The sequence below is a fragment of the Lobosporangium transversale genome, assembly GCF_002105155.1.
Source record: "Lobosporangium transversale strain NRRL 3116 chromosome Unknown BCR41scaffold_37, whole genome shotgun sequence".
NCBI lineage: Eukaryota > Fungi > Mortierellomycota > Mortierellomycetes > Mortierellales > Mortierellaceae > Lobosporangium > Lobosporangium transversale.
In genome coordinates this window covers 1-134,432 of record NW_019029015.1, presented here as the reverse complement: position 1 = coordinate 134,432, position 134,432 = coordinate 1, and the positions used below count along the sequence as shown (strand labels likewise).

Sequence of the window (134,432 nt, the reverse complement as noted above, 5' to 3'; positions counted from 1 at the left end):
TTTTTACTACCTTTTGATCGGTAAGTTGAGATGAGAAGCATCTTTTTTTTTTTTTTTTTTTTTTTCCTAACCCAAAATTTAAATTCTTCATCAATCTCTAGGGCCTCTCCATCTATTTGTCTCGTGCCTATGCTGGTTTATGGTAGTCTCGATTCCCATGGGAAAATTGACTTATGTGCTCGCATCTCACCTTCACAGAGACCCGCTTCGACTTCACTTTAAGCGTGGTAGCTCACTCGCCTTCTCATCTCAGCGTTCCGAGATCCTTCTCTGCACTTATGACGCCATCGGACTGCAGTACTACAAGTACACATATGATGGCACCAATATCATCTTTATTAACTTGATGCCTATCGTGTTCTTCACAATCCTGGATGAATATGTCCTCACACACGTCCTTGGGCATGATAATGTCCTCACTTCGCCAGCCGTGATTTTCTCGTTGGGTTTATCCTCTGTGATCCCATTGTCGTACTTCATTGGCATGGCTGTCTCATCCATCTCGGCACAGTCGTCTCTGGGAATGGGCGCTGTGATCAATGCAACTTTTGGCTCCATTATCGAAATCATTCTCTACTCAGTCGCATTGACACAAGGCAAGGGCTTGATCACTGAGGGTGCCTTGATCGGAAGCTTCCTTGCAGGTCTTTTACTCATGCCTGGTGTCAGTATGATGAGCGGCGCAGTAAAGAAAAAAGAGCAAAAATTTAATGCCAAGAGCGCAGGTACAAATTCATCTTTCATCCCAATGTTGACAACTATAACATGGCTTTCATTCGATGACTTTTGCTAATGAAATATATCAACGTTTTTGAAACAGGTGTCACCGCTACGATGTTGATTATGTCACTCATTGGAGTCTTGACTCCAACACTTTTCTACAACATCTATGGACGTGTAAGTCAATTGGAAATATTCCCTATTACATCAGATCTTGCTGTTTATTTTGTTGATATTGGCGACTGATTCACTTCCTTCTTCTCATCTTTTTTAAAAAAAAAGTTTGACCTGCGTTGTGTACCATGCCCAGAGACAGAGCTGTTGACCAATGGTGCGACCTGTCAACGTTGCTATCACTACCAGCCCAACCCAACCAATGACGCATTTTTCCAAAAGAATGTCAAACCGCTGATGTACTTTTGCTGTATTGTCCTTCCTTCTGCATACCTAATTGGTATCTGGTTCTCACTTCGAACACATGTTAAACAGATCTGGCATGAGCCTCAACCACGCTCTGTGAGAGACTCTTCCATCTACAAAAAACTTTTACCTATGCATATCCTGCAACAACTCCTTCACTATGGCGCGGGCGCACCACACCCTGCCAATAATACTGATAGACCCCGCTCTGCTGCAGCTGCTGCAGACGATGCTGCAGAGTTGGGTCGATTCACATCAGTAGATTCTGCACACTCGACAGCCAATTATCACTCCACATCACTTCATGGTGGTTTAGGCGAAAGACGGCCACCTCATTCAACTTCCGAAACACATCTCAATGGAGAAGATGCACCTATCCATCCTGCAGCACAGGGACTACTCTCTTCGCTGAACGTAGACCATGATGGTCTCAAGAGTGATCATGGGGACGACGATGAGGACGATGAAGGTGCCCATGGTGGTCATGACTCTCCCAACTGGTCCAAGGCCAAGAGCGCCACAGTTCTCCTTGGATGCACAGTTCTTTATTCAATCATTGCTGGTAATTTTTAGATCTTTCGATTCGAGCTTTCTTTTTTTTTTTTTTTTTTTTTTTTTTAGCTAACATGAATGTGCTCTTTCTTCTAATATAGAAATCCTTGTGGATAGTGTGGATGCTGTATCGTCCATTGACGAGAAGCTATTGGGATTGACGCTGTTCGCGCTCGTACCAAACGTCACTGAGTTCATGAACGCCATCTCATTCGCCATGTATGGCAATATTGCACTTTCGATGGAGATTGGATCGGCTTATGCGCTTCAAGTGTGTCTGATTCAAATCCCAGCCATGGTGGCAGTGTCTGCATGGTTGAGTCACGGGAAGAGTCTCGCTTGGAATTATGTGTTCAACTTGATTTTTGAACGTTGGGATGTGTTCTCGATGTTGTTCTCTGTGTTCTTGTTGACATACACATATATTGAAGGAAAGAGTAACTATTTCAAGGGCAGTATTTTGATCTTGAGTTACTGTGTACTCATGGCTGGCTTTTTCTATGCACCTCCATCTCCAGGCATGGGTGAGGTGGACTTTAGAAATATTTAGAGCCGTTGTAAATAATGGATGAATCCTTCAAGTATATACAATAAAGAAAGTCTATTATTATTAGAGTGTACAGATTTTAGTATTTCAGGACTAGTTTGACATACTAGTACATGTACTTCGGTGTGGCTGATTTTTTTGTCATTCTTTAGATGCATGTCACGGGAAAGATGTCTGGCAAACGATATACAAATCCCCTTCCACAATTGCAAAGTGTCCAAACCCTTCATCCCTCTTCTTCACAAAACCTGTCGTATACAGTCGTCCCTCAGTAATTCGCGAATTACTGAGGAACTGGTCTGTTTTTATTCACTTCAATTCAATTTCAATTATATTGGTGGGCTCCTTTATTCTTTTTTTTTTCTTTTTTTTGAAATTTCCCAAAAAAATAAAAAAATAAAAAAAAAAGACTTTTCTCACACTCACCTATTATCATGGCGACCGCTATTCCCAATATACCCATAGCTCAACATATGGCCGCTTCTTCGTCCCCTATTGGGCTTTCGAGTCAATTGTCTCCTCTGCCTCTGCAGTCAAGCCAGCTATCTCCTATAGACTCAAGTCTATCCAATTTGCAATCAAGTCAACCAAGGAGAAGAGGAAGACCTTCAAAGAATGTAACAACTGCCTTCAGCCCAAGTGTTCTTCATTCTATGAGTTTGTCAGCTTCCTCCCCTCAGTCCCAGCAGAGTGTGGCACAAGTACCCAGTAGTCAATGGGACTGGGTCCGTATTGAGCGATTAAGTCAAGCTACTCCAGTTCGACCATCAAAGTCTGCGTGTGAAAAAGAAAATTCAGCTCCAAATTCAGCTGAGGCAGGAAAACTAAACCAGAAATCTGCCAAGCCTATAAGAAATAAGCGTGGACAAGTCGCGAAAGGCAGCTCCAAAGGCAACACATATAACTCCATCACACTTTATGACAAAATAAAATTTATCAATGAAGTGATAAAAGCCAAGGATATTGACCCCAAAACCCCAGTTCTTCTATTGCTCGACGACTTGGCATCAACATTTTCACTGCCAGTGGGATTTGGAATAAAAGAGATTCTTTATTGAGTATGAAAGATGGAAAGTCTGAGGAAGCTGCTAAGGCTATTACTCGAACTAGCTCAAGGACCATGGAGGCCGTTGAAGAAGCGCTGCTAAAGTGGTTTGAAGAACAAAGGAGACTCAAGATCATTGTAACAGAGGCTCGACTAAGAGGAACAGGAGCTATACTGTGGAGCATCATGAAGGACTATTATAAGGAGACTGAGATACCCGAATCGTTTGCCTTTTCGAAAGGATGGCTTCATAGATTCAAGGCACGATCAGGAATTTCATCAAAGATTGGACATGGAGAAAGTGAAGGTGTCGATATGGAATCTTGTAAGGCTCGGATGGAGGAGATAAAGAAGTCGCTCTCTACATTCCACCCAGAGGACATCTATAACTGCGACGAGACTGGCCTTTATCTTAGAGCATTGTCAGCAAGAACCCTAGCAGCAGGCGCTGTACAGGGAACAAAAATTATTCGTGCAGCTCGTGTGTCAATCCTTATTTGCAGCAACTCCACAGGAACTGACTTACATGACCAAACCTTTGTTTGATGGATGGCTTCAGGACTTGGATGAGGATATGCAAAGGCAGGGACGCAAAATTGCACTACTCATAGACAGTGCACCAGGACATTGTGGAGGAGAGGAAGCTGGCCTTAGTAATATTACATTAGTACGACTTCCTCCAGGCACAACATCTATCACTCAACCTATGGATGCAGGTGTTACTCGTTCATTCAAGGTTCACTACAGCCAAGAGATGCTTGAGACAGTAGCTCGAGTTCGCGAGAATCTCCAATCATCAACAGCTACAGCTAACTATGCCTCTCTCTGGGAATGCTTGGTGAGGGCATGGAATACTGTTACCCCTGCTTGTATTCGCCATTGCTTTGCCCATGTTCCAACGCTGCCTGACAATGTGAATAAGCAACTTAGGGCTCTCGGGGTGGATACCGTTGACAATAGATTAAAGGAACTTCAAGATGATTTGATCAAAAAATACGAAAAATTGACAGATGTCATCAATAACCAAAAAGACTTCACAATCCTCAATTATCTCACAATGTGCCATGCCGAAGGTCCTACACAATCTATTACTAATTGTGCAATGATGACGATCGCCAATCCCAAATTCAGTACTATATTTCGTCAATACCAGGATAGCGATTTTATTGACGAGGAGGAGGTTGAAGATGCCGAAGATCTTGATGCAGACTTTAGTCCAGCACTAAGGCAAGAATATTCGCCTTCAATGGTTTGCACTGTCCTGCGTAACCGTACAATCCAGAAGGTTCCCCATGATGGGTACTCCTCGCCAGATACTAGCTCATGCAAAAAAAAGGATCCTACAGTTGTCCTCGGTCTATCGCGCGACTTTTTTGAGCTTACCAAAGATATCCTAACAAGGCCACAGGGTAAAGAAGAGAGAGAAGAACTCGATAAATTGTATGACCACATTGAGGCTTGCATGGATAGACGTGCAATACGAAATGAAGAGACCGAACACAGAAGAAACCCAAGTTTATTGAGCAGACTGAGGGCCTGTCTTGATGGAGATTCAAGCAGTAAAGAATAATCATATTTTATAATAAATATATTTATTTATTTATTTTTTTTTTGTGTGTTTTGTATGCAGAATAGTGAAAAATATATACATAGGGTGGCTGTTTAAAAAAAAATGAAAAAAAGAAAAAAAAAAAGAATAAAGGAGCCCACCAATATAATGGAAATTGAATTGAAGTGAATAAAAACAGACCAGTTCCCTCAGTAATTCGCGAATTACTGAGGGACGACTGTAGAGCATCTGGTCTCTATGGATCCTGAGAACGTGGATATGCGTATATGGAGCACTCAGGTACTTTGGGGGTGTTGCAGAGATGAATCCCGTATATGCGCTCATTTTTTTTGTTGAGAGCACCTGGAAGTGATACTAGACATCATAAACAAAGATGCAAGTGATACTAACACAAGACTTACCCGCACAAATCCCATGGAAAGTGATACTAAGATCTTCTTTCTATGATATATACTAAAATATGGCTTGCACAAATCCCATGCAAAATGAAGTTGAATATTTTATTGTCCTCTTTGAAAAAACAGGTCTGAGATGACACTACATATTGATGCTAGCCAGGATGTCTTGCTTGCAATGCATGGAAGGCATGCCATTTCTAGATGCCTCGACCGGGACTTCTGCTTAATCACTTCTTTTCTTCCTTCCACTTTTGCTACATAGGATTTGTACGGGCGCGTCTTTAGTATCAATATATCTTTATTTGTGAATGCTTAGAATCAGCGCATGCGTGATTGTTTTTGTTATTTTGGTACGCGGTACTATGCCATTCTATGCATCTGATACGATCTTATTATTATTGCTGTTATTATTTTTCCTTGTTTCCAAATAAATACAATCTACTGGTTGTGGGACTTTTTTTTTTTTTTTAACCTTGAAGTGTAATGCTTCCGCTGATAAAGAGGAATGACTCGAGGTCTTCGGTAAGGAAGTTGATAATGACATTACCTTCAGCCTATCAGCAATGCAAGATAAAGCAGAAGTGCAGATGTGTTTAGCATTTGTATTTTCTTTTCTTTAAAAAGAACGCGTTTCAATTCCCTAGTTTTGTCAATTCAAGCAAAGCCCGTTTCTTTTCTGAATTCACCTCCTTTTACTTTAGTTTCTTTTAAATCTGCTCTAAGCACATCCACCGTTTAGGGGGTTTATTGTTTTTTTTTTTTTTTTTTTTTTTATCTTCATTCCTATTTTCGTCATTTTCTTTTACCAGATCACATCATCTTTTATATCAAAAATCCTGCATAAAAAGAAAAGAATAAAAAAAAAATTAAAAAAGTTCTTTACCTGGCCAGATGAAGGTTCAACATCAAACTTATCAATCATTACGCAACTCGAGATAGTTCCATTAGTAACTTCAGCTTTAGAGCATCCTGTAATGGAAGGAGCAGACACCAAAGTTGAGCAAAGAGGTGTTTTGACTTCTTTAACGACCTCGGCTTCAAAAATCAATACAGAAAAAAAAAGTTAGTTTTTTTTTTTCTTTTTTTTTTTTTTTTTTTTTTTGACTCCATTAGATAAAGGCTTACTTGAATTGAAGAAGAAAATATGCAAATCCGAATTCTGTGGGAAAGGCTTCAACAATTGTCCACTCAAGTTGAGGCAGTATTTGGAACCCAAGCTCACAGCCTTTTCGCCTTGTGATGGAGTAGAATCAGCCGGAATAAAGAAAGAGGTTTCCTTCAAAAAAAACAGCAAAAATTAATATGTGGAATTAGCTCAGTATCTTTTTATTTTATTTTATTTTGTTTTATTATTATTATTATTATTATTATTATTATTATTATTATTATTATTATTATTATTATTATTATTATTATTATTATTATTATTATTATTATTATTATTATTATTATTATTATTATTATTATTATTATTATTATTATTATTATTATTATTATTATTATTATTATTATTATTATTATTATTATTATTATTATTATTATTATTATTATTTTACTTACTGGATTCACTGTTAAAAGAGCCGGCTCTTTGAGTTCGACAGCTTGGATAACCAGGGTAAAGGAGAGGACAGCTATAGTAACAGTGGTAACGGTGGAGAGTCCGAGTCTCATGATGGATAGTCGTGTATAATGTAGAGATTAATCAAGAAAAGAGAGAAGTAGTGAAAGTGGAGAGGAGGGATTGTTAGAGAAAGAAGGAATATACGTCTTGCGGTTTTTTAAGAGCGGTTGATTTTATACCAGCCTTGAATGCACGTCGCGCAATATCTCTGTGCATAGGTTTCTTCGTACTCGACGTTTGTCCAGGTCAATACCATCAATACATGCCAAGCGACATTCATCATTAATATCTAGCATAATTTGGTATTTTTTATACTTGAGTCTCCATTACTTACTAACCATCCTAGTAAGGTTGTCTATTCTTTTTACACTTAACTATTCCAAAAGTAATAAGTCTTTCTGGGCAATTAATTGAGCCAAGGGTCCAGTCCCATATTAAGTACAACTAATGCCAAACTCTCTTGAAGCTGTTACAGGATAATTCATTTAAGCACCACAAGAAGGGCCATTAAATGCTTGCGATGGTCATTTGTTTTGAGTTACCGGGTTATTAAACGCTTTTCGAACAGGTTTTTTTTTTTTTTTCCCTAGCGGGTTATCAAAGTTATCGAACCAGATGTTCAGCGACATATTTCTTTTATGCGATAAAGATGCTATGATTAATAAATAGTGTAATCCACTCCGCGAAAAGAGAAAGTGCCTTGCAGATATGGACAGGGATGCTGAAGACTAGGACAGCACAGCGGTCTAGAAGACAGCAAAGTTGGAAGTCGCAATAGGGAAATGTTTGAGTAATATCAGCATGTGTGCCTGACTTGATAAAAACTTTACTGGTATGAGAAATGGTTTACGATGGAAGGATAGAGAGGGATTGGAACACGTTTTTGAATGAATGTGAATTTCTTACCTCTCTCCTTCTCTGCTTGGCTATCCTAACAACAACAAAGCATAGGGCTGTACATGTACACAGATCTAACTAGACAGCCGAAAGGACCAGTCTGTGGCGTGCTACTTGTTAGTTAGCCCCATTTGACATTCTAACATCCAACGGGACAATGTTCTTTAATTTTAGATTGGTAAGGAAAAGAGAGGAGCCCATTGGATATGAACCAATAGCCCAACCAATTAGACCCTATTTCCCGTGCAATTTTATTTACACTTCCTGATTAATGTCTAACCTTTTCTTTTTGCCCTTGGACCTTCTCATCTTTTTTTTTTTTTTTTTCTTTCTTTCTTTCCTTCATCTTGCTTGTCCTCCTTTTAATTACCCTTTCTCATTCACAAGGACAAAACAGAATCGATCTTCACACAGGATTCGCCATCTTTTTTTTTTTTTTTTTTTTTTTTTTTGTATTCTCTAAGCAAGTTCTCACATTTTCTCCCGAGTAACTTATCTATAAACGATGGCAGTATCCAACAGGAGTATCATCTTTCCTGTAGCTCTCTTGCTCTCAGCCCTGTTGTTGTTGGGCACCTATCACCGAAATAATCTCCAGAATGGCGTCGTCCAAACTGGTCAAAACGTACAAGCTGGTCAAAACGATCAAAATGAGAGACGTGCAGGCAAACCTCGTTACATCTTCGTTGATTTGGGCGCCAACCGTGCGGATTCGCTCGATGTCTTTTTGAAGAGACCAAATACAAAGTTCAACTATAACTTCCCTCGTCCAGAATGGGCTAACTATGAAGATGCTGGTACGAGTCTTTTATTTTTAGTGGTTTTGATCATGGGGGTGCTTTATTGGCATGTCAACTATGTGTGTGTCCTTATTTTGTTCATTGAGTAACCAAGCTTAACACTTTATTTATTATTATCATTATTATTTTTTTTTTATTGATTTTAGAAATCTATCTGTTTGAGGCCAATCCCGTTTTCAACGAGCCTCTTGTAAAGGCGAAGCAACATTATGATGACCTTGGTATCAAGGTCAATATCTTTCCTTCGACTGTTGTTGATGTTAGGGATGGCATCCGTACTTTCTACCTCGATACTGTCAACGCTGCTCACGATTACTGGGGTTCATCTATCTACGCTTCCCATCCTGATGCTGTTCGCTCACAGAGCAAAGGTACAGATTTGACTGGGATCAATATTTCTGGCTGGTTGCTCCGTAACACTCTTCCACGTGACTTTGTGGTCGTCAAGATGGATATTGAAGGTGCTGAATATGAAGTGATCCCACATATGGCTGACATGGGCGTGTGGACTGTTGTTGATCACTTGCTGGTCGAGTGGCATGGTCCCAATGTTGGAGGCGGTACTACTGAGGAGATTCAGCTCAGAGGTGCTAGAGCTGACGCTGCAAAGAATAAGTTGATCGCCGAGGGTATCAATATGCCTCATTACGATTCTGCTGCATAAAAAAACCTAGACCAGGAAGCAAACTCATGTAGTCTCCTCAGCATACAATGTTATCCTGTATATTAAAATAATCAAAAAAATAAAATAAAATAAAAAAATAAAAAAAAACCTCCCCATGGACTCCAATCTTGCCTCTCCTCTCTCTCTCTTTTTTTATAAACGGCTTCTAGTAGACTTAATGGAGCATTATTGTTATAAAAGCTTTATGAGGTCCATTGGCGTTAAAATGAATCCTGTTCTAGTACTTGTTGACAGGTGCGTGTGGATAGGAGTAGTTTAACATTCCATGATCCAAATACGTTCTCAAAGTATTCACCGAAGGCGTCAATATAAAACTAGTTTACCAGAGAGAGCACATGGTACTGTTTGATATGAGCTCTTATCTCGTTGAGTATCTACGGAATACGGAATAGTTTCACTTATTGTCTGAATAATTGATCCGTGACAACAGATGCCTTGACCGTCGGTGACTTGAAGAAAATTGGAAATATTGAACTGAAAAACCTTTTCCGCTACATCGTACGTTCAGCCCGAGTAGTATCGCTGTATCAACTTGACATCGCCTGAAAATTTCAACACACTCAATCTTGTTTCAGTAATAGGACAGGTTTCATTGTTCCTTCCTTCAACTTCTTCTTTTGCGGGATAAGTATCTTGCGCGCTTGGCTTTTAGCACCGCCTTCGTTTTTCTTGAGTCTCACACTGACCTGTGATACCCTTCTTTGCATGCCGTGAACATTTTTCAGAAGCTCTTAAGCTTGAGACCCCAAGGTTTTGATAGTGTTACTATGTAAAATAAGCTGCTGCATGTCTGGAACACTACTGTCCATCTTGCATGTCGGATCTGTCGTCTCTATTTCGCTTTCGCTCGGTGGAACTGCTCTGACTAGGAAACCTCTCCAATTGGTATCATTGGGAACCATTTCTTTTGACACTGTACCGATCGGCAAACACCATAGTATCAACTAAACCGAGTGAACGAGTCGCTTGCTTTGGTGGTACACTTCCAATATAATAGCGATATTAAAGAGAGTAAATAAGATTTACATCCCTATTAGCAAAACGCAGCTCGTGAATCAGAGAACGCTTGAAAAATCGTTTTAGACAAGATCATGTTTGATATCGACATGATAGTTCTATCTGTAGTACTTCCCGTACTTCGAAATGACCTTCACTAGCTGCATAAAGAACTTCAAAGATACAAGACGAAGTCCATGTAAAGATGAAGCCGACTTGTTGCATCTAGCCAGTCATTTCTGTGATGTTGTTAACGGAGATTTATAAACAAACCTTTTATTCTTATTACCTATTATGATTCCATGCATATTTCACCTAAGAAGACGAATCTTCATAAAGTGGAAGAAAGGATCTATACATACATACTCAACTATCATTTTCGTGTTCACTTCCATTAACCAAACATATGGAACTTATATACAACTCAAGAATCAACTCTATCCTTTCCCTTGTAGCATCTGCAACTATAAACAGAACGATCCATCACATTCAAACGACCTCCAATAATCCTTTTCCATTCTCTCCCCGTCGCGATGACAACAGGATCCTCATACCCAGAGACGAAGGAACAACAGAGCTTGGAGGGTACCACGGACCCGGTCGGCTCCTTACTAGAAGTCTGAATAGCTTACCACTACTAACGATCTATAATGAACATGTTTAGTACAGATGAGCATGTGAATTTCAAGGGAGAAACTTTAAACTACCATTTTGCCTTGCGGTGGGGACTGGTATTACGTATCGAGGCTTGGGAGTACAACTCAGGAAGGAATCATTTGCGTGTGGGCGGCGTAAGGTTTCAGACGATCCATGTAGCGATCCCTTGGTTTCCAGAGGTGTCTATGATAAGGTGGGTACTATTAGATAGCGGTGGGACGATGGTGCAGGGCCCTTCATATAACCGTGGAAACCTAGCGCTCTGGGAGGTAGCGGTTGGTTGCTCGATCCGCACTAATACGAGGTCATTTCATTATAGATCCAAGTCGTAACGAATTGATTATAACGATTGCTTTGGGGCCTTTCATTTTTATTCATAAGGACAGAGTAGTCGGTGGAACGGGGGTTGTCCTCCAAGGTTGATGGACCGGAGTTGCCGTCCGAAGGGGTGTTAAAATTGTCGTTGTTGTTTTCATCGTTGATATTCATCCTTTTTGAGATGGATGTGTTCCGTTGTGTGACGGTCATGGCGGGACTTCAATAAAAAGCTCCCACCTGGCGACGAACATAAAAACAACTTTTGATCTCTCTTTGACAGCCAGTCCGGAAATATCTGAACTAATCGATCAACTGAAACGCTGTTAAGGACCAAGGAGTTTTCTTCTTGACTTCGATGAGCCCCTGTTTCATAAACGCGCCTTTGGTCTCTTCGTCTTGGAGCCTACGGCTCCTAATGATCGACGGGACTTTGTGATGGATCATTTAAAAGTATACCATTGAACTAATGAATGTGCTTTTTGTATTCTGAGCTCGCACATGAGCACTGAGGGATACCTACCTCGCAGCGGAAAGTACGAGGCATCGACTGGTTTGAAAGTATGGATCAATATGGCTGAAGCCAATAGCTGTCCACTATATATTTTCATGCTTTCCTTCATGAGTAAATAAGAAAACATCTACGTTGAGTAGATTAGAAGTTATTTCTGGAATTGTACTCGCCCAACATTGTTGTTCCCAGAGTTGGGGTCAAATGACAAAAATCATTTTGGTGAGGATAGGGATAGGAGTTACCATTGCTTGAAATAAAATACACTGACGCGCGTCTGTGGCACCAAACAAAAATGGAGGGGTTTTTTTTTTTTTTTTTTTTTTTTTTTTTGGACATGCCAGTCACTAAAATAATTTTTAACTTTTAGTCATGGCACAGGCTCGTCCTTGAATGGATCTTCCTTTTTCGATTTATTCTCAGTTTCAAAATGAAGTAAATGGACTGGGCATAAAAATTAAAAAAAAAAGAATGGAGAAATACAAGTGACACGGGATGGATATTTATACACCAGATATGCACAGGCGGATATTCAGACATCAATCCATCTATTACTGTTATCGCTATCAGCTTTACCTACATCCGTGACAACCATCATCACATTATTTTTCTTGTCCAGCTATAGTGATGGGGCTTCATTGCAGAAAATATACTTCAACAACTCCATCGTGGAATTTAACCGAAATCAATTATACTTTGGCCCAGCAACTGTTCAGACATACATGGAAGTGAAGACATGATTAAGAAAACAAACAAACAAACAAACAAAAAAGTTACAAAACTCAAGCGACGGCAACATGGCGTTAACATACTTTGAAGGATGACCAGTTGCAGACTGAATCTTGGAAGAGGAAATCTCCAACAAATCAAACCATTTACTATCAAAAAAGGGTTGTATTCACAAAGGAAACGAAGCCAATATTTAAACCTGAAGCTGCAGCAGGAGCAATTATGGAACAATCACTTTTTTCTTCAGCTACAATCAAAGATTATCATAACGGCAAAAACAACAGCAGCAAAAAAGTGACAGAATCAATTAAGAGCGATGGGAACAACTCATTCACACCACTGTCAAACTATTGTTACAAATCCATGCTGACGAATTTGTCTTATTTTTTCTTTTTTTCATTCATCACTATTAAATCAGGATCGAGATTTGTGCCTTCTCTGGAGCCAAGATCTACCCTGGTAAGGGTAAGATCTATGTCCGTGTCGACAGCAGGGTATGTAACCTTCAACTTTCTCTTTCAGGACACTATTAGAAACTTCGCTCCTCAAGAAAGAGAGGGAAAAATAATTGAACAAACGACTGTCTTTATCAATCACAAAGAGATAATATAAAAAAAAAAAGCACCAGATTTCTCAAAACTCAATGGACAAAACTGAAAGAATACTGTATCGCCTCAAAAAGCAAGGAAAGGAGGAAGCAAGGAAGCAAAAAAAAAAAAAAAAAAAAAAAAAGCGATAAAGAAGTCAGTCCTTTTTTATTTATTTTTTTGGCCATTTGTAACTCAGGATTGCGTTAGGATCATTGTCTGTGCATCATTCATCATCCAGCTTTAGAAAGGATTTGCTCGAAACTGAACGACATTATGGATATTATTTAAAAAAGTTGGCATATACTGTGAAGCACAACGACTGACGACGACAAAAAGGGAGAAAATGTTTGGAGTAACAGAAAATCGATTGACTGATGTCCTTTTTTTTGTCTATTTATTTTAATAGTCATTCCGGTTTGTTAACGGAAAGGCAGAGTCCCTTTTCTTGCAGCGCAAGAACCCTCGCAAGATTTCCTGGACTGTCCTCTTCCGCCGCATGCACAAGAAGGGTATTTCTGAGGAGGTTGCCAAGAAGCGCACCCGCCGCACTGTCAAGCACCAGCGTGCTGTTGTCGGTGCCTCCTGGGAGGCTATTCGTGCTAAGCGCAACCAGAAGCCTGAGGTCCGTGCTGCCGCCCGTGCCGCCTCTGTCCGTGAGGGCAAGGAGAAGAAGAAGGCTGAGGATGCCAAGAAGAAGGCTGAGAAAGCCAAGGTGAGTACCAGATGTGAAGGCGGCATAGTGTTTTTTCAAGTAAAAAAAAAAAAAAAAAAAAAAAACTAACTCAATTTTGTTAAACACTCTTTATACAATAGAACGCCTCCAGCGCTGCTCGTGGCCAGCCTAAGCTCTCCAAGCAAGGCGCCAAGGGTGCCAAGGTCGCTATTGCAAACACTTCCCGTTAAGCATCTTCTTGAGAATTTCAATAAATCTCCTATTAACATTTCAGTTGATCTGTAAACGTGATTTAATATCTCTGCGAACCCTTGAGTAATAATATCTGTCTTGAAATATCAACCTTGTCATCCCATTCTTGATGAGATTCTATCATCCTTGGCATGGCGGCGGCCTCAAAAGACGCCTACATTGGCCCACTTCTTTGACCTTTGTTGCTTTGAGAGAGAGCAGTTTCCTCCCACCATATTCGGACGTATCACGTGCGTGTTGCCACCAAACATAAAAAAATAAGTTATTGACTGATTGAGGAGCATTGATCGATCAAAACGCGTTAGTTCATGGAGCCACTAGCAGTGGAAACGTTAAATACTCTTATCCAGTCCATTGCTGATGAGAAGGAATGCAAGTTGATGATGTTGCTTTCTAACACAGGCAACAAGGTGTTTTTTTTTCTTGGATGATCCAAACTAATTGGTTATTTTGAAATAAAACAGTGACAAATGATCATTTGATTGCCTTGATGCATTTGTATGGTTCGCAAGGAGATCTCACCAATTCGTCAGTGATGGGTGCATTACGTCTGCTGGATATCCCAAATTCTGGTTCATTTCAATATCATTTATTTAATTGGTCGTTCTTGAACGTTGAGGAGCTATAGAATGCTGCTGCTGATTATACGCACATTTTTTTTTTTTTTTTTTTTTTTTTTTTTGATCTGTCGCTATTTTCTTTGTTGGTCCTCTATCATGGTGTCAAACATTAGTTGAGAAAGTTGTTGCAAGTGAATCTCGTAGAACATTCTATAAGGCAAGAGGCATTCTGTTTTTATTTATTTATTTAAATATATATTTAAAATATATGTGTAGTTGATATCTTTCATGTTTCTTCATGGATAAGCAGGTCAAGGATCTTGGATCGGGAGTAATAAGGACCTGCAGACCAACCCAACGTTATTGTACTTGTGATCAATTTATCCAGGGTAAGATGTGGTATTTGTACATAAAATAGCTCTATTTTATATTTTTTCCTGGTATTCACATGGTCATTCTTGGTGATGAAACAATTTATTATGATTTTAACCGGTGCCCTTTTTATGCTTATCGTGGTTAGTTGTTATGAGCGATGCCATCACGGTATATATAAATGATCTTGTGGTTAATTGGAATAACTGCATCATTGATAAGTACTGGAATGCTGTTTTGAATATGCTTTGGGGCTGATCAATCATTGTTCATGTATAGTTTTTTGTTTTTTTGTTTTTTGTTTTTTTTAGTGCCAGCATGTTCTCGCCACAAAATTATCTGAAGCCCTCGGATTGACACAAGAAACAAAAATTACTGATGTTGCATTTGCGGAGTACATGTGCTCGTAGAAAGGGAACGACAAAGATGAAGCCCCCTCTATCTTCCAAGTAAACGACTCTTATCCCAAACATTGGGTTCCCTTGGCCACACAAAAATAAATAAATCAAACAAATAGATTTTTTTTTTCTCGAGAGCATCATTCTTCTATTCTTTTTTCCTTAAACATGAATAGGCAGGGACAAACTTGAGGAGCACTGAGAAACTGAGAAAAGAGCAATTGGGCCCTCAACAATAGGATTTCCACGCAAGGCGAGGGTAAAGGGAGACAGTAAGAGAATGAGAGCTTTTTTTTTTTTTTTTTTACATGTGTACAGACTTAAAAATATTTAGGTTTTTTTATTTTAAATCGAGAAACATCCATCCATCTGGAATGTGGTTTTTACTTTGTCTATCGTAAACATTTTTGGATGCACCAAACCTCCAATTGTCCATGTAAGATGACATGAAATGCGACATGTTCCTACGGTTTATGTGTAAAATGCTTTTGTAAGAGAAATAAGAACAATATTGTGTAGATCTGGGATTGGCAAATGCTTGATGGAGGGAGGGCGAGACAGCGGAGACAAGAGAATCCTGTTCTTCTTTTCACTTTTGGAGAAGTAAAAAAAGAAGCGCCGCTGTTTGCTTTCGACTGTAGGATCGCCACTGAGATGGGCAGTGCATGAGACCGTGTCGATTCGCAACTGGTTGGGCAATCAGGGCATTTCTGTGGAACAAGGGAGGCTCAAGACTGTTTTGATGGTATTACATGAAATGCAGTAGCATGCAGAATGTCTATAACAGGGACAATTTTAGCATCGCAATTGTATCGCATGGGCATGGGCATGGCAGCAAACAAAGCAAAAACATATAAGGGCCTCTTTTCTTTTCTTTTCTTTTCCATGTTTTTTTCGCTTTTTGCCTTTTTACCCTTTTTCCTTCCCTTTTCCCTCGTTTTTCTTTCCTCTTTCTTCTTTTCCTCTTTTCCTCTTTTCCTTTTCTTCCTTCGGTGCTTTGCTCATAAAACGCCTCAGTTACTACTCCGCAGAATATTGTATTCTATTATATAAACATTTATATAATTGGAAGTGAGGGTGAATGAATGGTGTCGTATTGACTAGTTGGTAGTAAATCGGCCACACGCGTTCTATTTCACTCTTACTAAACTACACTGCATAGCCAAACAGTGTTCCTTTCTAAAAAAAAAAAAAAAAAAAAAAAAAGAGAAAGACGTTCCCATGAGGAATAGTCTGTAATGATTGTAATGATCATTCCTCTTTTGTACATTTGTGTTGTCAACGTCTTGATTGTCTAATCCTTTCTTTTCCTCCCCCTTTTTTTTGTTTTTCCGGCAAAAACGTCAATCGCCATCCTCCTGTCATTCATCATCGTAATCTAATTCAACCTTTGACTCGACTTTTTTTTTTTTTTTTGTCTCCTCAATTTACCCAATCTTACAAAAGGCTACACATTCATTTTTTTTTTTTTTTTTTTTACACCATTACCCCTTTGTTCCCTCATACCCCCTTGCCTCCCTTCACATCACACTTTTGTACCTTCACACTTTTACAGACCTTTTACCTTTACACACTTGTGCACACCTCTCATACATTCAGACACATCGTATTAAAAAACCTCTCTCATAATTATTGAGGATTGATAGGACCCTCTCGTTAGATACTGCTTATATGGCTGCACCAACCCCATCCAACGCAGTGGATTCAGTGCATGAAGCTAGGGGTGATCATGAGTCAACCTCAGTAGTATCAACACCACCTGTCTCAAATCAAACTAATATCACCACTGGGTCAGACGCGCCTTGCCATGATTCTATATCTTCCCCTGCCTCACCAAAGCGGCTTATCAACACCACTGTTACATTTACCATCAACCATCGTCGGAACCAAAGCCATGGCCATATGAGCTTTCCAACGCTGACCATGCCATCAACCCCAACCTTTACAGCTTTCAACAGCACTGCATACGATACCCCAAGGAATCCTCTGAGTGCCGCAGCTCGTAGCTCTTCTGTACCCACAACGCCTGGTCAGGTTCACATCCATCATTCTGTCCCGCCTAATAGTATTAGTAGCAACAGGAGCAGTGCTACTGGTCTCTCCGTTGCTGCTCCAGAGAAAGAGACCTACACATTATCGGATCGCACATCCATTCTTGTCCAGACCACGGGTCAGGTCCCTCCCTCTTTAATCGGATCAGCATCAGTTATATATAATGGACACATGTACCTCTTTGGTGGCCGGCCAATCGGCAAGGATCCCACCAATGATCTCTATGTCCTTAACCTGGACACGCTGGTATGGACCCTCATGGATCAGCAGCGACAGCAGTCCCTACATAGACAGCGGATGATTGATCGGTCAGATGATTCTGAAGGTGATGATCAGCAACAATCACCTCCATCCGAAGATCGAATGCAAACACCACACGTTCAACTATCGGAAGATCCATCGCCTGAGCTAAATACTATAGGTAATTCACTTCCTTATAGAATCGCTAGCCAAAAGTGGTGCAATACGGAAGATGCTCACTTTTTTTATTGCTGTTATTATTTATTTTTCTGTTATAGATTCGTCCTCATCTATACCTTCGCCACGATATTGCCATTCAGCCGTCCTAGTGGTGGCACCACCACTCCTCGACATTAATGGATCGCTCATAGGATGGGGTGGAGAGGATACAGCTCATATGATTATTTTTGGCGGTCGCTGTCTCAGTAAAAATAGTGACGAGACCAAAGATAACGCCATTAACGACTCGGAGACGTGCCTTAATGATACACATATCCTAGATCTCAACACACTGCAATGGATCCCATCGAGTCTCAGTTCAGGCTTCAATAGCCCTTCCTCTACAAATTTAGCCATCTCCACTGATACAGAGGAAAGTCAACGTCAAAAACAGAGTCGTGAGAATTCGAGGCGAGGATCAATGGATCAACTCAGTTTTGTCTCTGATGATGTATTCTCAGAATCGTTCATCCATCTTCGGTCACAGGTGAGCACCTTTCCGATTTTTTTTTTTTTGGTGTAGTTATTTCATAACCATGCATGATGACAGGTCAAAAGGAATGTCTGCTGTGACACAAGCGTGGGCTCCACTTGCAGCAAGACGTGACAGCAGTGCCTCAGCTCCGGGACTGGACAGATTTCAGTATTGCATTGTCATCTGTGCTTTTACGATTTTACGCTAACGCCCTTTTCCCTCTTTTCCCTCTTTCCCCTCTTTCCCCTCTTTCCCCCTCTTGTTTGATATTTTAGGAGGACCAATCTCCAACTAATCGATCTAGACAACATGACCCATATCGTCACTATACACCAGCAGCTCGCTTCGCACACGTCGCTTCGCTGACAGGCGATCGTATGGTTATTGTAGGTGGACGTGGATCCAATAACGAACAGTTACAGGATATTTGTGTTCTAGACCTCAAGACCCATATCTGGATGGCGGGCGGCGAATTTCAAGGACAACCCTCATATGGCCGTTCGGCTTTGGCCAGTGTCGAAGAGCGACCGATGACACGAAGAAGACGGCGTTATCTAGAGTGTCTTGCAGCCGAGAGCATGTCTCTGCAGTCCCGTCCATCATCGACTGTGTCATCATCAAGCTCTCTTACTCATCAGAGTCTCTCGGCATCTGGACCATCACCCTATGGACAACTATCCACCACTCCTGTCTCACCATCAGCTATGTTGAATCCATTGTTGAACCCACGGAAGAATTCATGGCACCGCGGAGAAGGTCATCCATTCGAGCTAAACACGATGTCACCGGACCAACGCCAACGGTTAAAAAGCGACGCCGACTTGTTATCTACAATAACACAGGACGACGGCGTTTGGAGGCGGGTCTCAAAGTCACCCAGCGCTTCCACGGAGCAAATGACAGGCTCATCTACCATGCTCAGTGTAGAAGACGCTCTATACAGAGTACCCTACAATTCTGATGCCTCTAAATCCAAGACTATGCTCACTACACTACAGACAACAACTTCCTCTAATAGCTCCTCCATCAGCTCTGGGTCTAGAGATTCACGGGCGCGATCTAATTCAATCGTTCACTCTATAGCCTCTTCATCCCATACTCTTTCCTCTAATAAGTATACGCGAGCAAATACTTCTCAAGGATCTATCACCCATGCGGTCCCGAAAAAGTTTTTTTCAAAGTCAAGTAGCAGCCTCTTTGACTTGGACAACTTGGCGACAACGATTGCACGGGACCAGAAAGTACCACCTTCACCTAGGGGCAAGGATAGCTTTACGAGTGTGTCACCAAGTCGGGAGAGGACACCAAACATTAGGAGAAGTAATAGCAATAGTGCTAGCTCAACATCAAGCCGTAGAAGTTCAGGCTTTATAGATGACAGCAAGTCTGGTCGAAGGGTTTGGAGGGATGTGGATGATGACAAGAGCGACAAGCGACGATCGCTAGACAGTGTTCTAGACTCTGTCAGCCTGTCGGGCAATTCGGCTGAAGACAGAAACTCGGACCTGACAACTGTATCCCGCTCAATAGCAGTTCCTTATTCGCAACCTCTCTACTACTATTCGAATTACACGACAACAGAAAACAAACCCAAACGAGAATTTTTCAAAGTGCAAACAGCGAAAGGGCCTTACCGGCCCTTTTCTAGCAAGGTAGTTTTTGATATTCGGCCTGAATGGACAGCTTTAGATTTAGGGTCAGGAATGTTGGGGGGACCTGACGGCCTTGTCCCCCCCAAGATGCTTTTCCCTGTGGCTCAGATTGTGGATCATTACTTTTTGCTTTCTGGTGCGTCGATTGAGGAGGATGGACATACGAAATCACAAGAGCAGGCATCTAGTAGCGCCCCCACAAGCAATGTTTCTGGTCGACATTTTACAGGGTCTTCAACCTCATTGCCCTCCTCCTCTCGACGACACACATTCTCAGTCTGGATGCATCATTTCCACAATCATCAATGGACTCAGTTAGAGCTGTCAAAGAATCTACGTACTGGGGAATGGAGTCATTCTGTTCTGGATCGTCAGAATAACTACCTATACATTTTCGGACGTAGGACATCGGACTCTAATGAGGAAGAGTCTTACATTAAAGCACCAAGAGTAGATGATACCGACCCTGAAACAGATTTTTCATCGTCTGCAACCGTTGCATCTTATTCACACTTGATTAAGGTTGATCTGGAAGGGTTGGAGATCTGTCCAGATGTGGATGAATCATCCATCGGGCCTAGTGGAGTGAAAATGGGGCTGGAGATGCTAAGGGACGGAGTTGGAGCTGATGTTGTCCTTGTAAGTTCTGCGGATGGAGGCCGTGTACGAGTCAACTCTGGGATTGTAGGTCAACGCTGGGGATATTTTCAAGCGTTGATGGAGGAAAGAGAAAGGATCTGGAAGATGGAAGTCAACGAAAGACTTGCGAAGAAAGCTTCAGAAGCAGCAGATCCTCCAGGTGATCAAGACAACTTGACCTCGAAACAGTGGTACCTTGACGACCGACCTGCAGAGATCCTCGTTCGTGAATCAACCCCTCTGTTGGTCGGATTCCTCCAATATCTTTATACAAACGAGCTGTCAACACCTCATCAACTGAAGCTCAAGACACTTCAAGGACTTTTGCTTATTGCTCATTTCTACGACCTTACACGACTGCAGCAACTTGTACGCCAGGCACTTTATCAACAACTCAACGCTAATAATGCGCCCGCTATTTGTGAAATTGCTGTGTTGACTCACGAATTTGGCCTCCAAACGCGGGCATTAAGGACAATATTACAGAGTGCGCGATTAGTACAATTGAGACGACAAGGCGAAGCAGCGGAGGCAAAGCGACGGCTTGACTTTGCAATGTCACGATTAGAGGAGATCGAAGAGGATCGTAAACGGAAAGCATCTATGCATGCGAGTCAACTTTTGCTACAACAGAGTCAAGCAATGCATCATCACGGTTCTAATAATCCGAGCTCCATGACAGGTGGTAGTTCCATCTCGATGCTGCGAGGTGGTTCAGCAGTGTCTTCGGCTGCTGGATCTGGGACATCGACGCCAGGATTGAGTACCATTGGTCGATTCTTCAGACATCGTGAAGAGTCAAGCGAATCAATAGGACCAGTGGTATAAGGGTCTCGATTTTGTTTTCTAATTTATTTTATTTTATTTTATTTTATTTATTTCTGCAGTTTTCTCTTCATCTATCCATCATTGTCATCATGCAACCATAGCTATCATTATAACTTTCATCCATATCCTTGTAACATTAATTAAACTAATCTTGGAAAAATAAAATAAAATAAAATAAAAAAAAAAAAAAAAAGACAAAATTGCAAAATTGATTAAATGCTGCGCCCTAGGTGTACTCCAAGAAGTGTTTCAAGTCAGAGCGTATAGCATTATAGCTTGTTGTGGATCCTGGCCATGAGGATTGGAATGCCACCGAGCTTATTTATCGGCTACTATTTAATTTTTTTTTTTTTATTTTTTTTATTACTATTATTAACAGTTACAAGTGCTTCCTGTAGATCTGACAGAGGAAGAATAGGTTTTCGATACCAGACAAACTAAAAAGTTGAACTGCGTCATCGGTGCATAATAACGTAAAAAAAAATAAGCCTTCAACTGCTTCCAGCTTACTGACTATAAAAATAATGCTGCTGATTATGGCCCCTTCCTGGTTTTTTCACCACAACTTCGATCCTATCCTTCACATCCTTTTTTTTTCCCTTGTCGAATGATATTGTATTTTTTTTTAGGCCAAAGGAAGGATAAGACGGATCAAAGAAGGCTTTGGGTCGCTTCTGTTAAACACCATTAAGATAAACAGTTGTGAAAAAAAAAAAAAAAAGGAAACTATTGTTAGTCGCTGTTCTAGTGAACAAAAATAAATATTTTCGCTTCAGTATTGGGGAGGGAGAGATCTGACATGGCAGAAGAATAAGTTTCTTCAGCCCTTAAAACTCGTTTTTTTTTTTTTTTTTGTGTATGTGTGTGGTGATGATACAAAAAGGTTTTTAGCAAGTCGCATAGTTTACCGTGTGAATCCTATATAGTCGCATGAATATAAAGCAATATAAAGGAAAAAAAAAAAAAAAAAAAAAAAAAAAAAAAGTAGTAGTGATAGATTAGCACAATGGTTCCTTCTTTATTTCAACTATTGTAGAGAAAGCCGAGCTGTTATGACAGTCGATTACAGCAAAAACATACCGAGGTAGATCACGAATGGAATAAAACCAAAGTGGACAACGGTCTTGACGACATCAGTGGCCTTGAGGATGATTTCCTTTGTCTCAGGGTTCATGGTGAAAGTGTTTTTAAGGAATATATTTACACAATTGAAAGATCAAAAAGCGAGGGTGAGTGGTATGAGTAAAGGAGTTAATGTAATGGTTGAATGCAGGGTTTCCCGAAAGAGATGTTGACATTTTCCAGTGGCTTTGATGATCAGACCCTAAAAAGAAAAAGAAAGTTGCACCTGTGACGAAGGAAAAACTCTTCATTCATAAAGGAAAAAAAAAAAAAAAAAAAAAAAAAAAAGTAATCCGCATCAACGAAGAAATGGCGTCCGTAGCACCAACAGTATATAGGACTTTGCAGACATGGATACTGCCGAACACATATTACTGCTCAATGCACGGGATCTCTACGAGGCTAAACATGATATCTATCCGGAACATCAGAACAAGGGCTGTTACTCGAAAAAGACCTGTCATCTCAACAGTCAATAATGATCATATTGAATCACAGAGTTCAGAACTAATAAAAGCCTTAAGGGAAACACGCACAAGGAATGTGTCCATGCCTGCTACTGTAATTTCCAAATCTCAGAGGAAAGTCCATGATACCCAAGCAACTACCAACAATTCCACGAATTCGCATTATCATCAAGAGGACACTATAAAAAAAACTTCAACAAAGAAAAGCAAGGAAGAGCCAGAAAAGTTCTCTAAAATCCTACAGGCTTTTCCGTTTGTTCCAAAAGCGACGACTAGTGAATTATCCAAAGCACACAAGTTCTTTCTTTTACCTGCAGTGTTTGTCAAAAGTGCTACCAATCTGTCTACGATACCCGAGAACACTTCAATACCCGAGGTACATACAATGGACACTAAAACAAAAGCTTGCAAGCCGTGTGTTGTATGAAAAAAAAAAAAAAAAAAAAAAAAAAAATTCACGCAGTTTCTTTGCTTTCATTCATTGATAATCAATAGGTTGCATTCATTGGGAGAAGTAACATTGGAAAGTCCAGTTTAATCAATGGTCTTGTGAACAGGAATGCACTAGTCAAAACCTCAAGTAAACCTGTAAGCAAACAAATGGCTGGACTTGCTTACAGATACATTTTTATGTAACTTATTGGAATCCGTTTTTTTTTTTTTTTTTTTTTTTTTTTTTTTTTTTTTTTCGTTTACGTGTCAGACAGCTCGTAACACTTGCAAATCCTCCAAATGTTAATAGGGCCATACACAGATGATGAACTTTTTCAAGATTGGAGACAGACTATCTTTGGTGGATATGCCAGGATATGGCTGGAAAAGTCGAGATGAATGGGGAGGCATGATTCTGGATTATCTTCAACATCGTAAAAAGTATGGAAATATGTCTTGCGGCGTGCCTCAACGCTTGATCTTTTTTTTTTTTTTTTTTTTTTTTTTATTTTTTTTTTATTTTATTTTTACTAACTACAGCGCCCCAATTCATGTATAATTTTTTAAAGTTTGAGAAGGATTTACATCCTAATTGATCCATCCCACGGAATCAAGGACAGCGACAGCCAGATTATGAAGTTGTTAGATGAATCAGGACTCTCATACCAGGTTGTGTTGACCAAGACTGATAAATTATCAAAGACAAAATATTCAATAGCTAAATCAGAGGTTGAGGCTCAATTGGTTAAGGATGCTATCTGCTGCTATCCTTTAGTCTTGGGCGTGAGTAGTAGGACAAAAGATGGACTTGATGAGCTGCGGGCAGCCATCATTAAAGCTGGACAACTGTCGCTTTGATTAAATAATAATAATAATAATAATAATAAAAACAATAGTAAAAAATAAAAAATAAAAAAAAAAGTAAAAGAGTATAATTGATGTAGATTGACACGTCCAATCCTCAATGATGATGGGAAGTCACCTATTATAATCGACGATCTAGACAGGAAGTGCTCCCTTCATCTAGAAAGAAAGTCTTTCCACGTTACATCTCAACCATACTACGTACATCATTCTGGAGCAGGTCCATTAGGTGACACTACTTTTAATTTTTTTTTTTTTTTTTTTTTTTTTCTATTCTACTACAAGATCGCAAATGCGTACGAAGGCCAGGTTCCGATGTAGCGGAAGTATGGCACGAAGCCGTGTGATCAATGGTGGCACTCATCAATAAACTGTAATATCGTCATCATCACATTTTTGCTTTCTTTCAAGTCACTTCCTTTGAGCCTGATTAATATATATATCTGCGATCGGCACAGTGGTGTAAAAAGTCCTTAATTAAAAAACTATTCCGCCCAACACCTCCTCCACTCCACGTCTGTGCGCCTCATGCAATTGTCCAGGGTATAAATGCAGCTTTTGTCCTTACAACAAAAGCTTCGCCTGAGTACCAGTGTTTTCAACCATCCTGTCCTTTCGCCAACGGTTTTTTTGAAATATTATTGCACACATTATCAGTGGCACTGTAAATGGAGAAGGCTACAGGCCTGGAATGCCCTGCAGGTGAGACGCACGACTTGATGGCAATGAAACACCCATGAGGAATAAAAAATAAGGTTCAGGAGATGTTCGCGTGCGTGTGTCCTCCTCCTCCTCCTCTCCTCCTCTCCTCCTCTCAGGCTCCTTCAAAGTCGAAGAGAGTGAAAAGTCTATCCGAGGATTTTTAATGGAATCATTCAGTTCATTAAACAGTTGGTTGTCCAGGTTTGTTAGTCAATTAGCAAAACTCCTTGCCAAAATACGAAGCTTGTCGAGGCCCTAGGCTTTGGGCAAGGCAAGGTGGTCTTTTTCCAGACTAGGCGGGGGAAGGGAGGGCCAAGCGCTTGCTATCTTATGAATAAAAACGGAAGTGCCCTTGAAGTGCACTCCCAAGCCTCGGTACGTAACAGACCAAAAGGCTCCGAAGTCGGCCTGATGAAGGAGAGGCTGGACTTTGTCACAATAGTTAGTCTGAACACTGCTAGACGAGACATCTTGAGCATTTGAAATGCGCAAGTAGTGTTTTATCGGTTACACTTCATGGAGAATCATATATCCGGCTATCGGCTGGATAGGAGGCATATTGTTATCGCGAAGGAAAGAGTCTTCAATTCTTGTCGAGGGGTAAGCACCTCTGTACATCGGGAGCGCAATGAAGTGAAGCAGAGAGGCTCTTACCATTGGGTTCCATTCATGAGGCCCAACTTCTCCGACTTGGTGAAGTATTGCATAGATATTGGTGTTTTTTACAATCTCATCCAAGCTATCGTCTGTATAAAAAAAAAAAAAAAAAAAAAAAAAAAAAAAAACGACTGAAAGAAACCGACTTCGCCTTCTTTATCATCCACTGACCGGAAAAGTCGATGGACGTATGTCTGGAGTCATGTGAGACTTCATTTGGACTTTATCCTGGAATGAAATGGAGCTTTCGCACACAAGTACGAACCTAATAAATCTTAATAGTTGGATCATTTCTATGCAGCATCATAGGGTTAAGGCCACATGACTGACGCCAACATATTCTACCGCAGCACATATAGTTGGTAGCAAATCAGGTTAGCTTCCTGTCTATCACGTCTGTTGTATATTTCAATATACAAGATAATAACGGCCCAGCTATAAGATTAAGAAAAATACTAAAAACACACTAGGAACATACTAGGGGAATTCCTAAAATTAATACGCTAAGAAAAGTATAATAATAATAACGCGTCACTAGAGACGCGACAAAACACCGACATGGTTCCTGAATAATCCCATGTCGCTTCTAGATAGATATGTAGTTACTTGGTACGAGTCTCTCTACCAGAAAATGAATAAATACCCCATGGATGTGGTGTGTGGACCCACATCTTATTCTCACTTATCTTAGCTTCTGATAACTACTGTCTAAATATTTTTCAACGTCAATCAACCATAAATCCAAAAGGCAAGGAAGAGGATAAATCATGGAACAGAGCGCCGTGAGGGTCTCTGTTATGGCTTTGCATTCATTATGACATGGATGCTTACCACCTTTTCTCTTAATGGCAAAAAGAAAAAAAAAAAAAAAAAAAAAAAAAAAAAAGAAAGTTTAATAAACTGAGTGTCCAACATTCATAAATAGTTTTTAAAATTGTTTGCATTATTAATATTACTATTATTAATTTCCCTTTTTTTTTATTTTTTATTTATTCGACCCAATTGTGGAAATATAAATACAATGAGTCTGTTAGTTTATATCAGTGGTGATAACTGCGACGGATCCATCATAGATGTAGTTTTCATAAAGTGGAGCTATTCACCCATTCTGTGTTTTGTGTTTTGTGTTTGGTCTCTGCAACAGCTCCATGCTAAACTGGGTTGGCTGGCTAGCTGGGCTAAGCTGGCTGTATTTGTTGCAGTGAGCTACGCTCATGTGGTAGAAGTGGTGCAACGCCCTCAGCTTCAGCCACAGACGCCAAGACATTAATTATAAAGTTTTTTTTTTTTTTTTTTTTTTTTTTTTTTTCTCAATACTTTCCACATGCGCGTAAGCTACGGCTTTGGACACACCATGATTTGACAGCGACTTCCATCAATGCTTGCTTGCAAGTTAGATCAGGGCCAATCAAACTTTACCTTCCTCAGCTTTACAAGTCGTCTAAAAATCTCTGATCAAGACCTTTTTTTTTTTTTTTTTTTTTTTTTTTTTCTTTTTTCTTTTTTCTTCCTTGACTAGAGATACACCTTGGTGATGCCAGATTGTTGAGCATTTCCTTGTCGTTTTAGATTGGGGCATCGTCGATATAAGATATATAGATGTATGTATACTATCTCTGCTCATTTCGAGGTCCAACTTGATTCTTTTTTTTTTTTTTTTTGGTCGAGAGGGGTTAATTTCTTACTTTATATTAACTAATGTGGGACTGTTGAGAGCATTGACATGGTTTTTGCTCATGGAGCTATGAGCGATAAACATGAACCCACTGTTGGGAAATATTTCTCCAAATTACATGTGAAGTAATAGATATACAGTCGAGCGCTATGGGGGATTGCAAAACAAAAAATTGTCAAGTTTTGTTATATTTCCAAGATTGTCATTGGCTTAGAGCACATTTCAATTTAAATATTTTTTACTTTCTATTCAATAACTTCAGCCTATCAACTCCTATTCTCACTGAAGATACGTACGCCATGATTTTTTTGGCGAAGGGGAGTCCTGCTTGATGCTCTGCCTAAAATGGAAACTGATAGTGACACTTCATTTGACTATTAGCTCTGGTAGGAAGACATTTTTTTTCCGTTTCGTGTTACGTCCTTGTAAAGAAGGCTTTTCAAAAACACTAATTTTGGGGATGCAGTAACGTGGCGGAGGGCCATGAAGCCTGGTGGAGGCACAATGAAAACTACAGTGCTGAAGGGGTAGTGGAGAACTGTTGGTTGAGTCGAAAACAAAAAACCATCTCCTCACACGCACCACTAGTCGGAAGTAGAAGTTAGCGGGACGTGGTGCGTGATCATGCGGGCATCATACCTTATTTCGAGTGGATCCTATTTCGAGTGCGCAGACAGTTTGCCTTATTGCAAAGTCATTGTGTGTGGAAAATGTTGACAATGAAAATTAAAATAGTGCAAACGGGCGTGGTTAAAATGAAGAGGAATGTGAGAGTGAAACGCTAATGGGCAAGCAAAGTACTATTTCCATTACGCATGTATTCTCGTCCGTTCTTCAACCATTCAGTTTTGCCACCATTTTTTTTTTTTTTTTTTTTTTTTCAGCGAGAAGGAGCCAAACCGTATTGGCTCGCAACAATGAGTCCACTCCATTTTTGTTCAAGAATAAAAAAGCCAGGCTCCTCTTTGTTTTCGTCAAACCATTTGTGAGTAGATTGAAAACCCATTTCGACCAAGTTTACTGGGAATTATCAGTTTTTACTACTTCCTGAGCCAGATGCTGCGATGAGCAGTCATTTCATATGGATTTTCACTAAAGCCAAGATTTTTATATCATTTTTATTTGAAGATAGATTCCTGAATCATAATGTTATACGTGCATCTTCCTTTCTTATTATGATCCTGGCACACTACAGAGCAACTCTCGTTTTACAGAAGAGCAGCCAATTCCCCCTAGGCATACACCTCATAACGCCATGTTGTGGGAGCACGGGAAAACATGATAGTCTTTCCAGTAAAGCTACTAACTGATGAAGGTGAATGGTAACAAAGGTAGTGATCTTGTTCGTCATGAGTGAGCTTTGCACTGTTATCTATACTTTGTCTCCTTGTGTGACAGTATATAGCCTTAAGCCTATAAAAAGGCTTGTTTTAATAATTATAATAAAATCATCTTTTGTCTCTTTTAATTATTACACCTTGCCCCAGTGTATAATCTTATACTCCTAATTTCATTTAGAAAGGTATTGGACACTCTTCATTTTATTTAGTATTTTAGAAAAAGGGAACGAACATGGCCATATACTATCCATGGAGACTGAGTTATGCTTAGATCATAAAAACCGCAACAGAACACAGTGTTATTTGGAACTTAGGTTATCTTTCTCTGGATTATCATCCTTTGGGTTCTCTTTCTCTGGGATACCTTGCTCTGGATTGCCGTTCTCTGGATTGTCGTTCTCTGGGTTGTCGTTCTCTGGATTATCGTTCTCTGGCTTACTGTCCCTATCATTTTCTGGTCTATGACGCTTGAAAAACGTCGAGATCGATTGGTTTGTGCCTGCGTCTATCTTCCTTTTTTGATAAGGGTTGTACAGCTTCTTGGATGATGATGGCGAGGACTCCAGAGATGGTGGTGGTTTCACCGATGATGGCGGCTTTTGTGATGATGGAAGCTGTGGCCTTGACAATAATAGTGCTGATAGTTGCTTTTGCATATGATCTACCCGAGTGTTAAGCTTCTCAAACTTGTCTTCGCAGGCGGCTGAATTGTTTGATACGCCTCTAACTATCTCTTCTATCTGAATCACTCTTTGCATTTCTCTTTCCTCGTAACGTTTTTCCTTTTCCTCTAAATATTTTTCCAAACGTTCGTAACGTTTTTCCTTTTCCTCTAAATATTTTTCCAAAAGTTTGTCTCTTTCCTCGTAACGTTTTTCCTTTTCCTCTAAATATTTTTCCAAACGTTTGTCTCTTTCCTCTGAACGTTTTTCCAAATGTATATCCCTTTCCTCTAAGAATTGCTGTAATCTTATTAATGTGGGCTCTTCTTTCGTCTTTCTGCCGTCTTCTGAGTGCTGTAGGCGCGGTAGCTGCTGTAGGTGAACTACCTTGTTATAGCTAACATCCGTCTCCCCCTGACTCTCGTTGTCTTCACTCTCTTCTGACTCTTGACTGTCACTTTCCTCTTCCGCTAGCTCTTTCCCTTTCGTTGGAATCCATTCTTTCTTTGTTGGATTGGCATGCTCTACGAGCCTACTGTATTGCTGTTGGATCAAGCTTGATTTATTGTTAAGGTACAAATTGTTGCCAAGGCGGTAATTGTTGTCATTTGTCTCTTCCCTATTTCTTTTTTTATTTGGTTTACTAGTCGGCGGAAGGCTGGAGTGCTCTTGGAACTGCCTCTGTGGCTCTTTCGACTCTTTGGGTAAGTAGATTTTTAGATGGGCATCTACTAAAGACACCGAAGTCTTGAGGACGACATCGACAAACGCATTAATAGCCGCACATTTTTTGACATGACTGCGCAAAGTATCTCCTGGTTTACACGTCCATTTCGGCCAACACTCACACACAAATAGCCCTTCATTGTTCCGAATATACTCGACCGAGACATCTCTAACAGAACATGTGTAGGACATTCTATGGTAACTTCTAATATGGAAGTGGATACCCTTGTCTTCTGAAGAGTCGGTTGGGTATCCATACGCACACCACTCAAGAGAGCACACTGCTGGTTGCCCTTTAGGCATTTAGCTGAGATTAAAATGGAAGAAGAATTGGCAAAGAGTGTTTTTTTTTTTTTTTTTTTTTTTTTTTTTTTTTTGCAGAGAGTGTATTTTTTTAGAAAGAGTGTATTTTTTAGAAAGAGTGTATTTTTTTTTAGAAAGAGTGTATTTTTTTTTAGAAAGAGAAGAGTGTATTTTTTCTTTTTGCAAAAAGTGTTTTTTTTTTTTTTTTTTTTTTTTTTGCAGAGCGTGATTGTAATAAAGTCAGACTAGAGGAAGGCTAGGTAACTAACCAGTTGGTGTGCAAGGGATCAAGAGAGGTACATGGGCAAGGATGGAGGAACAAGTATAGTAAAGATGAGGTGTTTATTGCTACTGATTTGATATGGTACTTGCAAGCGAAATCACTATAATAATTTTGTGCAACATAGTATTTCGCCCATATTTCTAGAGCATTCCTTGCAACAGGATATTAACTAGTATAAATAGGTCTACTTTTCTATCTAGTTCTGTAGCATAGTTCCCCCTGAATAAAGATACCTTTATTGCACCCTTAGATCCCCCTAGAACACTACCTTGACTTTTGCATTGGTAGCAAAGGAAACCACGACCACACCCAGAGAACTACAATTACCATTGAATTTCACCCCTCGCCATGGAACACTTGAATAACGCCCTTTCGTCCATCGATCTTCCTCTGAACATTCGCGAAGCCATAGCTACTGCTTTTAATCAGGCCCTCTCTACTGCTAAAGCCAACGAAGCCGCTGAGAATGACCTAGCCAGAACTCTCGCCACGGTCCTAAAGCCACAGAAGCCTACGCCTTACGAAGGAGCTATTAACGCTGTTGCAGCCTTAAACTTTGTCGACAGCCTGGAGGAGTATTACACTATTGTCACACTCACGCCATCCAAATGGGTTCGATACGCTGTCCTCAGTCTCAATGGCGAAGCCAAGGCATGGTGGAGAGATTCCGGGTTGAATCTCGATACACCTTGGGCTGACTTCCGTAAAGCATTCCTCCGTCAGTTCACCCCTCCAGATTCTGCGAATGCAGCTCGCCGAGCGTTGGATAAACTTCGTCAGGGAAGGATGAGTGTGGCAGAATATACGAGCAAGTTTAGAAGCCACCTACGTCTGGCTACAAATCTCGACAAAGACTCTGCTTTGCAAAAATACATGCTAGGCCTTGAGCCCGAAACAAGCAAGCAGGTAAGACTTAGACAGCCAGAGACGTTGGACGATGCCATTGAGCAGGCGACCATTGTCCACAGTATTCTACATCCCATCGATGCCACCCCTGTATCCGCTACCCCGAACGCCTTATCACCCCATCATGAGAATAATTCTGGCCCTACACCAATGGATCTCGATAACATGAGAATGTTGGTTGCCAACCTGTACACCTCTCTCCATCAGCAACGACCAAACAGAAACCACTCCAAGCCAAGCTCGCTACCCAAGCTCACAGCAGCTGAACGAGAACGTTGCGTTCGTGAGGGGCGTTGTTTCAGATGCCGGAACCGAGGTCATAGAGCCGAACAATGCCAACGCACCTCTGTCTTTAATATAGAAAACAATGACCATACGCTTTCTGAGTCGGGAAAAGAGGAGGGCGAGCAGTAAACCAGGCCTGCCTCGCCCCCTCTAGCCCCAGCCTTCAAGCCCTGGATAATAGAGGGCATGGTCAGTTACAGTTGATGACTACAAATAAAAATCCTTTGTGCACAAATATAACATCCATGCCCCTTTCTGATCACTCTATTGCTCCCACTGCATCTACTTCCTTACATCTACTCTCTAAGTATTCACCTCATCCTGATCCCCATTCCCCTACTCATTCCTCATTGCTAAAAAACAATCCCCTCTCCGACCCTATTTTCCCCTCCACTGATCCTTTCACTGTTTCCACTTCACTCACTTCCACTCATTCATCTACCCCTAGTTCATCCAATCGCCACTCCCATTGTCGTAACGAAATTCGCCTTCAATCCTTCAGCCTTACCTATGACAAACATAAAAACTCTCGCCGACTTCTTACTTTCATTGGAGCAGTGAATGGTCGACCTGCGCGCATTCTTGTAGATGGAGGGGCCGAAGGCAATGTCATAAGTTCCTCTTTCTGCGAGAACACACATGTTCCGCTAATTGAGGGTAGACCCATTCCTGTCATTCTTCCCAACGGTACCGAGACAATTGCTCAGCACACAGCCACGTTCACCCTCGCCCGCAACGCGTATCAGGATAAAATCAACGCCATTGTTTATCCTCTATCCAAATACGACCTAATTTTGGGTAAACCATGGCTGACGGATATCAACCCTCGCATCAATTGGCGAACAAATGATCTGCATTTTGAATACCAAGGTACCCCGGTCTTGTGGCCTTGCACTGGCATCGACAGGAAGCCTAGACAGCGATCTTCCGTCATATCTGCTCTTAACTTCCTTACCGTTGCCTCGGAACCTGATGCCTCTGTATTCCTCGCCCAAGTTCGAGTTCCAGTACCTGTCTCTAGCAGTAGTTCTGAACTACCGGACTCTATCAAGCAAATCGTTCAAGTCGAATTCCCTGATGTCTTTCCTACAACACTTCCCGATGGCCTTCCCCCTGACAGAGGTGATAGCATGCGTATAGAGACTGACCCTTATGCTGACCCACCTGTCCGACCTGTCATCAGATTGTCGATCGCTGAGCTTGATGAACTGAAGAAGCAGCTAACTGATCTTTTACAAAAAGGATTAATCTCACCGAGCACCTCACCATACGGTGCTCCAGTCCTCTTTGTGAAGAAAAAGGATGGCTCGCTTCGAATGTGTGTTGATTATCGGGGCCTGAACAAGATCACAAAGAAAAACAGGTACCCCTTACCACGGATCGATGAATTGATCGACAGATTCAGAACAGCTAAATGTTTTACCAAGCTGGATCTACTCTCGGGCTATCATCAAATGCGTGTCCATCCTGATGATAAACACAAGACCGCGTTCCGAACTCGCTATGGCCACTACGAGTTTAACGTCGTACCTTTCGGTCTTACAAATGCACCTGCAGCGTTCTCGACTATGATGCGTAACGTACTTGATCCACTTCTTGATAAATGTGTTGTTGTGTATCTCGATGATATTTTAATTTACTCCGATAACGAGAAAGATCACTTAGAGCACATCCGACAAGTACTCTCCCTCTTGCGTCAAGCTGGGCTTTATTGTAAATTATCCAAGTGTTCCTTCATGCAGGAAGAGACTGAGTTCCTAGGCCATGTCATCTCCAAGGATGGACTCAAGACGAATGGCGGACTTGTCAAGGCAATAAGGGAATGGCCAGTACCAACAACCCAACGACATGTGATGCAATTCCTTGGTTTGACTAATTTTTACCATCAGTACATTTCTCATTACGCTGATATTGCTCTTCCCCTCACACAATTGTTAGGCTCCAATAAGGAATTCCACTGGGGAAAATCTCAACAAGACGCCTTTGAGACTTTGAAAAGAGCAGTGAGCTCAGCACCAGTTCTTAGGATATTCGATCCTGCCCTCTCTACAGCAGTCGAAACAGACGCTTCAGGCTTTGCAATTGGTGCTGTCCTGTTCCAGACGGACCAAAATGGTGAATCACGACCAGTAGCTTTTACTTCACGTAAGCTCAACCCAGCGGAACGCAACTATCCTACACACGAACAAGAACTGCTGGCTGTGGTGCATGCTCTGAAGACATGGCGATACTACCTTGATGGTTCTCACTTTGTCGTTTATACCGACCATGCCACTCTACAACATTTTCCTAGCCAGCCGAACTTGACTCGCAGACAAGCAAGATGGATGGAGTTGCTTCAAGAGTATGATTTCGTATTCAAGTATAAACCTGGTAAAGATAACGTCGTCCCTGATGCTCTTTCACGAAGACCGGACCTCAAGGACTTGGAGGCTACACCTACTACTTTGAACTCCTTGGATATCAATCTAGACCCTGGCATTCGAAAACAACTAGCCAGTTGCTACCTACACGATCCAATTCTAGGTCCCCTCGTGCATCAGTATAAGGATGCCTCTACCTCGGATCGTTACTTCGTGGTGGATGGTCTACTCTGGATCAACGCTGGACAAGGCCCTCGCCTCTGCATACCCAAGGACGACGGACTCCGTTCACAACTCTTGCATGACGCTCACGACGCTCCTATATCAGGCCACTTGGGATTCGATAAAACGTACAGTAGCATGCGACGAACATATTTTTGGCCACGCATGGCGAGGGATATAAAAAAATACATTGCTTCCTGTGAGCAATGCCAGCGTAACAAGCCTTCACTAAAGCCTCCTGCAGGGCTTTTCCAACCTTTGGCAATTCCAAGCCAACGATGGGATACTGTAACAATGGACTTCATTGTCAAGCTTCCGAAGACAGCCAGAGGTTTTGACGCGATTACGGTCTTTGTGGACAAACTGTCCAAGCAAGTTCATTTCTGCGCTAGCCGAACTACCGACACTGCCTCTGATGTTGCACGACTCTTTTTCGACAATGTTTTTAGACTGCACGGCATGCCTCGGACAATTGTGTCAGACAGAGATTCACGTTTCACCGGCAAGTTCTGGACAACGTTGATGAAGCTCATGGGCACCAAACTTAACATGTCTACTGCCTTCCATCCACAATCAGACGGACAAACAGAGCGCGCCAACAGAACATTAGAAGAAATGCTCCGCTCTTACATATCGTACAAGCAAAACGACTGGGATCTTTTACTGCCTATGATGGAGTTCGCATACAACAACTCTGTCAATCCTACGACAGGCTTCTCCCCATTCTTTCTGAACTATGGTCACCATCCACTAGTCCCTGGATCTCTTTTAAAGCCACCTGATACCAATGTTCCGGCTGTCAGTGATTTTGTTCGAACCCAGTCGATGAATTTGGCGCTAGCTCAGGATGCCATCATCGAAGCGCAGAATAGGCAAAAGGCCCAAGCGGACAAAACTCGCAGGCCTGCTACGTTTGCTGTGGGTGACATGGTGCTCTTAAGCTCGGAAAACATCTCTGTCGCGGGACATAAAAATAGGCCGTCGCAGAAACTGGAACCTGAGTACATAGGCCCTTACAAGATCATTTCGAAGGTCAATGAAAATGCCTACAAGCTGGAACTACCGCCTGACATGCATCAGCATCCAGTCTTTAATGCCGATCTGCTTCGCCCCTATATTGAGTCACCTCGTGAATTCGGCGACCGCTTACCACCACGCCCTGCCCCCGAGCTTGTAGATGGAGAAGAGGAGTATGAAGTCGACAAAATCATTGACTTCAAAATGTTTGGCAAAACTCCTAAGTGGCTCGTTCTTTGGAAAGGCTATCCATTAGATGAAGCCACTTGGGAAACAAAATCTTCGCTCGCAAACGCTAAAGAGGCGCTTGCCGTCTTTGAGGCTTCAAGAAAAACAAGATAATAGGTTTCTTCATGACGGGAAGGATGCAAGCGAAATCACTATAATAATTTTGTGCAACATAGTATTTCGCCCATATTTCTAGAGCATTCCTTGCAACAGGAAATTAACTAGTATAAATAGGTCTACTTTTCTATCTAGTTCTGTAGCATAGTTCCCCCTGAATAAAGATACCTTTATTGCACCCTTAGATCCCCCTAGAACACTACCTTGACTTTTGCAGTACTACTAGACTATTTATATGTTTTGGTTGAGGTGACAGAGTCATCCTCGTTTGATGATTGATTACTAATCGGAGTCTTGGCATCTGATAGGGTACTCTCTTCGTGCTTGTCTTCTGGAATATCATTGGTCAAGTTTGGGTCATGCGGATGAGTCATCTGGTCTTGCTGCGGATTGCGCAGCATTTGTTTGTTTGCGTTGGACACTCGATTACATTTAGGTTCGGCATAGACTCTTGGCGTAATGATGTCATCTATTTCCCAATCTCCGTTATCGGTCCAGGTGAGTGACCATTGTTTACATGACTTGCACATTGGATAGATGGAATTTCTAGAAGATGAGAACTCAGAGATTAGCTATCTCTGACAGTGATAAATGCAGCCAGTTTTGTCTTCGCCAAGATAATAAATAGTTTTTTCTCAGGGGCCATGGGAGAATTCTTTATTGCAGCATTGGAGGCAGCCGAGAACTCCGGCAACATGGCCCATGACCGAAAGGAGGATCGTGCAGCTTGATCTTTTTCTCGGTTGCCATTTTGAAAGGAAGACTACACAGCGCATAATGAAGCTAGACGCACTTATAGTTTTGAGTAAAGAGTCGTCCATAATGTATGTAAAGGTTTTACACGCTCATCATAATGAAGAGGAAGGTTTCACATGGTCTCAACAATGAAAGGGGAGCTTTCACACACTCACAATGAAAGGAGAGTTTTCCCACACTCACCACAATGAAAGGGGAGCTTTCCCACACTCACCACAATGAAAGGGGAGCTTTCACACACTCACAATGAAAGGAGAGTTTTCACACACTCATCAAAATGAAAGGGGAGCTTTCACACACTCACAATGAAAGGAGAGTTTTCACACACTCACCACAATGAAAGGGGAGCTTTCCCACACTCACCACAATGAAAGGGGAGCTTTCACACACTCACAATGAAAGGAGAGTTTTCCCACACTCACCACAATGAAAGGGGAGCTTTCACACACTCACAATGAAAGGAGAGTTTTCCCACACTCACCACAATGAAAGGGGAGCTTTCCCACACTCACCACAATGAAAGGGGAGCTTTCCCACACTCACAATGAAAGGAGAGTTTTCACACACTCATCAAAATGAAAGGAAGCTTTATGTATTTCAGCATCTCATTGCATCTACAGTGGTCATCAAAAGTCATTCAATGATTTTGAATTTTTAACATTCTCATTCCTTTTCTTCATTCTCATCTAGCATGTGGCTAGTATATTTGGGGTAGTGCATTTGTTCCCCACACCTCATGATTACTTTCATGTCTCATTCCTAATTATGACTTCATTGTGAAATAAAACCAATTTCAATTTGACCTGCCTATTGAATGACTTCTGCTGAATTTCAATGTTGATTGCAAAAAAAACTTTTTCACTTCTCTTTTTTCTACCAAGATTACCTTCAGCTATATCTTCATACACCTCTACTTACAATTAACATTCCACATCGTTTAGTATTTATTATGAGGACGCTTTCTATGGAAAAGGTACAAAATGCTCAGGCCTTACTTCGACAAGGGAAGTCTACAAGCGAAGTGGCAAGGCAACTTGGTATCTCTATTTCATCGGCAATAAGGATCAGGAGGGACGTCAAGGACAATATTCCTAAACCCAGAATGGACAGACCCTCATTGGTTTCCCCTGCTACCAAGAGGGTAATTGCACGCGAGGTTGATACGGGGAAACTTAGATCCATTCTGGCAGTTCAAGAATACATCAGATCGAGCCATGGAGTGCATGTCAGTGTAGAGACTGCCCGACGCTATGTAAAATCAGAGGGTTTGAAAAACTATGTCCGCCCATTCAAGCCTAGGCTGACAAAAATGCAGATTGCGAAAAGGAAAAATTTTGCCCTCAACCACCTTGACTGGACTATTTATACTGATAATTGATAGGGTTGGGGCTTGGCGTCTTGGCACTTGGGCTTGGCGTCTTGGCGCCTGGGGTGCGCGTGATAGTTGAGCCCTCCTCAAAGGTTTGAGTTCAGTATTGTATAACACGTTTGCATCCTTCCCGTCAAGAAAAGAAAAGAAAAAAAAATTGGTGGAAATAAAGAAAGCGAAGAGGAGAGGAGAAATAAATAAAATAATAAATAAAAAAAATTGATGTGGTGATGTCTGATTGGTTAAAATTACTGGTCACGCGGTTCATGCGGATCATGTGGATGAATGAATGGCGATGGAGCTGGTGAGTTCGTGTTGCATTCTTTCCTCATTCCTCTTTGCTCATTTCAAAAAAAGAAAAAAGTCTCCATGATGTCTTCACGCAAGGCTTCTCATCCAATGCCGCGTAAAGGTCGTGCTCCTTCTGGTGGCGTGTTTTCTGAAGTTGTATGTTGTATTGACACAGCGGTCGGCGGTACCAAGCTCCCAGGGTTCTTCAGATGACCCTGACGCCACACAGCCTTATTCTGTGCCTCAGGAGGAAGAGCTAGATACGAGGTTGGAATCGTCTCCACGTTTTTCACCTATAATCTTGGGGCCGATGATACCGAAGGAGGAGTATCCAGAGGTGGGCGGTTCGCCAACTGTGAGGGAAGCCAGAGATCGTGTGGAGTCGAGTACTCCAGCGACGTCGGGAGTGGAGGGGGCTGGGGTCCGTTTGGCTTCTGTAAGTTCGACGAGCGACAATGCACACTGGGAAGCTGTTGATGGAGAGGATGGTCATGAGAAGCCGGAGAGGCGACGGAAGAGGAGTCGTCATGAGGGACCGAGGCTGTCGATGATAAGGGAGTGTTCTTCGTTGGTAGCGTTTGAGTTTCGTGCATTGCAGACCCAGGATGTGAGTGTAGAAGAGCGAGCACGGGAACGTCGTCGATTGATGGAGGAAATGGCGGTTGTTACCATGCTGGAGTGGGCAGAGAAGGGAGGTAAAAGGAAGAGAGGAAGAGAGGAAAGGAGATAGTAAATGAAGAAAGGGAAAAAAAAGAAGAAAATAAAGAACAAGAAAAAAAAGAAACAGAGAAAAATAATTTTGGTGTTACTGTGAGCGTATATGCTAAAAAATAAATCATAAATAAGGTTGAAGTGAGTGAGTCATCAATTTTAGAATAACAAAAATATATAGCGAAAATGATATGGAATGATACATATGACCTTGTGAAATACTTTGATTCACCCCTGATCCTCAATTAAACCATTAGCCCTCGCCTCATTCCCCTCATTCCCCTCATTCCTGGCGCTCAACACAGGTTCTAGGACTAGTGTACTAGTTATACTCTAGTATAGGTACACCATATCGCTATATTTATGCCACCAAGAAAGCCAAGGACAACACACCCACTGTTTGCTAATGTCGCTAGAGCAAAGGCCATGGATAAATCTGGATATTATGAATACCATAACTCGTCATCTCCAAGTGCCACTGCCACTACTGTCATGCTTGATGATGATAATCCCCAAGGTAGTGCCATAGACAGTGCTGAATCTTCAAGCATGATTGGCGGGACCAAGAGAATCAATTATTTTGGACTAGACGAAGAAAGTTCCGACGAGGAAGTGGACGAGGAACGGCGACAAAGCATCATCAATGGAAAGCGAAAAGCAGATGAACAACTAGAGCCTCTGCCGAACCCAAACCATCGGGCTTTTATTCAGCTCCCACAACCAACTCTACTTGAAGGGCAGGATAGGAATCTCGATATCTCAGTAAAGATCGGTTTAAGAGAGCAAGGAGCAGTTACAAGAGCTTCGGCCATTGATCCGGAATTCAAGTCGCCTCAAAACAACAAAAGTCTAGAATCTAAAACAAAGGTGGAGTTCCGTGAGGCGCAGGCTATGGTACGTGCCCAAGGAGTGCGGGTAGATACTCTTCGAGACAGTAGTAAGAAGAGTTATGAACGATATATTCGACATTGGAAGGTACGTTAAAGCAATCAAATTTTACTATAAATTATCAGGAATAAATCAAGCAGTCAAGCCGTGAATTAACACTCTTCTGTTAGTCTTGGTGTTTCCGTAAAGGATATGGAGATGACTACAGGGTTCGATATGCAAAATTCCACGTATATATGGAGGAAAACTTGGCAGATGAGCCTTCCTTTGCGGAAAATCCTGAGGATTGTATTTTACCTATCCGTTGCAAATCAGTGAAGAAAAAGCCATCACCGCCATGCTATGAAACTGGAGATCGAGCACAGGATGTCAACGAATATCGCTCCAATTTGAATGGAAAGGCAGCTTCATTTGAACTGATTGATATGCATATAAAAGCCTGTGTGGATTTGTGGGAGCAGCAGATGGTCGATCCAGCCTTAGATATGAGTAATGAACGTCACCCACGATCAAAAGCGATTTGGACTAGGATGGATATTTATAGAAGGAAGATGAATATAGAGAAGGTTCCGCACAAAAGGCGAGTAGTGCTGGATCGGGGCGATGAACTGGAGGAAATTAAAGAAGTAATGAAAGCAGCGTGGATGAAATCAAAAGGCCAAATCCGAATTGGGCTTCGTGATAGGCTGGATGCGGCTTGGTCTCACTTTCTAATGGCCCGAGGCGAGAGCCTAAGATACGCCACTCTTGGCAACATTGAGGCCCATACATTTCGCCAAAAGGATCCGGCTGGACAATATTGCCTAGGTGTCATCCTCACAATGTTGCAAGGCAAGACAAACGACGGCAGCCATGAGATGTACGGGGTCGCTGTCAGAAATATAGATGTTGAGCTCTGTCCTGTTGGTGCCCTAGGGTTTTATTTTCTTGACCAATTTGAGGTAAATGCAGCTATTCGCTTATTTACAAAACTCTTTATATATACATACTATTTCAAAGGCCATCGTGCTAATAGTTTCTGTAGTTCCAGGGCGGGCCACCGGACTTCAACACTCTTGGTGAGGATTGGACGAAGCTTCATTTAATTCATGGTGGCGATAGCACTAAAAAATTTAGTCAATCTGGACATCATCAATCATCTTTCAAAGCGCAATCAGGAGCTGGAGTGGCTATACCAAACAAAGTAACTCATAGGTATCGTGGCTCTGGAGCTCGTCATGCTCAAGAGGCTGGTGCAGATGTCAGGTCGATTTCACAGCATGGTGGATGGTCAACTGAGCGTGTTATTACACATTACTTGAGCAGGATTTCTCCAAATGTTGCTTTGCGTATGGCTGGCTTTACAAACCACGATGAGCCATTTTGGCTACCTAGGAATACTTTCCTCCCACCAGCTGAGCTTCAGCGTGAGATCTTTCTATTCATCGAAAGTAGTTTTGGTGGACATCCTGACTGGAGAGCCATCGTTGAAAACGTTATGATGGACCGTAATCGTGGGTATGGTAGGCGTCCTGAGTCGAGGTTTAACCCTAGCAAATCAGAGCTAATATTATCACGCTTTCTTTTGCTGTTAGCTCACTTGCGAAAGGTGATTCTACAGGACGCTGTCGCCCTTTCTCAGACTCAGAATGATCCTGCGAGTAACTACATGATGCATCGTATATTTGGCCTTCCATTATTTAGGAGTTCATTGTACTCGGATTTTAAATCGAGACTTATGGAACGGATGATTACAGAGTCATCGCCTACCTCAGACAGCCTTCGCACTAATGCGCCAGCTATTCGTTCAGAGTTCCGAGCGATGAAAAATAAGCTTAATGACATTGATCGGAAGCTTGGGACGGAACTAGTCGGAGACTTCGAAGGAATGATGGAACGCCAACAGACTCTGTGGACACATGCGATTGGCAAGGCTTTTTAGAAAGCACCAATATGACGGTTCGGGAACTTGAGCGGGTTGGTTCGTCCATTAAGATGAGCGTAGCCCAAAGTCGCCAATTATTTTTTGAAACACTGAGCAGAGTAGCTCAAGAAGCAGGAAGAAAGGAGTACATAAAAGTACAACAGGAAAAGAGGCAACTAAAAACTAAAATACAACAACCTGCATTGCAAGGGATTCTGAGCAGGCTGTCGAGAGAAGTTCCATCATTTAGTAGCTCTGGCATTGATAACTTATCGCCACCTAGGGATCCAGAGGATTACCAGCAAGGGAGTGAGAGCGAGAGTGACGAAAGTGATAGTGGCCAGGAGAGCGAGCCGGTTGTTATTAACGAAACCGTTATTGCTGTTGATGATCATTTTCATGATGATCAAGATCTATGTGATCAATTTAACGAGGCACTTGGTACTAACGCACTGGATCAAAATTGGGAGGACCAAGATGGCCAAGAGGACCAGGAGGCTGGTCAAAATGCAGAAGGACAATGGCGATGGGATAACGAGAAAGAGCTAGAGAAAGAGCTTGGAATGCGCTTGTGCCCATATGTACCTGAATTTCACTACATGGAAATGGAACCAAGGGATAGGCCGATTCGTGATCTTTGGAAGGAGTGGTTTTATGGAAACGAAGAAAAATCTTCAATATGTCGTATGGAAATTGAACATGGCAGTAGATGGCGTCCTGGCAATGCCAAGGCTGCAGTATATTTATTCAAGAAGCGTCTAATCAACTCCGTTCTTAGAGAAATGATCAATGCGGAGCCCAATCTCACGGTGGAACAACGTATTTTTTATGCATTAGACAGCGTTCATTTAAAGATATCTCAAGCAGGATCAATTAATAAATATGAGAAATCTCTTCCAAAAGGCGCTCCAAAACGCCGCCGAGCTCCTGTACAAGAACCGGACCAGCAAGATCAGTTAGACCAGCAAGATCAGTTAGGCCAACAAGATGCATAGATAGACACTTGTAGTCACTTATTTAATGTTAATAAAAGAAGAATTTTGAATGAAGTTTGACTATTGTCTGTGGACAGCTGATATGGAATATATATAGCTGTTGCCTATTGTATTCAATTCAATCAGAATGGTGAGTACACTCGGTATTCCACATTTGTGCCGCGAAAAAGATGGACAAACGCCAAGTTATGCTCCAAAAATAGATCACGTGCTGCACGTGAAATATATTTATGATTCAGAAATTTTTATGACCCCAAATAAAAACATACTGTTGCATTTTTTGAAATTCCTCCAGTGCTTCTTTTGCATTAACTAATGTGGATCTCCGTTCCCATGTTGCTTCGTCAGGATATCCCTTCCATTTCTGCCAAATAGTTTGTAATCCAGAATCTTTTCCACTTCATATTCTTCTTCGCCATTGACTAAATCTGGTGGGGATCTGGCAGGTGCTCGTTAAATTCTCCGGGGATTCGTGATAATGTCGTAATAAATCTGTATTGAAGACAGGGTGTTGTTTCATGTTCGGAGGTAGCTCGAGCATGTACGCGTTGTCGTTGATCTTCTCTATGATTTTGAATGGTCCAATGAATTTTGGTTCTAACTTTTTCGAGGGTCGGTTTGCGTGAGCTGCGACAGTGATATGCTCCGTACTCAGTAAGACACTATCGCCCACAGTGAACCTGGCGGGTGATCGTGTTTTATCTGCTTGGCGTTTTTGGATGTCCTGAGCTGTCGCTATTGCGTCTTGTGCTTGCGCCAACGCAGAGACTTGAGTTAAGTATTGTATAACACGTTTGCAGTGACTTTGCAAGGTCGGCCCCCCAGCACTGGATACTTTCTTTGCCTCTTTTCCTAATCCTTTGAGCTGAGGTAACAGATATCACTAAACTCTTTGACACTTCTCTGCAAGACTTTCCCTGACGAAGTAGAGCAGTTGCATTTTGGATAGTTGATTTGGATAGTGATTTCATGTTATGATAAAGATACACTATCATGCAAAACTGATTCAATAATTCATTCCCATGTGCATTTCTTTTTTTTTCATTCCTAGAAACCGTATATGCATACACCACTCATACTTTGGTTTAATAAAGCTCCCGTCTTCTTTTACGTCATAGTGATGCGTTGTGACATTAGCTTGTCTCATTTGAATAGCTAATGACTTTTTTGTTCATTCAGGTCATTGAATCAGTTTCACATGTGGTCTAAAATGTTGCCCATGACAACTTTTGGACGTCATTTAATGCCAGTAAAAAAAGGACTTTTCTCTCTTTCCTTTATGAACACTTGCTTAACTCTCTCTTAACTATACCTTCACAGAATATGAGACCCACTCCACAGAGGAAAGTCAACGAAGCCAGGAGGCCAGGATCTATGCACATAATAAGGAGTACATGCCAGTCAATAAAGGCGGTCGACCAAGGAAAGTACCTAGAGGTATCATGCAGTATCTTAAGGTGAACATGAAACGAGGTACACTCAAGTCTGCAGTTGAGGCCGCCGTCAGAGCCAACCAGCTCATACCAGCGGCTGTTTCTGAGACCACCGTTAGACGACGGCTCAAGGAGTTAGGATTGACAGCAAAGAGGCGTGTACATAAGCCAGCTTTACGTCGACGGCATATTAAAGCTCGTTTGCATTTTATCAAAAAGTATAAGGAATGGACTCTGGAAGATTGGAAAAAGGTTATTTGGTCAGATGAATCGAAAATAAACCGAATCTGCTCTGATGGCGTGCAGTGGATCTGGGACGACAATCCGGGACGCCTCACTCGCAGGTCGGTGCAAGGCACTGTCAAGTTTGGGGGTGGTAATGTTAAAGTGTGGTCATGCTTCTCATGGTACGGACCTGGATACATTGCAAAGATTGACAATAATATGGACGCACAACTTTACATCAAACTACTCCAGGAGGATCTACAGATGTCGCTTAATGACTGGGGCCTAACTAAAAGCGATATCGTCTTTCAGCACGACAATGACTCGAAGCACACGGCGAAGATTGTTAGGAAGTATTTGGAGTCAGTACATCTGACAGAAGAGGAAGGTACACTTCTAGAGTGGCCATCACAATCCCCTGACCTCAACCCTATTGAACACATGTGGGCAGAATTGGATAGGCGGCTCTCTAGGTATCCTGAGCGAGCTAAGAGCTGTGATGAACTATGGGAGCGAATATCGGTTGAATGGTACAGGATCCCAGTGGACTTCTGCCGCAAACTCATCATAGGTATCCATAAGAGACTCCAAGCTGTCAGTGATGCCCATGGTTGGAATACTATCTATTGATGTAAGGTTATGCCTCACAAAAGAATAAAGATCTTTGGCCACCGAATGGGCACATGTGAAACTGATTCAATGACCTGAATGAACAAAAAAGTCATTAGCTATTCAAATGAGACAAGCTAATGTCACAACGCATCACTATGACGTAAAAGAAGACGGGAGCTTTATTAAACCAAAGTATGAGTGGTGTATGCATATACGGTTTCTAGGAATGAAAAAAAAAGAAATGCACATGGGAATGAATTATTGAATCAGTTTTGCATGATAGTGTATACGACAAAGCCTTCGTACTGCTGCTGTTTCCGAGGCAACAGAAGGCCTTGATCCAGAGAGTGATTCTTGGTATGACGGAGAAGAGTCAGGCTCAAATTCAGCTCAGTTCTCCTTTACTTCTGATGAAGAAATGTTGGGACTGTACAAGCTTTTAGATGGGCCCCGCTCCATTTGCGAGTATGTTGACTCAAAGTTAAAAGACCATCGCTTCATGGGATTCTTTACCTGTGAAGACGAGACTAGTATGGTGAACGACTCCATGGAGCTTGAAGAAGAGAGTGTGGATGATGATGATTACGAACCAAGTATTTCCTCTGATTACCATGTCGTAGATGAACATGGCCATAACTTGTCGCCGGCGAAGAAGGAGCTCCAGACGCGTGGAAAGAGTTATCCCTTTTATGAAATTAGCCGCCTGGCATCGCCTGAAGATATGGACTTTGATAATGATAGCCTTGCCGAGGATGTTGCAGAGCCAGATCCCAGTATCGATCTTCAGGACCCATACATCCTCATGGATACTGCAGCCCTGTTAAGACACCTGGGCCATGAGGATGAAGGGCAAAGAATGGAGATCATACATGTATATGACTCTACGATCGATAAGGACAGGATCTGCATCAATGAAAGTTATTTCAAGCAGCGGCGACGATGGCATGAAGATGAAAGAAAGAAGCGGCGAGAGTCAGCGCTTCAGTTGATAAAGGATGATCAAAAGATCTGTGGAAGATATCCAAATATAGGACCCAGCGCTCGCTTGATGGGGGATCCCGCACGATCATCGCAACTACCAAATCAGATACAGCGCGCGTTGATTCCAGCCCTTGCCTTAGCCTCATCCTCGGCCCAGTCCCCAGCTGCAACTACGGCCACATTCTCGCCCTCATCTTTGGTCCCATCCTCGTCATCTTCAATTCCCCCGTCCTTGTCCTCACCTACGCCGGTACAGGCACTGAATATGAGACAGCGTCCATTGGCCCCTGCTCCATCTTTTCCACCTTCCTTGGCCTCGCCTTCATCCTCGTTCTCAATCCCATCGTCCTTGCCCCCACCTACGCCAGCACAGCCATTAAATATAGGGCAGCGGCCATTGACGTCAGCTCCATCTTTTTCACCTTCCTTGGTCTCGTCTCCATCCTCGTTCTTAATCCCATCGTCCTTACCCCCATCCGCGCCAGTACAACCACTAAGTATAAGACAACGTCCATTGGCCTCTACTCCATCTTTTCCCCCTTCCTTAGTCTCACCTTCACCCTCATCCGCTTTTGCCCAGCCGCTAAATATAGGGCAGTATGCATTAGCCCCAGCTACATTTTCGTCAACCGTAGCTTTACAGGAGTGTCAAGGACTGACAGGACGATTGCAAGAGAAGGTAAGTGATTTAGGAACAAGAATGAACTTAGGAGATTCAAGAATAGTTTTATTGCAGACTGAGGTTTACTATGTTACAAATCTATCATATTTATACTTGTTTGACTGAAGCGGAGACGCGCTTCAAGAACTCTAAATAAAGCTTACTCAAATATTTCCTAAGGACTTTTACCATATGCGGAACTCCAAGTGTTGAGTTAACTTAATACACAGGATCCGAGGAAGATATCTGGTGCAATCTTATTTCAAGGTTCCTTGGCACTATAAGTCTTGGTTATTGGTTTATAGCTCTTCTAGAATCCTTGGAGCTATTCACGGAGCTAGAAAACTAGGAGACGCGACTTGGCTTGACAGGCAAACTATGCATGGAGGAATGAGTGAAGGAAATGAGCGGAACAAATTAATCAAGCACACGTGATCTTTTTCAGATTCGAATCAGACAAAAGTCATTCATCAATTCATGAGCTAGACATTGCTTGCTGTTCGTGACAAGGAGTCTGAGCTTGAAACACCTTTGTCGCCCCTCCCTCAGGCGTTGTCTTGGTCAGTACCAGACTTACCATTTAATGATGGCAGGTTTCCCTTTGGTACTCTTCCGAAACGGCGCCCTGCGGATCCTTGGAAGTAGTCGTGATTCTAGGCTCGATGAGTCAGATAGGTCGTAATAAAAGTGTCTTTGCTGTTTTGCAAGTGGACAATAGGGTAGCAGTAGACACGCTCTGATGTGATAAAGTTATTTGAGTCAATATAGCGTTCCCACTAGTATCCTTGCTTTAAGGTATCTGGAGGGGGTAATCCTGGCTGTCGTTTAATAAGTAACGTCAGCACCGGGTTTTTTTTTTTTTTTTTTTTTTTTTTTCATACATGTATCATCACACTCTCTTTTTTTCACACTTCACATCCACATCACCAAAGATCATTACCGGAACGCCGATTGTTTCTACAGTAAATGATCTCACTCTCGAGGGGTAAATCCAAGTTGATATAGATGACACTGATGAATCAGAAGCTGTGCACTATTCTCTGTTCTCTATTCCCTGTTCTCTATTCTCTGTTCTAATTGTTTGTTGCTGTATTTCCAAGCCATTACAACTGTTGGTGCTGTTCCAAATTCTGACTTGCCAGCTCGGCCTCGAATAACTTAGGCAGAGCCATTACCACTGAGCTGGGCCACTTCGCGTGGCCGTCTAGGTTCAGAAAGGCCGATGTCTCTGTCGGCTACAAGTAGTGCCTATTGATTAGACCTACTATGTATGTCTGTTGTTCGAGGTGTTAGTGAAGGCACCGCATGTTTAGTGCTGAATGATTGGGCATCGGACCTGTGTTGCTTCGCGTGGCCATCCAGGGTTCGAGACATAGTTCGGCTTCTGCTTGCGAGCTGCTTTCTTAGTTGAGCTAGCGGAGTCATTTATAACGAGTTGCGACAAGGGTGACAAGGGTGAGTCCAACACGATCACCTCGATGTGATGACAGTGATGATTGATATTACCTTTGTGGTATCCTTTCTAAACATTATCTTGTTTACTTCTCCAAGCCGTTGCTCTTTTCTGGGACCCATAGATGAGAAATGCTCGATTGGTGCCGACCAGTGCTCCTATTCGAACTGAAATTTTGTCAATCATGATGTTTCAGATTAAAAAATAAATATCAATTGACAAAATTTCAGTTCGAATAGGAGCACTGGTGCCGACCCGCATGCCTGAAAACAAAGCAACCTGTTACTGGAAGGGAATGACATCAAGGATCCTTTTGGTCAAGAATAGTGCTATTAGTACAAAAAATACCATACAATAAATTGATATATCGAAATATAAAACATAACGCAGTGTTTATTTGTCCCACTTTTTAGATGTTATTATTATTAGCATCATGACTTTTTTGCATTCCCCAAAACCATTACCTGACTATGATTTACTTTTATGGAGATGAAGACTTTCTAAAATTCAGCGAGTTCCTTCCTGTGCAAACCTATAGAATCTGATAACTACCCAAAAAGATTTGGTCATCAAGCCTGTTTTTTCTAGTGCGTTAGTTCTTCCTACCAGAGCTAATAGTCAAATGAAGTGTCACTATCAGTTTCCATTTTAGGCAGAGCATCAAGCAGGACTCCCCTTCGCCAAAAAAATCATGGCGTACGTATCTTCAGTGAGAATAGGAGTTGATAGGCTGAAGTTATTGAATAGAAAGTAAAAAATATTTAAATTGAAATGTGCTCTAAGCCAATGATAATCTTGGAAATATAACAAAACTTGATAATTTTTTGTTTTGCAATCCCCCATAGCGCTCGACTGTATATTATACAGTTTTCTCCAGACAAAGATTGAATGTCCGCTGCCCTGAGCGATATAGGCAGGAAAAAGAAGAAAAAAAAAAAAAAAAAAAAAAAAATGGAAGGACGGAAGCGGTCGCGATAGCCACTCCTCAACTTGACCGAGCTCTGAGGTTGCTTCAGTGGTATATAGATAGTATGTGGTATATAGTATATGGTATAGAGCCTCATTTCCACACTGTTAGCTCCAATTAGCTTCACTTGAATAAAAGCATCCTCCTAATCATTACCTTGGATTCTTACTTTTAAGTCTTTCAATTTGGACATTTCATGTAGTGATAGATGTAGAGAGAAAGAGGGAGAGTGAGTGAATGGGTGAGAAAGAGGAGCCACTGATATCGATTTCCGCCAAGTGAAGTAAAGGAGACTGCACCGCTTGGTATGATGAGGTATTTGTCTAACTAGAGTGGGTATCAGCCTCCAGGACTAATAGCTTGAATAAGAAAAAAGCTGCTGTGTGATCTGCCTGTGTAAGAGTCTCGATAGCCGCACATTCCTGTCCACACACTGCGTGGCTTGCTGCAATACACAACCAATTTCCTTTGATGTTTGATTGATTACATAATCAAATAAAAACAAATGCAAATCTTCCTATTTCATCCAGCGGATCAAGCTACAGACTATATACCATGAAGAGCTATAGGAACATTTTTTTTTTTTTTTTTTTTTCGAAAAGATGTCAAAGATGAAACGTACACGCTGGATAAGACGTGTTAGGAGATGCGAAAGAGGCGGGGGCGTGGATGATGGAAGTTAATAATGAATAGCCCGACTGTCGGAAAGAACAAGACCCTTATTAAAATCATATAATCCCCATCGCTACAGTTTTTTTATGTGATACATGAAAGACCCTGTCCATCCATCATCATTGGCCGTTGAATTAAAGGTGTCGTGTTACCAAAGCAAAGGAGAGAAATTCCTCAAATGCACAATTTTCTTTGTTCGGAGCGTAACATGAACACGATTGTCTGCTGGTAGAGTAAATACGCTGCTGACACAAGTAAGGGAAAAAAAAGAAAAAAAAAAAAAAGGGGGGGGATAGGAGAGGGAGCTCTTGTCGCATACATGTTATGCAAACAATGGAATCAGCACCTAACGCCATCAACAGGACAGGTCGAACTTTTTACGTATTTTGGATGTCCCAAAAGCATTTTTATGAAATCGTTTCAGCTGCCTTATTATGTTGAGGACAATGATTTCATCAAGATGGTACAACGCACGTTGCATTCCTCTTGAAACGCAGTACACAGCAATGTTTGTCCTCTTGTATTCACAATTTGACATTGTACATACACATGGGAGGTATCATATGTTTGGTCTGTATCAGGGCAGTTGCGGTGAGAGCATATCGATCAGAATCGAATCAAAGGAAAAAGTGCTCACTCCTAATTTGGTCGCTACGATACCCATTTACATTTTTTAATTTCACTCGTTTTACTTGTTAGACTCCAGGCAAGACTAAAAAAAAAAGCTTACTAGACTATTGCTGTTTCCTATGTACTGTCCATGTATCTCTCTCTTCCCTCTCTCTTTCTTTGCACAATCACAATTGAGTTCGTCCGAATAGAAAATTTGAGACTGATTACGACCGATATTAAAAAATTATCCGTCCTCCTTTCTTGCCCAATCAACTTTAATTGATTCGCAAAACGTCTCTTTTGGAACAAGCGTCTGCTTATTCATTCTTGCTTCCCTTCCCGACGTCCAGCCATTTCAGTTAATTCACTTTACTTCATCTTGTGTGGACCCTTATTAGCTGTTTATTGATTTTTATTAATGCCATAAACATTTGCAATTATGTTATATATAATTATATTTGATTGCCCACAAGACTTGTCATGCTCCTTCTCTGATTGCTCTCATAAAAATATCCTCTCATAAACCTCAACAGAGCTTTAATTTTACTCAACTTGTTCTCTGTCCAGCAACTCTGTCGCATGGTCACTTTTGAAGGTCATGGCAAAAAAAAAAAAAAAAAAAAAAAAAAAACCTGGGCCATGCTCATGGATATCCTACGCAAGTTTAGCGTTTCGTCTCCATTGTTGTTGTAAAAACGCTCAAAACAGCCAAAACAGAAAACTCACCGCTTTTGCATTGCATCCAGAGAGCCATCCGATACATGAGATATCTTTTCCCCCCCCCCTTCCTTCCCCTAGCTCTAATTATTACTTTTTTTTTTTTTTTTTTTTTTTTTTTTTTGCGCTTCTCTACTCTTTTTTATTTCATATTCTCTTTTCTCTTTTCTCTCTCTCCTTCTTCTTTTTCTTCTTTTACTTTGTCTCTTTGTCTTCCATAGCATTGCATTCCCCTTTCCCGGCAACACGACTTTGCCTCTGTACCTGATATTTCTCATTTTGTTTTTTGTTCTCATTACCTTCATCCCTCCATTCCGCTTCGTTTACACTATCCATACCCATATTCTCATCAGTTTATTATCAACAATCTATCCGTCTACCGTTACGACATTCCTCCACTTACCCAACTATAATATTAACGATAACACCAATTGCAACAACAACAACAACAACAAGATAGACACTTTTTTTTTTTTTTTTTTTTTTTTTTCTTTCCAAACAACAGTAACAAAAAAAAAAAAAAAAAAAAAAAAAAAAAAGAACCACATCGCCGAAAACGCAACGCATATTATTCTTTACACCTTTTTCTTATATACCTCATTCTAAACAAAACCTCAGAAAAGAAGAAAAAAGAAAAAAAAAAAAAAAAAAAACGACCTAATGATAATGACTTCAACTACTACTACATCATCCATCACCTCGTCAACCTCTACCATGTCCCATACTAACCCATCACCACGATCGGTCACCCCAACACCTTCAGACCCTCTCACAGGACGGCATCTAATTTACCGAGGGCTGAACAAAAGCTCGATGGAATACATGTCACTGACACACTCCACTAAGCTGGCAGAGGCGGCTCACACTCTCAAGGGCGAAATTTTGATCTCTGGTCGTAATAGCCCTGGTTATATCCAGTATTGTATCACTCTTGACCAAGACTGGATGACTAGGCGAGTGTTACTGACTGCAGTATTCGACGGCAGTCAAGAGAAGCGCATCGTTCTGGAGGTGGACCAGGATCAGCGATGGTACAAGGTGACGGAGCATCGCCTGACAAGGTCCCGAAGTTTCTTTCGGTCAGGCGTCAACTCCCCGGCCAAGGCTGTGGCTTCCTCCTCAAGCCCTTTGGGTCCCAATAGAGAGGCCTGCACAGCCGATGAGAAGGGCAGCTTTTCAGGCAGGGTCAGTTCAGAAAGTTTGGGCAGTGCTATGAGCATGCAAGATATCGACCCCAGTTTTTCGGACGCCGCCAGCTGTTGCTCCGCCTCGTCCTTTTCATCATCCTTCTCTGACGACGATGTGGCAAGTTCGATCCCGTTTGAGAAGATCAACTTGACATGGACTCCCCCAACAAAAGGCACAAAGAGAGGCTCCAAGCGTTTTTCATCGTTCAACCCACTGAAGGATGTTTTACCTTCCAGTACGACTACTACTTCTACTACTACTACTACTACTACTACTACTACTACTACTACTACTACTACTACCACAATGAACAACACTGCTGTCTCAACACCCTCACCTTCCAATCTTTCTACTGCCACGATGTCATTCGACAAATCTTGTACCACCACGGCCCTGCCAACCACTTCATCTATGCGTAGTCCCGTGATCGAGTTTGCAAACAGGACATTGGCCAAGAGTAGTTCTTCATCAAGTTTGAATGGTGGGCTAAAGTCATATGAGCATCTTCCACATTTGGATGGATGTATCCATCTGGATCTGGGCGGAGATGTCAGTCCAAGCACCCTGCTCCTGCCTTTGAGACGAGCGACGCTAGGGATTGATCCTGATGAGATGCGGGACCACTTGGCAAACTTGATGTCCTGTCCATCAGCCGTAACTTCCGAGTTGACTGCCATGGTCTCGTTCCCGGACCTGGAATTGCGGCCGGTTCGAACACATGTGGCATATGTTGGACAGGGTCGAAGTGACAGTCTAAACATTGTCGAATGCTGGACGGATGAGGATGATGATGACAGTGACTCGACGTTGGTGGAGGTGGACGAGGATGGGCTGGTAGTACAGTACGGCGACGCGTGGGCACGGCTCCCGATATGCTAAAAAGAAAGGATGTGGGGGGGAGGAAGAGAGCAAGGTGGCTAACTCTATAGTTCAATAGATCGTATCACTTTGTAGTCTATTGTGACGTATCAAAATCAAAAAAAAAACCGCCAAAGTAAAAAAAAGAGCACACACAATATTCACCTGACTATCATTGCTCAATGATTTTTTTTTTTTAATAGTGCTTGTCTGTCTGTCTTGCCGCTTTTTTTTTTTTTTTTTGGTCCATCATCCCATTCTTATTCTTCTTCCTTCATTCGCATTCCCAATTTTGTGCATCCTAGTTTACACTCTCTTAATCTAACTTGTATGGATCAATTGGCCAACCGCCTCTCTTTATGATACTCATTTATTGTTTTATAATGTTGCCATTCGATTGGAACTACTTGTAGTGCTTGGAGCTTTTAGAGGAGAAAGATAGTCGATGCTCTTTTTTTTTTTTTTTTTTTTTTTTTTTTTCTTTTCTTTTCTTTTCTTTTTCTTTTGGTCCGCGTGGACTTTCTTTATTCCCACTCTGCCTTGAACACCACTTCCTTTTGTTTTCTTTTTCTTTTTCTTTTTCTTTTATCTTTTATATTTTAATTACTTACTTATTTACTATTTTTCTATAACCCTTAGCATTCATTACACTATGGCGTCCCGCAAAAAAGTTCTCTTGAAGGTATGAAGCTTTAGTAACAAGTTGAAGAAACAAAGAATTACATTATCTTTTTTTTTTTTTTTTTTTTTCTCTTTACTTTTTTCTTTACTTTTATTATCATTGTTCAAATTGACAGAAAGTAAAAGAAAAGAAAAGAAAAGAAAAAGAAAAGAAAAAGAAAAGGCAGGAATATAAGCAAAGGGCGCATAGAAAAAGCAAAATCATGGAAAAAGAATGACATTATTATACTCTCAGGAAAGGGACTCAACTTTCAACAACCCATCAGCTCACACTTTCATGTATACTTCTCACGCTGTAGCAAAAAAAAATATATATATATACAAACTTTTTATCGGAATTGTGCAAGGACAAAAAAAAACCCCATCTCTTTTAACATTTAACTTTGACGCGAAGCAACGCAATGAGTCTTTTTTTTTTTTTTTTTTTTTTTTTTTTTCTTCCTGTTTCTCTCTAATCTTTGATGCCATACTCTGAAACAATGGCATTCACAAAAAGAAAAAAAAAACTGACACTTTTTTTTTTTTTTTTCAAATTCCTGATGTCTTAGGTCATTATCCTCGGTGAGAGTGGGTAAGAAAAAAAAAAAAAAAAAAAAACAGACAACATATTGACCGAAAAGCATAAAGACAACATTATGTCAAAGGGTCAAGGGAGGGGCGGGCAGTAACCAATGTGGGCATGCGTTTCCCTAATTATCAAGTGCACATGACAAACTAGAGAGAAAAAATTACATGATGGAGTCTTGCTCTTAGCGCGCGCGCCAGTCTTTTTTGATCCCTCTCGTGAGCATGAGTTATGACCACGTTGCCCCTCTTTTTTTTTTTTTTTTTTTTTTTTTTTTTTACACACCATGTATTTTTGAATTCCCCCTTTTCTACTCCTAGCCGTGCCACGCCACGCCACGCCACGCCACATTAGTAGTGCAGGGGGTTCGGTTACCGTTGTTAACTCTTTTTTCCCCCTAAAAAAAAAAAAAATTATGTATGCATAGTTTGAGATGTTTGAGCACTGTTTTGACTCTATGAGACCATGATTCCATATTATATTACTCTATCTTACTAGTGTTGGAAAGACTTCACTCATGAACCAGTATGTGAACAAGAAGTTCAGCAACCAATACAAGGCTACGATTGGAGCTGACTTCTTGACCAAGGAGGTTCTTGTCGATGATCGCCTCGTGACCATGCAGGTAAGAAGCGACAGGAAATGCCACTTTGCTCTTTTTTTTTTTTTTTTTTTTTTTTGTTTTTTTGTTTTTTTCTTCTTGGGGGTAACAAACAGGAGAGAGGATTTTCATCTTCCGATGTCATCCATTCGCGCACGTGAAATGTGTTTGAAATTCTAACTCTTTTCTATTTTGTATGAAAACGAAAAAAAAACAACCTTGTATTTCCTAGATTTGGGATACTGCTGGACAGGAACGTTTCCAATCGTTGGGAGTTGCGTTTTATCGTGGTGCAGACTGCTGTGTACTTGTGTACGATGTTAACAACGCAAAGAGTTTCGAGACTTTGGAGAGTTGGAGAGATGAGTTCTTGATTCAGGCTTCTCCTCGTGGACCTGAGAACTTTCCCTTTGTTGTCATTGGCAACAAGATTGATATGGAGGAGTCAAAGCGCATGGTATGCAGATGGTTTTGGTTTTATGGAATGTTGTATGCAGGTGAATAATTTAAAAAGGTTATTCATCGTTGCCTTTTTTTCGTTTATAAAAAAAAATAGATCTCTCAAAAACGTGCAATGGCTTGGTGTCAATCCAAGGGCAATATTCCGTAAGTTTTTAGTGGCGTTTTTTTTTTTTTTTTTTTTTTTTAATAACTAGGAGAAGGAGCTAGTTGAAGATGACTCACAGTATGTTGAGTTGACTCTAGTTACTTTGAGACGTCTGCCAAGGAGGCTATCAATGTTGAGCAGGCTTTCCAGACCATTGCTAAGAATGCTCTTCAACAGGAGGTTGAAGTTGAGATGTAAGTTTATTATGAAGAGATGTGGGATACACGTGACGAAATCAAAAGAAAAGAAAAGAAAAGAATGTTAACTTTATGCGGCTTGGTCATTGAATTATATAGTGATTTCCCTGATCCCATCAAGATTGACAGCGACACGTCAAAGGACTTTGGATGCGCATGCTAGATTGCAGAGTTGCTTTTTTTTTTTTTTTTTTTTTTTTTTTTTTTTTTTTCAACTTTGAATACACCAGATGATAAACACGAGTTTGCTGGAGAAGGAAAAAAAAAAAAAAAAAAAAAAAAAAAAAAAAAAAAGAAAAGTATATATATATAAGAAAAAAAAGAAATAACAAAAAAAAAAAAAAAAAAAAAAAAAAATGAAGCTGGCTGTCTGGTCTGTCTCGCGTCAATTGTTGAAGGGGAGGGGAGGGCTGAAGGAAACAAGTCTGCATTGAACATATATACACAATAGGCACCACAGATTTGTCAGAAGAGTGAATTAAAGAATCATCCATTACTACATGATACAAATATATATAAATATATAAATATGCATATCTTTATCTCTTTCGCTCTCTTTGACTCTCTGTCTCTCTCCTTGGACCTGTTTCTTTTTCTTTTTTTTTTTTTTTTTTGTTTGTTTTTGTTTCACAAACACGCCGGAATATGCTTGTGGTTTTTTTTGTGGACAGAAAGATGGTTACAATTGAGTATTTATATGCAACTGCACATCCCATGGTGGATGAGGATCCATGATCCATGGAGTAAAAGTATAATTCTATGGCAAAGAAAAAAAAAGGGTCAAACAAGCTCTTTTTTTTTTTTTTTTTTTTTTAAAGTTGAAGTTTACATAAAAAAAATAATAAAAAAAAAAAAAAGTATATCAGTTTTAGGTCTAGAGCTTGTAGAGCAAAAAAAAAAAAAAAAAAAAAGAAAGAAAGAGAAAGAAAAAAAAAGTCAAATCGTTAGCACTGACATTTTAAGAAATAAAATAAAAAGGGACGAAAAATGTGATCAGGTTGCATGCGATATTCGGTCGTACAATGCACTGCAGTGATGTCATGCAATGCTCCATGCAGAGTCGCATTCTTTTTTTTTTTTTTTTTTTTTTTTTTTTTTCTTTTTTCTTTCTCCATCTTGCTTTATTTTTCTCATGCACAAAAAAAAAAAAAAAAAAAAAAAAAAAAAGATTGATCGGTTGTATATATATATAGACATATTATATATACAAATGTATAGATACATATATACAAAGGTATATGCATATCTTTATGTTTACCAGTGGGAAATGATGGATAGTTGATCAGTGTGAATGTGGGAATGAAGAATAGAGAAATGAAGGGATGTTTGATAATTATACGAAGAATGAACTAAAAGAACTTGAGGAAAAAAATAAAAAAAAAAAAGGATCGGGGAATCAAAATCTTGTTTTTTTCTGTTGCAATGACGTTGGGTGTGTAAAAAAGAGCCAAGGAGAAGCAGGTTTGTGCATGGATGTGGCAAGGTTTGAATACTAATAATACGGACATCTAGACCATTCAAAAAGAAAGCCATGAACGTGTACTCTATCCATGTCTTTATCCATATCCATATCTATATCCATGTCTATACACACACACACACACACATGTATACATGTATAAATATATACATATTCAAGCATAGTAGTCCAACCTGTCAATCCCCATAATATAAATATTTCACATGGCGGGTTATTGTTTTTTACGCCAGAACATTCTTCTTACTCATAAAGACCTCCTTTTATTTTATATCTTTTTCTTTATTTTATTTTACTTTATTTTACTATATTTTCCTCCTAAATCCTATTGATTGATTATCCATTTCCCATGGGGGGAACAGAAAAGGAGGAGTAGAGGGGTTTGAAATCGGGGAAGGGGCTGATGTGGGGGCGCTGATCCTAGTAAGCTCTAGCGACGAACTTTACCCCTAACGCGTTTTTTAATGAATATAAAAAAGAATTTTATTTTTACATCTTCAGGTGTTCTCCACAACATTGGAGGAAACAAAATCAAATAAAGGAGGCGAGGGAATAAAGAGGAAGAAAAAAAAAAACCGAAGGGAGTCCCGAGATAACAGTAGCCAACTGTAGGAGCAAAAAGAGGAGTAAGGAGGTTGCCCTCAGGAGGAAAAGTGAAGGAAGATAAAAGAAACAAAAAAAAGGAGAGAGTTAGTTAGAGAGAGGGTTGGTCAATGAGGTCATTTTGCTCACAATAAAAAAAGACCAAGTCTTGGGTGATGGATCTCCATGAATTCAGAAACTAGAAGCGAACAATCTCTGAGAAGCATCGATTCCTCTCTTTCTTTTTCCTCCTTTTCTTTTTCTTTCTTTTTCCCCCTTTCCTCCCAATACAAAAAAAAAAAAAAAAAAAAAAAAAGAGCATTGTCAGGAGTAGAGAGGTATGTTTTGGTCCCTTTTTTCCCTTTTGTCTTTTACAAAAAGGCATACAAATATGCACACGCAAATACCAAAAGCAGAGACAGACAACAAAACAATAAACAATAAACAATCAATCAAATCCCAGAGATCTGATTCCATAAAAAATAAAAAGAGCGAGAGCAGAGCACAATGGCGACTCTTTTCTTTCTATTGTGAGAAAGAGCAAAAGAATAAAGAAAGAGAAGGAGAGAGAGAGAGAGAGAGTAAAGAGAGAGAGAAGGAATGAAGGAATGAGGGGAATTATGGATTTTGAGATTGGAGCATGTAACGGTCATTGCTCATGCAGTCTTTGTCATTACATTTGTCCAAATAAAAAATACAAAATAAAAAATAAAAATAAATAAAAACAGAAAAGAGATCAGATCTCTTAAGAATTATTTTTTATCTCGCCTTTTTTTTTTTTTTTTTACTTTTTACTCTTTACTTTTTAGTTCCCAGCAGACGGAATTGCTTCTCTCTCTTTTCTCTTTCTCTTATCTTCCCATCTCTCTCTCCTCTCTTTCTCTTTTTACTCTTTCTTTCTTTAGATTCTTTGCTCAACCTTTTCTTCATCTTCCTTTACTTTCACTCTTTTGTTTGTTCTAATTCTTTGGTCTCCATTATCAGCTCCTCTTCATTGCTCAACCATCTGTTTCTTTATCAAATCCATCTTGTCTGTCTGTCTGTCTGTTAGCAAGAGATTGAAACTCTTAATTGTTTTCCCTTTAGCTTCAATCCTCTTTCTCACCCTTCCCTTCCTTCCCTCTTCCCCCCCTTTTTTTTTCTTTCTTTCTTTCTTTCTTTCTTTCTTTCTTTTATTGTTTTAAAAATATCCCTCATTCTTTCTCTCTCTCTCTCTCTCTCTCTTTCTTGGTCTTGTCAAAACCTTTTTTTTTGTTTCTTTCTTTCTTTTTTGAGCAAATAGAGAAAGGAAAAATATTCTCCAGTCTATATCTGTTATCAATTTCAGTTACTATCCTCCAGTTTTTATCCATTCACTCCATTCCATTCCATTTCATTTCTCATCTCATTCTTCTTCTTCTTCTTCTTCTTCTTTTCCTTCTCCTTCTCCTCCCTCCTTGTCTTGGGAAATACCAATATTAAGAAATAAAGTGTCCCCACTAGCATTCTATCGACATTCACATTCACATTCACACATTTAGATATGAACGCGTCGTCCTCGGCACAACAGGAGCCCCGTTTATCTGCCCTGACTTCTCCCAATGATTCAGCAAACCCACGCCCGTCCTTCGCAGGATCCGGCTTCTTTGCCGTAGCCCAGGACCCTTCCAGACATCTTGCTCAACAACTCCCAATGGAGACCCCCTTTTTCACCCCCCAGGCCACTTGGACCGAATCCTCTCGTTCAGATTACTTTTCTGCCTCAACTACCACCGGTCCAATGACGTCAATATCCCACCTCTCCAGTCCCCACCATCCCTCTCAAGCCAACCTATTCACCTCCGGTTTCTCTGTGCCCGCTCAGACCCCTGCTGCCATCGAAATCTCTAGCTTCTCCGCCTCCTCCCCCTCCTACTTTCCGGATTCCATCAGTGTTTCAGATCAGGATTCCCAAGGCTTTCAGTTACCACCATCCTCTCTGCCCCAAGGTCCTCACCATCGCCCCACCGGATCTTCATGGGAGCCATTTCATTCTTCCAGAGTCATCGATCGCAATGGTTCTTCATCAACCATACCCATCCAAAGATCCAACCTATCCCTCTCCATGCCTCTTTCCTCCCTGATGTCTCCACCCAGTTCCCTCGCCTCTCCCTCTCGTCTCTCCATGTCCTCTTTATCACAATCCCATCACAGCCCTGCTCCTGCCGCCCCTCCTGCAGATCTAAACATCCAGGAGAACAGTCCCAGCACGGTCTCCACTTTGCTCCAACAGGTTTTACAAAATCAGGACAAACATTCCATCATGCTCTTGGACATGAGACCCTCAGTGTCCTATGCATCATCATCGATCAAGACTGCCGTCAATGTTTGTATCCCCAACATGTTGTTGAAACGACCCATGTATTCACTCCAAATGATTACAGAGCAATTGACAACCGAGCAGGACATTGAAACTTTCTCAAAATGGAAACAATTTTCAAACATCGTCTTCTTTGATGCCTCCGGTGCCCCTCCCGTCGTTGGTTCTCCCACATACTTTATGGTTCAAAAGTTTCGAAAAGAGGGCTGCAATGCAACATTAGGTTATCTCCAAGGTAAAAAAAAAAAAAAAAAAATCAACAACAAAAAAAAAAAAAAAAAATCTGCATGCATGCGTAATTTTGTCTTTGTTTCAACAAGATCAATTTGAACTAACAGATTTTTTTTTTTTTTTTTTTTTTTTTATATTATATATACGTAATTATGTTCATAATTAGGTGGATTTAACCTCTTCCAATCACAGTACGACAATCTATGCCGGACAGACGAAAAGCCCCCTTCAGGAGACTCACCAGGCAAGATGTCTTTGAGCGGCAATGGCCCTGTCTTGACAACTGCAACCAATTCTACAACTGTTTCACCACAACGTCAACGTCTCCATCTCGGACCACTCCCTTCATTGATGACCCAGCCCCCGGGTGGACCGCTTGGATGTCAAACCCCAATGATCGAAAACCCTAATGTGAACCCACTGTTTGAGAGCGTGCGTCAGGCCATGGGATTGAGCACCAACATCACAGAGGAAATCCCTGTGCGTTTGCCCATGGGCTTCACAGTCGATACAATGAAGGAATATTTGCCACAATGGTTATTGTCTGCTATCGCTGAAGATTCTGGCAAATCTAGACTAGCTGAGTACTTTCAAGTAAGTTTTTTTTTATTTTTATTTTTATTTTTATTTTTTTTTATTTTTTTTATTTTTATTTTTTTATCTTTTTTCTTTCTTCTTTTTCTCTCTCTCTCTTTCTTTTGTTATTGTTATTGTTATTGTTGTTGTTGTTGTTGTTGTTGTTGCGTGAGTGGGCTCTTTGGAAGTTTGCGTCATTAAAGAGAAACAATGACATCTTACATTTCTTTCTTTTTTTTTTTTTTTTTTTTTTTTTTCTTTTTTCTTTTTTTATATATATATATATACTATTATTCATTTTAACAGAAAGTGGAAATCAATGAGAACAAACGATTGGCTTTGTTGATGTTACCCCAGAACATGCGATCTGGTAGAGTCACTCATTTCAGTATAGGGGCAGGAATCGAACAAGGACTCAAGAATCGGTACAATAACATTTGGCCATATGATCATACTCGTGTCAAAATTTCAGAGGTGGATAGCGGCCATGATGACTATATCAACGCCTCGTTCTTGACGCCCATGTTGAGCAAGAAGACCTATATCGCTACTCAGGGACCCTTACCATCCACATTCCAGGACTTTTGGAAGGCAACGTGGGAACAAAACTCACGTGTGGTCGTCATGTTGACACGCGAGCAAGAGATGGGCAGAATCAAGTGCCATGAATACTGGCCTACGGCTCAACAGCCGATCATGAATGTTGGGGTCATGCGTGTTACATTCGTGACAGAGTTCTTGCCCGATCCGACCATCGGCACCATCTTGATCAGACAACTCAAACTGCGACACATGAACGCACCCGAGGATCAGGAAAGGTCGATCACTCAAATCCAGTATACTGGCTGGCCAGATTTTGGCGTTCCAGAGACCCCTCTAGAGGTATTGAAGGTGATTCAGCTAGCGAACGAGTACAACACACCAGTATCATCGGCTGGACCCATGGTCGTGCACTGTTCCGCAGGATGTGGACGAACAGGCGCATTCTGTGTGATCGATTCTATTTTGACAGAACTGCAGGAGCATCCAGAGGCGGTGATGAACTCGGGATCAGGATCAGGATCAGATCCCTCCAGGCCAAAGCTATCCCTCTCATCCAAACCCTCGCTCGAATTTTCGAGATCGGGCAATGATCGTGTGATCAACACAATGGGGAACAATACCGGTCCCAGTAGCAATCTCAGTAGACCCCCTCTTCATCTAGGATCGTTATCAGCATCGTCGTCCTCCGCAGCATCAGATGAAATGTTGACGGATATTGTATATTCAAGCGTGAGCACGTTCAGGGAGCAGCGTATTTCAATGGTACAGACACTAAGACAATACGTATTCTGTTACGAAGCCATTTACTGGCACATGGCCAAGGAGTTTGCAAAGGAGCGACCTGCATTGGGACTGATGGTTGTGCCACCACCCTCCATGGCAGTTCACACACCATTGTTGCCTATGCCTCCTCAAGGTACCAATGGCATGACCTCCAATCCAGCTCTATCCATGGGTAACGCTCCAATTACGACAACCACGGAAGAGTTTTCGTTCTTTGGATAATGATGAAGATGAAGATGAAGATGAAGATGATGATGAGGATGATGATGAGGATGATGGCGAAGTTTTTTTTTTTTTTCTCTTGTTTTATTTTTTATTTTTTTATTTTTTTATTTTTTTATTTTTTATTTTTTATTTTTTTCTTTTTTTCTTTTTTCTTTTTTTTTTTTTTTTTTTTTTTGCCAATCTTTTGTACTACTACTACCTTGGGCTGGTGGATCGAACTTCTTCAGCCTTGTAAAAATAAACTACAGATAGAAGGAGGTTGTTGATTGAACGCGAGGCTTATGCTAAAACATTTAGTAAAACGTTTTTTTTTTTTTTTTTTTTTTTTTTTTTTTGCGTTGTGTTGTTGTATTTGCTATTATTATTGTTGGTTCATGACAATGAATTGTTTCCTACACCCTTCATTTCTCGCTCAAGTCTAAGTAACTAACTCGATCATAAAGAACCATGGACAAGGGAGTGTTGTCAATAATTTCTCATATCTCATGCTTTGATGTTTCTTCAAAGATGTATATATGGTATTAGGGAACATTACTAACCAGATTCGAAAAGCTTGGGTCCTTGAGGATCATATTGATCTCCTCTTGTAGATCCTTGCTCGGTAAAGCCATCAATCGGTTGATTTCGGCAGTATGAGGTGTTGTTAATCCTTGTTGTGGTTCTTGATTAGGTGCTAGTGAGGTCTGCAAGGAACGGAGAATTTTTTTATTTTTTATTTTTTATTTTTAGTAAATTAGTGAAATCATTTTTCAAGTTCTTACCTGAATTGTAGGATTTGTTGTGGAATGAGCAAACATCGGCCCTAAGGGATGTTGGGAGAGATGTTGCGAGGGATATTGCAAGGGGTGCTGCAAAGTATTCACACGAGGAAGGACAGAATTGAATGGTTGTCGCTGTTGTTGTTGCTGAAAATGTGAATATGGGAATGGGACCGCTTGGTGAAACATAGTGCTGGCAGCATTGGTGTTGATATTGACATTAGTATTGGCATGGGTAATGCTATTGTGATTGTGATTGTGATTACCACTGTAGCCACCCAAGAAATCCTGGCTACCAATGCCTTCAAACAGCATAGATTGTTGGCTACAATCCAAGGTGTCCACTGTATTCGTAATTGAATCATTATGGTTCAGTCCAATCTTGGGACCTTCAACTTGATCGTTTGCGATTGAATTCGAATAAGAGACGTGCAAACCCACATTTAAATTTGATTCAGTCATGGTTGTGGTGGAGGAAGGGATGGTCGGATCATTAGAGACCGCAATAGCTTGTGGAGTAAGGATAACGTCGGTCATAGGATTGTTATCCATATTCATCTTTGCTCTGGTTTGAGTGATCTCTAATGAGGGAGGTCCTCCTACTCCTACTCCTACTCCTACTCCTACACCTACTCCTACTCCGTCGCCTACTCCTCCTCCTCCTCCTCCACCACCACCACCTCCTTTGGTGGTTGAACGACACTCAATGTAAGGTGACAACATTGAAGCGCATTGGCCACTTTCAGGAGTGGACCTGAATCTCACTTGGAATTTCCGGATCTTGACATTTGCAGGAAAAACAAATTAAACAGAGATAGAATTAAGCAAAGAAAGAAAGAAAAAAAAAAAAAAAAAAAGCCCTGAGTGTGCCAGAAATAGGATGAATAACGCGTCAATGGGTTTTTACCTCAAAGGTATTTGAGTTAGGCAGATGGATACGGTATCGGAATCCAATCAGAGGACCTTTGGTAATGCCTTGCAATTTAGAACTCTTCAGGCTGTCAGTATCTAGATAAAATGACTCCTGAGTGTGATGTTTTGGGAAGTGTGGTGATAAAACCAAATTCTTAATATGAAAGTATATATACATATCATTGATGTTCATATACTGAACTTGGAGCGGAAACAGTGGAACATCGGACGTTACTAGAGTTTGCCGGTCTGATTGAATTAGTAGAAGAGGCTTGCAATCCATCATTGAAGGCTCCGTCACTGACTTGTCTTTTTTTTTTTTTTTTTTTTTTTTTTCGAAATGAATCGTGCGATATGGAAAATAGAAAAAAAAATGAATAAAATAAGCTTTTCGCAATGGTAAAAAAAAAAAAAAAAAAGGAAAAGAAAAGCTTAAAATCAAGGCTCAAGACTTGATCCTAGTCAATTAACCTTGAACAGCGCTTCTTTGGTACGCCAATGTTAAAGTAAGTGGAGTTGGTGCCGATAAACAAGTCCAGTCGTTTTTGTCACGGCGTTGAGGTTGTCTCGCTAGAGGATGTAGAATGGAACTATTAGTACAAACACATAAAAATGAAATATAGAGGATATTGTTGAAGGAGTCATCGGTGCCTTGCCTGTGCTGCTTTCACCTGCAATGGTACTACATTGTGAATGTTGTGAGGCTGCAAAGATGCCTGTGCCTGAATCTGCACCACACAGATTGGTGTTATTGAGATCAACTGTATAATCTCTTGAATACATCTTCAACGCGAAGCTAGTAAAGCCTTGCCCATATAGCGGGGATGAAGAAATTTGTGAGACCACAGGGAAAGATGAGATAGGTTCCCCACCACCTTCTCCTGGTACTGTTGCTGCTGCTACAACTCTCGCTCCGTTGCCTAGATAGCTCTGTTGAGACTGACTTAATATCGGGGTCATCGTTTGCAAAAGTTGGATCATAACTAAAAAAAAAAAAAAAAAAAAAAATACATTGTTCTGCATGTTCGTGTGCCCCGAGGATACGTTGCTGATCGAAGTGGCTTAAGCCCAATGCATGAGTACACCGTTGGACAAAAGTTTTTTTTTTTTTTTTTTTTTGTCAAGTCGTTCATACTTTGGAAAGAAGCTCAAAATCGGAAAAACAGAGCTAGAAACACGTGCCACTTATATCATTGTAACTCCTTCATTGCGATCATCTCTATTCCCCCGATTGTTACTGTTTCCATGCGTACCCTTCTGCGTATCACCGAATACAGCGCAATTTTTTTTTTTTTTTTTTTTTTTTTTTTTAATAAAGGGATTCCCTTATGGGAAGAATCATTGTCATCGGATCCTTGGCTCGATTCAGTCCAGCAACTTTAAGATCAGATCGGAATCTGATTCACTGATAGAATAAATAAACAGACTTTATTTCATAAACAGCAATGTAATCTTAGAGCAATAGAAAGAGCGAATGTCACGCCGGTGTTATGGAGAGTAGGTGACATTGTTGGATTAGGCCATAGCCAAAAATTCTTGGAGAATTGCCAGATTACCACCTGTTTATTCATGCAGAAAGTAAGTGCAAATAAGTTTTAAGTTTTTTGTAGCGGATGGGATGCCCATGACAGCTAAAATAGGTTCTGTCTGCAATGTAATTGGACAGGAGTTATTTATTAACCGTGGTGGTGTCATTGAGTCTGACCAAATCCTGAGACACCAGGTTGTTTAAAAAATTTTCCATCATTCTTTTTTCTTTTTCTCCTCTTCATCTTTTCCAATATCTTTGAAGACAAGCCTACTTCACATACGCACACATACACATCACCTTTTGACAGAAAAAGAAAAAGAAAAAGAAAAAGTACTAATCAGCAAAGCATGGCCGACGAGAAACGTGCACAGGGACAACAGGTCCATGCTCAGTCAAGACAGCCTATCAATGCTGTTGATATCTCTGCTCCGCGAGAAACTATGCAGCCCGCTAATGCGGAAGGAACCCAGCCCATCTCCATTCCTGGATCCTCTTCCTCAGCCCCAGCCGGTAGTGCGAATTTCCCTATAATTTCGCCCACCAGTCCTTCCAAGTATCAAAAGAAGACAGGAACACGATCAACATTCTGTTCCACCACATCTCGCAAGGGTACCAAGCTGACTGAAGAGGATTATGAGCATCATGAAAAGAACGACAGACCCGTGCCTACAGGATGGCTCCAAATGTTGGGCCTTAAAAAATCTGCCAACTATGGCGACCCTCTCTATAGCCAGGAGGAACCTCAACAACAGTCGTATTATTAATGAAAAAAAAAAAAAAAAAAAAAAAAAAAAAGCTTTCGAGGCAGTAACAATGAGGATGGACTTATAGTGCCAATAACGGAGGATTATAATGGAGTATGTAAGGAAAACAAACCAGAGGATCAAACAAGGGGGATATAACAATATGGATAATTTAATCTACTATCATTCGCCGCCCATCGACAAAAAATCGTTGATCAGATTGTCGTTGTCATTGACAAGTTTGAATCGGAATAAAAAGAATTAAAAAAAAAAAAAAAAAAAAAAAAAAAAAAAGTAGCAGCAGGGATTAAATGATTCATTGCCCAAGAGCTTCGGAATGGTATCAGAGTTGCTATCGGTTCACATTGCCATACTCTTCACATCATCTAATTCGGTTATTATCGTTCTACATACTCTCGCTCTCTTTCGGATACTCTGTTCATCCGAAAGCAGTGTTTGCTCTATTTTAATTTCTCAATTGTGATTTCATTGCTCATGTCAACAGTAAAGGAAAGTTTGGGCGCGTGCATTAGCAGCACCCTTTTATTTATTTTTGTCCTTTTACTTTCTTTTATATATATATATTTATAATTTTCTTCGAGGCATACCTTTGTGTCGGAGGATCGGGAAAGAAAAGCTGAACATGATTGACTGTCCTTCAATGTGGGAAAAAAAAGTATATTTGTTTAATCTTAACAGGTTCTCAGGTTCGAAGAAAATATTAAAAGGGTGGATCATTTGTAAGACCAATGCGGTCATCAGCCAACCTTGATTTCCCGTCACTCGATCATGCAGAAGTTCTTGCGTGGGTTTGAGAGAAGATCTGTGGGATGAAAAGGGAAAAGTCCTCTAGAGCTAGTTGAATAGCTGAAGGTTGCAATGTGTTTTGAATGTTTTATCATGAGGAAAAGATCGGGAGATAGGATATCTTTTTTACTGAATAACATATTTTTATTGTTATTATGTCCATTACATGTTTTTCCAACAGATCCAACGGGATTTGAAGAAAAACGAAATCCAAGGCTTTCTCTTTCGATATAGGAACGCTTTTTTTTTTTCTGGGTGTTGATAGGGATGATATATATGTGATCCGATCAAAGGCACGGGCATCTCTTGACCGCCTTTTTCTTTGCTCCACAGTGTGTTCATGTCAACCTAAACTTTGTTCGCTTTCTTTTTTTCTTTGGAACCCTGTGTCATACATATTGAGTCCACACATGGGATTTTCGTGTGTGAACGTGCGTTTCATTTTTTTTTTTTTTTTTTTTTTTTTTGGTTCTTTCCGTTCTTTTCCCCCCCTCCCCTTCCCCACTGTTTCTTCTCTTTTCATAATCTCACATTCGAAAAGATCATACTTGATCACAGCAGCTCAGCAATGGCAATGGATGATTCGCAGCGCCACCGCCTGGTTCAGTCAGCCTTCGATGCTTTGGACCATAACAAGGATGGGTCAATCAACGCTCGCGACTTGTTGAACGTGTATGCGGACACATTCCCATCAGAGTCAGAACACACCCCGTTAGATGAGGTAAAAGAAATTGGCTTATCCATCTACACTTTATTCTTTTATATATATTTGTGTCTATCCTTTATCCAACAGTTCTGTTCGAGATTCAACCTGCAACTATGGACATTGTAACCAGGAAAGGATGCGGGTTAATGCATGTAACAGTTCGCCATTCGTTATTTTTTTTTTTTTTTTTTTTTTCCTTTTCTTTTTTATATATACCTGCAACGTGATCTTTGATCTTGAGAAATCCTCAACCAGTATAAGGGAACAACTATACGAGTCATGGAGCGTGGGATACAACTTGGCTTCAATAACTGACTACAAAACATACCAATAACTGGGGAGCTTTTTTTTAATTATTCTTATCTACTCAATTGCTCTTTCGATTCTTTTTTTTTTTTTTTTTTTCTGATCTACAACTCAGGCTACTGCCGACGCGTTGGTTTCGATCGCGTCTGGAAATTCTCAGGACGAGCAGGATTCACCCTCTATTTCATTTCAGGATTTCCAACATTTTTTAAAGATTCATCGGATAGAAGTAATTCCCACGGATCAGGAATGGACTCGTGAAAGTCTGGAGACACTACTCAAAGATTTGACACAAGTTAAAGCAAGAGTCTCTGATACTCTTCATCAAGGGCAAACAGCACCAACAACAAGTCCAGGTAAATAAGGACGAAAAGAATGAAGAGGGAGAAAAAAGAAAAGCCATTATGAATCTGACTCAATTACCAAAAAAAAAAAAAAAAAAAAAAAGTTTGTGATATGTGTGCAACCTTAAAGTGATTTGTCAATATATGCCTTTACGGATGTGGATCGATCTTACTGCACCTTTTTTTTTTTTTTTTTTTTTTTTTTTTTAATATCGTAACTGACATGTCTGGTTTTTCTAACGTATCATGACAGAGACTCAAGTTCTTACCGAAAAGAGGTTTTCCCTCGAATCAGTCAAAAGTATGTTGTTGAGTGACACCGTCAAGCATTTGGTTGCAGGTGGAGTTGCTGGAGCTGTCAGTCGTACCACTGTCAGTCCTTTGGAGCGGATGAAAATTCTCTTTCAGGTAAAATCCTATCAAAAAAAAAAAAAAAAAAAAAAAAAATCGGGGCGATAGCTTACTTCTCAGGAATGGAGTGCTTTACTTTTTTTTTTTTTCAGTTGCTAAACAATAAAATAAAAGGTTGGTTTGCTTCCAAAATATTGCCCCGTCCTAACCTAACAATGAGATGGCCTTTTGATCATACGTGGATGTGGGAATGTTGGATGACATGTAGGTTCAAGGACCGGAGCCAGCTAATTATCAGGGCGTCATTCCCACATTACGGAAGATGTGGGCAGACGAAGGGTTTGTAGGTTTCATGCGCGGCAACGGCACGAATGTTATCCGGATTGTTCCATATAGTGCTGTCCAGTTTGCAAGCTATGAGCAATTCAAGAAGGTGAGTCTAATAGAGATCTCAATATGCTTTTGACTCTCGGCCAAAAAAAAAAAAAAAAAAAAAAGTCATTAAATAAAGAAATAAAAGACCTCCCCATTGATGATAATTCCAATACACTTAATATGGATAACCACTGTCTATTGTTTATGTAGCTTCTTATGGAACCTGGCAAGCATGATCTTGATACTCCTAGAAGACTGGCAGCAGGAGCCTTGGCGGGGTTAACATCAGTCGCATGTACATACCCTCTGGATATTGTGCGCACACGCCTTTCAATTCAGTCCGCTCAGCTTGCCAGCACCAAGGAAGGTCAAGCAGCACTTCCTGGTATCTGGAAGACGATGGTTATTATTTATTCAAAAGAAGGAGGCATTGTTGGTCTCTACAGGGGTCTTGGTCCTACGCTCATGGTATGAAAGAAAAGGGACGAACATTCGTCGTATGACAACTGGTTGGCAAGATGTCTAATCTCTTCCTTATTTGTCTGATATAAGGGTGTGGCCCCTTATGTTGCCCTCAACTTCCAAGCCTATGAAGTTCTTCGTACTTACCTGACGCCACCTGGGGAGACTTCACCATCTGTCAGCAGGAAACTCTTGTGTGGTGCTTTGGCAGGAAGTTTTGCTCAGACGATGACATATCCATTGGATGTACTTCGTCGTCGCATGCAGGTTACTCAAATGGCATCTGTGAGCTACAAATACACTTCGACATGGGACGCAGGTTCGTTACTATTATTACTATTACTGCTACCACTGCCTCCACTAAAAAAAAAAAGAAATTGATTGACACGATACCTCTTTTTTAACTTCCCTTACTCCATAGTCAAAAAAATCGTCAAACAGGAAGGTGTTCGTGGTCTTTACAAGGGCATGGTGCCAAATTATTTGAAAGGTTAAAGCAACATATAGTTTACACGTGGAGCCTTTTTGATGATCACTTTTATATATGATGGATTAGCAACTAATGCATACACCAACGCTTTTGTTTAACGTGTTTTTTTTTTATATCTATAGTTGCACCTGCAATCTCAATATCGTTTGTTGTTTACGAGCAATGCAAGCAAATCCTGATTGGAAAGAAAACTACCGCAGGAATGTAAAAAAAAAAAAAAAAAAAAAAAAAGCGATATCCCGGTCAACATACCTTTTTTTTTGTGAAAAAAGAAAAAAGTTTATCCTCTCCACTCCTCTCTACGAGTATTTTTATTCCCTTTTCACGCCTTCTTTCTTTTTTTTTTTTTTGTGCACAACATAGACATTTTGATAAAGACACGTTCTTATGTGAAAGTTTAATTACGAATATCTTGTGTGTGTAACTGTACCATATCAACCAGGTGCTGGTAATGTTGTTTGTTGTTCATCAGCAAGGGAGGCTATTAAAAGAGTTGATGTCCATTTATGACCATTTGGATTTAACAAGGGCCATCCAAGTTCAAAAATACAGTCCGCAGATAGCTTTATATGCCCTTTTTAGTCCAATGATACCCAGATCTTTGCATGGAGTATTTTTTTCTTTACACCGAAAAGTGCTATTTTAGTAAGAAAAAAAAATATGCAGTTGTGCCAGACGTTTTCCTACATTTTACCGGTTCAATCATGCTAATGGAGCATTCTCGTTAATCATCACTATGGGCCAGATCCAGGCCCATATCGGTTGAAATAGAGTGACCTCATCCAACGACGGCATGGAGCCAGATATCAAGAGTAGATTGTCGTTAACTAACTGAAGTAACGCTTCTCCTAAATTTCAGGTACAGAAGGATACTCTCATAGTTTCGTTGTGCCCTGTTTATTTATCTCGTAACTGTAAATCAATAAGCAAATCTTAATAGTATAAGTGAAGGTACGGTGCAACACAGCATATCATGGCGATCATTGGAGGATGTCAGGCCGACTACATGTAGGCCTGGTCATCGATGTCTTCGTTAGCACTTTGCTTCACCCCCGTTTCTCCGTCCTGTCCTGCGACCTGCTTGTATTCTCATACTCTTCCTTGAGATGAACTGTAGGCCCTTATATCAGTTAAGAAAAGCATAATAAGTACGACTGAGCGACTTCTGAATCTGGGTTATGAAGAACAATGAAAACATATCCGAAATATGAGCATCTCATCGAATAACAGGTAAAGAGGACTCTAGCCTCTTCACGTTATCGACTAGGTACACTGGCTCTATCCTAACAAGCCGAGCGACATTGCTACCACGTACTCCTCAGCATTGCCCGGCTGGTTAAAAGAATGAACCTAGAAATAATAATAAGAAATAGGATTAATAAATCATCAAAGATCATATGACAAGGATCAGACAAGGACATGAGCGTATCTCTTAAAACAAAACTCGGCACAAGATCATTAGGAAGTTTTTCTAAGCTTCCCCACTTGTGTCGACCGAGCTACCAGTATGTCATGCAATTGCCTGTGGGGCTCGTGATTGCACTCTACTAGACACTTTGTCCCAGAGATGTCCTATGTTCTGGCCCCTTCCATGACTACCCCAGTCACGCTCGAGCATCAACATCGTTCTTTAAAGTAGGTCAGCACGATAACCGAGTCGTTTTCTCTTGGAAGGGACAAAGGCTAGCATAGAGGCGTCCGCGTCTGGGCCTCATATAACATATATAAAGTAACTATACCAAGCATGCAATCTTTCGCGGTCATACTTGGTGTACTCAGTGACTGCTCCTGATCGCTATCTTCTTCAACGTAACGTCGGCACCCTCTACAATTGCAAAAGCGAGATGGCTGAATTCTTCACCTTGAAGGTAAGCTCCTTAATATTTCCTTCACGCATAGCATTTTCAAAACCGAGGGCTTCCTATCATCTGCATGTATCAATGGTCAGTGAGAAACAACCAATCCTTTAATACCCCCTCATAAATAGTAAGTGTATATTTGCTTAATGGGCAAAAAGATAGACACAGAATCAGGACAAGACAAAAAAAAAAAAAAAGTATTACCAAGAATAACAAAAGGAAATAGAGGCAAATAATCTTGACGACAAATAGCGCCTTAGGATGCCAAAAGGGAAGACGGGAGCTTTATAGGTGAGCTCACAAACTGAGTTACTGGAAGACAAATGCTTGTTGTGAAAAGGGAAAAAGATAAACGGCAAGATGAACTTGCAGGTCAAGGACAAGACAAATGGGGAAAACTTGAGATTTATGGGTAAACTTAAGCCTTTTGGGTAAACTGAAGACTTTATTGGGAAGGAAGTTTCTTTGGCTTTTATAACCTAGCCTACAGGCCTGACTGTGGTGCTTTCTAGGTGAGGTGGACTCGCCTATAGCCTATAAGGCTTTGCGCAAAGATTCTTTTAGCTGTGGTTCGACAGGATGCCCCGGTTAGTACTTATAATTAATTTAATATAACTATTAATGACCAGCCACAGCAGACTCCGTCCTTCTGCTCCGCTAATCTCAAACAGCTTCTTAACGATGCAGTACGTCCTTATTGCGGTAGAGCCATCCTTTCTTATACTTTTAAAATCTTCTTAATCTCCTTTGTGGAGCCAGAAACGCATTCACAACTAGTTTACAAAAAAAAAAAAAAAAAAAAAAAATAAACAATGAAAAACAGTTAGCTTCATGTGGCTGTACTAAGAAACGGTTCGGTCCTTTATCAGTTGGGACGTTGGATTTATCTCTACATGTGGACGCCTTCTCCTTTCAAAAGGTAGCTCAGTATAGCCCTCCACTCGCTGACAGCATTAGCTTCAGATGAGTTGCTACCAAATGAAGGATACAGCACCGGACAGCAGCCTTCAAAGCACAGAAATATATTAACCAGCATATACACTTACACATGATCCACAAAGTGGCAGCACGTATTACGTACCAAACCTTGGGAGTGCACCTCAAGGGTAGTTCCATTTTTACTCATAAGGTCAGAACATTGTATGGCGGCTATGGTGGGATCTTAATAAAAGGTACCCGCTTGGCAACAATAATAAAAACAGCTTTTGATCTTCTTGGCCCACAGCCGCAGAATATGTATCTCAGTACGGATTCGCCTATCCGTTGTTGCTGAAAATACTTTCTCTTCAGGACTCCAACTTCTTCGTACAGGCACCTCATATCATCAGCTTCAAGTACCGGCAATAGCAGTCCAAGGATATTGAAGTCTTGTTTGGAGGACGAGCCGGGCTATACGCAATGATTACTGATTCAAGGAAAACTTTTTTTAAAATAGGGCTCAATCCTTTTGGAGGATTGATTCAATGCACAGGCAATACCATACTATTATTATGAGGCACACAGCAATGAAATGGGTTTTCTTTTAAATAAACATGAAACAATAGTAACGACAATAACAAGCATGAACCAAAAAAAGAATAAAGTATCTCTACCTGGCATCTTTTTGGTCAATTGTTCGCTTTTTGTTCTTATACAGGATTAAGCTGTAGTAAACAGACTAGCCCTTGACGGGACAAGGAAAGGTGCGGAATGTCAGACAAAGACGTAATGTCGATATTTTTCTGACCGAGGTATATACTAACATAATATAGAGAAAGCTTAGCAAGTTTTTACATTATTTTGGTATTTTGGGATAAATGCGCCAGAAGAAAGTACAACTATATATACCAATACCTTTGCGGCCTCCATTAGGAAGCACCAAGGGCCATTCTGTTGAAGGCTAAAGATGCGGACTTCCCGAGGATCATCCGACTGAGAGTTAACATCTCGGACTAGATACATTTTTTTTTTTTTTTTTTAGTAGAAACCCTGGGAGCGCTTGATGGTATTATAGGGTGCAAAGGAGGATGACGTGAATTTGCGTTTTTGTGACGAGACAGATCTTGGTATATGATGTTCCGTACTGGAGAGAGATTGAAGCGGAGGGCGGGGAGACTAAAGCGAGTGAAAGATATGAGGGGGATAGAGACGAGGAAATGACTGAAGATTCTGAAGGACCTGAAGAGGTCGAAGAGGATGAAATGCCTGAATAGGCTGAACCGGATCTTTTCTGAGAGTAGGTATTTCAGAGGTGAAGAAGCATACAAGAAAAGACTTAAGATCCTATTGTTAAGTTGAGAGGGGTAGCCAACGCAACAATAGCCAGGTCCGGGATATCACTGCTTGAATCTTCCAGAATTTTTTTCTCTCTTTTCTTGACTCGTTCCAAATCTGAAGCTCGTCTTCGTCATCCTTTATAAACTGAAGCCAAGAGGCTTCGGCAAAGATCTTCTTGGTTTTAAAGTATTTCTGGAGGCTTTTTTGCTTGAATGATATGAAGACATGTTTAAAGTGGTAGGCTGCAGGGTGGGAACTGATGACTTTATTGGGAGGAGATTCTTTGGCCTTTATACTATCTGTCTACAGGTGACCGTGGTAGTGCTCGCTGATGACGAATGAGAGATTCTATTTTTACAAAGAATATCTCCTTGCTGTGGATCCACAGAACACCCTGAGCAGTTAATAAGAATAAAATAAAAACTAGATATTGGTGGCTATTAATGCCCAGCCACAGCAGCAATGTAAGCTTTGATGAAATGGGATGTATACGAAGGTAATAATGAAGAAGATCTCAGAGACTATTGGTAAAACGTGGCGGCAACAGAATATAGAAGAAGGATGCTCCAGCACCCAAATCAATATTGGCAAGCCTTACCAATCGCATTGGAGGCATGCTTATGCGAATATCGGTAGCGAATAGTATAAAGAGAAAAACGAAGCCTTATCATGGGAATTGTTATTTTTTTTTATTCTTACTCGCGCCTGATAGGAAACACGCGTTCTGGATCGTAAAGCGCTGGGCCATAAGCTTGTTTCTTTGCGTGGTCCCCTGTGACAGCAGCTGCCTCTTCCTGATGTTAGCCATGAAGGAAGCTTTCAGACAAATGCCTTGCAAAGCAAGTCCATAAACCCAGTGGACCAGGAAGACTGCAGTTGACAATCATCGGGATTAACAGCTTCACCATCTGTTGTGTGGAGCTCGCTGCAGGAATTAAAGAGACTGAACGTGGACCCAGCTCTGGCTCCAGATACTGGGAGAAATTGCTGGATGTATAAAGGGATGACAGTGAGGTTTGCCGTGCAGCCGATAACTTAGAATCATAACGTGGTATAGAACGTCCAAGCACCGTGTGTCTGGTATGATGAACTTGATGTGCAGATTCGGCGAGAGGGGAAGGCGCTTTGGGGAACCTCCTCTTTTCGCGACTGAGGCTAGGAGCGGTGTTCGCTATGGGTCCCGCAGTCGCCTAGGAAATAGTCTGGTATCTCAAGGTCAATATCATTTAGTATACCTTGCGCCTCGAAAGATTAACTATAGTAGTCCGCACTTATACTTTAGGAAGAATCAGCCCTGTTTGCTGGAAGGCTGTTCTGGTATTGCATTCTTCGTGCGATTGGAGTTCGGCGAGGTACAAGTATCTTTATAGAAGCATTCAGTGGTATAAAAATATCACAATAAGCGAATGGCCACTAAGTGTAAACGAACTTAAACCTCCAGCACGTGCCTAATTCACTTTCGGTTTACAATGTGTTCATGTGTTCATGTTAGAAACATCATCAATCATTCTTTTTTTTTTTTTTTATTCCATGACTTCATTCCATTTACTTGAGACTATCCTCTATGACCCGAAAGGTAAGAGGCATTGTATATCCTTGCAGAGGGGAATGAGGCCATGGATCTTCTAATGTTCGAGCCTTAAAGATATCCGAACTTTCCCACGGTGTATCATACTCATTCCATTCCTGACAATATCTTCAAATCCTTATAAAAAAAAAGAGGGTTTTTTTCTTCTTGACTATCATTGTGAACGAATGATCAATTCGGCCAAGGCTTTAGGAGAATTTTTTGCAACTGATCCAGAAAAATTTTTACGCGACCTGATCCCCACACATTCAGAGATATCGAATAAACTGGATGTCGCCATCAAGAACCTAGGCAGAAATATACGTCAGCGAGTAAGGCCTTTTTTTTTTTTTTTAAGAGTAAACATGGTGGCTAAAGGAAGAGAACAATCATTTCCTAGGAATACTCACGTTGAATCCTCTTTTTTGTTGTTGTTGTTGTTGTCGTTGCAGATACGAGTGTTACTTGACTTTGATGGAGCAATCTCAATTCAGTCCAGTCAATTGCTTTCGGAGACTAATGACTTTTCAGGTATTTCTTCGCTCTTTCTGTTTTCTCTTTCTCTCTCTTCTCGCTCTTTTCCTCTGTCTTCCATTATCTATCTCACTGACTTGTCTTGGCCTTTTTATTTTTTTTTTTTTATTTTTATAAACCTTCTGGCATCAGATTCTTCTATCATTGTAGTCCTGGATACAGAAGCAACAAATAGCGACAACCCCTTTTTACATCATAAGACTACAGAGCGGGCTGTTTATAATGATGCACGGGACAGACTAAGTATGTTTGCCATGAGTTGAGCAGATATGGCTTTATCATTTAAATTGCTAAATGTTTGTCTTACGTCTTTCTCATCTCGGATCCAATTTTTTTTTTTTTTTTTTTTTTTTTTGTTGGGATTTAACAAGAGCTTGGTCCCATTGGGCCACCTGGAACAACATCGGGACCATACGACGTGATTTTATACAATCAGAACAACGAAATCATGGAGACATCCATTGCTAATATTGCTGTCGAAATTGTCGATCCAGAATCAGGAAAGCTAGAGTGGATCACACCTCCATTGTCCTCAGGTAAAGCTTTTTTTTTTTTTTTTTACTCATAAATCATTTCCAAGTTGAATTCAGTTGAATAACCCTAGTTTCTTTATTTTTGTCTTCATTTGGTAGGTCTTTTATGTGGCACAATGCGACGATATCTACTGGAGAAAGGAGAACTGCGTGAAGGAATCATTAAAGTGGATGATCTAAAGAAAGCAGCATTGGTAAGAGCGCTATATCTTCGTCCAGGTTTTCCCCATCTAGGATTACATGACTAATTTTATTATTACTATTGTTGTTATTATTATTTTGCACCACATTGTAATGCTATAGGAGGGCAGAAAGATAAAGTGCTTCAATTCTGTACGCAAGGAATATCCGGTGACTTTACAACTATAAACTCTTTTTATTACTATTAATATTATGGTTACAGAAATAAAATAAATAAAAAAAAGTAATCTAGACTGTCACTTCAATCAGTTCATTCTAGGCTTGGGCGAATGCTGGGGTATACTGAAGAAAGTCTGCTAGATTTCTTTATTATTATCCCTACTTCAAAAACATCATTATTCTTATTTTTTTTTTCTGTTTTTTTTTACTCGTATAGGAAGACAATGACGCCAACTGCGCCTAAGAGCGCGTATTTAAGCATTGGATAGTCTGTCATGAAGATGGTGAACATGCCAAGGTATGGCAAGAATCCTTGTACACGACCAACAATGTCTTTGGGTTCAATCCACATCTTTCCTCTGTTTGAGTGCAATTCCTGGTAAAGACCACGATCATCCACATTATTGTTGTCTCCCTTGGTCAGAAGTAGCTGGCTTCCAGTACTCGACCTAAGATAAGAAAATGCAAAAAACAAACGAGTGAATTTGAGAAAGTAAAGAGAGAGAGAAAATAAAAGCGGATTTCTCTTTCTTGAGTAATTCGAATTGAGCTAGAAATAATTGGACGTACGAATCATGGCGATCGATGACGCGGTGAACAATAGGAATATCGCGTCCAGGAATCTTGAAAACACAGATCTCTCCAATCTCAATAGGTTTCTTGGGATTGCTTAAGAATAAGATATCGCCTCTTGCAAATGCTGGTTCCATACTTTCACTGTAAAAAAAAAAAAAAAAAAGTTAGAGAGGCTGCTCTAATTCTCAAGGGAACGGCAACACTTCAAAACACAGTTTCGATGATTATTAGATTGACGTGGCGCGTTATTCGTGGGGGAGGAGAAAAAAAAGACACGAACCTCAGGACGACAACCAAAGGAGATTCACAGTTGGTGTAAAGACCCCATGCCTTATAGGACATGAAGACACCAAAGAGCATCATCAATACATTGAGTGAATTTGTGAGGATCTATAATGTATTGAAGATTTGAGAGTCAATAAATAAGAATTTGTAGTGACAAGATGAGGTGTATTCACAGAGTGGCGATGTCCTTTTGGAAGAGGGATTCGTAACAACCTGACGCAGATTCATGGTGAAGTGATAAAAAAGTGTCTCCTGCTATTCCTGATGTTCCTGAATATAACAAGAGAAAGGAAAAAGAAAGACCAAGTAATAAATTTCTTTTTTGTGGGGTGTAGACTTCCTGTTGCTTGTGAGATGGAGAAATGAGGAGGGAAAAAAGCGAAATCGTCTGTGGCGAAACTTTTTTTTAAGCCTAATTGATATGCTTTTTTCGTAAACCAAAAAAAAAAAAAAATAATAATAATAATAAAAGGGCAAAGCAACCAGAAATTGCTTTTTCATCGTCTTTACTGTTTGCTACAAGCACTTTTATCATGCTGTATTGGGCTTAACCATGTTGTGTTTTCTAGTAAGACTATGTATGACATGTCTCTCGCTCGTCTCTGTAGTCCGCCGCATTGTACCCAGCTGATCAGAATTAGTAGGCTTATAGGTATGTTTTACATAATGCTCCAATACCTATATTGTCGCCAGCGATATTGACGCAGAGGCCGCCTTTATGGAAGCGCCCACTGAATCCTCGTGATTACTCATCCCAACCAACTGTGATTCTAGTGGTCTTTGTCGTAAGGAATAGACGCGTCCAGAAACACATCCCTCACATTTTTTATTTTTGATCTTTACCATCAGTCACGTGCATCCATTATCCGTTAAGACAAAGATTAACATTTCATTCCTACACATTTCATTCGCCTCTTTTACTCGATAGACAACCATCAATGCCACCACCACCCCCACCACCCCCACCACCGCCACCAGGAGGAGGACCACCAGCTCCTGGGAAACTGCCTCCGGTTTCAAATGATAGAAGCGCACTTCTCTCGCAAATTCAGTCTGGCAAACGTCTCAAAAAGGCTGTCACTAACGACCGTTCTGCACCAATCGTCGGTAACGTCTTGACTCCATTTTTACAGCATGTCTTGACCATTCTACATCATGTCGAAGCGATTGTTTTGTCATTATTCTATTACAATTATTATTTTTATTTTTATTTCATCGTTCCTCTCGGTGAATGGCAACAAGAAAACTCGTCTTTGTGACAATGACGTGCTGATGCTAAAAATTAAAAGTTTATTCTTGATTCCTTTTCTAAAATAAGAGACACCAAAGTCATCGATAGGCAGCGGAGGAGGAACGTTACCACGACCACCACCAATTGGAGGCGCAGGAGGTGGAGGCGCACCTCAATTAGGTGGGCTGTTTGCTGGAGGAATGCCTAAACTTAAGAGTCGAAGCGGTGGACTGGATACTGGAGGTAAGAATAAAGATTTTTTTTTTTTTTTTTTTTTGGGCTGTTCTTCTTGGCATCTTTCATCGCCATGCCAGCTTTCGGTCATTGACTTGTAGTAATGGGAGTAATGATGATGTGGTAACCAGTGCGGGCAAGAAAACAAAAACAAAAAAAAGACAACACCAGACACTCACCATTTACAGTTGTCGACATGTGATTTGAGGTCAATGGAGCAAACAACAATGTGCAGACAAACTATGTGCGACAAATGACATTGGCGATGATTTATATTTATCCAGTTGGCCATTCAAATTATTACAACAGAGGAAGAAAGATATGAATTGAGCAGCTCTCGTCGCTCTTTGTCTCGATTCTTTTGCTACTCCACTTGATCTAATTGCGGCTCTCTGCACTGCTCGTACTTTCACACGCGCCGCTCTTGTCCACAGATCGCTATCTTGTTGGGTTTTTGTCAGGCATGTTTATGCCAGTATGTATCTAATATAGCTACCGTCAAATCTGCTTCTTATTGCTTCGTAGCCGACCACAGCGCAAACAATAACACCACCAATGGGACTCCAGCTAGAGGGCTACCGAAACCACCGACTATCAACGCTTCTGCCCGGTCTACGCCTCCAGTACCTGCTGCAACACCGCCTAGCGTGCCAGGACGAACCCCACCGCCAGTGCGCCACACACCCTCAACACCATCCGCAACAGCAACTCCTCCTAGCCTACCGAATCGTAGCTCTGCTCTACCGCACGTCAACGGAGCAAATGGGTCCCCTGCTCGACCCCCAGGGCGCCCTGTGCCTGGGGCCCCCAACTCCTCGCGTTCTCCTGCTCCACCCACACCAGCACGTAAACCAGGACCACCACCACCACCTCGGACGAATGGAGCAGCGACTGCACCACCAGCGACACCAGTAACACCATCAAGATCAACTCCTGCGCCCCCAGGCCGTGCCCCTCCTCAACAACCTACTCGCTCTACACCTGGCCCACCCTCGTTGTCAACGCCCAATAAGTTACGTCCATCGCCTAGTGCACCCGCAACGCCACCTGTTCCACCAGGGTCGGGTCATAGGGCCAGATCAGGCTCTGCACCAACCAAGCCAGATTTTCGACCCGCCTCCCCTGTGACTCCCTCATTTAAGCAACGTAAGCACACAACTTTAGTATTTCAAAAGCTAGAGAGAATTATTTTTATGGCAATAATGCATGACCATTCAGTTTTGATAATGATCAATAATGCTTTTTATTTTTTTATTTTTTTATTTTTTTTATTTTTTATTTTTTTATTTTTTTATTTTTTTATTTTTTTTATTTTTTATTTATTTTTAATGCCGCAATTACTACTATCTTAATCAACAGCAGAGCCACTAGCAACAGAAGGACGATGGACATTTAGAACTACAGGAGATTTCCCTGCACCCAGGACGAATTATGATCATGGATCAAAAGTGTACCCCAGTGGGAATTCAACAGGAAGCTGTAAGCTACTTTTGCGTCTCCATGCAGTTTTTTTTTTTTTTTTTTTTTTTTTTTTTTGAAAAAATGCACAAGTCTCTGGCAAAAAGATACATTTTTTACTAATTTTTTTTTTTTTTTTTTTTTTTTTTTATAAATAAAAAAGCAATCCCTCTGGATTTTTCATCATTATCAGGGGGAAGAAACCCGCCTCCACCGCCAATTGGAGGAGCAGGTCGTTATCGTTAAAGCATTGAAGCATTGATAGCAATACACTCATGGCAGCCAGTCAACACACCACGAGATCACATCGAATTGTCTGTCAAAAAGTCTGTTGGATTTAATAATAAAATAATAATGTTTGTATAAATAAAAAAAGTAAAAAGCTTCCTGTGACAACCAGTTTTTTTACTCTTCATTCTTATTATCATCTATGGAGTCATCCTGCTCAACTAATCTCCGATGCTGTTCTTCTGCATCAGCAACCATTTGCTTTCTACGCAATGAAACTTCATCCAGCTGCTTCTGAAGACTTGCGATCTGCTCCTGAAGCCTTTTGATGTCATGTTGATTGGCAGCTAGAGAATATTGAAAGGAAAGAATTAGATTATGAGTAAAAACAAGTTGAAAACGGAATAAGCTATCCTTCTCTCTTCTCTCTAATCAAATAAAAAAATAAAAAAAATAAAAAATAAAATAGTTTACCATTGATTCCAGTACTCAATGAAGAGTTACTGTCTACGATTGGGCCAAACTCACGACGCCAAACTTCCTTTGTAGCATTCCAATGGTGTTCTTTTTCGTCCACCTCTTTTTTCAAGCGCTCTACTTCGGCCGAAACATCGGATCTAAAAGGACAAAATGATAGATAATAATAATTACAATGATACTTGTAACGTTTAGATATAGCAGGAATGCGGAGACTGAGGATGTATAAAAATAAAAAATTAAAAAGGCTATTCATATTCTCGGTAGTTACCGATCGTTGTCTGATTCATCTAGTGCATCCAATTCTGCCTGCTTCTCGCTCAATTGCTTGCGGATCGAGATCAATTCCTCGGTTGATTTTTGAAGCTGTTTGGTTGTTCGAAAGAGGGTATGAGTGAATAAAGAAATTACTCCTTTTTTTTGGTGTACCAATTAATAAACTTTTTTTTTTTTTTTTTTTTACCTCCTCGAGGGCAACTTTTTCAGGATCAGCACCAATTCGTTCCTCCCTAAATTCAATATGAAAAAAAAAAAGTAAGCTAATGTGTAATGCTTCTTTTTTTTTTTCCTTCAAAAAAAAACTTCTGTGTATATATATACTTTTCAATAGCTTCCAAACGATCCTTTACGGTTTCTAGTTCTGCAGCAAGATCAGTCTTTTCGAGAATGTTTAAACCCTGTAAATTGATCTCAAGCTTATCAACAGTTGCATCGTGTTCGATCTTCTAGACGAAAAAAAAAAAAAAAAAAACGTATAGGTTTCGTGTTATTACTCGTCATCAATTCTCCATCGAACAGAAGCCTGTTGACTACTCTGCTCTCGCTCAACCTGTTCTTGCGTCTTTTTTCTTTTTTTTTCTAATAATAATAATAATAATAATAATAATAAAAAGAAAAAAGAAAAGAAAGAAAGAATGCTTCTGTGCTAGTTAGAATACCTGGGTCTCTGGAGCGGTCTGATCCTCTGCACTCATGTCTGAATAATTATGATGTAAGGGGCTTTAAGTAAAAGGTAAATGGTAATGGCGAAATGTGGAATTGTGAAAGAAGAAGAGACAAAAAAAAAAAAAAAAAAAAAAAAGATTGAGAGAGAGAGAGAGAGAGAGAGATAAAAGAGGCGAAGGCGGAACAGGGGGAACCCTGTCACCCTTCTCTCTCCCCGAGAAGTGTACCCAAAAAGACACGCCTTGTCATTCATTGCACAGAGCGTTTTTGCATGGTAATAATAGTTCAGAGCAAATTACATTGCACATATTGTTGCACATATTGCACATTCACCCATACATATTTTAGAAACGCATACATAAAAGAGGTAGGCTCCTGCGGACGAAGCGCATGTGTGTGCACACGTGCTGCAGGGCAGCCGTGCCTAAAAAGGCAATTGGATGGCTTGCTCTTGCAGATGCTTGGCCAAGGTATGTATGGGTGACGAGCCTAGGTATGGGTATCATTATTCAGAGTGGCATTCGACATTGATAAAGATGAAATTGCGATATGATAGAGTACAATGACCGGCGTAGCTCAGAGGTGATATATTGATCATGCAATAGTAGTTCTTCTGCGTCTATTGTTTCCATAGCAATCCTCGATTGAGTACCAAACAACATCTTGGGGATATCATGACGGTCTGGCGTAAATATTTACACATTTAGATAACGCAAATAGTTTATTAAATGATTTAGGTATGCTTTTAATATTGTACTGATTTTTGTTTTTCATTACAAGGCTCGTTCCGAATGTTAGCTGCGAAGAAAAGGAAAAACATGGCCATGGTTCATTATGTAAGCTAGGGGCTTTGATTGCCAACGAGCTGATTGCAGGTTGATTGGGACACTCACCAGTTCTTCGTGTACATTCTGAGGCTACGTGACCTCTTGTTTTGCATTTAGAGCATTGTTTATGCCCTTTTGTGTTGTGTGTAGTGTTTCTTCCACACTGCTGACAGTCAAAGAATCGTTTGTTGTTCGATTCATCACTTGGGGCGGGTTTGTTCATGGGATTATGCCTTGATTTATTTCGAGCATACCTCATGGAACCGGTCTGACGAGGTTTTTCCTCGGTTGCATCAGAGAACACCGGTGTTGTTAGGTTTCGTGGACCCTGGAGATCACCCAAAATTTTTATGAAGTCCGATATGTGGGTGAATGATGTGATGTATTGCTTTTTGTAATTTTGTAGCATTGCCATCATGATGTGCAATGTATGGTTATTCATGGTTGCCTGGAGCATCGAGATGACCATGTCGTTATCATCACGAACTCCATAAACACGGACATCCCTATCAAGTCGCATAGCGAATTGATGGTACGTCTCATGTGCACCACGTCCTTTTTCCAAGAGTTTGTAAAATTGAGACGTCCTTTCTTGTTCGGTCAGTGCACATTTTTCTTAAGTCTTTTGGTCCTCAGTAAGTTCTTTGACTTTTAGATGGAGTGGGGTTGCCAGTGACTCCACCTCTTGCACGGAATTCAGGAAGTCTTCGGCTCTCCTCTCAAGCGCTCTAAGTTCTTGGGTTACGTTTTTAGAGTTTCTTCGATGTTTCCATCGACAGTTTCTGAACCTTGTTGAGCAACCAGACGGGCCAGGTAAGCTTTTCGAGTAATTAACTCACGACGCTTTTCATTCATGTCCTTTAAGATTTGTTCGTTGCTTCGAGTATTCGCGAACGTGGAGAGAGGGTCCTCCGTTACAACATCAATATCTATATCTTGAAAATGTTCTCTTTGGGGAATAGTAGACGAGTTGAGCGGAACATCTTGCAGGTCAACAGGGGTAGCAGGAGGGACATCGTTATTGGCATGAGTACCAATAAGAACGGTTTTGAGGTTATCAGATGCAATGTTGGGGTTCATTATGAAAGAGTGTCTTTTATGGAATGGATGTGGAAATGTGTTCAAACCTTCACTTTAAAAAAAATGAAAAATATTTTGCGGATAGATAGTAACAGTAGAAAAAGTAAGTGAGAATAAGATGTGGGTCCACACACCACACCTATGGGGTACTTATTCATTTTCTGGTAGAAGGGGCTTGTACCAGGCAACTACGTATCTATCTATAAGACAACATGGGTTTCATTCAAAAACCCACATGTCAAAGATTTATCGCGTCTTTGTGCGACGCGTTATCGACACTAATTTCTACTGCTAATTTTTTTTAGCGTATTAATTTTGATTGGGAATTTCCCTAGCCAGGCCATCATTATATTGCATACTGTGAAATTTGCAACACAGACAATTACTTCCTTCAGCTTAGTTAGCTGTGCTTTACCACTGACAGCGCTGTATCCTAATTGTAAACGGCTCGCGCTAGTTGAATGCAATAAAGAACCTGCAAGGCTCCAGTGGTAGATGACATTGCGAGGTCTCTCACTGGTCATCCTTCTTTCTTTAAAAAGTAAGCAACTACGTCAGCACATGCTAGGAAAACATTAAAGGCATGCCGCGCATCAGTACATTTATTTTACATGTAATTACTTTGGTTTATTGCACTTACTGTGCCTGTGAGAGTGGGATGTTTATGCATTCATACGGATACGGGCTTTCAGCCACGGGTCAGAGGCACATCTAGTAATGCTCACTGTCGCTCATTCGATACCTCACAGGCGGTAGGGAATACTCTACTTTAATGACTTCTCTTTCTCATTTTTATTTTTTTTAAACGATTGTTGCATATTTCAATATGCAATATAATAATGGTCCGGCTAAAAAACTAGGAAAGATCTTAAAAAACACACTAGAGAAATTTCAACTGAAATAGTACGATAAAAAAAACTAGCAGTAGAAACTAGTGGCAATAACGCGTCACACTAAGATGCGACAAATCTTTGACATGAGAACCCATACTGTCTTATAGATAGATACATAGTTACCTGGTACAAGTCCCTCTACCAGAAAATGAATAAATACTCCATGGGTGTGGTGTGTGGACCCACATCTTATTCTCACTTACTTTTTTTACTGTTTACAATCTATCTGAAAATATTTTTCAACGATGAAGGACAAGCAATTAACCTCCACGTATTGCCCTGAGCTTATCTAATAGAGATGGGATGCATGTGTGCTCTTTAGCATGTGCGCTGGCCGAAGGGATGTGGAAGGTGAAGTCCAAACAATACCAGGAGAAATCCTCTGATGCGCACCAATGCATGTTTGAACTGTGCCATTCTGCTCGACTACCGTGCGCTTTTCAGAGACTTCTGCGTAATCATTAACGAATAATAAAGCATGCCTTGCCTTCCGACAACAGAATCAGAATTATGTCGTTCTTCCTCCAGTTGCCCAAGGAATTCCTTGGAGGGATCGTACGGTGCATATGTTTAATGGTCGGGAGTATTTTGAGAGGCTACAAACAATAATAGAGATGACATTTGAGTGATACATTAGAATAATGTATTAGCTTACACTGCCAATTACTACTGGAACCATTAATAAAAGTCATAAACAATTCTTATGGGTATCCCCCTTTCGCATCGCCCGAGAAGAGAGACTGAGCGCCACGGAGACCAGAGTATGGCTTGGATCACTGTCCTCTGATTCACCAACACCCGACGTTGCCAGTATTTGTCACAAAATTCAAATACTTCATTTTGACCGTGCTCTGATGTTAATTCAATAACCAAGAGACCCTGAAATTCGCTTGATTACTTAAACCCAAACAGAATTACTTCACTGAACCTTTGGCTGACATAGCAAATTCATAGAGGACAACGCTCTGGAGCTCGGCAAGAATCGTAAATAAAATGCTAGTTTAGTATACCTAAAAGATGTATAAGAGATTGCCATGGCGTATCAAGACGTCTCAGAATGTTCGAAAAGGCCGTACAAAGTATCAGTAGTAAGCCTTGCTAAGCGAGAATGCACGCAAGCTACGATAAAGGCATTACATTGGCGATCATTTCTTGGTGGCAATTGTAGATTTCCATGAGAGCGTGATGAGTATACCGAAAGCATTCTTTGAGAGCAATGATTTGTCCTCGTTGATGGTTGAAGTATTGGCGCCACTGAACTAAGGGCCACGGCTTGAGGAAAATCCCAATGCTAGAATACTTAAATACATGAAATAAACATTAGCCGCATCATTGAAGCCAGTATCTTACATACTTCTGGAGGAATAGGCCTATATACAGGGCCCCTGTATATCTATAGCCGCTCCATATCTGAGAGTTGTTTATGTAATGCAACTATATACCTCAAGGCGAAACGACCTAACATCGTTCTAATTGAGTCACATAAATCAACTTCAATTCCACGAGTACTGTCGTCGACATCTGATAATAACCTCCTCGTTCAGACGCCTACCACAAAAATATCCTCTCGGCCGAAACGTCTAAGCACACGTCATTAAACATGGATAGTTATAAAAAAAAAAAAAAAAAAAAACAACAACTGATAGCTGTGAGCCATTATTAGATATACTCGATTGATTTGGTCATCGATATAGTCTGGGTATCAAAAAGTGTCTCAAATAAATGACTGGCTGATGGTAGCAAGCGTCAATAGCGTCGTTACTTTTCTGATCCTCCGATGTCTGATCACTCCCCTTGCAGGAAATACCCAGCGTACTAATTCATTCAACAATACTAATCATAATAAAGGCCGTAACACTACATACATTAACAAGCAGTATGGAGGTGTAAAATAATATGTCGATATTCATATTTTCTTTAACACAGTTTATTAGGCTGAGATTTACTGAACAACGTACGTACACCCTCATGCAACGACAAAATTCGTTGTCAGATGCTGCATGCTTTGCAGCAATGGGATGCACCCAATCCTTGGCCCATGAATCTTTGACTTGTAACGGATCAAGGGATAGCTCTAACCTACAGCAACATTGTCAACCATTTTTATTCATATATTCTTTAATCAATAAACGAACGATGATGGAGTCTATTTCATGACTGATTCGATAATTCATCCATGTCGTTTTTTTTATTCGACATCATTTGTACTCAAAGAGCCTCCTCAACTGTGCGACGCCACAGTAAGAAGTGTGAGCCTCCAAGTTGATGAGCATGTGTCCTCAGCCCTGCCCATCTCCCCACGTTTAAATGGACGAATTCTCCTTCGTTTGGTCCTGCGTCAAATCTCTAACCTTTGCATGTGCACCTTACAGCAATTGCTCTCGAAGTATATACTTGCAAACTTCTCTTTTTTTTTTTGATGATTATAAAAGATCGCCTTTTTGGGATTTTATATTAGATGTAGCAATTTTTCTAGCATATTCTATTTCTTACTCTTTTAATGTACAAAAAAAAGGTCTGATCGACTGAATAAATAGGAGTATCATCCCGAGTAGCATATGATGAGATCCTTGAAGCATATCCAAAAAAAAAAAAAAAAATAGGCCATACAGCTCTGAGAAATAGAGAAAGGTGTTTAGGATTAATATTTTTTTTTGGGGAGGGGGGGTCCCAGGAATTTTTGTTTTGTTTTTTGAGACGCGTCGTTTTTTCCTTTTTTTGAGATATACTCCTAGGCAATACTCCATCCAAGGCTTTCAAACTCGAAGGCCACCATGTATTGTGCTGAGCCTCTAGAGTTTTCTACGCACCTCTACAGCTCTTAGTCATGCATCAAACTGAACCTCACACAAAACAACAACCCTGAAGGATAAATATTGAAAACAAGTGCTTTCCCTCCGATGGCACAGCCTGCTCTTCTTTCCTGAACGTTTGCAGGGAGCATATATCCTGGATAGCATGTGAAGGATATCGAATTGTTTGTGGGCATGTTTACCAAGAAGACATAGTAGAACAATGATCATAGCCATTCTTTTTTGTTTAACTGTGAGATTACATTTATATTTGTCATGACTTACACTAGAAGCGTTGTTTATTTCGACTTGCTTAATATTTTCTGCTCATTGGTGCAACAACAGTAAATTTCCTATACACACCACGTAATCTTTTTTGTTTTGGTTTATTTTGTATTGTTCTCTCATATTCCATGTTTTTTTTTTTTTTTTTTTTTTTTTTTTTTAAAAAAAAAAAAAAAAAAAAGCTGTTGTCAGGGTGTCAGATTGGCTGTTATGCTCTCTAGTAATTGTATGTTTAGTCCTGTCTAAATACGTATAAAATGTTACAACGAAAAAAAATAAAATAAAGAAGCAACTAATAAATAAATAATTGTAAGCATATTTACAAGGAAACATCAGGTGCTTGTAAAAAAAAAAAAAAAAAAAGAACAAAACAGATGCTCTAATGAATGAACCCATTTGGGGATGGATATCCAAGGATGGGAATCCGTCACAAGAATAATAGAAAAAAAAAAAAAAGGATGTTTGTGCACTGTAACACAAACGTTATGAAGAACAGAGGGAATCCTTGCTCCTCCACAAGATCCTCCACTTTTTGCATGCTCATGCAATGTGGGAGAAGGCGAAAATATACCCAGCCAATAACAAACAAACAAACAAACAAACAAAAGCAAAAAAGACAGAGCCATATATTTTGGATAACATCGGTATAGAAGGACCCATGAATAAACAGAAAGAGAGAGGGCATTGGTGCGTACTCAAAGTTTCAGTGAAGCGCCGTCGATTTCATTACTAACTCCATTAATAACTCTAACCCAATGTATTCTGTACATGTAACCCTTTTTTCATATTTTAATCGTCTCCACTGGGTTTGACTATAGCCCATACGATAAGAGTTTGCTTTTACTACAGTACTTTTGATTGATAGTGGAAACAATAATAATAAGAAACCTCATAACTCGCTTGTATTAGAAAAGAGAGGATGGGAAGCGCATACATTACAATCGACCTTCACTAGGTGTGTGGAGGAGTTATAGTTTACTCACAAGTTTTGAAGGCAAAAAAAAGAGAGCAATGAGCATTCCTGATTTTCGGGCGTTTTTTGTTGACATGTTCCCGCTTCCTTATGGCCATCGTGCATACCTGCTTACGCGAATGTGTTTATGTTCTTGAAAGAGGGTTTCATCACAATGGCCTTCGCCTTTTACTTTCTCCTTCGCCAACAGTAGACAATTTTATTACAGAAAGTCCCCAAAGCGCGTTCATTTTTCGTCTCAACTTTAATTTCTTCTCTCCCTTTCTTTACATATACAAAGCAACATAACACAACCACAAGTTAATATAGCACAACATGACATACGCAAACACAAAAAAACATTTACTGACAAGAGCAATTCCTTCAAAATCGTATGACAAACTATGTCTCAGCGGCATTTCCTACACCCCTCCTTTGGCCCTGCTGATGTTGTGGGAAACAAGAAAACATAGCAGCACATCCATCCTAGGGTGCACCTCGGATATTCGCGCGTCATCACCAATGTTCTTTTGTTTTTCAGACATTCTGTTTTCATTCCATTGCGATCTAGGCCCTGAAAGACGATAACTCATTTGTAATCCATTAACCAAAAGTCTTGTTTCCTTCTGCCACTCTCCTGACTCGTTGTTGATGTTGGTGCTTTTTTTTTTTTATTTTTTTTATTTTTATTTTTATTTTTATTTTTATTTTTATTTTTATTTATTATTTTATTTCTGTGGAGAGTAGACTTCATTTTCTTCCATTCAAACTCATGTAAAGAGTAGATTATAGCCATGTCATTCGAGTCTTTTATACTAATCCAGACCATCTCAAGGGTGAAGTCTTCACTATGTGAAGAGGACTAAATCTTCTAATAGAATGTCTTTCAGGCTAGCATACTTCATTACACACGCGTCTCAGTCTCACTTCTTTCATCCCATTCTTTTGTCTTCCAATTCTTATCAAATGGATACAGGTGAGCACGAACTTTGTTAGGTCTCAATCAGGCCGAACCGTAGAACTGTAAGCGTAGATGTTTGTACGTGTTGCAGCGTTTTTGTTTAATGGATGTAAGAATCGTTGCATGCTTGTCCGTCTATTGAAGACTGACGCCACATGTCGCTGTTTGTTTTTTTATTATTGTTTTCTTTAATTGTTTGTTTGTGTTCCTGTACCTTGTACTATACCGTGTATAGAGGATATGTGCACACACTCTATCCTGCGCCCATTATACCTATAACACAAGCACATGTAAGGACAATTATTTTGTGTGCCACCAACCTGTACAATTCACAACAACTACCTCTAGCGCATGAGCGCATTAGTAGAACTTCATTCTCAACGGCTCCTTCTTATTCCTGATTTCGTATAAAAGCAGATCACTTTCATCCCCTTTTTTGTTCTTCACTCCTCAACTCTCCAATCCAAGCAATCTCAACAACAACCACTCCAACAAAAAAAAAACCTTTCAACATGAAGTTCATCTCTGCCGTCTCTGCCCTCCTCCTCGCCGCTGTTGCCTCGGCTCAGTCGCCCCAATTCACCAACTGCGCTACTGGTGCCACTGACATGACCGTCTCTAGCCTTGTCCTCAACCCTTACCCTCTCTGCGTTGGTAAGGAGGTTTGCGCCACCGTTACCGGATCCCTCTCTGCCCCTGTTACCCAGGGTGCCAAGTTGAACATCGTTGGCAAGTACCTCAACCGCATCGTCTACACCGATGCTCACGACCTCTGCACTGTCTTGGCTGCCAATGGCACCCCTTGCCCCGTTGCCACCAGCGTTACCTCGGTCAAGGCCTGCATCTTGGTAAAGTCCACTGCCCCCACTGGTATCCCCGTCGTCCTCCAGGTCTCCGCTACCAACGGCAACGGTCACGTCCTCTTCTGCCAGCAAGCCACCGTCACCGCCCAGAACTGCCCTTAAATTCAAGGCCGCAGGACCTCGGCTTAGTTTTTTTTTCTCACTCTCTCATCTCTCGTATATATCAAAAGTTATCACTTAGTTCCGCCCAATCCCTTTTAAGAGCCTAATGATTTGGGCTCAATCCCCTTGTTGATTAATCAACAGAGTTTTTTCATAGTCATGAGAAAAAAAACGTATAATAAAAAAAAGAAAATTTTGATTAACATTTTTACGTTTACATCCAGTCAACTGTTGGTGCTACATGTGCTCTTACAGTAAGGAAAATTTCCTTGTTTAATAATAATAATAATAATAATAATAATAATAATAATAATAATAGTTTTAGAACAACCTTTTTTTTTTTTTTTTTTCCTTTCTTTTTTTCTTTTTTTAACACATACACATAAATTCAACTTGATCAACTTTTCTTCTTTTGCTTTTATAAGCTTATAACGACCGTTTATAAGTGATAAATAGTACATGTGCCCGTTGTTTGTGTCTTTACTTTATTTTTTTTTATTTTTTATTTTTTTTTTATTTTTTTTTTATTTAAAAAAAACGCGTCTACTAATTTTTTAAAATTACTGTGCTTTAGAGATACTTTTTTTTCAAAACAAAAACAAAGAGTAAGAAAAAGAAAAAGAAAAAAAACACAAAACAAAAAAGCAAAGAACAATAGCAAAAAAGAAAAAAGATGAAAACATTGCTTCTCATCATCTTAAACTGACAAACATAAGATCTTTCGAACGAACACCATTCAAGTTTTGCCCTTATCCTTCCATTATTTGTTGTGTCGACTTTTTTTTTTTTTAGTACCCAAAGTCCTCTAAAGTAGAAGAACATTCGGTACAATACATCAACATGTACTTTTGCACAGTTTATAGGAGCCGTGCATTTGTTCAAATAGGTCTGTTTGCTTTATGCAATCTATTGACAACGACGAAACTGAAACAGGAAGGACAAACTACATTATATATCAGCATAAATGTTTTTAATATTTGTTTCTAAAAGGAGGCTGTGCCTAAACGACAGTGTCCCCTCTTTTTTTATCAGATGCGCATTGACTGTTGAATAAAATTTTTTAGTATTTAGTATTTGCTATTTACTAAAGTTCGTAAAAAATTTATTTTCTTTACATCGTACCAATGGAATGATCTCGACTTCAACAACACATCAACTTCAAGTAACTCAATGGCAGATTCTCCAACTGAGGTGCGTCTAAGTTGAATAATAGAAAGTTGTTCTGTATTATATTGAAGCTATGAGACTATATTGACTATAAACGTAAATACACTGGACATATTTCCTATTGGTTACAAAGAAACCTAGTCAGGCTGCATCCTCTCTGGCACCTGGAGGAATGGGAAGAGAAGAAGAAGGAGGGGGAGGAAGAGTAGCGGATTCGACGCAGGAACTGCAGCCTATCATCATGGACACAATCAATAAGCTCTCATGTACTCTTTCATTTGAGCAAATATCAAGCATAGAGGAGACCTTACAACATATCAAGTGGCATAAGCAGCGACATCAACAACATTCACCATATCAACAGCAGCAGCAGCAGCAACAACAAAGTCAATTGCAGCTCCCTCCGCAGCAGCTACAAGATTATGATACTTCTATCCAACCGGAGCCTTCCGGTTCTGCACAGGCGTCTCAGCAATCACTTCTTGTTTCATCATCACAGCAACTACAGCGACAACGACCGCCATCTCTACCACGCACGACCATGCCTGCTATGCGTCACTTTATGTCTGTCATGACTTCTGCTTCAGAAGAGGCTGTCACATTGCTACCTACTGCGCCCTTAATCAAACTGGCTGAGGATGGAGTACCCTGGCTCACATTCGCCTACAACACGAGAACTTCTCGAACTTTGTGCAAAATTCGTGCTGACATTGATTCCATTCAGGATATTACCGTCATGGATACTCCTGCGGACTTTCGATCCCTCAACTGTATTTATGTAAACGCAAATGGGCCTGAGAATTGTTATAAAGGTGCAAAGGCCCGCCGAGATTTTGAGCGTGAATGTAACGAGCAAGGGTGGAAACTGGCATATCTGAATCCACAAGTGTTGGCTGGCAAAAAAGGTCTTTTACAACAAGCCGTAAATAGCTTGCGGAATGCGACTGTGAAACAGAGGTCTCGAAGGGCCCGTAGGCGTGAGAAGAACCTTCGACTGGCAATGGATACAATCATAGCCTCGCAAGGAAGCCTTCCGAACCAGTACCAATATCAGCATCAATATCAGCACCAGGAAAAAACATGGAAACAGGCGTCAGAGCAAGGTCTAGACTTGGCGCAGGGGCTTGCAAGGGTTGGTCCGCAGCGGGAGCAGCCCCAATCCTCTCCAGAATTTCATCCGCCTTCAGCAGCACAACGCGCTCTGCAATGGCGGCCACTCTTGGTACCGTCTCTGCTACCTCAGGAGGAACGGCAGGTTACTATGGATACCACTTCAAGAAGCGACACGGCGGAGGAACCTTCCTCATTACTGCCTTCACCAAAGACCATCCTTGTTTCGCCAACACTTCCACAACAAAACCTTCCTAATCTCGGATATTTCAAGCATGTGCCTCCATACACTGTCACCACCGCAGATCTAGATTACTATCTGGAATTTGATGGGTTTTTTGATGGCCGATTTCAAAAAGTCCATGTCCTGCATTATGGGATTGAACAGGTCCAAGTAGACGAACTGTCTTTGGAATTCAAAAGAGCCAACGCTGTATTCCCTCGGTCATTTTCAGATGATAGTCAAAAATCTGGGAACACTAGGAAGAATAGACGTAATAATAATAACAAAGATGAGAATGAAGACGAAGATGAAAACGAGAATGATAATGGCGGCTTGTCTGGATCGCAACAGTGGAAAGTGTCCAATGCTAGACAAGCAGAAGAATCTTATTTAAACGAGCTTGGCTGGAAGCTGGTAAGAAAGACATTTTAAAAAAAAAAAAAAAAAAAATTGAACTATGACTGTACGGCCGGTAAGATTTAGTAAAAAGAAGCTCCACTCATGAGTTGATTTTGTTACTTTCGTTATCTCTGGTTTGCTGTTATCATTAATTGGAACCTCCCAAGTGCTCTCTTAATCAAGCTGTCCTAGGCGGGAGACGTTTACTACTCCAGCAGGCGTTAAACGCTTATCGACGTCGATTCCTTCATGCAACCTGTCATCCACGTGCAAGGGTCGCGCCTACTCTCTTATCAAGATGGACAATAGCGCCTTCATCATCATCTTCATTATCACCATTACTCTCTCGGCTCCGAGCATCGCAACTTTCTACAACACGGACCTTTGATGATCACAATGCTTTTACCCGCTATAGATTAAAGGCGTCTCGACCTTTGCAGCAATATATACCGGACCGTCGCGTTCGGCTCAAGGGCTACAGCGATAAAAAATATATAACGGTCGCCAAGGCAAGGCCGAAGTTTGTCTCTCCCAAATATGGAATGGATTGCAATAGCTTTAAACGCAAGAACTTAACGGACATCAAAACCAATGGTAATCTAGGAGACGAAGAAGGAGATGGAGACGGCTATGGTAGCGAGATCGAAGATGAGACAAACTTTTACCATGATAATGATGATGATGAAGATGAGGACAATATTGGTGGAGGCAGCGACGGTAGTGACGGGGATAACTCTCATTCTCAAATGTCATTACTGACATTCACGGGAAATATTCGCACCTACAATCTGGGTTCCGGTTCCGGATCTGCTAGAAGTCGACCTCGTATCAATACCTCCAATACTAAACTGAAAAGCTTCAGCTGTACTCACTCACCTTTGCAAAGATCCAGTGAAAGACATCATTATAATAAAATTGAGGTCGCTTCCTCGATGAGTCGGCCATCCCGCAGATCGCATCGTCAAGAGCATCAGGAGGATACATTTAGGCCTCGAAAGAAGGTGAGACGTAATGATTTTAATGAGCTTAGAGCCTCTCAAGACAACGATAGTGGTGAGAGGCCTTCCAAAGACCCGTCAGGGACAGATGCTGCTCGGACACAGATCGGGGAAGTTGAAAACGATAATATTAGTGGCAATGATGATGATGAGGAAGATAATTGGTGGATGTCGCGGCTTCAAAATAGCTCCTATCCTGAGGATCACAACTTTGTGAGCATGACGACCGAGGAACTTATCGATGCTCTGACAACGGGATATAGTAACGAAGTAGAGGACGAGGAGGATGAAGAGGGAGAAGAGAGAGAGGAGGAAGAGGAGGAAGAGGAGGAAGAGGAGGAAGAGGAGGAAGAGGAGGAAGAGGAGGAAGAGCAGGAAGAGGAGGAAGAGGAGGAGGAGGAGGAGGAGGAAGAAAAAGTCAGCGAGACTGATTATGAATGATAAACACACCATGTGGTCACTTGGGAAATAAACTTTTAACCTTTTCGCCAGGAACCAAGAGTAGGCCAGTGTATCTGCCAACATTTTGTGATTTATCCCATCACTGGTAGGGCTATACACTACATCATACACCAGTTAAGTTTTACATTGGCGGAAATTACTGCCTACATGCCATTTCCACTCATTGAACTTGGCCTTTTTTTATTTACATTGGCATCTGCGTGCGCGTATCGATTATATAGATATTGTAATATACTATACTCATTCACATTATGCTCTTGACCTTTCTTCAGGTTGGATAGAAAGAGTCCAGATGTAGTCAATTATTTTGTCCAACGCCTCCTTCTGAGTGGCCAGAATCGTCTCACGAGGCACTTTAGGAGGCTCCCACGGTCTCTTTTGCTCATATGGTGCAGGACGCCCAGGGAGCTGAGGAAGAATCGGACGAGGCAGTGAGAAGTCGGCTGAAGGAAGGAGGTAACCAGGACCATCTGGATCTGTAGCAGCAGAAGCAGGAGATACCTGTAATGGCCTCAGTGTAAGTTCATTAGTCTGCGCGCAAACCTCAGACATCTTTGCTTCCTCCTTCTCATCCGTCAACATTCCTTTCGCTAGAGGGCTGCCCTGTATCAATGTAGTTGATTCTTGTGCGGCGTTCACAAGTAACCTCTGCAGCTGTTTGGATTGTGTATTAGCACTTACTGCTTCAATATGAGGAACAGAAGGCCGGTCCACATCCATTTCAGTAGTGAAGGTCCAAGTACCGTCAGGGGATGAAGGAATACTAGTAGCTGCGGATATGGCTATGGCTGGAGGAGGCCTGCTTGTGCCTAGCGAATCATTACACATGGTGGATACCACAGGACTTACCATCATCGTACGTGTCCGACTCTCTAGACGTGTCGCCTCTGTTGGTCCTAAAACACGCGCGCCATGGCGACCAAGCATTTTCCTGGCCTTTTTAGCATTCATTCCTGTCCCAGCAGCAATATTGATCAATGTTAAAAAACTCTGTCTCGTTATGTTGGCTTGTGATATCGCGTTCAAATTGATCATGGACTGATCTACTGGTGTAGTAGTGGCCATGAGCTCAGATAGCTTTTCAGAAAGGTAAAGATGAGGGTACCACACAGGTAGATAGCTTTGGAAATCTTGTAGAGGAACACCTGGATCAAGTATAGACGGAGTAAGCTCTCCAAATAGGGCGGATGTGCTAACCAGGCGTGCATAATTTTTATCTGTAACGGCAAGGACAATCATAGGACTGAGAGGAGATATTGGTATCAATGACCCAAGATCACTGATAAAAACTTCTTTTTCGCTTCTTGGGCATGAAAGACCATGGGTTTCTGCGATCTGTTCAAAATAACTCCATTTTAGGCGATAGTATCTGACCGTCTTCAAAACCCTAATTTCCAAAATATCAGCAAACGAATAATGGTCTAGTGGATTCGGCTCAATGTCGCTACCTTTCCCGCGACCAAAAAGTCTCTTGTACTCTGTGAAAAATATATTTGCCGTCATGAATGCAAAATCTCGGCTCAAGACATGCACTATTGCTCGGAAGATAGCTTCTCCAGCAGCTCTGTTTGCCACCTTGTTATCTTTCAAGATAGGAATATCTCCCACCATAGTGATCGCGAATTGGATCGATAAGTATTTGTTGTAATTGTCTTTTGGTGTTGGTCGCGAAAGATCTGCTGCAGCGAGTGACGCGTATAGCTGTTTACGAGCCTTTCTACTCATTTTAGTAGTATCTGTCGACTCTGCCATCTCTTTCAAGTCTTCTATCGTAGGCTGCGACGTTGACAGTGGCATACTGGGCGATCGTGATTCTTGCGATTCTTGTGGCTCTTGTGATTGGGGCGAAGAATATGAAGAAGGAAGAGCCTGAAGTGAGGGTGATACTGATAATGGTGAGGCTTGTGGTGAAGATAGAGTCCATGGTGAAGCTGAGCCCTCTGGCGCAATTTGCCAATGAAGCACTTTTCCGCCTTTTGGGATGAGTGGATATAAGCTACTCGGATTAGATGGCATTACATAAGATAACGCCTTTTTTTTATCTGCAGGTTTTGGAGCTACAGATGACGCTGGTTGTTCTGTAGCCATCGATGATGATTGCTCCTTTGGTTCCTTCTTACGTAATAATGTCGCTAGTGGTGGAATATCTATAGACACTGACATTTTTGATGGTGTGGGGCTCGGATGTAACATAACAGGCTGGGATGATATCCGAATCTGTGGACTGGGAGAGGGATGAATGATGTCTAAACAGGTTTTAATATAAATATCAATGATGTTAATGAGTCTATGAATGCTCTGCCTTTAAATGTTTGTAAGATAATAGCGCATTCTTACCCTGTAGATCTCCATTTTGCGTCAATGGTCGTTGAGATACGAACAGCGATTCTCCAATTCTTGGCCGCATTTGAGGCATCGTGTGTGGCGGAAACACTGGGCTAGGCATAGAAAAGGCTGCAGAGCCTGAAGTAGAGCAACTCAGTAATGAAGGCGAGGGTAATGGCAGCGGGGCATGCTGGGTGGGTGTTGATGAATCAGAATAGTGATGTTTCGAGTCAAAGCTGCTATTATTCTCCAGTGATGTCAAGGCACTCGATGTTTTGACAGAAGCATTGCGCCTAGGAATGTCCCTTGGTCTCTCGGGAAATGCATGAGTAGATGCTTGATTGCGCTTCTTCGATTTGGATTTAGCCATTACAGCTGAAGGAGACTAAAAAGAAAAAGGTGAAAGATTTGAATAAACGGAAATTTTGTTTTTATATGGAAATTATAAAACACGTGGAATGGTGGCCTATTTGATGTGATTATGACAAAAAAATGGAGCGGAACCAACAAAAGTATATGTATATTAACAAGTCATCTTTATGGCAGGTGGCTAATGACGAGGCGTTCCCCATAGAGCTCAGAAGCTCACCCACCAGATGGCACCGCCACTATTATATCAGTAATAATAACTTCATTGGCGATGGAGGCGACGGCAGCAGAAGGAGATCCGAACAACAAGCGTCCCTTTCTCTCCCCAACTCTTTGGAACACGGTTATTACCACGTGATATTAATAATAATAATAAAAAAAAAAAAAGAAAAGTCCATTCTCCCATCGCTCATTCCTCATCCTCCTTCTCCTGATCCGCCTTCGGTTTCATTGCAAAGAAGCCTCGTAGCTAGTCTGGCCTTTCCCTTTGAAAGAGAGTGGAATAGAAAAGACATAGGAAGAGAAACTACATACAAAGACTGTGATGATTCCATACTATTCTCTTTCTCTTTTACCAGTCCAGTTCTTCAATTTACCCCCTAATCAAAATCTTTTGCATCTTTCCAACAATGGCACCAACAGCAGGGATAACGCGCTACACTGTCGGCATCCTAGCGTTATTGTCGGTTGTTTGTATATGGGTCTCATCAAGCTTTCTTATGAATGTAAGTTTACCGTCCACATATTCATTCCACTGGCTTTGGGAACTAGGGATGAAGTATAATATAAAAGTCTTCATAGGCATTGTTACCTCTTTTCGTCCTTTCTTTTCTCTGGATTAATCAAACCATTGGGTCTGTGCATCATTTTATACTCTCTACGCTCTGTGCGTACATACGACAAAAGAAATGTGATTCCATCAATTGTCGTATTTATGGTGTGCGCTTGTGTGCACAACTGTCCATGTGCGGCGTGCACATGTCTTTTATTAAGATGACTGTTTTTGTTAATCATGCAATTCATTTCACACATGACTATTTCAGAATATTTTCGCAGGTCAAAATTACAACAAGCCGTTCTTTGTCACTTACGTGAATACAGCGTCATTCTCCTTTTATCTTGTCGGACCATTGTTCCGACACTGGCGCGCAATCTGTGACAACAGTAATAGCAGATCTTCATTGTCATCAAGCAAGACTACTCCTTTCTCAAGGTAAGCGGATGAAAACGAAAAAGATATTATATAATTTTTTAGAGTCACTGTGGATCTCTGATTAAACTTTATACTCAAAAAGAACAATGGACGGATGATTATCATGAGAAAAAAAAAATGAGTAAGGGAGCAAAAGCAGATCTTCACTATCAAGGATAACAATACAATGTGATCAACCCCCAATGTGTGTGCCCCATTGGTATTATGCCGTGGGCGTGTTCGCGTAGTTTAGTGTAGCGTTTCTTTTGCCTATACAGATCTGAATCTTCATTAATGCGCCGTCACCTTTCAATCTACTTAACCTAGATCATACGGAAGTATGAGTCAGGAAGCATCAATCGACACAACTGCAGCGCGCAGCTCTTCATCTAACAGCTCTGCCTTAGAACGAGGATCAGCGCACTCGACATCATCTTTATTAGAAGAGCCTCCTCTCACTTATCATGAGATTGCTGAGCTTAGCTTCACATTTTGTATCCTTTGGTTCGCAGCCAACTGGGCCACCAACGCATCCTTAGCGTACACCACTGTAGCCAGCTCCACGATCCTGGCATCTATGTCTGGATTCTTTACACTCGCTATTGGTGCTATACTCAAAACAGAAACGTTCAGCGTCTTCAAGTTGATAGCGGTTTGTGCGAGTGTGGCAGGAGTCGCATTGGTCAGTGAGTCTGATCGTGGAGAGAGCGGTACCAATAATTTTATGTTTTCAGTATTTGAAACTGCTTCCGCCGGTCTTGCTGAGGACAGTGCAAAACCTACTTCTCCATCGGCGCCCTTGTTCGGAGATTTTCTTGCTCTCATGTCCGCCATGTTCTACGGATGTTATACTGTACTACTCAAACTCCGGATCCAAAACGAAAGCCGAGTCAACATGTCACTATTCTTTGGGTTTGTTGGTCTATTCAACATAGTCCTACTATGGCCTATGTTTGGGGTCCTCCACTGGACAGGGATTGAACCGTTTGAACTTCCTAGCGACACGAAGGTCATTTGGATGATTGGTGTAAATGCCATCGTAGGCACCTTTGTGTATGTGATTTTTTTTTTTTTTTTTTTTTTTTTTTTGGAGATCTGGGGTTTTTTTTGTCGATATTTCAGTTTGGTTTAACTTATTAATTACATTTTCTCTCGACTATAGATCTGATTATCTCTGGCTACTTAGCATGCTCATGACCTCTCCCCTTGTTGTTACGCTTGGTCTGTCCCTCACCATTCCCTTGGCGTTGCTTGGGGATGTACTGGGCTATGGGCGTGTACTAGGTGCTGCGTACTGGATTGGTGCAGGACTAGTCTTGGCAGGCTTTTTTGGTGTTAATGGCGTAGCATTAAGTGAGCAGAACGAGGAGGCAGAGCGCCAGAAAGAAGTAGCAATCCATTCTGCAGCCCCATGTACCCCCGCCGCTGTTGCAGCGTCGGCACTCATCTCTGAAGAAAGAGGAGAACGGGAGGCACTGTTGCTATCAAGAACTCAAAGTCAAGTGAACTGAGAAAAAAAAGAAAAAAAAAAAAGAACCATATCTACATCTTAATCTTAATTCATAATTTTACACCCCATCCAAAAATTCTTTGTCGCCTGTATCAATAAACTTGTACTATAGCTTCATCTTAACATTGCTTCATCTTATTTATTACAAAAAAAGATATCACTCACAGGAAAAAAAAATGTACAAAGATCTTCTACAAAAATCTTCATGAATATAAGAATCAGATTCATCCTGCCGTTTGAACTAAGGAATAGGAAATTGCGGCCTTTGATAGATCTTGAGACAACTGAAGTATGATGCCTATGCATTATCCTGACCAATGTAGCATTCAGCTCTCCTGATTGACTTGTATACGCCGATTTTTTTATATATATATAATATACATCTTTTTCGATACTTTTGTATTATTTTTCTTTTATGGCTTGTACTCTAGATTTCCATAGCCAAGCTACGCGGCATTGATTATATTGCCTTTAAAGTGTCCTGTGGAGGGAAGCTAATATGTAGTGCTAAGCTCTATAAAAAACGGCGAACGCGAAGAATCAACGCATATGCTCATGGTATAAGGCAATCCGGTTGGGCGCAGTCAATGCGGCCTTTGTATTCGAAAACACGACTGGCTAATGGCACGGATGAAGGCCTCTGAATATAATCATGATACCGAAGACGAAGCTACCAAACTACTTTCAAGGGATTCTGCTTCACGCACTTTACTCATCAATGCAATACACTCCATCAGTTCCTGAATTTCCTGTTTAACAATATCACATAGTTGAGTCATGACTTGAGAAATCCCGTGAATCTATATTTATTGTGTAGGATGGAAGAAAGAAAAAAAAAAAAAAAAAAAAAAAAAAAGTCCATTATTAATGCATAATAAAAAAAACCTTCGAATAACATAAAAGGATTAATGTTTCATCGGCTGATATCATACCAATTCTCTTTCATCTTTTGAGCGTTCATTAAAGTTATTCAACACTGCTCGGCACTCCAAGATCTGCCCTAGCCATTCCTTGAGATTACTATCGTCGATCCCAGGGATATAAAAAACATTACTCTCGTTGTCAAACGCAGCGGAGAAAATCTCATAACGGTCCTTAAAAGACTTCAGATTTGCAGTGACGGCAAGTAGTTGATCTCTCTATAGTGGGGTATCGAGGTAAGAAAGCAACATGATGAGGAAGCGTACGAGCTTAACCAGATATAATGTCTCATACACCTGAATATAGAGTCATACCTGATAACCCAGTGTTGACTCAAGATCCACTAATTCTTTCTCAACCTCAAATCTGTTCTGAAGCTCAAGTAACCTTTCCTTCTTCTTCAGAAGTGAACGTCCAACCAATTCAAATTGCGCCTAAAACCCCAAATATATATAAAAGGGAAATACAAGTTTGTATTAAGTCTCACTAAGTAATGGAACGTTACATCTAAAACCCGTACCCAACTAATCAAAGCAAAGGTTCTTACTGTAGCGGACTCCTCTTGTTTTTGAAAGTGCATCGCTGCCTGCTTGTTCATCATGTGCCATTGCAAGAGTCGTGCTTGAGAAAGATAAAGGGCTTCTTTCCGTTTTGTTGGAGTCAAGACTGCGGATGGTCGGTCTTGACGCGTACTGGTTGTGTCAAGGAATACGGATCTTCCCGATAGATCGACCTCAATGTTAGGCTTATCAATACTAGTCCCGGACGTTTCAAGTGTCTCTTGAGCGGCCTTATTCAAATCGTAGGAGCCAACATTATTCGTTACATCCAGAGTTTTTTCATTTAGGTTATTTTGATTTGCTGTCCGTAATGTCTTTGATAGGGCATGTGTAGACGTAGACGAGAGCTTCTTCTCGACTCGATGGGTTGATGTTCCAAGGTGCCGTCGTACACCCAACAGATTATTAGTAGGTTGGCTCGCTTTGGATAATGTATCAAAATGCTGAACGATCCTTCGAGTGTTGAACTCTTGCACACCAGCTTCTTCTTCTTGATCATTACTGGTGTTTTCATTCCTGATAACATTTTCCTTCTTAGACTGGTCAATACCTGCTGATAATATTGATTTACTATAATTGCTACTGACAGATTTTGTCGGACGGAAAATGGATCGATTCAAAGACTGTAAAGAATGAAATCCAGTTCGGCTGTTGTTGCCTCGTACAGATGCACGCATAGATTTGTTTAATGCGCGCTCTATGGTCGCAAAACTTTCTTGTGTTAGACTCTTTTCAGCTGAACACTTGGTTTTCGTTGTTGAATTTTTTATTACTTTATCAATAGCTAACCTGCTTGAAATGCTTCAAGTTGCATTCTACGCTCCTGAACCGACGGAGGTGCTGGAATGGCTGGCTCATGCTGTTGAGTATTCGATTCTTCACGAGACTCCATTCAAGATGAATAAAGAATTATGAGCTATTTTGAAGAAAGCTGACATAGACCATGCTTGGAATGCACGTGATATACGTCAAAACCTGCAGACAAAATATGATTTCCTTTCTTTTATTACTATATAATTATTGTTTTAATTTGAAGATAGTCCTATCAAACGTTTTCTTGCGATTTTATCATCGTCCGTCTACTACAGTTCTGGTCTATCCTTTCTTTCGCTGAAGAGTTACCGCTTGCGCTCAAAGTACTTTGATGAGGACATGAAACTGATTCCTTGATCCATGACCCATTCTCCAATACCCAGATATTTGTCGACAGCCGAGCGGACATCCTTGTTCTCAATCTTGTTCCTTGCCACACTATATCCCGCAGTACAGTAGTTTCAGTATTATATAAAAAAAAAAAAAATCGTTAGCGATCTTCTGTAAATGCACGGATGGAACTGAAAGAGATAACCTGTCGCTAATTGCTGTTGTTATTAATCATTCTTGGTCGCTTTTTCTTACGTCAAGCCCTAAAGAAACATAATGCAAAGGCGTGTTAATACTAATTGCATTGTCAGTTCCTCAAATGTCAAATGTCAAATGTCAAATGTCAAATGTCAAGCTAAACTTAGGTGAATGCAACTTACAGTGCTTCTCTTGATACCAGCGAGCACAGCCGAGAGAAGGATGGCATCTGCAGCATAATGAACTAGCTTCCCGAACATATTTTTATTGAATTTGGGGGTGAGGTAAAAGTGAATGGTTGGAAGAATAAAATTATCAATAGACCACAATTAAATTCGGCGAATGTCAGGTGGCCCGTGGCTAATCAAAGCCGGCTCAGTGCACAGCCGACCGACCACAGATCTCAAGCATTCCAATGTTATGGTTTTGCTGCATGGAATTTCCCCTCTCTTTCAGCCCCTGTCTTTGTTTGGACTAAAATAGCAAGATCTCGAAATAAACGAGGTTGCTTTTATTGGTAACAATACTACTGACACAGCCTTTAAAGGCATATAAAATGGGGACGTGATGTGATGTTTCTAACTAATTTTATTAAAAAAACGTATTTTTCTTACTTATTTTAGCAATAACAATTTCTACAAGCATGCTCATGAAGACCTTCTTTCCTACTTTGTACCTTGTACTGCAAATCGCACTTTCCTTCCCCTGGTCAATCTCTGCAGTACCTGACACCTCTATTGCAGTGTCCATTGCTCATCTTCAGGAAGCATTTGCAGGAAATTGCCCTAGTGAAACAAACGACGAAACAATCACCTGTGAAGACGCTCTTCCTTATATCAATCAAGCTATTCAAAAGTAAGCTGCAACATTATCTCCCCTATCTGTCTCCAATGTTTCATGCATTCCTTTTTTAACTTTTTTTTTTTTTAACCAGATATGGATTGAGAACAAGAGGTCAACGTGCTGCCTATATTGCAAACATGGCCTATGAAGGTGCTTATCTCAGATACAACTACAACATCGTGATTCGTAGTCAAGGAAGTAAGCTTTCATTTACAGCGTTAATCATATTTATTCATAATTTTTGAAGAAAAAAAAAAAAAAAAACAACTAAAGGTTCTAATTCCCTTTAACAATAAATTAAATAGCGCGATCTATTCTCCCCGCTGTATCCTTAAGGACTTTTGTTGATGCCAACAAAGATGTACAGGACCTTTGGCCTGACTACCCAATGAATGTTAACGAGACTGAGATCGCCGACGTGTTGGTCAAAGCAAACTTAGATTTTGAACCTGGTGCTTGGTGGACGGTCTCTGGTCCTGGCTGCTCTAGAGTTGCATCGCGTCTATCAGACTCTAATAGTAGCTTCGTCGCATGGGAGACTACATGTATCAATGGAGGCGCTGATACAATCGTAGATCGCCTAGCAATTTATAGGAACGTGTATAATGCTCTTCAGTAGAAGTAAAAAAAAGGAGTTAAGCAATAGATTTGATAGAAAAGCATTAGACATGAAATAGTAATAATAAAAAGGATGCATTTGTTCCAAAAAGATAAACCTGAAGAACTTATTTGGAAAAAGATATTTGCACGGCCCCGTACATACCTTAGTTACACTGCTCCCCCCGTTAAATAAAAAAAAAAAAATTATTTGCACGGAGATCTTACTTCAGTCTTAAATACTACTACCAGGAAGCCTTCCACGACACAAGCTCGATACCCCAAGCATCAAATATTGACCAGAATATTTATCTTATCAAAGTCGTACGTATCCCAGAATAGATGTTGATATTATTTATGCGATTCTCGGAGTAAATAAAGAATTACAAACGATTTATAGGTTGTGTATGTCACAAATGAACTGTTTGTCAGAGATTCAAAATAAAAAAAAATAAATAACCCCACTTTGACCGGACTTTCTTTCGGGTGATTGTAGAGCGGAATAGAGCGTGAAAAATATTTTGTAAATAGTAAGCAGTAGAAAAGTAAGTGAGAATAAGATGTGGGTCCACACACCACACCCATGGGGTATTTATTCATTTTCTGGTAAAGGGACTGACTTGTACCAGTCAACTACGTAACGTATCTATAAAATGACAAAGGCTCATTCTAAAAGCCTCATGTCAAAGATTTCTCGTGTCGATGTGTGGTGCGTTATTGCCACTGCTAATCTTTTTTAGCGTATTAATCTTGCTTGGACAATGGTTTTTTACCTGGTTTTTTTTTTTTTTTTTTTTTTTTTTTTCCTAGCTGTGATACATGCAACAAGATGAATTGGCAGGACGATAGGTATTAGAATAGGCAATAGTGGACATCTTCCTAGAATAATTTACCTGTTTGGAGCCCGAAACGAAATCTTGCTGAAACCTTTTTCTAGCGGGTGGTAGAAAGTTGTCTTCGGCAAAGGAATTATCTTCGGTAGAAGGAGCATCCTCAACAGAAGGATCACCTTTACGCTCGTGTATTCTGAAGGTCAATGGTAAATGGTAAATGGTAAATGGTAATTGTGTAAGATTAAGTACACGCAATGTATAATACAGTATAATAAGCCAATAAAAAACCGAACAAAAAGTAGCACACCCTTGTCTTTGCACGGGTCTTTCATTTTCATCTCCACCATCTTCAAAACAATACTTCGTGTGCACACAGGCCTAGCGCCATTTTGCACTGAGTTACTAACAACGCTATTAAAGCAAGCAGTAAACAGGAAAAAACTAAGGATTAATAGTCTATTGCTGAGACGAAAAAATCAAACCGTTGAAAATCAAACTCACCCTTTATTACTTGAGCATGGTCTACATCTACTCCTAGGCAACTGCAGATACTGCATTTATACACTGTAGGAGCTGGTTGACGGTGCTCGCCCTGCAGGTAAGTAATAATGATGGAGGGTTAAAAAAAGAATGACAAAATCTAATGAATATAAAATAGGAACCTTTGCCTTCGAATTGACCCAACATTCTGCACATCGTTGCTGGCAGCGTTATTCAAGTTATAGAAGGTATATAAGCTTAAGCTCAGCATGCACCAACCACTACCATGTCAAAAATAAAATAAAATAAAATAAAATAAAATAAAATAAAATAAAATAAAATAAAAGTTTTCTACGATTGTTAAATACCGAAATCACTCATTCTTCATTATTTGGGTATGAGCTGCGCACATGGCCTGGACGACTGCACCCACATACAGACGTAGAATGGAAGGGGGAGCGAGGCGATTGGGGAAAATCGTTCTGTCTTTATCAGTTGGGAAAATATTATTAATGTTTATATATTCCAAAAACATAAAAACAAAAAGATAAGAAGGCCTTACCACATTCCTTACATTCTGAGGGCATAGTCTCTTGCCATGTCTGTCGCTGCTGCACAGGCTACATGCCATGAGGCGTAGCATTGAGAGGGATCTTTAACTAATATAGATAATAAAATCCAAAAATAAAATAAAATAAAATAAAATAAAAATAAATGTAATAGTGGCAAAAGTAGAGAACAGTGGATAAACGTGAATTATATAGATGTAGTCCCTTCGGAAATAAACCGATATTCTCCTCACCTAATGCAATAACAAAAATAAAGTTAAGCATTTTAGCATGGCGGGTATGCAAGCGAAAATGCTAGAATTTAACTGTTACACTAGATTGTTCCTCGCAGAAGAACTACGTAATGTAAATTATCATTCCCATAGTTTTAGATAGGCTTTCTAGCATTACTTTTGTAGTGTAGGAGGTACTCTTTTATGATCATTACTTGGCTATTTAGCTACCTCTATTATAGACAATGCATCAGTATAGTACGTAGGTCCCTTGTCCTCTTTTTGTGAGGGAGATTGTGGGATTGAAAGAGAGCGAACAGTTGTTCATGTGGAGGTATGCGGGACGGCTGCTGGAGATCAACTCGGTGGAGTGAGTGCCGTTAGACCAAGGACTTGAGCCTGGCTATCCTTAGAATAGGACAAACACATCCTTGCTGCAAGAGCAACCTACGTCAAGCAAGCACTACATCGAAGTTCGGCTGCAGTCTTAAACCTTTCTACCTCATTTTTCCTTTCTTCCCCTTTTTCCATCTCCTATTCAAGCAATGCAAGCAGGGCAGAGCCGATTGGCCTATAAGCCCAGTCATATTCCTTCACCTGTTCTCCTCCTTGTAAGCTCTCTTCAAACCTCCGTCTCACCGGACTTGCCATGCTTTGATGACCCATTTGGCAGGTGGCGAAGGTCTGACAGATGAATGTATGGAACATATCTTTTTTTTTTCTTTTCAAATGAAGAGTGAAAGATATGTGAAGGTAAAGTGTGTGAAAGCAAGGAATGTGATAGAAGAAGGTGTAGAGTGGTAAAGTACGCTAAGAGTTCAGGCCCATAATATGTATATACTCTCGCATCGTATATTGTTGACATTGTGTGAATGGTATACCGTACTCAGAGTAGAGGTCAAATTTTTTTGAGCAAAAATTTTTTGGTGTCGACATTTGCAATGAAGAGAGCACTACCCTTTATTTTCTCTTTTCATTTACAAATAAGATACCTCTTTATTTCCACCCAGGGAGCCATATTGGGGCCAAAGCCACTCTCTGTAGCAGCCACTTTGCCTTCATGGCAGTCACATTTCGGCACGTGCAGACACCCTTTCGTTCCAATATATAGGATGTTACGTCACACTTGGGGCCAATTTAATCTTTAATCGCATGGCGTCTTGTGGAACAAGAAAAAAATTTTCTCACACACACAGCATAGCCCAACCTTGACAAATTTATCAATTGTCGCTCCTTTCTTTAACTTGCTTCACTTCATTTTTGCACTCTCCTCTTCCTTTTCTTCCTTTATCCTCTTTTCACTTTTTTCTTATTTCACCCCAGTTTTGCTCCCATCAATTTTGCTCTTTTATTTATTCCAAGCCTTCATTCATTGCCTTTCCTTTCCTTTCCTTTCCTTTCCTTTTTTTTTTTTCTTTTTTTCTTTTCCTCCCTCAACTTCATCTCTAGACAATTTTGAACCATCCTGCTACTGAATTATCATCCTTTAGCATTTTTATCAACCTTTCCCTATTTTCTGTTCTCCGTCTATTTACGCCCTTGTTTTTAAACAGGTTTGAAAACACAATGGGAAGCAGCAGAACACCATCACGATGCCCATCACCTCGAACTGAACCGTATGAAAAGAAAGAAAGAAAAGGGGAAGCGAAGGAAGAGTCTTCAAGCACCAATGACCCTAAAATCCTCGAGCCAACCGAGCTAAAGATTTTTTGTATTGTTGATGGAGAAGCTTCATGTTTTCCTGTAAATATTCCTTCTGATCGTTCAGTCGGCGAACTCAAGCAAGCCATCAAAGCAGAGAAAGCCAATGCATTTAAGGATATTGACGCTGACCAGCTCACCCTCTACAAGGTTTCCATCCCTGACAAAGGCGAAGCCATCTTTGAGTCAGAAATCGAGTCAAAAGAGGCTCTTACAGTCGCATCAAGGAAGCTTGGGGACATATTTATTTCCGAACTTCCAGAGGAAACTATTCATGTTATTGTCAAGCCACCACAGCGAGGTATGTATTTAGCTCTTGATGGACTGATGGTTGTTGTTGATATTTTCAATTGATGAAGCTTGTTTGCTTATTTTCATGCCCAACACCACGTGATATCACCATTTGGTTTGTGTCTTGATAACTCAACGTTCTTTCTCATTATTCGCTTTTGATACTTAGCTCAGAAAAGAAAACAAGATGAAGATTCTGGTGAGTGCTTTTGGCCGAGAACCTGGTTATTGATCATTTTAGAGTGATGTGCAATAAATCAAGAATATTAACTTTGATCACTCTATCTCCTTTATCAGAGTCACCCTCTAAAAAAGCTCGTCCAAGTATAAGTAGTAGAAGTGCTCTTAGGGATGCGATTACAGAAGCAGGGCTTGTAACGAAAGGGATAGTGAATGATAGGCCTGTAATCTCGCCTCTAAACTCGAAAGAGAGGGTCAAGGTGCTTTCGTACATGGGGGAGGAGTTATCAGGAGATAGTATTTACTACAGCATTGTTAGCGTGGCTTGCGAGCTCCGAAATTCTGGTGGTATCAAGGATTCCAAACTATTGACTGCTCCTGAGGGTTGTATCTTCCCTGTTGCCGGAACAAGGCATCTTTATATCAGAGATGAATATAAAAAGCTTTATGACCATATTACATCTAATTCAGTACCCCTCATGAGCTAGTTTGAACCGACTCTTTGTCACTGGAACGCCTGGAATTGGGAAGTCAGCCTTTTTGGTCTATTTTGCCATCCGCCTCCTTGCAGAGCATGACGAGGAGAATCCACCGATTATTGTTTTCCATGAAAAGAAGAATACCGAATGTTATGCTATGGAGGAACAACTTGCCAAACGTTAAGGGAATATACGATTTCGAAGATTTCCTTGACCAACCTGAAACGTGGTATTTAGTTGATAGTGGTAAAATCCTCAACCAGGTAAAGCCAGGACGATATTTTCAGCATCGCCAAAACTCTCTATGGGCAATACGATGAATCACCAAGGAAAATACACCAAATAGCTACTATCACATGTCACTCTGGAGTCTGGATGAGCTTAAGGAATGTAGAGCCAGTGTAAAGTTTTTTCATGTAGTGATGAAGCATTTTTGGAGGAGCTTTTTTACAACTTGGGGGGCGTGCCAAGACAGGTCTACAGGTCCAGCCAATGTACTATCCAAGAATCAAGGAAATACTGAGCGTGCTAAAGCAGCTGCGTTTTCCGCGTCAAATGCCATTGAACACTCCGGAACCCAGCAGATCTTCTAAGCCTCTTTGCACGAGGAAAAGATGCGAGTGGATTTAGTTGTTTACTCCATAGAGTCCCCACTTCTGACCACCTCACTTCACCTGGTATGGGCATCTCGTTGGGTTGAATCAAGATTATGGACAAAATGAAAGATGACACGTGGGTCGATGTGTTGGCGAACTTGTCAAAGGCGGAGAGGATATAGATAAAGGCCCACTGTTTGAATCTATGCTCATCACTTATTTCGACGTGGTGATATTAGATTTCCCTTTAGGGATCTCCAGTCAGGCGAAACAGGATTTCTTGATTTTCCAGCAAATCCAGAAGAGGTGTTTATCCGGACTTCAGAGGAATTATCAGGGCTCACTCAAGCAGCTGGCAAGTTGTTTGTACCAGAACATTCTAAATTTCCGTGCATTGATTTTGCATTGGGACCCAACGAGCTATTTCAGGTCACAGTATCAGAGAAGCATCCGATCAAGCAAGCACCATTCAAGGAGATAATTGATTGTATTACTGGACCCTGCTTGAAGGGAGAGCAATCAAAGTCGAAGGGAAGTGATGATACTATTCTCCTCTATTTTGTGGTGCCAGGAGACGTATATGACGATTTTAAGGTTCAGAACTTTCTTACCACCAGAAATACGGTCGTCCAGAATCTATATAAATGCTCAAAACATGTAAGACAGCGTGTCATAAAAATCGACATCGAAGCTGCATATTCAGGAGGATCAGCCGGTACGAATCTGAAGAATTAAATCGAATAGCAATCAAGTGGATGAAACTTTGTCTTTTTTTAAAAAAAAGCATTATACCCGTTCCTTGAGAAATTTTTACAATGGTTCATTCTTTATGAATGAAGCCATCATTATCCACTTACCTTCTAGACGAATAAATAGAGCGGTTTAATCCGTCCTCCCTTCTACTGGGGCATTTAGAACTTTATAAAGCTGTGATCATTGTGCGATCTTGTGTGCAAGAAAAGGCAGGATTTTGTGATACTATTATCAAAGAGTTTTGTAAAAACGGATAGAGATGAAGAATCCTGTGGAGAACCCAGTGAGAGTCTGATGATGAGACCCAAAATCATATTATTATCACCAGGACAGCTGGTATTGGAAATTATCCTTTCTCGTATGCTTTGTCATCTGGATGCTTGCCATTTGCGGAAGACCTATCAATTATCATCATCCAGGGCGCCAAAACGTTTACCGGGAGCTAGGATGACAGCTCCACTCTAAAGACATAAATGTCCCATGGTGCGCGTGCACGGGATGGCAACCTGTGGCCAATGAGATCATATTAGTTGTATGTGAAGGCGGCGCGTCTTGAATCTCTAGGCGTCCAGAGACATGGAATAAAAAAACATCAAGAATTTGGCCAAGGCTGCCACGCGCTTGACCGGTAAAATGTGATACGATATTGGATTGTGTCGTCAGTATATTAATAGTTCTCGGTACATTAATGCTACATGCTGTTGAGGGCATCAATCTCGCCAGAATCATCCCCTCTCACATCAATTCATGCTAGACGGATGAAAGATTAGGAGGAAAAGGTCCTTGATGTCTGGGATATCCACGCTTGTTTATAATCTCACCAAATGTTCTGTGTCCTGCGTTCATAGGCGGTTAATCGCAGTTTGGTTTTCGTATACCCCTTGAAGAACGTAAGCAAAAATGCCTTTATGTTTTATATTTGATACTCATCAATTTACCCTTTTTACTCGTCCGAAGGTAGAATGACGCCTAGCCAATGGATGCTATATGCTTGGTCCTGTGGTCGTCTCCGTCCAATGATCACTATAATAGAGAACGTCATTGGACGTGCCGATGCAGGCCTTTGGAAGCAAGAAATCAAGGGCCTGGTGTGGTCGCTCACTGATCCGGGATATAAAGAATCTGGTAACCTATGCCATGAGTAATCTAGAATTCTGAAGCGTATTAACAAAGGGGATGCAGGAATTAAAACCAGTGTCGACATCAGGGAAACCTTCGGTCGAGCCGTAAAGAATGAATAGATTACTATATAGTAAAGACTTGATATTGGAGTACAATGAGCCTGTTCCGTCGAGGTTTCGTTTGCTTGAATTGTCGTTAATCAAAGGAAGAAGGAGTTTACAATTATCGTTGAGCCAATATCATTTATAGCAGCAATTAACTTGTTTGAAGTGGATGACCCTTGATTGGCTAAATTGGTTAATAGTGTGTTGCTAGACGCCCCTACGTCTGGCACAAAGGGCACACATTATGAGTATTTCAGTCCCGCTTTGTTTAATTTCAATCTTCCAGAATTATAACAATGAACGAATTCTTAGATACTCACTGTAACAAAGGCTCTCCATACATCGTATTGATTTTAGTATTTCAGTACCAGTATCACATACTAGTACTGCGTACTAAAATAACGAAAATTTAGTATGACATACTCGTACTGCGTACCAAAATAACAAAAATGCCATTTTTTTTCCACAAACAATCAATCAAGCATGCACTGATCCTAAGCACTCACATTAAAGATACATTGATACTAAAAACACGCCCGCACAAATCATATGTAGTGATACTACAACTTGTTCTATGCAATACTATTATTCTCCAATAGTTCCACTCTTTGCAGATGCTGTGATCGTGTTACCCGCACTCCCAGTTGCCGCATGGCCACATCGTACTGCTCTTGAGGCAGCTTAGTGAGGCAAGTCCGAAGAAAGTGGTAGGACCTTGTAATAAACCACCCTTTCTTGATGTTACTTGGGACCTTGACTACAATTCTTTTAGCTTGCCTCTCCAGCTGACTATTACAGCCCTCACGTGTTGGCAACCTTCCCTTATTGGTAACGACGTCGGTGAGAACACTGAATGGATAGTTTTGCTGTGCTTTCTGTGGCTGCTTAATACAATCCACCTTTGGATCTTCTTTAGAGCTTCCGTGGCTCTCAATTGAATCGTCCTCAGAGCTTCCTTGACTTGCACTTGAACCCTCCTTGAGGCTTCCTTGATTCTCATTTGAATCCCCCTTGGAGCTCCCTTGGTACTCGCCTAAGCCTTCGTTGGAACTAGTAGTGCTGGCACTACTAGAGATATCCGTCTCGTTACCGGCTAATTGGTCGTGGGACCTCAGGTACCATACCTGAGTTGGTTGAAAACCATCAGGAACAATCATTTGGTCACCGACCCATTGTAACTTACGCTGTTTCATACCATCATAGTAAACCCAGCGTCCCTTGATCATAGCCATGCTCGTATAATGCCCCCGGTCTGACTGTGGAGGATAACACCCGCCAAATTAAAATCCTCGCCATCGAGACAAATACATCGGTCTGGGCAAACGAATGGCCCTGGAGAGTCGTGCCATGCTTGAAGGCAGTCGATAATGAGTAGCAGTGGCCATTCAACTACCTCCATTCGGGAATATGCTCGTATGCCACTGCACACATCCAGGGATTCCAACGTCCCACTGTCGACATTAAATGAAAGCATTCGCTTGCGGGGTCCCTGGGTCTGCATTGGCAAAGAACAGGGAGCGTGTTCTTTCTTAGTCGACATGTCAAAGCTTTCTTGATTAATGTGCCGTGCATCTCCCTTCATGAAAAAATAAGCAGAGCTTTGTGTCTCTTTTGAACTTCGATTGGGGCATCCCTCTTCAGAACACGTCGAGTCGTAAGTGATTTTCAATGTAGCCAAGCCTTGCAAATGATCAGTAAAGGTATTCTCAACAGACCCCCATAAGTCATGCTCCCCTTCCGTCAAACCTAAGATCTCTTTGCACCATATCCGTCTTGCCTTGTTGTGCTCTTTTACTAATACCAATTTTACGACTTCTTCCAGTACGGCTCCTTCAGAGGCCTTTAAGGTGGCTGTTGAATAGCACATACCGGAAAACCTACGTAAAAGCACCCAAAGCATAAGAGGAGCGTCTAAAGGGCATGTATTGGTTGCGTCGAAGTCCCCATATTGGATCTGCCAAGGTATTGCGAGGCCTTCCCATTCTTCGTCAATCACTAACTTGGGAACTTTGTTCTTACTTCCTTTAGGGCGGCCTGCTCGACGTTGCCGCTTAAATATTTCAGGGAACAGTGTCTTGTTACAATCTGGCGCGCGACCATCGTTGCTGTGAGCTGCTCTTTTTTTTCTCCCAGGGTACTTATTGGGTGGTATCTTAGCGTCGATCCCTTCAAGGCTTGTTCAATATCGCGCTCGATTAGCTTCAAGTAACGGCAGGCGTAATCATACGTGTCTCCGACATTCATACCCTTTTTATTAGTTGGTGCATGGCGCTTAAAGTCCCCTCCCAGACTCTCTTGGGCATTTGTATCCTTTGAGAACTTTGAAATGTCAACATTAGAAAGAGATTGGAAAATACATTTTGCTCTATTTGGATGCATGTACCAATCGATCCATTTTTTTGTCCTTGGAAAAGATTCTACCAAATCTTGAATAAGCCCATGGAACTTTTCTTCAGCGTGCTTGTCGAGGAGATCTAGGCATTTGCGATTGAAAACCAGTTCTTCTGAAGGTGGAATTACGGCAGAATTTCTCTGCACTCTCATTAAGGACCGACGGAAATGGACTTCACAGAATCTGTAGTGGTTCTCCAGCTGTACTTCATGATTATCATCGAGCCTAAAATATTCGCGGACAGCAAGCTCAAACCCCACACGTTCCGCCTTACTGAAGTCACAGACCATTCCAGAAAAGCCCTCAGTAAATTCAGCAAATGTTTTGAAAGGTAAGTATTTAAACATTGCCAGAAAATGGTGCTTATAGTGCTTTTGTGTTTTTCCAAACAGCATTGACATCACAACAGGCACCGTCCTGTTGATCAAAAATTGAACGCGCTTGTGAACGTAATGTTGATATTTGGAAAATCCTCATCATGGACAAATGATTCAATTGAGTCAGTCTGCATACAGCCATCCATGCTTCGAAGCATCTCCTTCATGAACCCCGCCTGAATAATAATGTGTGCTTCATCATCTTATACTCGCGGTCGAATGCAGCCAAAGAAGTGATATTCCAAGGTTTCTTAATTCCATTTAAGATTTTCCTTCTGTGGTGTGCAGTACGACCGAGGTTATTGAACGAATCATGGAGCTCCAAGACAGACGGTCGAGTATTCGTACCAACTAACAACATCTTGGGCCCCGCCTCTGATGCCACCTTCACCATATCCACGAATGATGCCATAGCCTCTGCGGTCGGCTTAATAGATGGTGGGTGCTGATGGTAGTGGAAACCAGTATGGCGAGCTTTTTCAAGGTTGCCAATGCGCTCGATCATTATTCTTGCCTGGCATGGAACGTGGATCAATTGCTGCTTATGTATCTTACATGGATCCTCTGGAGCCAGGGGGAGTGCGTCTACACTCTTGCTTGCAGGCAGCTTGGGCCTTGCTAGATACTCGCAGCTATCTACCGAACACTTGTAGACTCCAAGACATCGCTTTGTAAACATGGTTTTATTATTTTTCTTGCGGTTTGTTGCGATTAGCAGTCATTTACATGGGTTTTTACTATAGCTGATTTTTACCCTTTTTATTTAACGAAGATCCCCGGATCATAATAAACACATCTTTCTTTCGTTCTCGTTACTTATTATGATCCTGGCATATTTCACTTTTTTTAACGTAGAAAGACAAACCCCTTATTAAGCGGGGATGAGGACCTATTCATACTATTCATATCATCTCAACTATCATTTTCCTCATCATATTTACATATTTATCATACATCCCGCATAAGATAAGTATATTCATTTCAACAATCGCAAGATTTATTTCTTTCCTTTGCGATTTCTACCACTACGACGAACAGTAGGAGAAGGAATGGATTTCTTCAAAAGTTCTATATCAACTTCCAAACTCAGTATCCTCTCATCCTGCTCTTTAACCCGCTTGCAGAGGGCCCTGACAGTGTCCTCAAGGCGTTCCTGCGTCGTCTTGCTAATACGCTGACGACGCCTCGAAGGTTCAGCCTCTTCGTCATCGGTCTCGCTGCGGCTCCTTCGGCCGAGCACAGTCTCAGTGGCACTAGAGGAAACGGTATGAGTGGAGGAACCGATCTCCAAAGAAGGGGATCGAGAAAGATCCCTCAACCCCTTCTTTAGCATACGCTGATGCCGATTGTACTGCTCTAAGGCAGGATCAGCATAGGGATCCAAACTGAGTATGGGATCCTTCCTGAGCTTGAGAATCCTCTTACGTCCACGTTCCTCCTCACTTCCACTACTTTCCCCAATGCTGGTTAGCGAATAGTCGAGGGTGATATGGTTTTCACCCTTCTCCTGAACAGATTGACTTCTGCCCTTATCCTGAGCAGCGGAAGAGGTGATAAGGGTTTTAGGGGAAACAACGTTGGAAGACATGGTGAAAATTTAGTGTTAAGAACTTGTAAAAAGTGTATGTGAAGTGTTGGAAGTGTTAGAGTGTTAAGGTCAAAAAGTTTGAGAAGAGTGAAATGAGGAATGGAGGAATGAAAAATGACAATCAATTTATAATCACAATCATCCATCCCTCACCATCCATGCTTCATTCTCATTCGCCATTGAGATTTTTCTCCATGAAAAGACGATGGCGTGATCCTCAGCTCTAATGGACCAATGAATTATTGAGATTTTGACATGCGTAAAAAAAAAAAAAAAAAGAGAGAGAGCTTTACAAATATTTTGCCTGTGCTAGCTCCATTCAAACACTCCAAACACAAAACAAAGCTTATTTGCTCTCAGAGATACTCTTAATATATTTCTGCACTAGAACAACTCACTTCCCCACAGTTGCATTATTATTATTGAAATATTTATTTTACAGCGTTTTTAATTGTTTTATCCATTTTAAAAAAACATTTATCCATTTTCAATTTGCATTGCTCCGATGGGAAATAAGCTTTATCCATTTAAGCTAATAAAATTATCCTATAAGTTATCCGAATGTGTCTGAAATATTATCCATTTTTTCAAACATAATAACCGAACCGACTGTAACAAATATCCAAACACCATGTCCTTTTCCATGTCCCACAAAAGTCATGGTTAATTCCGCATGACCACTTGGACAAAATTTGCAAACACTTGGATAAATTTCTCAACCCTTTTCGGCCAACTTTTTAACTTACCTTTGGATAAATTTTTTTATTCATTGGAACAATTTTAAAAAAAAACCGATAAAGTTTATTTTAAAATGGATAAAACAATTAAAAACGCTGTAAATCAAAAATTATGATGAGTCGAAGAGCTTGACCCCAAGGTGTGATGAGCTTCTAAACATTGTATCCTCTCTAAAAGAGCATTGATAATATTTTTCTGCTCGTGAATGGTCTTGTCTAGACCATCAATCCTAAGTCCATTCACAAATAAGCTGAAGCCTACACTTATTTTTTTACTTTATTCGAATCATACAATCAAAGTTTTGGTTAAAAAACCATTCTGCTATTCTCGGCTTTTTGCCTTCCCCTTATTCTTAGTCAAAGGACTTGACCCAGAGGCATGCTTAGCTTCTAATTCTTGTAACCTCATTGAAAGAACATTTATAGTCTTTCCTTGCTCGAAAATGACCTCGTCTAGACTATCAATCCTGCTATATGCACCTCGGAGATAATGCAAAACTAGCTTAAATTCATTCGCACATTTACAATCTTGTCCTTTCAACAATCTACTCTTCTTGTTAAACGGTGAAGATGAAGAACTCTCAACAGATCCTGAATAATCCTCTCTAGAACGCTTTCCCTTATATACCCCTCGTGAAGAGCCTGCTGCATTAGTCTGATGAGACTCTCTAGCAGATCCTCGCCTCACTGATTCTCCACTTGAAGTATTAGAGGCATGGGTATGGGGCTCCGGTTCTGGAGATAAGGAATCGGGCACTCTTATTCTAATTCTTGACACGTTCTCCTGGTGGTTGGGTCCAGCAAATCGAGCTCTAATATTGAGAGACAGTGACGCTAGAGGAAGACGATTTTGGCTTCGACTAAGCCTTGCCTCTTGGGCCTCTGACTCAGCCTGTTGACGTGTCATTAGCCTGGTGGTGCGTGAACATGTAGAAGTATTGTTCCTGGTGTTTGAAGACATTATTATTTTTTTTTAAAAAAAAAAAAAAAAAAAAAAAAAGGGAAACTGGTGTAGTCTGAAGTGTTTGAGCAAAGTTTGAAAATGGCTGTGGTTTAGGAATGAGGAATGAAGGAGCGAGAATTGCTTAAAAAATTGAATTTCAACCATTACATTCCCATTGACATCCTCATCCAATCCGCATTCACCATGCATGGCATGACCATCAACCAATCACTGATCTTGATTTTGCCCATGTTACTAAGCGTCACACCCTCACAAACCAATTCAAAATGTTTATTTTGGACCAGGAGACAGAGCAATGTGGGGTAATTATGAATTCCTGCAGATCAGAGCGATCTATTGTTAATTTGCCTCCAAATTTGGAACGTGGTATACAAACCATGCCATCCTGGCGCGTTGTGTCTTAACATGGATAGAGATGATGGCACTCGTATATATATGTATAAAAAAAAAAAAAAAAAAAAATCAGAACCTTTTTCGAACACACACAATTTACATCAAGAAACAATATCTCCTACACCCTCATACCAACCATCATTTTACCACAATGGCCTCTAACTCAACCAACTCCACACCATCTTCTCCCGTCTTCGACGAGCAAACCCCACCTAGGACCTTTGTTTCTACCCTACCGGAAGAGACAATGATGCCCTTGCCCGGAACAACCCCAGTAGGGCATCCTCCCACGCTTGCGGAAGCGGAAGCCCCGTCCCAAGCGTTGTTGAGCCAGCTGAAAGAATCACTTATACAAGCTGATGCCAACCGCCAGCAGTGTTTGAATGAGAAGATGAAATTGGCCGTTAAGTACAACACGACAATTATCAACCCAGCCTTTCCTCCCGATGAAGCTGAAGCAGCTAAGCTGGAGTTTGAGCAGATGAATAAAAATTTCACTGACAAGCTAGAAACAGCAGAGGCCCATTATCAAATGATTAAAGGCCTGATCAACACTCAGGAAGCCATGAACAAATCTAGGCAACCTGCTGCTACCCTTCATGAGGATCAGTCGCTTCCAGAAACTGAAACGCAAGACTCTAACGGTCTCGATGTATTTCCTGTCATTGGGATCAAGAAACATGTCGCATTGGCGAGAGTCTTCAATTATAAGAGGATCCCCATTATCGACAAAGCATCCATGGAAATCGATTATTCCAGGGTGCAAATCCAAGAGAAATCAGGAGCCCCTTCGCTTCGATTCCAGCTTAAAGGAATTCCCCTGAAGGATGTCCCATTCAAAGTTATCAAGACTGTCGTGGACTTTCAGAAGTCCTTCAAGACCCACTATACCAATTATCTGACTGATGATCTGTTTGACGACATGGCGTGGAGGTATATGAACCTAGCGCTAGTCCCTACAGGCCTTCATGAAGAGTACGACCGACTTATCAAGACCCCTGTGTATCAAAACCGATCTTGGCATCAAGTTAAAAGATGCATCCAAAAGATCTTGAAGTTCGATCTCATTCGTTCCCTGATCATAAGTCAAATTGGTGACCTCGCTCCTATGTCTGGTGAAGACGCTAATTCCTATGTGGACCGGATAGAGCTGCTCATTGAAGCCGGAGGTCTGCAGCTAATGGGTGTTCTTTTATATGGGAAAATCACCTCGACGCTGTCAGACGCAGGCAGAGAGAAAGTCCTATCTGAGTTTCATTCGCTGGATACCATTACGGACGTAAACCAGCTTCTTGAGTTTATCAGAATGAACCCTAGTGTCCTTTCTGGTGAAAGAAGAAATCCATGTGCGTGGTTTATAAACAAATTTGGGAACGAGCTGTCTCCCACCAAGAATGCAGAGGACAACCAACCTAAGGAGGTTCAGCAGCATCGTCGACAATCAAGAACCCATTCCAAAAGGGTAGAAAGTCGCCATCCCTATAACACAGGGAAAAGAGCCCAAAGGGCCGGCAATTCCAATCCTTGTAAGGACCCTACTTGCGTCTCCCTGAACAGAAAACATTCAGATGCAGACTGCTTTCGGCATACAAATCCAAACAAGTTTGCCGAGCTTAACAAGCAAGCTCACGGAAGAGACAAGAAGGGGCCTATTCAATATAAGAAGGTAGCCTCCCTGCGTCAAATGAAAGAAGATAGCTTTGATGACGTTCTAGGAAATGATCTTGAACTCGCAATAAACCGAATGGATATTTGCCCTTATGTTGACAGCCCTACCGGCCCTTCATCAGATACACCTAAGTATTCATCTTTGATTCACAAAACCGTGTCTATAAACCATTCCTTAAAAATAGCAGCGACAAGTGCTGTATTAAATGTTAAACAACCACAATCAAAAGCACCACATCCGTATGACAATTATGCGGATCCCAAACCGAGTAGAAATATTGGTTATAGAGGACCTGAACCGGAAGACAACAGAATATCTGTTCCCATTACTATAAATGGCCTCTTATACACGGCTTTACTTGATCCTGGTTCCAATGTATCCTTTATCAATCGAGAAGTAGCCAAAGACCTCAAAATAAGGACTACAACCTCGAAAAACACTGTAATTAGATTTGCAGATGACACTACTGGTTTTCAAAATGTCGGCACAGTAGATGCTATTATTCTCTCTTGTAATCACCGAACAGTAGAATGCAGAGTCAGTGTGATGCCTATGGGCTATTACGACTTCCTTATCGGAATGGATCTATTTTACCGCTTCGGCTTTGGGATCCATGGCATAGCTACAGCTGTTGCTGAAAAGACAGGTGATTTCTTAGATGATGAAAGTAAACCGCCACTTGTACCCTCCATTATGAAAGACCAAGAGTTAGAAACTGAGTTCATCGAACAGAAGAAACAGTTCTTATTAGCCATTGAGCCCTTCCTTTGCTCTAATAGCCAGATAGACCCCAAGAGTCACTGTCCACTAGACGTTATGAGAGTCCATCTAAAAGTCAGAGATGACTGCGTGATTCAAGAACGCTCTCGTAGGTTCTACGCGCAAGTAGAAATGGATGAAGTCAATACCACCGTACAGAAATGGCTAGACAATGGAGTTATAGTTGAGGCGCCTAAAGGTAACCCCTACAACAACTCTCTCACACTTGCAGCAAGGAAGAACATAGAAGGCGAAATTATTAAATACAGAGTCTGTCTTGACCCAAGAACGCTGAATAAGCAGCTCGTGGATATTGATAACTTTCCTATCCCTATCATTTCCGAAATATTGGAACGAGCTGCAGGCCATAAGTATTTTACTACAATTGACTTGTCACAAGCATATCATAGATTACCTCTGGATGAGAAAAGCCAACCCTACACGGCATTTAAGCATATGAACAAACAATATATGTTTGCTCGTGCTCCTTTTGGATTGAAGCCTATGACTAGCATCTTCCAAAGAGGAATGTCTCAATTGCTTGGAGATCTTCACTTCGTTAGCGTTTATGTTGATGACATTGTCATTTTCTCCGACAGCATTGAAGAGCACACTGAACATGTCAAAATGGTGATTAAACTATTGACAAGTGCCAATCTGATTATCAATAAGGAAAAGAGCAATTTCCTCCGCATGGAAGTTTTGTTGCTCGGGTTCGTCATCGATGCAAATGGTAGAAGGATTAATCCAGAAAAAGTTGCTAATGTTCAATCATGGACTCCTCCCACCGATGGCAAAATGGTACAAAGATACCTTGGATGTTTAACTACTTCAGAGAATACATACCCCTCTTTAGTACTTTGGCAGCACCTTTGGATAAATTGAGAAACGTCAAAGGACACTTTACACTAGGTGATCTAGAATTGCGTTGTTTTAATCAGTTCAAACAGCTCATCATATCAGCACCTGTATTGTCATTCCCTGACTTCTCTCAGCCCTTTTATGTGGCCACTGACGCGTCTAATCTAGGTATTGGTGCAGTTCTTTATCAATTACCAAATGGTCCTGAAGATGACACCAAAGTCAATTATATTTCTTTTATGGCTAGAGCTTTAAAGAACCACGAACGCAACTACCCAGCATATATGAAAGAACTTTTAGGCATTATCTATGCTTGCAAAAAGTTTCACTACTACTTATGGGGTCGCAAATTCACCCTATACACTGATCACAAACCACTCACTTATATTCATGAACAAAAGGAACTTTCACAGATCTTAGCGGACTGGAGAGAAACCCTTCTCAGCTATGATTTCCAATGCATCTACAGACCTGGATTGCTGAACATTATTCCTGATGCGCTATCGAGAGCTTTTCCTGATGAATTATGGGCCCGAGAAAATAGTCCGACCCATCCAGAGTCTTCTCAATCAGAGTCTACAAGAGTATCTGCAGTATCAACGAGACGCAGCTTACGCTCCACTGACACAACTGATCCTCTAATAGTTACGCAATCAGCAGATCTTATTCCAAGGATTGAAAGTCTTGATACTTCTTTACCTTATGTGCACCAGATTCAAGATCAAGAAGTGCAACGAGTGGCGCCTACTGATGATCAGCAAAAGCAACTTTTGAAAGATACACACAGCTTTGGACACCTTGGTATTAATGCCATGGTTTTATCATTGCAGCAGCAAGGGTATAACTGGCCCAAAATGCGTGAAACCTGCAATCAGTGGATAAGACAATGCTCTGCTTGCCAGCACTATAATATCGTGCGTAAAGGCCATCCACTCAAAGCAATACATGCTACTCTACCAGGCGAGCACATAGCCTTTGATCTAGCCCAATTTCCTGTCAGCGACGCAGGCAACGAATACGCTCTTCTCGCCGTAGATGTATGCACGAGGTTTGTTTTTATCGAACCAATACCTAATCGTAATGCGGTCACTGTCGCCGCTCGACTTTTCAAATTATTCTGCTCCATTGGGTTCCCTAAAATTATCCAGAGTGATAATGGGACTGAATTTGTCAACTTAGTTGTCAGATCGTTAACTACCAAGCTTGAGATTGATCATAGGCTTACTACGCCTTATCATCCTCGGGCCAATGGCTTAGCAGAACGTAATGTCCGTACCCTTAAAGATCTCTTGCAGAAATCTATTCAAGGCGAAATCACTAAATGGGATGACCAACTTCCTATGGTCCAGTTACAAATGAATACTAGAATTGTTAGCCTTCATGGCTCGGCGCCTTTTTCGCTGTTTTATGGTCGATCTTTCGCTGGAATATCTGACTTCTCAGCATTGGAATCACGATTGCTATCTGAATCAGAATTGAATGAGCGCTTAAGGTATCTTACTGACCTTGTATTCCCTGCTATTGCAGATAAGAGTACAGCCTCGCAGCAGAAGATGGTGGATAAATTCAACTCAAATCATTTTATAACTGACTTCCCTATTGCCGCCTATGTGATGATCAAGGACCCCTTGGCTAATAGTACATTTGATAATAAGTACATTGGGCCGTTTCAAGTAGTTCGCCGCACTGTTCGTGGTACATATGTTCTCCGTGACGCGATGAGACAACTACTACCTCGTAATTTTGCTCCTGAACAGCTTAAGCTAGTGGATCGACCACTTGATGCTTCGGATGACGCCGATGATCATTATGAAGTCGAAGCTATCTTGAGTCATGAAACTTCTGAGGGGGGAGAGACACTGTACACAGTTAAATGGAAAGGATATGACGATGAGCACAACTCGCAACTTAGGTACGAAGATTTTGACTCCAAAGCAATGATCAATAAGTACTATAAAAAGCTTAATCAGCAGAACCCTCATATGATTGCCAAAATGGCTAAGAGGAAGCAACCTGCAACAGTTGTAGGGTCAAGGGCTCAGAAAAGACATAAGAACAGAAGGTAGAAGCAAAAAAACGAATGTTGCTTCACTAAGGTTTTTGTACGCATGCGTTAACAGCATGAACGTTTTCCTCACTATCAAATCAAATTTAAGGTTTATTATTTTACCCTTTTTTTATGGTCGCATCTAAAAAGAAATGCAGACGCTGAAGGTTTTATTTATTTTCCTTCAAAGAATTTATTTATTTATTTAATCAAACAAGAAGGTTTTTAGACTTTTCCTTCGACACTAATTATCCTAATAGGAAGGTTTTATAAATTTTCCTTCCAAGCTTTATAAGCACTCGCTCTTACCTGGACGCTCGTCTGGAGGGGGAGTTATGTTGCGATTAGCAGCCATTTACATGGGTTTTTACTATAGCTAAGATTTTTACCCTTTTTATTTAACGAAGATCCCCGGATCATAATAAACACATCTTTCTTTCGTTCTCGTTACTTATTATGATCCTGGCATATTTCACAGTTATTGTATACCAACATGGACCAGCCGGACCCACATCCTGGCTTACGTCGGCGAGTATTGTCATCACCATCTTCACTGCCACTGGCAGTGATGCTAAGGTCTTTTTCATAGAATCTCTCTCCATTTGGAAACTCAAAAGATGAAATGATATTGGAGAAAGCATTCTATTGAGGATCGATACAACAGTTGTTTATTGAGAACATATTTTGTAATTTTCATATCTTTCAGTACATATATATACGGTGACTATTTTTAACCTTTGAAGGGGATCCATGAGGCAACATTGGTGAAAACTTAGGTGAGGGCCTGGAACGATGGGTCGCCTTAGACTCGTCTAGTGGCTGTACAGGCAATAATGGCGAAAGAGGGGGGGAAAGCGGTGCCTCCAGATTGTCCTGCGTAGGGTCAGATATAGGCCTCTTCTTTGTAATCTTGCCCTCGGACAGAGTCTCTGTATAGACATTCGCACTTGGCGACATAAGGCGCGAGAGAACCTCAGGTGCTGTTGAAAATACTGGTGCTAGTCCTTGATGATTCGGCTCAGATGTTGGCGGACGGTGAGGGTTACTGGGAAACGAGCAGAGGCACTGGTGCGAGCTTTGGATGGGATGACGTGAATGGAGTGCGCATGGGCAATGGGATGCTGAGCAATGGGATGATAGACAATGTACTGAGAAATGAGTTCTTTGCGCCAGAGGGTCAAGCTTGTCGCTCTTTTTGGCTAGACTCTTTCAAATATAAATGGTTTACTTAACAAAAGTGACAAGCTTGACCCTCTGCTGCGCCCTAAAGATTATCACGTCACAATGACCAAGAAAATGGCACGTGGCTGATTTGAAAAAAATATTTTTTCACACATTAAAATAAAGGATCACTTTTTTCATATTTCACCCCAGTTTTGCTCCCATCAATTTTGCCTTTCCTTTCCTTTCCTTTCCTTTCCTTTTTTTTTTTTTTGCCTTACACATTTTTCATTTTTGTTTTCATACAGCGACCACGAGTGTGAAAGAGTATAGAATATACCTTCGCCTATTTAACCATCATTCTCCCTGCATTTCAACCACACTCAGTCCCACTCATCTTAATTTTCAATGGCCGCCACAAGGAGCTCAACACAAAAAAACATGGCTGCAAATGATTCCACAGAGAGCCAAGCACAAAAAAAAATGACTGCAAATAAGCCTGAGGATGCCTCCACACTCAATAAACGAAAAAGAGTAAACCAGCACCCACAACGAAAAAAGCGCGCCATCCCACTGCTACTGCTGAACTGCGTTGTCGAGGGAGAAGCAACGTCGTTCCCAGTAGAGATTTTCTGCGATAAATCGGTCGGGATGCTCAAGCAAGCCATCAAAACAGAGAAAGCCAATGCATTTAAGGATATTGACGCTGACCAGCTCACCCTCTACAAGGTCTCCATCCCTGACAAAGGCGAGGCCATCTTTGAGTCAGAAATCGAGTCAAAAGAGGCTCTCACAATCGCGTCAATGGAGCTTTGGGAGATATTTAATTCTGAACTTCCAAGGAAAACTATCCATGTTTTTGTCAAGCCACCACAGCGAGGTATATCCTTGGCTCTTGATGGACTGATTGTTGATATTTTCAGCTGATGAAGCTTGGTTTGTATCTTAAACGGCCATGTGCATAATATCACCATTTGGTTTGTGTCTTGATAACTCAACGTTCTTTCTCATTATTCGCTTTTGATACTTAGGTCAGAAAAGAAAACAAGATGGAGATTCTGGTGAGTGCTTTTGGCCGAGAATCTGGTTATTGATCATTTTAGAGTGATGTGCAATAAATCAAAAATATTGACTCTGATCACTCTATCTCCTTTAGCAGAGTCACCCTCTAAAAAAGCTCGTCCAAGTATAGGTAGCAGAGGTACTCTTAGGGATGCGATTACAGAAGCAGGGCTTGTAACGAAAGGGATAGTGAACGGTGACCCTGCCATCTCGCCTCTAAACTCGAAAGAGAGGGTCAAGCTGCTTTCGTACATGGGGGAGGAGTTGTCAGGAGATAGTATTTACTGCAGCATTATTAGCGTGGCTTGCGAGCTCCGAAATTCTGGTGGTATCAAGGGTTCCAAAATGTTGACTGCCCCTGAGGGTCGTATCTTCCCTGTTGCCGGAACAAGGCATCTTTATATCAGAGATGAATATAAAGAGCTTTATGACCATATTACATCCGAATTAAGTACCCCTCATGAAGTACCTTGTTTGAACCGACTCTTTGTCACTGGAACGCCTGGAATTGGGAAGTCAGCCTTTTTGGTCTATTTTGCCATCCGCCTCCTTGCCGAACACGATGAGGAAAATCCACCGATTATTATTTTCCATGAGAAGCAGCATACCAAATGTTATGTTTATGGAGGAACAACTTGCAAACGTAAAGGGAATATAACGATGTTCGAAGATTTCCTTGACCAACGTGAAACGTGGTATTTAGTTGATAGTGGTGAAAATCCTCAACCAGGTAAAGCCAGGACGATATTTTCAGCATCGCCAAGAACTCTCTATGGGCAATACGATGAACTCACCAAGGAAAATACACCAAATAGCTACTATCACATGTCACTCTGGAGTCTGGATGAGCTTAAGGAATGTAGAGCCAATGTAAAGTTTTTTCATGTAGTGAGTGAAGCATTTTTGGAGGAGCTTTTTTACTACTTGGGGGGCGTGCCAAGACAGGTTCTAGAGTGTCCAGCCAATGTACTATCCAAAAATCAAGAACATACTGAGCGTGCTAAAGCAGCTGCGTTATTCCACGTCAATGATGCCATTCGCGTAACCTGGCTCCCAAGCAATCTTTCAGACCTCTTTAGAGAAGGAGATGAAGCGGGTAGTTGTTTACTCCATAGAGTCCCCACTTCTGACCACCTCCACTTCCACCTGGTATGGGCATCTCCTTATGTTCGATCGCGGATCATCATGAAGTTAGAAGATCAGACTTGGATCGACGTGTTGAAGCGACTTGTCGAAGTTGGCAGTGAAATAGAAAAAGGAGCTTCGTTTGAACTCTATGTTCACTATTTAATTCGATGTGGTGGACTTAGGTTTCCATTTAAGGATCTTCAATCAGACGAAACAGGATTCTTTGATCTTCCGAGGGACTCCTCGGATGTATTATTTACCAGGACTACAGCAGATTTTTCAACATTCTCCAAAACAACAGACAAGTTGTTTCTACCATCTATACCCAACTTTCCGTGCATTGATTTTGCATTGGGACCCAACAAGCTATTTCAGGTTACAGTATCAGAGGAGCATCCGATCAAGCAAGCACCATTCAAGGAGATAATTGATTGTATTACTGGACCCTGCTTGAATGAAGGCCAATCAAAGCTGAAGGGAAGCGATGATACTATTTTCCTCTATTTTGTGGTGCCAGGTTACATATATGATAATTTTAAGGTTCAGAAGTTTGTTATTAACGATAGTCAGGATGCCAAGGCAATACCTGGATACTTGAAACATGTAAGACAGCGTGTCATAAAAATCGACATCGAAGCTGCATATTCAGGAGGATCAGCCGGTACGAATCTGAAGAATTAAATCGAATAGCAATCAAGTGGATGGAAAGTTGTCTTAATTATACCTGTTCCTTGAGAAATTTTTACAATGGTTCATTCTTTATGAATGAAGCCATCATTATCCACTTACCCTTTAGACAAAGGCGATAGCGCTTTTAAATCGGTCCTACACACATACTTATTGAGGGCCGTCATAACCGCTGTTGCATATTTCGTTTAATTGCAGCCCTCCAGCCCACATAAATAGGATCTTTATATATAGAAAACAAATGAATAAATGCTCGGATAATGTGGTGCTGCGTGCAATGTTTTAACTTAATTGATATTGCTTATACATGATCTCTGTCACTCAGGAAATTAAAAACAAAACCTGTGAGGAAAAAATAAACCTCAACGTGCAGATTATTATTTTTTGCCAGTAAAAAAACCTCTGCGATACTCTCTATGAGCGTTATGATGCCATTCTCTTGGATCGTGTTATTCGTCTATTTTTTGAGTTGGCTTTATCAGATGGCTGTACCTTTTTTTGGCTTATTAACCTCTGGTGTTGCTTCAGGAGATGCTTTCGACTCGGGAATTTTTTCAAATTTAAAAAAGAGACCTCCAGCCAAAATGTCAAGTTTGGTCCCAGCCTGAGAGAGAAGTGTCTGCAAGAGCAAGCCAGATTTGCCTTTCAGTACGTGCATGTGCACATGAACTTCGTCACCAGAGGTCGAAGCCACCTGCAGCGAATGAACGTGCTGCAAGGCAAATTGTCCGCTCTTAGTGACGAGCCTATCGTCAAATGGCAATTCATTTGAGAGAGGATTCCTATTCCGCCACTCATAGAAACAACTTGCCACTTGCTTGAGAAAATTCTGATGATGCAGCTGCGGCAATCCGCTTGGTGTGCTCACTTCTCCTTGCTCAGGTTTATTGAATAGCGATATTTTAATTTATCTATTAGTGCTATATTACAAAATTGTGTCTGTGCCATTGTCATAAACAATGGCGAGCAAAAAGAAGTAAAAGAAACGATCGCTACTTTTTCCTTGGTCCCTTATCCCTGCTTGGCCTATTGGACTTGTTGTCCTCCGCTTGAGTCGACTCACCTTTTCTTTTATTTGATCCGCTGGGTTTGCGCAGTTCTTCCCTATTTTCATCTGCAAATACCACAACTACCGTCTAATGCGATCCTGATATTGTTAATGCCCTTACGTTTTCTTCGCTAGACCGTCACAACCCTGACCTGCGTCAAACGGTGAAGGTGAGAAGTAGGCTCGTCAACAGCCTGTGTGCCTTATATGCGCTGCACCAATGCTCACTGACAGGTTGAGTCCAAACTCGAGATATCAAAATAGCCTTCGTTGAATCCATGGGGAGGAAAGACACCAAGCCGGCAACAACAATTGGATATGATCAGTTGCATATTTCACAGTACACGTGTTACATGAAGATTTATAATACAGACATACTAACGGCTCTATGCCCCATGGTGTGGTGCCCGATACAAACTTACAGTTTTATTTTGATACAAATTTGGATAAATGCCCCATGGATGTGATGTGTGAACCCACATCCTATTCTCACTTCTGCTCCCTGGTTACTATTTGTCTGTCTAAAATTTTTCATGAGCTACTACAAACATGACTAGGTCGGGAAAGACCTTCGTCTTGAAAAAGTTGTAAGTATTAGCTTGACAGTGCTTTCTTGACTAATCTCTTTATTTCTATGCTTGGTCTAGATGGTGTTTTTTTATGGGGAGGACTATTTAGACAACATATAGACCCCACATATCTTAATCCTAATAAATTGGCTTGGTGGCATTGTTGTAAAAAATATCTTTGCTTAAGGGACAGAAAGATAGACACAATCAGGATAAGGCAGGACAAAGAGTGTCAACAAGATTGACAAGAGAAAATAGAGTCAAATAACCTTGACTACAAACAGCACCATAGAATGTCAAAAGATGGGAGCTTTATAGGTGAGCTCACAAACTGAGTTACCGGAAGACAAATGCTTGTTGTGAAAAGGGGAAAAAGATAAATGGCAAGATGAACTGCAGGTGAAGAATAAGACATATGGGGAAAACTGAAGACTTTATTAAGAAGGAAGTTTCTTTGGCTTTTATACTCGGTAGTTTCTAGGTGAGGCGGACCCGCCTATGACTACAAAGGCTTTGCGCAAAGATTCCTTTAAGCTGGCTCGACAGATTAGTGGATACAAAATAATTTTAATGACCAGTCACACCACTTGCAATAACAAGCGAGTCAATTGGCTGCCATTACATTTAAGAGTATTCAAAAAATATAAGGGATCGCGACCAAATGGAACGGGCTATATCCATTTGAGATGGAGGGATCGAGATAATACATCTTGATTGACGCGATGTGATATGTATAGACATAGTAGACATTGATTGACATATAGATATTGATATAGATCGATATACACCCAAGGATGTGTGTCCCACATTCGTCCGGCGGCATATATTTTGCAGGTCGTTTTTGCTCTCTTGTCTGCGACTCACAGACCCTTGCGATGTTCTCAGCACCAACAGCATCTCGATCAAAGTATGCTTTACAATTTCGACAGTACTTGGATCGAAAAGGAACATTCTCCAATATACTGTCGCAGTGAGGCCGTGGACACTTGGCAGATGTGTAGTATTCATGACAACCTGCAATGGGGTAGTCTAGAGATTTTGCCTGTTCGAGCCAGATTTAATACTCGTTAAAAAAAAGACTCAAAAATTAAATGTCATTGATCAAGGGATTTTTTTTTTACCTTTTCAACAAGCTTCTTCATCAATATCCCATGCTTCGATACTTGTCCTCGGTTTGTCTTGAATGATCCTAGTCCAATACAGATCACCGCATTCGTATTGGCATCTCTTCTTCTTCCATTGCTTCCGCCCGCAAGCTTCAGAATTGCCTTGATCACATAATCAACCCATCCGTTCTGTGCTTTTCTATTATCCCAGCTATTCCGAACAAACCACCCGTCATTATAGAAATCGACAAGCGCCCTATATATAGTCTCCTTATTGTCGTCACTGGTCCCATGCTGCCTGGGTGTCATATTTAACTTCTACATTCTCGAGGAGACGGGATCTCTGCTTCCAGTTGATCCCACGCCGGGGACTGGGACTCACCGGGGACAGTGGATTTGTGCTCGATGTACCTTCTTCAGCTGCTTCTTCTCCCTCGTCGCCATCTAAGAATGGTTCATCAACTTCCAGCAAGTCAATATCGCTGATACCCAGCAAGATATCGTCATCTTCATTTCCGTCGTCGTCTCCATCATCACCACCATCGCCTGCACCATGGCCTGAAGACGAGGATCCCTGCTGAGCACTTGAAGAAGCCTGGACTGCTTGAGATCTTTGAGTATCCGAAGGTTGGGCAGCTTGCGAACCTCTACCTCTTTTTTGCTTCGATGTGTCATAGGCAAGAAGTGTTAGGGTAAGGCCGTTTGTAAAGAACGATGTCCGTAGTTTCCTTCTAGGGCCATCATCAGGTTGCAGTCCAACGTCCTTGTATCCTTTCAAGGAAAACAGCTCCTGCAACAATATCCCCTTGTGGTTAAGGATCTTGTCCTCTGCAGCCCCCTTGGTACTCATGTTTAGTTCCAACAATTGGACTATTTCCTCTCGAACTGTTGGGTTAGACCATAATACTCATGAAGACTTTCGCATGACTCCATTGTCCGCTTGGGGGGCCTCATTGTATCGTTTATTGATTGATTGATGTGATATAGTGATGATAATATTCGTCGTATGATTGAGGCAATCTGAGTTGATTCGTTCTACAGCCTGACTAACTTGATCTTTTTCTGTACAGCTCGACGAGACTTGATTTGTCGCATCATTTGCCTACTCGTCTTCTTGCGTTCCCTTGATGTATTTGGGTTGATAAACACTGCTAATAGAGTTTGTTGGGCCTGTTGAAACCAGAGGGAACCACAGCAACATATCATACCCAAGGTGATACAAATATCTCTGTTGGAGTGAGTGGTGAACTGTGTGTGGTTCAGATGTAGTGGACATAAACGGCGAAAGAATGCATCGAAAGGATGTGAGCGGTTATGAGAGCAAGGAAGAAGGGGTTGGTATGCCTGTTCAAGTCCTTGGCAAGAGAGCATGAGTAGCAGTTGTGATCAATGGTATAGTTTCTAGACCCTATCTTCCACGTACAGCATTGCATTATTGTTGTTTTCAGACCTGGCACCAATCATGCGAGGTATTTCTTTTTCTGAGGGTTCCTTGTGTTAAACGGCCAGACAGAAAGCTTAGAAGAGTTACAGACACAACGGTGAAAAAAATGTATGTGAGCAAACAGTTTGTTTATTTGTTGTCTGCATATGCCTTCTTTTATCGCGGGCTTTTTCCTTTTTTGTTCGTCAATCACTGTGTGCACGAATAAGCAGCTGAAGCATCTCTTTTGTTTCTGTACATGCACAAACACATTTTGCTAAAACACAAGCCTTTCCATTGGTGGAGCTGTTGGAGCAAAGAGCATCATATGAAGCCATTCTCTGATAAAAAGAAGAAAGAAGACTTTTTTTCTTTTGTTGTTACCTTTGACAAGGATGTAGCCACCTGTTTCAAATCAGTTCCTACAGACCGAGTCAAATCTACCCATGTATTCACCACAGGAGCACAAAGATATAACTTTGTGTAGAGAATCCTCATGCATATTCTGCAGTCGATTGCTCTCTATTAAAGCTCTCTATTTTTTTATTGTTCGATGAGCTTTTCTTGCCAGAGAACAATGGAATGAAAAAAAAAAAAAAAAAAAAAAAAAAAAAACAGACTTCCTTACGTCCCCCCTCGGTATGTGTATCTGTCTGAACACGTTCTAACTGACATCCTCTCGACAATCCTCCCAAGGCTGCAGTGTTTGAATGTGTACAGGGAACAAAAGAGGTCTAGATACAGGCTCTCTTTGTGACATTGAAGGAGATCGCATGTTTCATGGCTATCGAGACAAGGTACCCCTACAGGCACAAGACAAAGGTATAACTCGGTTCAAACTCAAAGGGACGATTCTACCAATGGCCTTGTTCTGAATCCACTTGCCTATGGCACAATCCAGACGAAGAGATAGCAGCAGTCTGACGTAGATGAAGAAGATCTCAGCCAGGGATTGAAACTTTCACAAGGGTTCTTTAACACGGCGTGTTTTAAAGGCAGCCGGTGAAGACCTGACTGATGAAGACTACGCAAACATAAACTGGAAGAGGAGCCCCAAACTTCTTGAAAACGTTGGACTCATATTCCATGAGCTAGGGCGATGCTCCATAGCTTGAGCTTTATCGGCAATTCTCTTTGATGTCCTCCTTGCCTGTGGTTCTTTGGGCTTGCTTCCTTCTCCCTCATCCTCCACAGCTCGAGTCAATTCTGACTTCTTGAGGGACTCCCTTGCACTTTCAAGGAAGTTCAACAAGCTAATATTGAGTACGTCGTTTCTATTCGTTTTGTCTTTGATGGTAGGAACTTCTTTGACTTTAGCTAGCGAATAATCACCCTGTTCGTGATAAGGCAACATGATAAGGCAACGTGATAAGTAAGGCCTAAACAACAGCAACAAGGATATGCCATTCGAGCAAAAGCCGAGAGAAGACGGTGATGAGAGGTGTTCTTTGATGCAATTATGGCAAGTTGTATTGTGGGCATCCTTAATTCTTGACCTTCTCGCCGATTTTTGACTGTACGGAACCAGGATAATATTTACCCTCCGATTCTAATACAAA

The 134,432-nt window shown here is 40.9% G+C and overlaps 37 protein-coding genes across 37 annotated transcripts in view; 21 read left to right on the top strand and 16 right to left on the bottom strand.

The window, feature by feature from the left end:
- BCR41DRAFT_339781 (hypothetical protein) overlaps positions 1-2,308 on the top strand; it is a 4,173-nt gene extending 1,865 nt beyond the window's left edge. The window contains exons 2-6 of the mRNA XM_022022175.1: positions 1-20; positions 102-725; positions 821-897; positions 1,003-1,702; positions 1,794-2,308. The exon at positions 1-20 is cut by the window's left edge and continues 620 nt beyond it. Coding sequence (XP_021878416.1) covers positions 1-20; positions 102-725; positions 821-897; positions 1,003-1,702; positions 1,794-2,242 — 1,870 coding nt within the window. The 3' untranslated portion in view covers positions 2,243-2,308. The remainder of the gene's footprint in view (positions 21-101; positions 726-820; positions 898-1,002; positions 1,703-1,793) is intronic.
- A 173-nt stretch (positions 2,309-2,481) lies between these two features.
- Positions 2,482-3,554, top strand: BCR41DRAFT_145062 (hypothetical protein). Its single transcript, XM_022019560.1, has one exon. The coding sequence runs from the start codon at positions 2,674-2,676 to the stop codon at positions 3,295-3,297; it is 624 nt and encodes a 207-aa protein (XP_021878415.1). The 5' UTR covers positions 2,482-2,673; the 3' UTR covers positions 3,298-3,554.
- A 787-nt stretch (positions 3,555-4,341) lies between these two features.
- BCR41DRAFT_373190 (hypothetical protein) lies at positions 4,342-4,854 on the top strand (the record flags this gene model as incomplete). Its single annotated transcript, XM_022026745.1, has 1 exon — positions 4,342-4,854. The coding sequence occupies one exon, from the start codon at positions 4,342-4,344 to the stop codon at positions 4,852-4,854; it is 513 nt and encodes a 170-aa protein (XP_021878414.1).
- Positions 4,855-6,079: 1,225 nt separating this feature from the next.
- On the bottom strand, positions 6,080-6,974 carry BCR41DRAFT_388587 (hypothetical protein; the record flags this gene model as incomplete). Its single annotated transcript, XM_022028020.1, has 4 exons — positions 6,813-6,974; positions 6,378-6,528; positions 6,136-6,287; positions 6,080-6,088 (listed from the first exon to the last, which is right to left on the bottom strand). Exons 1-4 carry the CDS (start codon positions 6,921-6,923, stop codon positions 6,080-6,082), a joined length of 423 nt encoding a protein of 140 aa, XP_021878413.1. The 5' UTR covers positions 6,924-6,974.
- A 1,236-nt stretch (positions 6,975-8,210) lies between these two features.
- BCR41DRAFT_325996 (hypothetical protein) lies at positions 8,211-9,307 on the top strand. Its single transcript, XM_022021603.1, has 2 exons — positions 8,211-8,567; positions 8,717-9,307. Exons 1-2 carry the CDS (start codon positions 8,276-8,278, stop codon positions 9,232-9,234), a joined length of 810 nt encoding a protein of 269 aa, XP_021878412.1. The 5' UTR covers positions 8,211-8,275; the 3' UTR covers positions 9,235-9,307.
- Positions 9,308-12,531: 3,224 nt separating this feature from the next.
- On the top strand, positions 12,532-14,004 carry BCR41DRAFT_381747 (ribosomal protein L24e-domain-containing protein; the record flags this gene model as incomplete). Its single annotated transcript, XM_022027325.1, has 4 exons — positions 12,532-12,536; positions 12,882-12,957; positions 13,460-13,765; positions 13,867-14,004. 4 exons carry the CDS (start codon positions 12,532-12,534, stop codon positions 13,954-13,956), a joined length of 477 nt encoding a protein of 158 aa, XP_021878411.1. The 3' UTR covers positions 13,957-14,004.
- Positions 14,005-14,282: 278 nt separating this feature from the next.
- Positions 14,283-15,445, top strand: BCR41DRAFT_359285 (hypothetical protein). The gene is made up of 6 exons (XM_022025189.1): positions 14,283-14,346; positions 14,443-14,550; positions 14,712-14,755; positions 14,849-14,927; positions 15,059-15,081; positions 15,222-15,445. Exons 2-6 carry the CDS (start codon positions 14,469-14,471, stop codon positions 15,318-15,320), a joined length of 327 nt encoding a protein of 108 aa, XP_021878410.1. The 5' UTR covers positions 14,283-14,346; positions 14,443-14,468; the 3' UTR covers positions 15,321-15,445.
- Positions 15,446-17,231: 1,786 nt separating this feature from the next.
- BCR41DRAFT_373186 (hypothetical protein) lies at positions 17,232-21,514 on the top strand (the record flags this gene model as incomplete). The annotated part of the gene is made up of 5 exons (XM_022026744.1): positions 17,232-17,781; positions 17,879-18,306; positions 18,570-19,050; positions 19,978-21,407; positions 21,473-21,514. The coding sequence occupies 5 exons, from the start codon at positions 17,232-17,234 to the stop codon at positions 21,512-21,514; spliced, it is 2,931 nt and encodes a 976-aa protein (XP_021878409.1).
- Positions 21,515-21,779: 265 nt separating this feature from the next.
- BCR41DRAFT_325992 (mitochondrial import receptor subunit TOM7) lies at positions 21,780-22,687 on the bottom strand. The gene is made up of 3 exons (XM_022021602.1): positions 22,494-22,687; positions 22,322-22,331; positions 21,780-22,087 (listed from the first exon to the last, which is right to left on the bottom strand). The coding sequence occupies exons 1-3, from the start codon at positions 22,585-22,587 to the stop codon at positions 22,039-22,041; spliced, it is 153 nt and encodes a 50-aa protein (XP_021878408.1). The 5' UTR covers positions 22,588-22,687; the 3' UTR covers positions 21,780-22,038.
- A 397-nt stretch (positions 22,688-23,084) lies between these two features.
- Positions 23,085-24,292, top strand: BCR41DRAFT_399162 (P-loop containing nucleoside triphosphate hydrolase protein; the record flags this gene model as incomplete). Its single annotated transcript, XM_022029031.1, has 4 exons — positions 23,085-23,378; positions 23,498-23,590; positions 23,745-23,875; positions 24,004-24,292. The coding sequence occupies 4 exons, from the start codon at positions 23,085-23,087 to the stop codon at positions 24,290-24,292; spliced, it is 807 nt and encodes a 268-aa protein (XP_021878407.1).
- Positions 24,293-28,475: 4,183 nt separating this feature from the next.
- Positions 28,476-30,363, bottom strand: BCR41DRAFT_424449 (hypothetical protein; the record flags this gene model as incomplete). Its single annotated transcript, XM_022030431.1, has 3 exons — positions 28,476-28,723; positions 28,815-28,836; positions 29,037-30,363. The coding sequence occupies 2 exons, from the start codon at positions 30,361-30,363 to the stop codon at positions 28,829-28,831; spliced, it is 1,335 nt and encodes a 444-aa protein (XP_021878406.1). The 3' UTR covers positions 28,476-28,723; positions 28,815-28,828.
- Positions 30,364-39,116: 8,753 nt separating this feature from the next.
- On the top strand, positions 39,117-39,965 carry BCR41DRAFT_144924 (hypothetical protein). The gene has a single exon (XM_022019559.1). The coding sequence runs from the start codon at positions 39,275-39,277 to the stop codon at positions 39,893-39,895; it is 621 nt and encodes a 206-aa protein (XP_021878405.1). The 5' UTR covers positions 39,117-39,274; the 3' UTR covers positions 39,896-39,965.
- A 1,541-nt stretch (positions 39,966-41,506) lies between these two features.
- On the top strand, positions 41,507-42,735 carry BCR41DRAFT_144921 (hypothetical protein). Its single transcript, XM_022019558.1, has one exon. It carries the CDS (start codon positions 41,732-41,734, stop codon positions 42,695-42,697), a length of 966 nt encoding a protein of 321 aa, XP_021878404.1. The 5' UTR covers positions 41,507-41,731; the 3' UTR covers positions 42,698-42,735.
- Positions 42,736-45,341: 2,606 nt separating this feature from the next.
- Positions 45,342-46,535, top strand: BCR41DRAFT_388583 (hypothetical protein; the record flags this gene model as incomplete). The annotated part of the gene is made up of 2 exons (XM_022028019.1): positions 45,342-46,198; positions 46,497-46,535. The coding sequence occupies exons 1-2, from the start codon at positions 45,386-45,388 to the stop codon at positions 46,533-46,535; spliced, it is 852 nt and encodes a 283-aa protein (XP_021878403.1). The 5' UTR covers positions 45,342-45,385.
- A 5,135-nt stretch (positions 46,536-51,670) lies between these two features.
- Positions 51,671-53,230, top strand: BCR41DRAFT_359262 (hypothetical protein). Its single transcript, XM_022025188.1, has one exon. It carries the CDS (start codon positions 51,691-51,693, stop codon positions 53,095-53,097), a length of 1,407 nt encoding a protein of 468 aa, XP_021878402.1. The 5' UTR covers positions 51,671-51,690; the 3' UTR covers positions 53,098-53,230.
- Positions 53,231-53,715: 485 nt separating this feature from the next.
- BCR41DRAFT_359260 (small GTPase superfamily) lies at positions 53,716-55,905 on the top strand. The gene is made up of 7 exons (XM_022025187.1): positions 53,716-53,758; positions 54,306-54,328; positions 54,821-54,947; positions 55,156-55,380; positions 55,480-55,529; positions 55,629-55,724; positions 55,827-55,905. Exons 1-7 carry the CDS (start codon positions 53,729-53,731, stop codon positions 55,888-55,890), a joined length of 615 nt encoding a protein of 204 aa, XP_021878401.1. The 5' UTR covers positions 53,716-53,728; the 3' UTR covers positions 55,891-55,905.
- Positions 55,906-58,969: 3,064 nt separating this feature from the next.
- Positions 58,970-62,541, top strand: BCR41DRAFT_424445 (hypothetical protein). Its single transcript, XM_022030430.1, has 3 exons — positions 58,970-60,359; positions 60,522-60,949; positions 61,238-62,541. The coding sequence occupies exons 1-3, from the start codon at positions 59,309-59,311 to the stop codon at positions 62,477-62,479; spliced, it is 2,721 nt and encodes a 906-aa protein (XP_021878400.1). The 5' UTR covers positions 58,970-59,308; the 3' UTR covers positions 62,480-62,541.
- A 462-nt stretch (positions 62,542-63,003) lies between these two features.
- On the bottom strand, positions 63,004-65,112 carry BCR41DRAFT_399152 (hypothetical protein; the record flags this gene model as incomplete). Its single annotated transcript, XM_022029030.1, has 4 exons — positions 63,004-63,165; positions 63,244-64,020; positions 64,148-64,306; positions 64,753-65,112. 4 exons carry the CDS (start codon positions 65,110-65,112, stop codon positions 63,004-63,006), a joined length of 1,458 nt encoding a protein of 485 aa, XP_021878399.1.
- A 3,723-nt stretch (positions 65,113-68,835) lies between these two features.
- On the top strand, positions 68,836-70,475 carry BCR41DRAFT_310037 (mitochondrial carrier domain-containing protein; the record flags this gene model as incomplete). The annotated part of the gene is made up of 6 exons (XM_022020982.1): positions 68,836-68,997; positions 69,209-69,373; positions 69,526-69,783; positions 69,868-70,096; positions 70,199-70,267; positions 70,390-70,475. The coding sequence occupies 6 exons, from the start codon at positions 68,836-68,838 to the stop codon at positions 70,473-70,475; spliced, it is 969 nt and encodes a 322-aa protein (XP_021878398.1).
- Positions 70,476-75,899: 5,424 nt separating this feature from the next.
- Positions 75,900-77,413, top strand: BCR41DRAFT_359252 (aminotransferase). Its single transcript, XM_022025186.1, has 7 exons — positions 75,900-75,958; positions 76,103-76,281; positions 76,402-76,480; positions 76,616-76,726; positions 76,855-77,019; positions 77,116-77,210; positions 77,320-77,413. Exons 1-7 carry the CDS (start codon positions 75,913-75,915, stop codon positions 77,383-77,385), a joined length of 741 nt encoding a protein of 246 aa, XP_021878397.1. The 5' UTR covers positions 75,900-75,912; the 3' UTR covers positions 77,386-77,413.
- Positions 77,414-77,581: 168 nt separating this feature from the next.
- On the bottom strand, positions 77,582-78,315 carry BCR41DRAFT_309991 (hypothetical protein; the record flags this gene model as incomplete). Its single annotated transcript, XM_022020977.1, has 3 exons — positions 77,582-77,825; positions 77,947-78,093; positions 78,233-78,315. The coding sequence occupies 3 exons, from the start codon at positions 78,313-78,315 to the stop codon at positions 77,582-77,584; spliced, it is 474 nt and encodes a 157-aa protein (XP_021878396.1).
- Positions 78,316-79,175: 860 nt separating this feature from the next.
- BCR41DRAFT_399146 (hypothetical protein) lies at positions 79,176-81,406 on the top strand (the record flags this gene model as incomplete). Its single annotated transcript, XM_022029029.1, has 5 exons — positions 79,176-79,344; positions 79,556-79,711; positions 80,195-80,848; positions 81,062-81,181; positions 81,324-81,406. The coding sequence occupies 5 exons, from the start codon at positions 79,176-79,178 to the stop codon at positions 81,404-81,406; spliced, it is 1,182 nt and encodes a 393-aa protein (XP_021878395.1).
- Positions 81,407-81,477: 71 nt separating this feature from the next.
- On the bottom strand, positions 81,478-82,930 carry BCR41DRAFT_359246 (hypothetical protein). Its single transcript, XM_022025185.1, has 6 exons — positions 82,804-82,930; positions 82,466-82,590; positions 82,329-82,374; positions 82,137-82,231; positions 81,863-82,005; positions 81,478-81,735 (listed from the first exon to the last, which is right to left on the bottom strand). Exons 1-6 carry the CDS (start codon positions 82,837-82,839, stop codon positions 81,566-81,568), a joined length of 615 nt encoding a protein of 204 aa, XP_021878394.1. The 5' UTR covers positions 82,840-82,930; the 3' UTR covers positions 81,478-81,565.
- Positions 82,931-84,378: 1,448 nt separating this feature from the next.
- On the bottom strand, positions 84,379-84,717 carry BCR41DRAFT_373176 (hypothetical protein; the record flags this gene model as incomplete). Its single annotated transcript, XM_022026743.1, has 1 exon — positions 84,379-84,717. The coding sequence occupies one exon, from the start codon at positions 84,715-84,717 to the stop codon at positions 84,379-84,381; it is 339 nt and encodes a 112-aa protein (XP_021878393.1).
- A 6,336-nt stretch (positions 84,718-91,053) lies between these two features.
- BCR41DRAFT_359244 (hypothetical protein) lies at positions 91,054-91,738 on the top strand. The gene has a single exon (XM_022025184.1). It carries the CDS (start codon positions 91,113-91,115, stop codon positions 91,563-91,565), a length of 453 nt encoding a protein of 150 aa, XP_021878392.1. The 5' UTR covers positions 91,054-91,112; the 3' UTR covers positions 91,566-91,738.
- A 997-nt stretch (positions 91,739-92,735) lies between these two features.
- Positions 92,736-95,903, top strand: BCR41DRAFT_399143 (hypothetical protein; the record flags this gene model as incomplete). Its single annotated transcript, XM_022029028.1, has 3 exons — positions 92,736-92,756; positions 92,866-94,479; positions 94,632-95,903. The coding sequence occupies 3 exons, from the start codon at positions 92,736-92,738 to the stop codon at positions 95,901-95,903; spliced, it is 2,907 nt and encodes a 968-aa protein (XP_021878391.1).
- Positions 95,904-96,098: 195 nt separating this feature from the next.
- On the bottom strand, positions 96,099-98,635 carry BCR41DRAFT_424436 (hypothetical protein). The gene is made up of 2 exons (XM_022030429.1): positions 98,262-98,635; positions 96,099-98,170 (listed from the first exon to the last, which is right to left on the bottom strand). Exons 1-2 carry the CDS (start codon positions 98,617-98,619, stop codon positions 96,174-96,176), a joined length of 2,355 nt encoding a protein of 784 aa, XP_021878390.1. The 5' UTR covers positions 98,620-98,635; the 3' UTR covers positions 96,099-96,173.
- A 1,358-nt stretch (positions 98,636-99,993) lies between these two features.
- On the top strand, positions 99,994-101,434 carry BCR41DRAFT_144592 (hypothetical protein). The gene is made up of 2 exons (XM_022019557.1): positions 99,994-100,863; positions 100,973-101,434. Exons 1-2 carry the CDS (start codon positions 100,151-100,153, stop codon positions 101,319-101,321), a joined length of 1,062 nt encoding a protein of 353 aa, XP_021878389.1. The 5' UTR covers positions 99,994-100,150; the 3' UTR covers positions 101,322-101,434.
- A 290-nt stretch (positions 101,435-101,724) lies between these two features.
- BCR41DRAFT_424434 (hypothetical protein) lies at positions 101,725-103,693 on the bottom strand (the record flags this gene model as incomplete). The annotated part of the gene is made up of 5 exons (XM_022030428.1): positions 101,725-102,120; positions 102,253-102,459; positions 102,556-102,675; positions 102,789-103,498; positions 103,591-103,693. The coding sequence occupies 5 exons, from the start codon at positions 103,691-103,693 to the stop codon at positions 101,971-101,973; spliced, it is 1,290 nt and encodes a 429-aa protein (XP_021878388.1). The 3' UTR covers positions 101,725-101,970.
- A 226-nt stretch (positions 103,694-103,919) lies between these two features.
- On the bottom strand, positions 103,920-104,402 carry BCR41DRAFT_399139 (hypothetical protein; the record flags this gene model as incomplete). Its single annotated transcript, XM_022029027.1, has 3 exons — positions 103,920-104,052; positions 104,200-104,207; positions 104,325-104,402. The coding sequence occupies 3 exons, from the start codon at positions 104,400-104,402 to the stop codon at positions 103,920-103,922; spliced, it is 219 nt and encodes a 72-aa protein (XP_021878387.1).
- Positions 104,403-104,706: 304 nt separating this feature from the next.
- BCR41DRAFT_388568 (hypothetical protein) lies at positions 104,707-105,617 on the top strand. Its single transcript, XM_022028018.1, has 3 exons — positions 104,707-104,997; positions 105,077-105,183; positions 105,291-105,617. Exons 1-3 carry the CDS (start codon positions 104,786-104,788, stop codon positions 105,602-105,604), a joined length of 633 nt encoding a protein of 210 aa, XP_021878386.1. The 5' UTR covers positions 104,707-104,785; the 3' UTR covers positions 105,605-105,617.
- A 7,857-nt stretch (positions 105,618-113,474) lies between these two features.
- Positions 113,475-116,350, bottom strand: BCR41DRAFT_399136 (hypothetical protein; the record flags this gene model as incomplete). Its single annotated transcript, XM_022029026.1, has 5 exons — positions 113,475-114,158; positions 114,296-115,019; positions 115,130-115,221; positions 115,324-115,711; positions 115,881-116,350. The coding sequence occupies 5 exons, from the start codon at positions 116,348-116,350 to the stop codon at positions 113,475-113,477; spliced, it is 2,358 nt and encodes a 785-aa protein (XP_021878385.1).
- Positions 116,351-116,482: 132 nt separating this feature from the next.
- On the bottom strand, positions 116,483-117,406 carry BCR41DRAFT_359209 (hypothetical protein). The gene has a single exon (XM_022025183.1). The coding sequence runs from the start codon at positions 117,257-117,259 to the stop codon at positions 116,669-116,671; it is 591 nt and encodes a 196-aa protein (XP_021878384.1). The 5' UTR covers positions 117,260-117,406; the 3' UTR covers positions 116,483-116,668.
- A 537-nt stretch (positions 117,407-117,943) lies between these two features.
- Positions 117,944-119,091, bottom strand: BCR41DRAFT_144532 (hypothetical protein). The gene has a single exon (XM_022019556.1). The coding sequence runs from the start codon at positions 118,955-118,957 to the stop codon at positions 118,319-118,321; it is 639 nt and encodes a 212-aa protein (XP_021878383.1). The 5' UTR covers positions 118,958-119,091; the 3' UTR covers positions 117,944-118,318.
- A 6,045-nt stretch (positions 119,092-125,136) lies between these two features.
- BCR41DRAFT_399132 (hypothetical protein) lies at positions 125,137-126,142 on the bottom strand (the record flags this gene model as incomplete). Its single annotated transcript, XM_022029025.1, has 3 exons — positions 125,137-125,331; positions 125,425-125,734; positions 126,132-126,142. 3 exons carry the CDS (start codon positions 126,140-126,142, stop codon positions 125,137-125,139), a joined length of 516 nt encoding a protein of 171 aa, XP_021878382.1.
- A 4,113-nt stretch (positions 126,143-130,255) lies between these two features.
- On the bottom strand, positions 130,256-130,844 carry BCR41DRAFT_359175 (hypothetical protein). The gene is made up of 2 exons (XM_022025182.1): positions 130,677-130,844; positions 130,256-130,654 (listed from the first exon to the last, which is right to left on the bottom strand). The coding sequence occupies exons 1-2, from the start codon at positions 130,757-130,759 to the stop codon at positions 130,552-130,554; spliced, it is 186 nt and encodes a 61-aa protein (XP_021878381.1). The 5' UTR covers positions 130,760-130,844; the 3' UTR covers positions 130,256-130,551.
- A 2,677-nt stretch (positions 130,845-133,521) lies between these two features.
- On the bottom strand, positions 133,522-134,227 carry BCR41DRAFT_424427 (hypothetical protein; the record flags this gene model as incomplete). Its single annotated transcript, XM_022030427.1, has 1 exon — positions 133,522-134,227. One exon carries the CDS (start codon positions 134,225-134,227, stop codon positions 133,898-133,900), a length of 330 nt encoding a protein of 109 aa, XP_021878380.1. The 3' UTR covers positions 133,522-133,897.
- Positions 134,228-134,432: the final 205 nt, after the last annotated feature.

Excerpts from the sequence above, each read along its gene's own strand:
- BCR41DRAFT_359209 (XM_022025183.1), bottom strand. The coding sequence starts at position 117,259 with ATGTCTTCCAACGTTGTTTCCCCTAAAACCCTTATCACCTCTTCCGCT.
- BCR41DRAFT_424436 (XM_022030429.1), bottom strand. The coding sequence starts at position 98,619 with ATGGCTAAATCCAAATCGAAGAAGCGCAATCAAGCATCTACTCATGCA. Across the intron at positions 98,171-98,261 it reads GCAAAATGGAGATCTACAGG|ACATCATTCATCCCTCTCCC; the intron begins GTAAGAATGCGC and ends AAACCTGTTTAG.
- BCR41DRAFT_144921 (XM_022019558.1), top strand. The coding sequence starts at position 41,732 with ATGACGGTTCGGGAACTTGAGCGGGTTGGTTCGTCCATTAAGATGAGC.
- BCR41DRAFT_424445 (XM_022030430.1), top strand. The coding sequence starts at position 59,309 with ATGAACGCGTCGTCCTCGGCACAACAGGAGCCCCGTTTATCTGCCCTG. Across the intron at positions 60,360-60,521 it reads AACATTAGGTTATCTCCAAG|GTGGATTTAACCTCTTCCAA; the intron begins GTAAAAAAAAAA and ends GTTCATAATTAG. Across the intron at positions 60,950-61,237 it reads GACTAGCTGAGTACTTTCAA|AAAGTGGAAATCAATGAGAA; the intron begins GTAAGTTTTTTT and ends TCATTTTAACAG.
- BCR41DRAFT_359246 (XM_022025185.1), bottom strand. The coding sequence starts at position 82,839 with ATGAGTGCAGAGGATCAGACCGCTCCAGAGACCCAG. Across the intron at positions 82,006-82,136 it reads GATGAATCAGACAACGATCG|ATCCGATGTTTCGGCCGAAG; the intron begins GTAACTACCGAG and ends TTGTCCTTTTAG. Across the intron at positions 81,736-81,862 it reads ATTGAGTACTGGAATCAATG|CTGCCAATCAACATGACATC; the intron begins GTAAACTATTTT and ends AATATTCTCTAG.
- BCR41DRAFT_359175 (XM_022025182.1), bottom strand. The coding sequence starts at position 130,759 with ATGTCTTATTCTTCACCTGCAGTTCATCTTGCCATTTATCTTTTTCCC.
- BCR41DRAFT_359252 (XM_022025186.1), top strand. The coding sequence starts at position 75,913 with ATGACTTCATTCCATTTACTTGAGACTATCCTCTATGACCCGAAAG. Across the intron at positions 75,959-76,102 it reads TATCCTCTATGACCCGAAAG|AGGGTTTTTTTCTTCTTGAC; the intron begins GTAAGAGGCATT and ends ATAAAAAAAAAG. Across the intron at positions 76,282-76,401 it reads GCAGAAATATACGTCAGCGA|ATACGAGTGTTACTTGACTT; the intron begins GTAAGGCCTTTT and ends TTGTCGTTGCAG.
- BCR41DRAFT_145062 (XM_022019560.1), top strand. The coding sequence starts at position 2,674 with ATGGCGACCGCTATTCCCAATATACCCATAGCTCAACATATGGCCGCT.
- BCR41DRAFT_359262 (XM_022025188.1), top strand. The coding sequence starts at position 51,691 with ATGATAATGACTTCAACTACTACTACATCATCCATCACCTCGTCAACC.
- BCR41DRAFT_144924 (XM_022019559.1), top strand. The coding sequence starts at position 39,275 with ATGCCACCAAGAAAGCCAAGGACAACACACCCACTGTTTGCTAATGTC.
- BCR41DRAFT_325992 (XM_022021602.1), bottom strand. The coding sequence starts at position 22,587 with ATGAACCCTGAGACAAAGGAAATCATCCTCAAGGCCACTGATGTCGTC.
- BCR41DRAFT_359285 (XM_022025189.1), top strand. The coding sequence starts at position 14,469 with ATGCATTTGTATGGTTCGCAAGGAGATCTCACCAATTCGTCAGTGATG. Across the intron at positions 14,551-14,711 it reads GCTGGATATCCCAAATTCTG|TTGAGAAAGTTGTTGCAAGT; the intron begins GTTCATTTCAAT and ends GTCAAACATTAG. Across the intron at positions 14,928-15,058 it reads TTGTGATCAATTTATCCAGG|TTGTTATGAGCGATGCCATC; the intron begins GTAAGATGTGGT and ends TATCGTGGTTAG.
- BCR41DRAFT_144532 (XM_022019556.1), bottom strand. The coding sequence starts at position 118,957 with ATGTCTTCAAACACCAGGAACAATACTTCTACATGTTCACGCACCACC.
- BCR41DRAFT_144592 (XM_022019557.1), top strand. The coding sequence starts at position 100,151 with ATGAGTCAGGAAGCATCAATCGACACAACTGCAGCGCGCAGCTCTTCA. Across the intron at positions 100,864-100,972 it reads GCCATCGTAGGCACCTTTGT|ATCTGATTATCTCTGGCTAC; the intron begins GTATGTGATTTT and ends TCTCGACTATAG.
- BCR41DRAFT_359244 (XM_022025184.1), top strand. The coding sequence starts at position 91,113 with ATGAAGTTCATCTCTGCCGTCTCTGCCCTCCTCCTCGCCGCTGTTGCC.
- BCR41DRAFT_359260 (XM_022025187.1), top strand. The coding sequence starts at position 53,729 with ATGGCGTCCCGCAAAAAAGTTCTCTTGAAG. Across the intron at positions 53,759-54,305 it reads GCAAAAAAGTTCTCTTGAAG|GTCATTATCCTCGGTGAGAG; the intron begins GTATGAAGCTTT and ends CTGATGTCTTAG. Across the intron at positions 55,725-55,826 it reads CAGGAGGTTGAAGTTGAGAT|TGATTTCCCTGATCCCATCA; the intron begins GTAAGTTTATTA and ends TGAATTATATAG.
- BCR41DRAFT_325996 (XM_022021603.1), top strand. The coding sequence starts at position 8,276 with ATGGCAGTATCCAACAGGAGTATCATCTTTCCTGTAGCTCTCTTGCTC. Across the intron at positions 8,568-8,716 it reads GGCTAACTATGAAGATGCTG|AAATCTATCTGTTTGAGGCC; the intron begins GTACGAGTCTTT and ends TATTGATTTTAG.
- BCR41DRAFT_388568 (XM_022028018.1), top strand. The coding sequence starts at position 104,786 with ATGCTCATGAAGACCTTCTTTCCTACTTTGTACCTTGTACTGCAAATC. Across the intron at positions 104,998-105,076 it reads ATCAATCAAGCTATTCAAAA|ATATGGATTGAGAACAAGAG; the intron begins GTAAGCTGCAAC and ends TTTTTTAACCAG. Across the intron at positions 105,184-105,290 it reads CGTGATTCGTAGTCAAGGAA|CGCGATCTATTCTCCCCGCT; the intron begins GTAAGCTTTCAT and ends TAAATTAAATAG.